This window comes from Acomys minous (genome assembly GCF_964271855.1).
Source record: "Acomys minous genome assembly, chromosome: 5".
In the NCBI taxonomy this organism is placed as follows: Eukaryota; Metazoa; Chordata; class Mammalia; order Rodentia; family Muridae; genus Acomys; species Acomys minous.
The window spans coordinates 16,238,693-16,382,871 of NC_140494.1; the positions used below are offsets into that span (position 1 = coordinate 16,238,693).

Here is a 144,179-nt window from a genome sequence, read left to right on the forward strand (position 1 = left end):
CAGGTGCTCTGCCACTGAGCTACATCCCAGCCTTTCGAGTGGCTGACCTTGAACTCGCTATGTTGCCTACACTGGCCACAGTTTTGCATCCTCCCATCTCATCCTCTGGAGTGCCAGGATTGCAGGCATTCATTACCATGCCCCAACACAGAAAACGATATTTTAAAATAAACAATTTCATTTACCACCAGGGAAAGAAGAACAAATAAGCCCTTGCTTCCAATATTATAAATAAAAAGAATCTGTGTCATTCGAATGTAGGAACTAATAATAGCTCTTGAGAGTACTGCTGTGGAGCTAGAGAGATGGTTCAGAGGTTAAGAGCACTGTCTGTTCTTCCAAAGGTACTGAGTTCAATTCCCAGCAACCACACGGTGGCTCACAACCATCTATAATGTGATCTGGTGACCTCTTCTGGTGTACAGGCACACATGTGGGTGGAATACTATATAATTAACAAACAAATAAATCTTTAAAAAGGAAAGAAGGAAAGAAAGTGGTGCTATGGAAATCTGGCACTAACATGCACTATTTTCATAAATGCGTGCCTTCCACAAGCATTGTTTATATAGTTAGGCTTGCTTTAGGGAAGGTGCCCACTGTGTGTTTAATAATGTTCTCTTACCTTGTGCTGTTCGTGTTGCTTTGTTTGGTAAAGGAAGAATCACTAAAGTAGGAGTTTCTCTTCATGTTTCTCATGAAGCATCTGTTAAAGACTGAAAGGTCTGGGGAGAAAGCCGGGATAGTAAGCTGCTTTCTATGAAAGTATGAAGACCTGAGCTTCCACTAGAAAACCCAATTCTGTGCTAATTATCAGTATTGAAAGGGAATTTAGAGACAGTTTTGCTCACTTGTTTACCACATGTGTGAGAAATAAATGTCCTGGTCCCTGAAGGGATTAAAAAAAGTTTCCAGAGCAAATAAACCTTGGAGCATCTATAAGCCCTCATTTCCCAGGACTTCAAGGGAAAGAAGACCACATGCTCCCATTCTCTGGCGCCTTCTTTATTTCTCTGAAAAAAAAAAAAACTCAGAGAGGAGCATGTCCAGGCTCACTTCAGAGGCACTTCAGGTCCCTAGTCTTAGGGGGGGGAAAACCACAAGAATCTTTATCTCGTGATGAGTTTTTATTGTTTTAATTAGTTACTTCATCTCCATTGTTGTGGATTTCCAATGTGGATTTCTCCTATTTTCTCTGAAAGCAACTAGTTGTAAAAGCAAATTAAAGAAAGAAAAAGTAGAATCTCTCCTCCCTAGGTCTGTACAAGCATCTCCTAGACATCCAGAGTTGGAAAGCAGACCCCCTGGGAGAATGACTTGGAAGGGTTTGGAAGGAAATCTAGCATCTGCACCTTCAACAACCATGTGAGAAAGGAACCACTCATTCAGTCAACTCCTTGGAGGAAATGTACAGAGAGGATAAAATGACCTTGCATATTGTGTTGGGAAAACTGATGTCCAAGACTGGCACTTAAAGCCATGAATAGGATTTTAAATGAAAAAATAAATCAAAGTATTCTTGTTAATGCTTGTAATCCAGGCGCTTATGAGACTGAGGAAGGAATATTGAGGGCTCAGGAACAGCCTAGTCTACATAATGAATTCAACACCACCCTGAATTATAGAACTAGACCCTGTCTCTACAAATAAAGAAATAAACAATTAAAGAAACTGAGGGTTAGAGTAAGAGAGCTGGGGAGAGCAGGGATGAAAGAGCAAGAGAGAAAGTGAGAGGGGGGGAAAGAAAATGGGAAAGGAAAATAAAAGAATTTTGAAAAGGAGGGATTAGAGAGATGGCTCAGTGGCCAAGAGTACTTGCACTTGTCCCGTAGGACCCAAAGGTGGTTCTTAGAGTCTACATGCAGTGACTCATAACCACCAGCTCCAGGGGGCCCCAACCCTTCTGTTCTCCACGGGCACCTACATTTTCATGCATACACCCACACAGAGGCACATATTAATACACATACTTAGCAATGAAATAAAAGTTTTAATAAAAGAGTAAGAAAAATTTACCCTCAAAATAACAAGAAAATGATGTGACCAACAAATGTACAGAGGATAGAAATAGCAAAATATCACAAAATATAAAATATGTGCTTTCAATGGTAAGAAACTCAAGTCTTCTGATGGGAATATTAAAAGAAAATTATTCAGTACCCAAGTACAAACCAATAACTCATAATTGTATTTAAAATACAAAATGTAGATGTCTACAGGACAGTTGTCTTATCAGCTTACTTTGACTTGATTTTGGCTGCCCAACATCTAGACCTTTCCTTGCATTTGGGCAATATTCAGCCATTACAAATTGGTGTGAACCAAAGTCTGCCTCTTACTACCTAAGTTAAAATGCCTTATACTTAACTTTACAGTCTCCCTTGCAGATCTTTCATCTGCCAGTAAATAAAATCTTGACTAGCATTGGAAGGAACAGCAATACCCAGTTCCTAGAAACAATAACAGCCAAGTATAACCACACATATAATAATACAAGAATGATAAATTCATAAGACAAAATTTTTCGTACTTTCAGATGTAGCTGTAACAAATACTACATGAAGCCACAAGCACAGTACATTTAGGAACGTGAGTCAGAATCCAAAGCCAAGCATCAAAAGGGATGCTCACCATTGGTGAGGAGTGTAATTTCTCTATAGAAAAAAAAATGCATTGATTGATACTATCTAAGATGGATCAATGAGTTAATATTTCTCTTTTTATTTATCCATTGCTGCTAAAAATTCTTTCTGTGCTTGGAAGCACTGTGCATTTCCTAGGTTGGCAAGGATGCGCCCCACAGATGTGCACAGCATTAGCCCTTGTCACCTTTTCTTTCACAGACACAGAGCAAGAGAGATGGAAAGGCATTTTCCTGGGACTTGAATGTGTTTGTCTCCGAAACAGATGCTTGGGATTATATCACACTGTGCCAACAGTTAAGTGCCAGATCCCAAATATCAAGCATGCCCCAGTGTGTATGTATGTAGGTCCCTTTTAAAGAGCGGGACCCAGAGACTTCAGCCTAGATGTAAGAGCATCAGGGATAGGAAGACAGCTTGTCTCAGAAGCGTGCATGGCAAGAATGCCTACTCCAAACTGGTCCTGCAGACCTGCTGCTGTGTGGCTGTGTGGTCTTCCTTCTGTTTATCTATCATCTTCTGACTCCTCTTCTCCTGGCTACTCCGACTGGATGTCCATCCATGTTAGTGGATGCTTCGTTGCTTAGATTCATTACAGTTTACACAGACAAGTTCCTTAAGCATCTCTGCACAACACAGGCACTACAGACACTACTGGTCTGCCAAATCATAAGCCTTAATAACCGAATTTCTGAGGTTAAGGCTTAGATTAGGTAGATTTTCTTTCTTTATTTTGTAGGTAGATTTTTTTAAATTCTCATGAAAATTTTCAGTGTTTCTGTAAAAAACCCTTTATCCCATGGCTGTTTCTGTCCCACTTTGCAATATGTCAAAAGCTCATTTCTAGATGACAGAGGATAGCACAGTTAGTTAAAGAGCACCATGTACTTGGTATTCTAGAAGCAAAGGTTTGGAAACATGGCACCTTCTCCTTAAAGGACATTATTCCTCTGGCTAAATCCCCACTAGCAGGTACAAAATTCTTTTGAACAACCCTGGCAATTATTAACAATAAACTTTTGGTTAGGGGAAAAAAACCACTCTTTATTTCAATCCTTGTTAATGAATACCTTTGTGAAAGCCATCAACTTTTGTCTTGGTTTTTGCAGTTTTCATATGAAATGCCTCTTAAAGATTCGTGTGTTTGAATACTTAGTCCCCAGCTGGTGGGATGCTCATGGGTGGTGCTGACTGTGTCTTCACATGGTAGAAGGGGTGGGCTACTGCTCCATGCTTTTCTTTATAGTAGCACTAAATCTCTTAAAAGGCATCTTCATGAACCTTAACATATCTAAACCTTAACACATCTAAAAGTCCCCTCAGTGTATGTACTTGGCCACATTGTGAAGAAGTTTTCAATGCTTAAATTTTTGTGGGACACAAATAGTCATAGCATAAAAATTTCAAATATCTTAGAGTAAGCATATGCGAGATCATGGAGGGGGTGCACGTGCAAATATCATAGAATGAGTCCATGGTTGTGCATAAGAACCTGAGTGTGGGTTTCTCCTCTCTCTCTTTCTCCCTCTCTCTCTCCCTCCCTTCCTCCCTCCCTCCCTTCCTCCCTCCCTCCCTCCCTCCTTCACCCTTCATTCCTTTCTTATTATCAAAATAACGTGCTTTAAAGAACATAAACTTGAAGTGACAGGGATTTTTGTTTGGACTTGAACAAATGTCTCCTAGCACATGGGTGTGGAGGGGCTGGGCAAAGAGTTCTGTAGGGCAAGCAAGCTCAAGAGCAGCATATTCAGTAGGTTACAAGACATCTCACAGTGAGGCTGGTGTGATGGCTCAGCAACTAGGAGCTGGCTGCTCTTCCAGAGGACCTGGTTTAGGATCCTCAATGTGGCTCACAACCATCTGCAACTACAGCTGCAGGGGCCCGAATGCCCGTGTGGTGCAAAGACAAACATCTAGGCGAACCACCCATATACTTAAAGTATATATATATATATATATATATATATATATATATATATATATATATATATATAATTTTAAATAAATCTTACAATGAGGAGAGAGCATATAATAGAGATTCCCAAGAGTGTGCATACAAGTCACCAAAAGACCAAAATGAAGGGGAAAAACATGAAGTGGGGGGCAGTAAGGATGTTTTGTGGGGGGCAGTAAGGGTGTTTTGCGGGGGGCAGTAAGGGTGAGTTTTGTTCATGAAAATCTTTTGCCTGCAAACAACTTAGCAGGAAAAAATTCGCTGTTTATTATTTCAGTGAGACAATAAAGCCCTCACTAATTCGTGGAGAGTTTCATAAAAATGTTTTTATTAAGTCAAATATAAGTGAGCTTAATTTCAAGGAGTAAAGTAGTAGAGACGCTGAAGGACACCGTGAGTGTCTAACACAATACGCCATAACTCTCCAAATGTGGGGTGTGTGTGTGTGTGTGTGTGTGTGTGTGTGTGTTGCATCTACATACATACACAGGTATGCACACCCTTACATACACACATGGAAGCCAGGACAGGATATTCAGTATCTTCCGCTAATGCTCTCCAATTATGACCTTGAGACAGGCTCTCTCGGTTTTCGGAATGCTTGCTATTTCGGCTATGCTGGCCGACCAGCTGCTGTAGCAGGCTGTCTTCACCCCATTCTCATACTGGGGTTACAGGCACACACAGCCAGGCCTGATTTTTAAGTGGCTGCCTCGGGACTCGAACTCGGGTACTCATGTTTGCAGAGCACGCATTCTTTGTGCACTGAGCTGTTTCCCATGCCCCCACTTCAAAAATCTAACTTTCCCAGTCTAGCCGGAAAACAGATTAAATTTTGTGGATTTTTGAAAGCCATTGCTCAGATGCACACAATTTTAAACTCTCTATTTTGAGTTTACTCTTATAATGAGAGCTTGAAGATTTTTCCTTTCAGTAGCATCCCAAATGTAGTTCCCACCGTGGAGTATTGATTTGTTCTGTTAAGTAAAGCTCCAGCCAGGACTGAACGCATATGTACAAATACCACTGTGATTTTAAAATTGAATGTGTTGGTTTTAAGCATTTAGGGGTTCGCTTGATGCTAAGGACACTTCCAGCACCCCGTGTCACTATAATTGGAATGGTGAAGGGTTTGCTTGAGCGGAGTGTACATCTTGTCAGCACTGTAATCCAGCAAAGGCCCCTTATGTGCCTGTATGCCTTTGAGCCACATATCTTTCTGACTGGAGCGGCAATGGGTCTTACTTTAATCAGAATTTTGTTTTATTTTCCTTCTTCCCACCTACAGTCATGTGTTCCATGCTAACACTCACATTCAATGAAAGATTTTTCACGAGAAGTTTCTACTACCTGTCAAAAGGCGCAATCTGTCCCTTAGATGATGCGCTAAAATATTTGTACCTTATCAAGTGTTAATTAACATGACAGCTTGCAACAACTTCTTCTTCTTTTTTTTTTTTTTTTTTTAAAATTTACTGAAGCTACTGGTGTCTGGACTTGGGTTAAAAGCTCGGGCTGACACAGCGTTGTCCTTTTTCACTTACTTCATGTTCTCTGAGTGCTGACAGAAATCTTTTTCATGCTGATAAGTCAGGCTGCCCTGTTAACTGAAAGAGGAGAGAAAGCAAGTAGAAAACTTGGGGAAATGAACATTTCCAGCCGTCTACCCCTGCCAAAAGGAAGCGATAACGTTATTTCTGAGGAGTCTTCGCGAAATCTTACTGTTGTAAAAATATTGACGTTGCCCGGTCTTCGGAATGTAGTTAGCGCCTTTACTACTCTAATTAATGATGTGAGTGGACAAAGCTTGGCGTTCCTAGTAAGCCCTGAGTCGTCTCAGATTTTGTCTTTTCAACCTTTTTTCCCTCGTTGCCTTTCTGTCTATCACCCTGCTGGCGAGGAAGGCATCTTTAGATAAGGCCTTCCGAGGACCCTGAACAGACATGTAAGGTCTTCTTCCTCCAGGCAGGCTCTGAGCAGGAGTCTATGCTTAAGCAAGGCGAAGAAGCGTCTATCCCAGCTGCCGGTCAGGTGGAGGAATGGTGGCAACTGGCTGGTACGTTGGCCACTTCAGTACAAAGCACAGCACGTCCTGTGGAGGCAGACAAAGAGTAGCCATCAGTACCTTCACTCGGAACAGTTCCCAGTGTTCCTACCGGAACTCTGATTCTCCTGTCTCTGTCCCCTACAGTGCTAGGCTTACTGAGCATGTTTGATGGCCACACCTGAGAATTTTAAGTCTAGTCCCTAAGCCGACAACCCAAGTGGTCCTACCCACTGGGTCGTATCCCTAGGCCTCATTAATTGATTTTAAAGAGACATTAAACACGGGCATGATAGTGCTAAAGAGTATACACTTGCTGTCGTGCTTGTTTTTTATGGACAGAACTTGTTTTTTTTACTGACAGAGCTTTTCTCCTCCCTGGAACCCTGTATGCACAAGGTGAGGGAAGTAGAGGTGTCTGAAACAGAGATGTCTCCAAACATTATAAAAAACCATTAGCACAAGTTCAAGAGAGTTATCCCCTCCCATGGCAGGTGGGGTAGAGTGGGCATGAGAGCAGGGTGAAACAGGCCAAGGATAGCAACAGCATTAGTAAAATTGGCAGACACTTCATTTTTCACTTTATTACTGGAGCTCTGTAATACATTTACTAGGTATTTGATATATTCTTCTGTATCATTTCAAAAACAGGATTGTCCAATATTCAGACATGGTTGACTGTCAAGGCATTCACATATGCCTTAAACTAAAAAAAAAAAAATCTAGAACTTTATGAAAATTTCCAAAACCATCCTCACATTAAATTAAATTACTATCTAAATATCACAATAGCAATAAAAACATCTGTTTAAAGGTAGTTTAAAGAACTTTAAGAAAAACAATGTTAAATCTTCCAGTTTTCCTAGCAGTCTGGTTACCACTGACCAGCAAGCTAAGTTTACTCTTGATTACAAAGTGCCTGAGTCACTTTGCTTCTGCAGGTCACAGCCTTTCCCTCACTCCAGGCTCCTTGAGCTAAAAGCCCTGTAGAGTTTGCTCGTTTCTTGGCAGCTTTTTTTTTTTAAATCCCAGAGATGTCCTTTGCCTACTGCCATGAGGAGAGGGCTTGTTTGTTTGTTTCTTTGGTTGGTTGGTTTTGTTGTTGTTGTTGTTGTTTGTTTATTTGTTTGTGGTTTTGGGGGGCGAATTTTTCTTCTGGCTCTAGACGTGACCCATTCTGGGACAATCAAGCAAAGTGTTAGCTGGCCTTTCCAACATCCTTGTTATCGAAGCCTCCTGATTCTTCTCCACACTATTGAAGAGGAAGAAGAGTACTTGAGATTCTACATTGCTTGGCTACTTTACTTCTTCACTGTGAGTCAACCTTGCTTACTCACTGATGTGCCTCACCTATTTCCTAGCCCTTACGTCCCTGTTTGCTCTACATATCTCCCACTCTGTACGCTCTATGTCAGGAGCCTGGTCTCACTGTGTCTCTAGGTTAACTCCTTTCTTGCTCCTGGGCTTCTGCAACCAGATATTCAACCCCTGGTGTAAATAATAACATACTTTTGTTGATCCCTCTGCCTGCATGCTGTACTGAGAACATTCTAGCATTGCTGACTAACTCTGAGGGTTTTATTTGTAGCTTCAGCAAACCCTAGATTTGAACTTCAATTTAATCATAAGATCTTAAGCAAACATTTCTACATCCATGAGAATCTATAAAGATGAGTTTTAATAGTATTTATACCACACCCACAAAGGGTATGGTTTTTAGAATAGGGAGCGGCATAGAGACAGCCAATAAATGATAATTATTTTTGTTATTATTATTGTTATAATACAGATGTCACTGCGTTGAAACCATGTTGGCCAATATTTCTAAATCGTTACACTCTTGGTCTAGAATCTGTAATTTCTCTGTGCCTGGTCTGGGTGTCAGACCCCTTCTCATGACCCTTTGGAGCCTGGCCTTCTGTCTGCTGCTCCTCGCATGGTATTTTCTTGGACGACTGTACTTCAAGTGCTACCTACCTGCTCCTCTCAAACCACATTGCTGAGGCAACTCTGATCTTTCCAACTTCTCTAAATCTAAGCCATAATTACTCTGCCCATTTGCCAAACCTCAGAATGTAGTTCTGAAGAAGATCCCAGACAAGTTGGCTGCACACAATTTGTAATTTAATTCACACACCAATCTCTAAAGTTACAAGGCCTTGTCCATCTTCAACACGTGAAGTTTCTCTATGGCCCCAAGGCAGCTTCCTAGAGTCTCGTCAGCTGCCATGCGCTGGAGCACAGATTAAATTTTCCTTGTTATTTGGCATGGCCAAACCTGTTTGGATTCAGGCCCTGCACACACAAGCCTTGCTTCATTATTAAATAGGAAGATAAAATGTGTTGAATAGTTACTTTAGGGAAGGTTATATAATAGGTAGGAATTTAACAGGAGAATCCCATGCTGAGCGTTTGGGGTCTGGGTCCTTTTATGCACTGGTCTCCGGTGTGTTTCCTAGAAACGATAGGACCAGTTCACCACACTATGATCAAAATTGAAACTCAGAACGTCTCAGGACCCCTGTAAATGCGAAGGTCTAATGAATAGTTAAGCCTGCCAGCAACAACCTTTAAATCACTGCTGTCTTTAGTTGAACTTCCTGTTGTTATCTGTCTCATGCTTTTCTGGATTGCTACAGGTTTTTGTATTCTAGAGTGCTTCTAGAAACTGTTTGTGTGCATAATTAAAATGACTCACCAGGATTGGGAAAAACCTGGTTATTTCTTGCATTTTAACCCAAGCAGCATGGGGCTGTGAAGTTCTGGGTTTGATTTCATCCTCTCTCTGCCAATTTAGCCTGTCTGAGTTCAGGTGTTGCTGAATTTCAAAGACCCTATGAGAGTGGAAAGCAAACACGGTAGAAACGAGAATGTATTTGAACTAAATCTTTAACTGGGTGGTTGATTTAGAAACCCTTAGTTTCTCAATAGTGTGATTTTCATCACAGGCATTATTACCCCAGGATTCAAAAATATTTCCAAGCAAAATTTCCCCTGGGGAAAAAAAATTAAATAGGGAAGTGCCACACAAACTTGATGCTGGGTTGAGTGTCAAACATCACACCGTTTCCATTTCAACCATTCTTGTTTTGTTCTGTACAAAGCTGATAGATCCTGAGGTCAGCAACACGGGGCTTTCTTCTTTAGTTTTACATTTTTAAAAAGGATATAAGGCATCCGCTGTGACATAGCGTCTTCTACCCTCATGAGTTGCACTCATGAAATTTCAACAACATGGCTGCCTAAACAAGACCTGAGAATGACAATACCAAGCGAGACACCAATGTGGACGGTAGAAATCTCACAAGGCCCCACCCATAGAGGAAGAGTTACTGACATTACTGTCTGGTGGGAGCGGAAACAATGGGTCTTTTCCGGGAAGGAGCGCCCCAACAAGTGATGCAACCCAAACGGTCAACCTGAAACACACACACATATGAGTGACACTAAGTGAACTCAGCAAATTGTGCTTATAAACTTGTGTGTGTGTGTGTGTGTGTGTGTGTGTGTGTGACAAAAACAATTAAAGAATCAGAAGTCATGAACCTGGGAAGAAAAGGGGGGGGGGCAATGGGGGAAGTTGTAGGGAGGACAGGGAGGGTTAAATAATGCAAATACAACATTTACATAATAAATAAATGTCTTGCTACTTTTAATTAGTTGCATGTATACGTCTGTGTATGGTCTGTACTTGTGAGTACAAGTGACTGAGAAAGTCAGAGAATGGTGTTAGGTCCTACGGAGCTGGAGTTAAATGGGGTTGTGAGTTGCCCACCATGGCTGCTGGAAAATGAACTGAGGTCCTCTGCAAGAGCAACAGGTGAGCCATCTCTCCAGATCCTAGTCTATTTATTTTTTTTAAGGTCTGATGGTATTTGTTATTTAACTAGAAGTAGCATTCAAATCACTTATAATATCCAGCAAGATAACAACATACACAGCCAGATGCAAGATGCTAAAGGTTCATTGTTGTCCATTGGTCCTCCCTTTGCTGGGGAAATATTTAAATATAAGTAAATATTGCACATATTAATTTGAAATTTCCTTATAGCTGCTTCCCTCAAGGATAGATTAAAGTCTCTGGTCATTTTTCTTTAACACTATCTTTTTAAGCCGTAAAAGCCACAGAATTAAGTAAGAGTCTGCGTGTGGAATCCATCATGAGTACCGCTCAATGGGTCTGATGTGGGCTGTGGAGAATTTAGTAACTTCCATAAAGGAAAACTGAAGTCAGCTTTTAACATGGACCTTGTGCATAATTTCATCTGCGGCATCATGGACTGCTAAAATACATAACATTATAAATAATGGACTCTGGGCCTCTCTTTAACAGCCACTGTCGGGCACACATTTATGTGGCTTCTCGGTTACAGTGCAAGCAATGAAAAGTGGTAGCCAGCACCAAATCACTCCAGAAGCCTCCCTCGATCCATCTATTCATTGTAGGATCTCAGTGTGAGGCCCGCTCGTGCTAGCAATATCCAGCTCTCCCAGTACTCGCAGCCGCAGCCGCAGCCGAGAGCAGCTCCTTACAGGAGGGCGTTCTGCACCTCCTAACTTCTACATTTAGTTTTCGTCTCTCTCGTTTTGAGGCCTTACGTTTATTCTCCTCTGTGCTTCTAGGATTTACCCAGTCACCTTGTTCTCAGTATCTGTCCCTTTCGCAAGGGCTTCTCATACTGGAACACCGCTCAACAAGAAAAGGAAAGGAGAAAGAAGGAAAAGAGAGATTGTATAACCTTTTCTTCTTTCTTGCCTTCTGACTTGAATAATTTCGTTTCATGCCTTCCAATCACGGGGCCCCAAGAAGATATGATACCATAGTTGATAAAAACTAAACTGGATTTTAGTCGTGGCCTTGTACTTGAAGAACATTTTCTAAGTCTGTTTTCTTGGCTGTAACCAGAAGGGGGAAATCATATATAGGTTGTTCAAAAATGAAGTACAAGGGCCTGCAAATGCCTTAGCATACAAAGTGGTTTGCCCGTCCAGTCAGGTTGCCCTGAAGTCTACCCCATGACCCATATAGTGGAAGGAAATGTGATAAAAAACCGTTTTCACACACATAAATAAATAAATTAAATGTAACAATTGTAAACAAATAAAAACCTATTTTTTAAAACTTAAGCACAAAACACTGCTTTTAAAGCATAACACAGCTGCCTTCACCACGCACCAACTGTTAGCACTAAACCTCTGTTTTCCTTAGAAATGACTACTCCAGGTTCTTCCTCTTTTCCTCGGGTTTCAGAGTGAAATGAACAGGTAGTTCAATGCAGAAAGGTATTGCTCTGTATTGCGACAGTGGCTTCTAGGGCCATGTTTTACATATTTATGTACCAAGCATGTTACAGTGACATTAAGTACCAGAGCTGCCTCCAGTGCTCTAGTATAGCACTCTGATTTTATTTTATTTTATTTTTTATTCTCATTTTTGTGTTGATTTTAAATGCAGCCTGCAAAGTCCAGGAAAACAAAAAACAAAGACCAACAACAAATGAAAACCTCAGCAAGGTATACAAAACCCGAGCTCTGTGTGTTAAGCTTGGGGAGCTAAGGCGCAGCGTGACACGGGATTGGCAGTGCTCTGATATGTCTTGGGGGACCCAGAAAAAAATTACTCAAGGAGTCCATCTTTCAGGCTGTTTTACGGAGAATTGAGGCCTGGGGGAAATCTTGCAGCTTCCTTTCCCCTTGGGGATCTCCCATCAGCTGAGCCAAAGAGAAACGGAACAAATAGGGTGTAGAGTGGGTGGGCTGCTAGCCTAGCCTCTGAGAGCTGCTACTCAGCAGCAAGCTTAAGGCAGGCACGCGAAAAGGCCCTCCAGCTGATGAGAGCCCAACCTAGACCTAAAGGTCTGTCCTTCCAGAAGCCTAGTGGGCGTGGTCTCAGGGCTGACATAGATAGCTAGGAGTGGCTTTGGGCTGGGGTGGGCGTGACTTAGGGTTAGTGGGCGGGGAAAAGGCTAGAGAAAAAACACTGCGGGAGGGTTGGAGGTGGGGGAGACAACTGAAAGGGAGGGGAAGAAAACGGACCCAGTTCAAGTTCCTAGGGGAGAAGGCGGCGCAAGACGGGAGAAAGAAATCCCCGGAGCTGGTGAAGGAGCTGTGGGCCCGGTAGGAAAGGTGGGGATCTAGGCCTGTAAATCCGGGCTCCCCCTGCAAGGAGCCACGTGGAGCCCCACCCTGGGCTAGGGAAAGCTGCTGCTTGGTGCCCTCACTACCTTTCTCAGTCCCCCGGGAGATTGCAAAGACTGGGGCCTGGCTTCTGGAGCTTGGGCCTTGTGGAGCTGGCCTGGGCTCTGAGGGCCAAAGTCTGACTTGAAAGCTCACGAGCCTGGGCTTCCTGTCCTGGTGCTTTACTTGCTCTGCTCAGCCTGTCTGCTGGGCTTTGGGGGCCTGTTGGGGCAGCTGTGGCTGGGAAAGACAGGAAATGAAAGGAGGCCTCTGTTCCCTGCTCAGGTTTCTTTAACAAGCATTGACATCAGAACCCTCAGCCTGGAGCCTTTAACCTTCTTGTGGCTCTGTTAAAACACTCCGGTCTCCTTAGATCTCTGAGCAAAGTTTGTACAGCCCTGATACTGAGCGGTGGCTGTAAAGATGCGTAGGATATTGTGATACCGGCCAGCGAGGACATCTTCCAATCTCCGCCGACATGGAGGAGACTCACAGGCATTTAATATTTGTCCTTATGGATACTGCATTGCTACAGAGAAGGATTAAAAAGAGTCCAGGGACTAGACATCCCACTTGCCCCCCCGCCACGTCCCTTTTTCATAGAAGGTATGTTCAGCAGTTATCCTTGAGGCCTTGTGCCGTTCTAGAAATAGTCAACTCCCTTCAAAAAAAGAAAGAAAAAAGGAAGGAAAGAAGAGAGAGAGAGAGAGAGAGAGAGAGAGAGAAGGAAAAACCACAGTGCACACTGAAAAGAAACAGCAGGCTATTTCTGCCTGTCGATGGGTCAGATAACTATTTTCAAAATGATAATTTGAATACCAGATTCACCAAGTGTGTCGTTAAGAAGTTATGTTTTCATTTGTGGAAGTGGATGGTACTTTAGAGTTATAAAAGTTACTAAAACACATTATATGTAGTTTTTGAAATAAAAGAGAAGACAGATTTTATTTCTGTTCCTGGATTCTGAATCCTAGGGCTACCCAAGTACTTTTTTTTTCTCCACCTTTGATGAAAGTTAGCTGCTGCGTGGTACCTGAATTCTATACTCAAATCTATCTCGCACCTTGCCAGGTATTTCCATGATTTGGGTGAGTGACAGAACGTTCAAGCCATACTTCTGGAAGGTGTTAGAGGGCAGAGTGTGCGTGTGTGTGTCTGTTTTTCTGTCTCCAAAGCCTGTGCCATTATCCCTTAGGCTATCTCTACCTCCTGTATTATAGGCCTGTCCCACCTCCAACATGTACATCCTGAGGCAGCATAAAAATCACTCTGGTGGCCTGGCTTGGTGGCATACACCTGGATCAGCTGCTCAAGGAGATTTCAAGTCGCAAGCCAGCTTGGGCTACAGAGTAAGAACCTGTGTCAAAGTAGGAAAATCAAAAGGGGCTGGGGCTGAAGCTCAGAGGCACAGCGTCTGCCTAGCATACCCAAGGCCCTGTGCCCAGCCCCCCAGAATAAAAAATAGAACTTTAACCTATGAGCTTTGTACAGGTTCCTTATCTTTCCTAGGCACATAAAAGCCGTTGAGTTCTGTGTCTTTACTCAACCTAATAATCTATGGGTTTATGAAAATAAAATACTGCTTTTAGCTAATTATATGTTGGTTACATCTGGTGTTGAAATTGCAAGGTGGCCAGGGAGGGTTACTCTATTCAATCAGTAAATATGTACTCTGTGCCTGTGTCTGTACACACACACACACACACACACACACACACACACACACACACACACACGGACTGTAATGAGAGCAGGACAAATACAGACACTAGGTTCTTGAGTTTATATTCTGTTTCGAAGTGAAGAAGCCAACAAACAGATTAATAATATACAGATCCAACCTGTAAGTAGGGGGCTGGGGTGGACAGTGGTGGAGAACATGCACTTTGCGTTTGGTGATGGAGATGTCTCACCAATTTAGGTTCTGATGTGGAAAGATGAGAAGGTCCCTTTCACTGGGACCTACAAGGGCCAGGAAGGCAGGAAGGAATTGGTATTTTCGAGGAACTTCTGGAAGGTTTCACTGTCTGGTTGAAGATTAAGTTGGGGATCTGGGTGGGAGCAGGGTGTGTAGGGATTTGGGCCATCTGGAAAGGTCTGTGGCTTTCAGTGTTCTTCATGTCACAGGGGAGTGACATGAAAGTGGGTGTGATGAAACCCAAATGCAAGCTGAAGATGGGTCTGGTGAAGTCAGTGCCAGCAGCGGAGGCAGGGAAAGCAAAGTTGTCAATGTCACATAATTAGTGCATTTTCCTGATGTTTATTGTCACCCTTCAGTGCCCTCAATTGACTTAGTATTCATTCTTCCTTTCCCTCCGCATTACTAATTCCCATATAGCACACTGGTTTTTTTTTTTAAATTTATTTATAACCTTGTTATTTATTCCCTCTGTTAAGAATGTCTTGTTCTTGAGGACTGAAGTGTTTGTGAGAGACAAGATCTCTCCATGTAGCCCCTGGTGTTTGGTACTCCACCATGTAGCCCCAGCTGGCCTCAATCGTGAGTCTCCTTCCTGTGTTTTTGTGAGGTGAGATTTCAGGTGTGTGTTAGTCACCACAGCTAGCTGAGGGACTGGGGCTTTGGCCAGTTGCCTTTACTGCTGTTTCTTCATGGCTGGTGCTGAGCCGTATGCTAATTAGGCTCTTTAAGTATTTACTGAATGAGCACATCTGTTGAGCACTTTAGATCTTGATTCCATTGAAGTTGCTATTGAGTGTGGTTGTGAAAGATAAGGGGGAAAAAATTAAAGAGGACTCTCAGTTTGCTACCTTGAAGACTGAGTAGATGTCTAGGCTAGTAATGATTTAAAAAAGTGGGATCAATTGGGGAAAAGACAGAAGGGAAGTTCTGCGGTTTATATTAAGCCTGTAATTTGTAGGTTTTATGTTGTTGTTGTTTTGTTTTCCTTTTCTCGTTGATCAAATACCTGGCAAGAAGCAATTTGAAGTCAGAGGCTTATTTTTTTTTTCTTTTTGGCTCACGGTTTGATGGTGCATTCCATCACAACAGAGAAGGCATGACAGCAAGAATATGGTTATACCGTGGCCACGGTCAGGAAGTAGAGAATGCTGGCACTCTGCTAGCTTTCCCCTTTTTCCATTCATCCAGTCTGGGGTCCTAGTCCATGAGATTCTGCCATCTACACTCAAGGGCAGGCTCTCCCACCAGCTGCTTCTCCTGGAGCTAGATGAACTGAAAGAGATGAATTGAGCTCCCTGTTACTGTGAGAATTACTTAATGTTATTGTTGTGGTGAGACAAAGTGCAAAAAGCAACTCAAGGGAAGCTGGGCCTCTTTTGGCTCATGGTTTAGGATACTTTGTATCACGGTGAGAAGCCAATGGAGGCAGGAGCCTGAGGCGGCTGGTCCCATTGCAACTACAATCAGGAAGGAGAACACCATGAATGCCGATGCTCAGGAAGCACCCCAGCCAAGGAAGTGGTCCTCAAAGTAATCCCTTACAAGTATGGCCAACAGCTGATCAGATCAAGGTAATCCCTCGCCAGTGTGTCTGGAGCCCTGTCTTCTAAGGTTGTCACATTGACAACCAACATGAGCCATCACATAGTGTTAGACACTTGAAGTTGCCTAGAAATACATTTTTGTTGTCTTTCGTCTCTAAGACTTGAGAATTTGTTGTTGCGTGTTCGCCTAGATAGTCCTGCCTTGCAGACTCCAGGAGGTCTGAGCCCCATGCATCCAGGAATTTCTGTGTTCATTTCACCAGATACCCAGAGAGCCTCGTGGAAGGTGCTGTGCAAGGCTTTTCTTATGACTAATGTTCATTTCCTCGTTGGGGGGATGACAGGTACACTGGTTCCCACAGTACCCGAGTCAGCTTCATGGTCTTAAACAAAGCTGGAAAAAATAGCACTTAGATGCTTAATTATATCTGCAAGCACAGCCAGGATTGAAGTTAATATACATATGGACTCAATACTCAGAAAGGGTGGAAATCAAGGCTTCCATTTTTATTTGGAAACACATACACACATGTTTGTATATATACATATACATACACATGCATGCATATAAAATGTTTAGCATGCTGCCAAGCTTTCCAATACGGAAGAGTGATCATGGATGAGCTGTGAAGAGACAATTCTTCCCAAATGTGTTTATCACTGGATGCATTTCCAAAACTCATTTGTCACCAAAGGACATTTGAAATGAATCGTGTGTACGTACCATGGACTAATATATTTTTTTCCATGCAGCTTAAAGGGCGCTTACAATATGACTTCCTGACTATCTTACTTAGATATGAGAGCATCAGATCTGGGCTTTGCTCCCTGAATCCTATAGGCATTGTGGTCTCTTTGACTGTGACTTAAACAGAAGTGAAGAAAGAACATTTTGCTTCGGGCAGAGCCTGGCTGCATTCCAAGGGGCGCCAGCTATAAATCCAGCCTCCCTGGAGGTCAAACATCAACGCCCCCCCTTCTTCTACTCCAACGAGTGATATGATGATGATAAATTGCTTGGACGTGACTGCCCCCCCAAGCACTGGTGTGATGAATTATGTTGTTCAGGGCATGACCAAAGACTCTCTATTGTCAATCTGTGGTATTCAGTATTGACAGTATTCATAAATAGCCTTCTGCCAATTTTGATCTCTGCTTTGCATATTAAATTCCCAGCCTACAGGCCATGGCTCCTGGTTCTTGGGCAGCTCTGTTTCCTACAGAGTTCATGTAGATAATCAGCGTTCTGCTTCTTTTTTATTTCTTCTGCTCCCTCCTCATTAAGATGGTGTGAGGTATGCTCAGTTACACGCAGTAAACACTGTCTTACTTCACAGAAACTGTTAAAATAATAATTATTTGTCCTTTTCACTAAATCTGTAGTAATAACAGCTTATCCTACAGTGGCTTAATTGGGTAATTATTTGGTGTTTAGAAAGCATTTTGAACAGAATATTGGTAAATATTATTGTTAATTTGATGTTCTTTTGTGTAATTAAAAGCCCATGCCTCCACAAAATCTCCAGTGTACTGAGAGTCAACTAAGATGTCTATTCTGAAAAAAAAAAAAAAGAAGAAGATGTCTATTCTGATGTCGCTCACTTTTAACCAGACTTTGTGTGCATTGATCTTTAAGGTGTCCTCAGTATTTTTGTGAACTCCCCAACCTGTCTCCTGCTTGCTCCAGCCACACACCTAAATGTCCTCCCTATGACACAGCTCACGTATCTGAAAAGTCAGATGCATCCAGGGTTGTTCTGTAATGGCTAGAGCCCGCACCCCAGTCCAGGGCCAGTTCACAGCGTACCACTGCGACGTTCATTGTGTGATATCTATTTAACTTTTCGATTAGCTTCCTGGCTTATTTGCTCTAAGACCAGGCCTTTAATTGTCACCTGATATCATCAAGATCTGTCACGTTGTGTTATGTGGAGTTCCCAGTGTCTGGCCTGCCTTTCCTACAGATTCATCACTCCGTTTATAGAGTCCTGAACCTCCAGGCGCAGCTAAAGGACATTTCTGTAGCTTAGATTACTGGACTACATTTGTTTGGTCTACCATAACAAAATACCACAAACTGAAGGACTTAAAAAACAGAAACAGATTTTTCTCACAGTCAAGAGATTAGGAGCTCAAGCTCAAAGTGTCATCTGGGTTGTCTTCTCCGGAGACCCCTCTCTTTGGCTGGCCGATGGCCATCTTCTTCCTGTGTCTGTACTTTACCCCTCCCCCTTTGTGTGCCTGGCTTCTAATCTCCTCTTCTTATGAAACCCTCAGTCCTGTTGGGTTAGCAGCGCCCTCTTGGCAACCTCATTTGACAAAGGTGCTCTGTAAGACCCTTTCAACAAGCAGTCTTCTTCTGAGGTGATGCTGGTTGTGAATTCAAAGGCGTGGATTGTGGAGGACAGAATAATTCCAGAATCCTGTGGTAATGGTTTCTTGAAATGGCAACTTTTATAGCAATTTTCTTTATCAAATGTGAGCTGCTAAGTGATGAATGCAAGTCCCTGGAGTCTGCTTTATTCAAGAAGTTCTCTTGGATATTATTTGAAAAGAAACTTTAGGCCTGTGCCTTAATATTGAAATGATTAGATGAAAGTGAAGCAACATAATTTAGTAAATTAGGCAGAATTTACTAGACAGCCAAATATGCATACAGAGCCAGCTCTATACCTTACTGTCTGAACTGCAGCCGTTTCAAATATTTCCTTAGTAATTTGCAAACATTTTTTTTAATCCAAGAATTTTCTGTAAGTCAAAATGCGCTGTTGGCTGTATAGTAAATTCTATGCCAGGTTGAGCTAAAAATAGGTAAGTAAATAAATAGAAAACCAAAAAGAGGTGAGAGGAAACATGATTATATGTGGCCTCCAGTGATACAAGATTTGATGCTTAAACCTGAATGAGATGAGGTTTATTTACATGCATATGTTAGGCAATTCTTATGTAAGAAGAGTGGGTTTAGTTTTATGATTGTCACTTTTCGTTTTCAGCTTGGTTGAATTTGGCATAACCTAGTAGACACACATGTAGGGTTTTTCTTCTCTGAGGGGATTCCTGAAGAGGTTTAAAGGAGGAGGAGTCACCCTGGGTGTGGGCAGCACACCCATGAGATCATGGGCTGGGGTCCTGGACTGACTGAAAACAGGAAAAGTGAATTGAACACCAGCGTTTGTCTTTCTCTGCGTCCCAGCTGTGATGCGTGGCGACCAGGCGCTTCTTGCTTCTACTGACATGCTGTCAGCACTATAATGAACTGTACCCTCAAACCAGGAGGTTCTCCCTCCTTTTTGTGGCTTCTGGTCGGGTCACAACAAGCAAGAGTATAACTAATGCCAACTCCACCCAGAAAGTACTGCTGAAACCCCCATGCAGGAAGGCTGCAAGGATGCCTTTCCTAGCTAAGTGTGTTTATTTCTTAACATATGCTGTGTCTATTACTTCCACAACTCACATTTTTCTTTTTTTAAAAATATTGTTTATTAATTTATTCATATTACATCTCAATTGTTATCCCATAACTCACACTTTTCTACTAGTTCCCTAGAGCCTTGGGATGTAGTTTCTTGAAGTCAGGCCTTCACTTGGGGCCTGCGCGTTCACCACCACACCAACCACTGAGCTTCCTGGCCCACGCTGTGTCTGAAAAACTGCCCTGTGCTGTAGCAAGATCAGTCTTAGGAGCTGACATTAGGCAGGGGTGCTCTTCAGAGGGGTGAGTTTTCCGAAGCCGGGTCCCCGGCATGTCCCATTTCTCGTGCCAGATGTAGGCTTCCATTGCTTTCTGTGCTGCTTTGACCCTGACTATCACTCAGCCAAGCACGTTTTCAAGGGTGGTCTTCTTTCTCCTCTGTAGTAAGAATCTTGTAGCAACTCGGTCCCTCAGGAGGGGCAGCAACTCCTGTTTCAAACACTGACGTCGCGGAGACTTTGCTGAGGCAGAAGGGGAAGTCTCTTCTTACTCTCAGTGTTATAATGTCTGCCTTACTCTTCCTTCATGTCTCCACAGCAGGATCTTTCCACTTTTATTTATAAATGTATAGACAGAGGAAAATACCTCAAAAATAACAGTTCCAGGTGTAAAATGCTCTTCTTGAAGAGTCGATGGCTTTCTGTCAGTCTACTAGATTTCTTTTCAGTGTTACACTTATGCCGTATATAAGAGCATCCTTGATTTTGTTATATTAGGGATTTTCATGAGCCTATGCAACTACTTTTTCTTTCTATAGTATGGCTAAAAACTATATGGAATTTTTCAATGTATCATTGAAAAATATAATGCAATATAATAAATAGCATTGAAAGGCAGGTACTCACGTGTGCGTGTGTGAATGTTTCCATTTTGTTACATTTTTGTTTGTAGCACCTTAGCAAAAAATAAAAGTTTATATTATTTATTTCTTTTAATGCAATAGCTTCACAGCATTTTTTAAAATTTTGTTTGATTTCGTTTTTAGTGCTGGAAATCAAGTCCCGGACTGTGGCTACCAGTGTGCTCTACTCCCACTCTCAGACATTAAGGAGAATTCTTACATGTTGTTACTGTGCCGAGAGTGATGGACAAATCTTTGGAGTTTTAGTCTATAAATATTACAAAGCTTGATAAGTAACTGCACTGTGTCTGACAATAATATCTTAATCCATATTCTTTAAACCATATATTATATTTACATCTTTAAACCAACATCATTTAAAATAATGTCCACAATTATAGGATCAATAAACAGGTCTGAGAGTAGAAATTGGATAATAGCTTTCTCTGCCTCGCTAGAAGTCAAGATTATATTTCTGATGAGTTAGGGGCAGTGTTAGTACTTAGTTCTGTAACGAGCTTGAGAATGAATCTTATAAAATGTTGTAGACATGTTGACAGTCTTTTAATTTTCACAAACAATGTTAAGTTTTACCCATTCCAATGAAACTTGGTTAGTTGTCCAATCATCTGCAAGAGAATTTGTTATTCCTATATGCTGTTTTTCAGCGAACCCACTATTTAACTTCAGCTTTACCCTAACATACATAAAATTGAAACACAATTGTGTTTACTATATGTCATCCTGGAACAGAATAAAATAAATACTTGATTGAAACATTTTTAAATGCCCATGTAACGTCAGTTCATGCCAGCCATAAGAAATATATCAAATATTTAACAATACCCAAGTTAACAATACCCAAGTGGATTACTGTTTTGACTTTTTGAAACTGTACCTCTCTGTCCAATAAATAATAAAACATTTGGTTGTTTGCCAGCAAATCTTCAGACTAGTTTCTGTGTTTCTACTGTAATGCTTAGAAATTGCTGTTAAACTATATTCACATGCCCATACACATGTATGGTCATAACTCATGTATCACTTTCACAGTTACTTGGGAAATAATAGTGTTGAGTTGCTTCACTGGAATGTCTTATTTGAGGGCTAATGATGCTGTCATTATATGTACTATACTTCTCTTTTATGAACAGTATAAGGCATAACAAATACTTAACAGTCTGGGACTTCTGGGCTGTAAAGTCATTTGATTTCATTCATCTGTTAGTAGCAATATGTGGTTTATAGTAACTCGAAAGAAACCACATACTGTAAAAGGAGAATTTTAGGGAAAGGCATCAGTAGGCTTCATAGAAGGTTTACAAATGTCTGTTGCATCTGTATCTATCCCTGCCCCTCCTCACTATGTAGCCCTGGCTGACTGGAACTCTCTATGAAGCAGGCTGACCTCAAATTCAAAGAGGTCTGTGTGCCTCTCTGCCTCCTGGGTGCTGGGATTAAAGGCACAGGCCATCACATCTGGCAGTACTGCATTTGCCATTCTCTTAAAATCCAAATCTTGAACTTGGAGACAAGCTGTGGAACCCACATACGGAAGACACTTTAGGGATCACCTCATTCAACTCTTTTATTTTGTTAGTGAGAAACCTGAGGTTCACAGACTGATTTGCCCAAGGGCACAGAGTAACATCCTTTGTGATATTTATGGTGTTGGTACCATTCTAGCTTTTATTCCTCTTGGGGAAATCATGATGTATTCACAAAGCCATCATTCTTCCAATCTGTGTCCATTTTCTCATATTGATTGGTTGTGCTAGCTAGTTTTATTTCAACTTGACGCCATCTAGAGACACCCGAGAGGTGGGAGCCTCAATCGGGGAAAAAAAAATGTTTTCATAAGAGTAGGCTGTAGGCAAGCAAGCCTGTAGGGCATTTTCTTAATTAGTAATTGATGCCAGAGGGCCCAGCCCATTGTGAGTGGAACCATTCCTGAGCTGATGGTCTTAGGTTCTATAAGAGAGCAGGCTGAGCAAGCCATGAGGAGCAAGCCAGTAAACAGCACTCTTCCATGGCCTCTGCTCCAGAACCTAACTCCAGTTTCTGCCCTCTTTGAGTTTCTGTCCTGACTTCCTTTGATGATGATGTGGAAGTGTAAGACAAATAACTCTTTCTCTCCCAAGTTGCTTTGGTCATGGTGTTTCATTACAGGTATGGAAAACCTAACTAAGTTAGGTTAGTATAACCTATAAGTAAGTTAGTATAACAACTTGAAAGTAGCTTTTGGTAACATCCAAGATATTTTATAACTATCATTGAATAATGTGTTTTATACTATTATTTGCTGAATTGGAAAACTCATTTAATAAATCAGGAATTACTTCCATTGTTTTCAGGATTCTTCAATATTATACATAATAAGTATGATGTCTGCTCTTACATCAAATAGGCAAGGTTTTTTAAGCATCCTACATTCTTGATCCTAAAAGTTATTTGTTATGTGTGTGTATCTGTGGGTGTGAACATCTTGCATGTGGATATCAGAGAACAGCTTTCAACAATCAGTTCCACCTTACCATGTGGATCCTGGGCGTCGAACTCAGGTCCCCAGGCTTGGCAGCAAGCACCTTTACCCACTTATCCATCTCACTAGTCCCCCAAATTACTGATTCTTTTAAACCTGTGATCATATCTAAAAATAGAACAAATGAAGGAAACTGATAACCAAATGTAATAAAAGGCACATTTTTATACTAGCAGCACATCATGGGCAATTCATGAGATGACTTTAGTGGAAAGAATAAGCCAGGAAATGAGATCTAATTTCATAGGACAAGAACCCAAAGCAGGCTAGAGTGGCAAGGGCTATAAAGACTTTACCTACGAAGGTAAAAATAACTTCAAAGGAAGGACAGCTAATTCTGTTTATGTAATCGGTTTATATTGCTCCACAGCTTGTTGGTAAAAGTAGCTTTGAGTACTTAGAGGATATATCTTTATCCGTCCTGTGTTCCAATTAAAAAAGTGTTATTGCTTCTTTTTGGAAACTAGAGCCTTGGAGTAATTCTGAGGTCTTCCTGGTGTTCACAGTCCCTGAAAGAGAAGATTAGCCTCCGCCGTCTGTTGTGGTTAATTTATCAGCATGGCCTAATAATGTTTATTATTAGGCCTATAATTATTATTATTACGGCAGTAGTTTTTTAACCTGGTAGCAATCAATCAAGACATAGACACCTGTTATATTTTAAAATAGCCGTAGTTAACCTGGGGCAGGGCAGATATTAATCCCTTAAACTCCTTTGCATAGTGGGGCAGATATCCCATACCTGCCCCAATCCCATGCCATCTATTTTTAATAATTTCTATCAAGCTAGCTCCCATTCATAATCCCAAATACTTGCTAATTATCATCATCATCTGGGCCAAGTCTCCATCCATCCCAGCCCTGTGCTTCTCTTCCACCTAACCCATGGCACAGCCTTCTTCTTCCTCTTTTCTCTGTCTCTCCTCCCCCCAAGATTCTGTCTCCCAAAGCCCAGGAACCTTAGCCACACCTATCCCATTTGGCCTGCCCAGGTGTGATGGCCTTTTATTGGTCAAACAGGTTAGGCTATTAGGTAAGGTACAGGTGGGGCACAGAGACAGCAATCAGTAATTAGCATCAAAATACACCAGACCAACCTCCAACAGCCATCCCTCAGAATGCTGCAATCACCGTCCCTCAGAGACCTGCATTATTCTCTGACCAAGAAGACAAGCAATACTCTGAGAAGCACTGCCAGTTGGTAACTCTTACTGTTAATGTCACCAGAGCCTACATAGCTCAGGTCTGTTCCCTGCCACTTTCAGATCCACACCAGCTCTGAGAGCTGGACATTCTTTCCAGTCAGGTTAATGTATCCATCCATCCATAAACCTTTATAGAATGCCTGCTTTGGGCCAGGCGTGGTGCTAAGTGCTGCTGTGACGTTGTTCTCACTTCAACATCGAGCGGGGAAGATGCTACATGAGTTATGAGAATCTGTTTGCAATTCTCCTGTGGGATCCCCGGAGAATACTAGGAGATTAGAGGCCCCTCCAATGAACACAATATCCTGCCAGTCCCCGCTATGTGTGCCATTTGTCATTGACACAATGACAGTCATTTTACACTGTGGTTTCAACTATGGAAACCAAGGAGATGAGTGGGGGATGGGCAGCGCTTTTCTCCGTGAGACTTTATTTTTCCTGGTCTGAGGCTACACGAGGGAAGCGCTGTTCTTAATTCCACCTAGGATTCCTGAACAATGCAGCTTCCAGTCTTCGTATGAAAAACACTAAAGGAAGGCAAAGATAAAAATATTTATTAGGTCTGTGGTACTGGTCACTAGAAAGCCCAAACGGCATAGTTACCCAGTCTAGAGAGGGTATCCTGGCTGTGGTGTGTATGTGTGTGTGTGTGTGTGTGTGTGTGTGTGTGTGCACGCGCACGTGTGTTGTAATCTAAAAGTAAAGAATGAAGCCTACTCCATCCATCAATCCATCCATCCGTCTGTCTATTATATGTGTGTGGCCCTAGGTGTTTGAATGTGCACCATGTCTGCACAGAAGCCTTTGTAGGACAGTAGAGGCCATTAGATACTCTTGTAATAGTAGTTACTGTCAGTTGTGAGCTTCTATGTGGGTGCTGGGCACCAAACCTGGGTCCTCTGTAAGAGTAGTAAGTGCTTTTCATCACTTGGCCATCTCTCCATCCCTAGTTCACCTCTTTTAAACCACCTATTCTCTTAGAAACTAACCTACACGTGTGAGATGGGATGCATCCCCTAAGCTAGGCAGCATTAGGTCCCTCACAGGATGGTTCTGTTTCAGCCACGCCCACAAAGTCCCCACTCTTAAAGGTCCCAAGTCCCTTTCCATATTGTTAAACGTTGGGAAGTGGCTCAGCATCAGTCTTCAGCACACAGTACTGATTCTTGCCTGTGCTTTGGTGTGCTAGGGATATGTAGTCCGCTAGAGTTCTTTTCTCTTCCCAGAGTTAGGAATACAAAGAGACCATCTGGATGCTCATAACATGGACTCTGTGCCACATTGGTTAAGTCTTACTACACTCAACTCTTGTCCTAGCTATTAGCTATTTCTTCTCAATGGGGATCTGGCTTAGTGATGGCACAGTTGCCTAGCATGTAGAAGGCCTTGGGCTCCATCCTCAACACTGCAAACAACAGCAATAAATTCTTCAGTACATTTCAGGCCCTAGGTCTGGCCAGTCACATCAGAGCAAACTATTTCTATGAAAGCATTCATTGTGAACCTGATTACTTTGCAAACTCCTCATTGACAGGAACCACGTCTACTTTTACTTTGCCAGAAAGGTACTGACGCTGTTCATCACTGTTGTTTTGAGTCCTCACAAGCAAACCCAAACTTAAACATCTTAGGAAAGCACAAATATCCAGTCAAGGATTGTCTGATGACCTTATTACGGGATGTTCTGCCCTTTGGAGAAGGTGAACTCCACGTTGCTGAACGTCACTCTTTCCTTTTCAGGCTCTTATATCACGACTTGGCACCATCACAATTAATCTTGTGTGACAATGCAGTGACAATGAGATGATTTCTCTAGAGAATCTATGCTAATACTATTAAAATGCTCTTACAATGTCAGAATGATTACAGCGGAGCATGTGGGGACTGTGCTTATGTGATTATGATATTATAGTGATGGGCGATTACCATAGGAAACTACTAATTCAACCCTGCAGGGACTTGCATTATGAAACCATTATAACATGAGATTATAATGACACAATAACTTGGATGCACATTCGTGATGTGAAAACTGAACGCTAATTGGAATGCAAGTACTATTTCCATTAAATTGTAATTAAACACCGAGAGCAATGCTTGTTTAAATTTGAGATGGAGTCATACAATTCAGAAAGGAAAACTATGGACTTTAAAAAAAAAAAAAAGGAATGTTGAGTGTACACTTAAAAAATGGTTAGAAGCCATTTTCAGCTCTGCCTTTTGGTACTAACTGTGTGGGGTGGCTTCTCTCAGAAGGCATCGTCAAGAACTGGGAGCAAGAATCCAGTCCAAAAGAGTGGCCCGGGGTCCCAGAGCATCACTACACCAAGTCACATTCCCAGATCCCCTGTTTGCCTTCTCCTGTGGACATCATACTTTACTTTGCCACGTGGAAGAGACCGAAGCGCATTGCTTTTCATGTAAAATTACGTAAGCGTATTATACATGTGTGTGTGATCTCAAAAGTAATCCACATTTGTTTCTGCTTATTTACTTATTTTGTGGTCCATGCTAGTAGGAGCTCTCTAGCCCCAAAGTAATCTGTGTTTGAAACAGATGAGAACAAAAGAAAAAGATTTTTTTAATTGCTAAAAAAAAAAAAAAAAAAAAAAAACCTAACCCTGGAGTTGACTCTCACCCACCCTGTTGCTGAGATGGGAATTTCGCATGCTAGACATGCGTTTTATCACAGCCCTTCCCTACTCCTGTTTTTCTATGCCTAATATACTCAACCTTTGTTCAAAAATTTGCATTCATAACACTTTTATAAGTGCCGTTTCTTCCCACCTTTTCCTGTTGAGGAGTCTATTTCTAATCCAAGAGAATCCAGTTGATAAGTTTTTGGTTTTTTTTTTTTAAAGGTCAGCTCAAGCTAGACAATTTTGCATGTCACCTGGGAAGCCATATTTTACTATTAGTGAACAATTCTTGGCGACGCTTCTGTCCTGTTAGGAAAAAATGCAAGGTGTATTAGCAACAACTGATACTGCCTCTGGCTTAGGAATCAATGGCAGCTGCAAGGAGACAGGAACTTGTGATTGGGTTTCAACCCATAGTTGTTCATGGCTTAGGTAAACACAAAACCGGATTATGGAAAAGCAGGAAAATGCAGGAGCCCCAGAGGCGCTTAGCAGCCCTATTACCTTGCTCCGTGTTACCAGGACACTGAGACCATCCTTGCTACTCATTCCTAATTATGACTTCAACTGGTTATTGCTTCCTGGTTTAAATATAGTTGAGATGGGTTTTTGTTATTAAGCATTTAGTTTGCATTTAGCTATGCTGTATGCTTTAGGGTTATTTTTATTATTGCTTCTTGCAACAACCAAATTAAATAGGTGAGTCTAAATTACTGAAGTCCTCGTTTTTATAATTAGGAAAAGGCAGTACTGCAGTCCAGTGATCATGGCGCCCCGAGAGCAGCCCAGCTGGGACTAGATTGTTGTAACAGAGGTTCTGCAGCAGTAAATGAGAACTTCTTTGGAGCAGCACTTTCCATATGAAAAAAGACCACGGGAACTCACTATGATGGCCATAGCAAATGTACCTATGACTTAACAAAAAGGTCATAATGCTGAGAGACGCAGTTCTGGCGCAGATTATTGGACCTTTCAAAGAGCAAGGATTCAGTTTTCACATCTGCCAAACAAAATCAAGGAACTGAGTGACCCTCATAGTCCCTTTCAGTTTAAAAACTCTTGGGCACATAACATTTAGCACTGATTGAAATTTAAACATCATCATTATAAGCACAGGTTTTAAAAAATATTTAATAAAATTATCCAATATTTTTGTTACTTTAAAATCATTGATCTAAATTCAAAACCATACTTTGCTTGGATGGCATTTCAGCATCTGACATGTTTTGGCAGTGGATTTGTGATTTGACTTAAAATGACATTTTTTTTATTCAAGAAACAGTAAAATTCTTAAAGTTACAGACATTAATCAAATCCCAAAAAAAGAGATTAAAATTATAGTCCTTGGGTATTTTGGCAATTTTAACAAAGTATATTTTAAGTTATAATTAAAGGAAGTTTCTGTTTAACAATTGTTTAGGAATATAGCTAAAAATTATGTTAGTAATAATAATAAATATATGAGTCTAGAATGTCTTAAGAAGCAGTAATAGAGAAACACAAGATAAAATATTGTACTCAACAAACCTTTCTCTTAAAGATTTGTGTGTGTCTGGTGGCACTCAGAGGAAGGATAACAGGTCACCCAGAAGAGACTCGATACCTTATGAGCATATACAGGGGGAGGAGGCCCCCCTCAGTCACAGACATAGGGGAGGGGAGTAGGGGGAAGTGGGAGGGAGGGAGGAATGGGAGGATACAAGGGATGGGCTAGCAATTGAAACGTAATATGAATAAATTAATAAAAAGAGATGTGTGTGTGTGTGTGTGTGTGTGTGTGTGTGTGTGTGTGTGTGTGTGTGTCGCATTCATCAGTGCCCAGGAGGATCAGGACCAGAAGAGGGTGTTGGATCCTCTGAACTGGACTTACAGGTGGTTGTGAGGCTCAGCTCAGGTGCTGGGATCCCTGGTCTTTTGAGGGTCAGGAAGCATTCTTGGCAGCTGGACCATCACGATCTCTAGAAAAGCCTAAGAGGCACTGTGCCCTTTACATTTATGGGGATCGATATAGGTGGGTTCTCATATTTACACGTAGGGATTGATTTGTTTTTATTTGCTACTAGGAAAATTTTCCAGTGATATTAGGCTTTTTCCGGTAGAGAACTGAAAGTCCCTTTGGAGCAGTTTTTCCAGCCTCAAAGATAGAGGCTTATGTCTTCTCCCTGGCATACCTGGTTACGACAGATCCGCCCTTGGCCCCTCGCAGTAAATCAGCCTTCCTGAGGACAAACAAGCTGCTGCTGCCGTGCCTTATTTTATCTTTTAAAATGGAAACTTTTCATATAATATATTGTGATGTGGTTTCGCCTCCTCCAACTCCTCCCAGATTTTTTTTCATCTCTCCACCCACCCAACTCCATCCCTTTCTTTCTGTCTCTCTCTTGATAAAAGAAACACTTTTTGTACATCAAATCCGTTCCTGTATTGGACACCCCATTCTCTTAGGACTAAGCAGAATCTGTCCCGTGATTTCTTTCCTGAACCCATGAATAACATCCTCCTTCTAATGCAAAGTTGAAATTTGGGGGTTCTACAAATTCCTGACCAGGGTTTCTATTTTGCTTTTTCATTGCTGTGATAATTCAGTACAAACAATCCCTCTCTAGGATCCTGTGTCCATCTGATGTCAAAATGTGGCCATAGAGTTTCATTGCTTGCATCTGTTTATTTTAAAGACCCTGGTAGTGTGTGTGTGTGTGTGTGTGTGTGTGTGTGTTCACTAAATAATAGCATTTATCTTTTCTTTCTGTTTTTCGGTTTGTTTGTTTGTCTTGGTTGACGACTTGACTGGATTAAGGATTGTAGAAGTAATGGGTAGAGCACACTGCTTGCTGGGAGTGTCGTGCAGGCCTTTTGGGAGGTGGTCCATCTTACCGGCTTTGGCATAGCCAGTGGATTCATCCCTTGTTGGATTCATACTGTAAGGGTACTAATGCGTGGTGGTGAAATGTAGGCAGTGAAACATAGTGGGAAGAAGTAACCTGAAGTTACAGTTCGCCCTGCCTCCTCCATGCTCCCACCCCCTTCAATACAATGTGGTGAGGAACACTCTTTGCCATGTGATTCTGCCACCATGATGTTGTACCTAAGCACACAGGACCAAGCAGCCATGGAGGGAGACCTCTGAAATCAGGAGGTGAAATGAAATCTCCGCTCCTGTAATTCTTTCTGACTGGCATTTTGTCATAATGAAAAGGGGATACGTAAGACACTTCCCATAAGCAGTTAGTCAGAGCTATAGGCCACATACCACAGGTTGGGTGTCATGTCCCATGTTTCTTTTCCAAGAGCAAAATGATGTATATTTTCTTGGGCATACATTTTGCGTCTTTATTAATAAGTGTTGGTTGACTCTCAAAAGACAAACCTCACAGGTCATGGTTGTGATACTATTTTTGAAGGTCTCCCAGAGGATCATTCCAGAGCCCGCAGCAGTGTGTTCTGCCTTCAGTGAAAATGGGCTGTAGCTTTTCGTCCCTGTCAGAAGAAGAACTCCATTTCGCCTTTGCTGAAATGGAAGCACTAATGAGTGGCTCTTCTCATCTCAAAGCACATTCTGTGGTCTAGTCTTCCACTGTTGGGCACTTTTCGGTGACTCACCTTCGTCCCTTGCCTTCTTGCCCTGGACATTAGACGACTTAATTAAAGTATGCAGAGTGTCTTAAGCTCTTCAGGGAAACACCTGAAATTATTGTTGGATATAACTCTCTTGGTGCTCAGTCATCTCTTGAAGGCAACAAAACTAGCTATATAGAAAGCTGTGGCTATAATATACAGTTTTACAAAAATACATTCATCCACACAATGCTATAGTAATGGCTGGGTTTTCAGAGTTCAGAGTTTAATTACTGGGAGCCTTCTGGCCATTCTGAGTGGTTTAACTTTTGCCATCACTAAGTACCATGTTTCAGAGATCAGTTAACTATCCACGGAATGCTAGGTTGAGTCAGCGCTTAAGACTTAGCAGTTTGTTCTCATATGATAATCATTTTAACACTTTTCCATATTACAGGAAAAAGAAGAGGGTGCCTGTTCACGCTGGCATGTACCCTTAAATGTTGTCCCTGAGATTGAAGGCAAATGCTTTAGTTTCCATTGTCACTCCTGCCTGCCTCTCTCCAGTATCAGCCCACGCCCTGTACTGCCCATGTGATTCCCGCTCTAATACAGGGCTCATCTTTGGGCCACGGCCACATACTGTTGCTTTTCACCATGAAGCAGTCATGCAGCCCATGCTTGAGCCTTCCCGGCTGCTTGCAAGTCATAATATGCCTTTTCCTGCTCATGCCATGTTCCCTCTCTGACTCCAGGAAGCCTCCTTGCTGCCTCTCATGTTGGTAACTGTTGCCTAAGTATGTCCACCCAACAGGAAATTTGCCTTGCCCTTCCTTAGTGACATCACTATACTGCATCATTTCATGAATGTACTGTTGATATAAACAATCAACTAACACTTCATTGGTGTTCACCATGTGATAGCACTGTGGTCTAGGTTCTGCAGCTTCCTAGTGGCAATACTCATCTTCATTTTCATCTTCATTCTCCTTAATAATTTCACTCGTCACTGGGGAGCCTCAGCACACATCTGTTCCATTGAGTTCAAATGTATTCAGGTAAAAATTGTTAGTGCCTGGAAATCTTGGCTTCCTCATGTTGTCTTACTAGATGCTCTGAACTTAGGTGTCAAGGTATCTGTTATAAATTATAGCAAAGGCTGGTGATAAGTCTACAGAGACTATACAGTATAAAGAAAGCATGTGCCTAAAATGCTTTTTATTGGAATGGAACTTAAGGATGGAAAATACAGGACTAAATATCAGTTCTTTGCTTATTGAGTATCTATTGGTTATCAATCACAGTTATAGCTCAGCACCGGTGTCTGCAGCTCTGAAAGCAGGAATGGACTTCTAGCAGTTATCAAAGTAAGGCTAGTTTCAAGTCTCACTCTCTTCCTTTCATCAAGTTTGCCATGATGTTTGTCACACAGTTGTCCAGTTAGGAAGCAGCCACACTACCAAGTCACGAGGACAAGGGCCAGAAGGAGGCTCGCACACTCTCTAGTATTCTACACTGTGTCTCTTAGACTTTTTAAAATCTATAACTATACTCTTGTTTTCTTTTTATACCAAACAAGCTCAGCCTGACTATCTAAAACCATGTAGCTGGCACTGGTTCCTTATTAAACTCTAAATTAGCTAAACTGAGTAGCAAATCTCAAGCCTTTTAAATCTCATCTTCAAATTAAAGGATGTAGGAAGAGTTGGTAGGGAGTATCTTTTAATGCACAGATGTGCAATTGAATCTGATTCGAAGAAGACTTTCAAAATTAAACTGGCTTAAAAAGATACAAGTGTGGATGGTCTAGGCTCAATACATTAAAAAAAAATGACTCTGGGGACATTTTGGAAATGTATCGGTCAGAAAAGTGCTTGCCATGCAAACACAAGGTCCCAAGTTCAAACCCAAACACCCACATAAAACAGCCAGGCATGGTAGCACAGGTATTCACAGTCCCAGGGTTGTAGAGATAGACAGACCTCCATCCACCCACAGCTTACTGGACAGCCAGTGTGGTTTAACAGTAAACCTCAGCGTCAGGAAGAGACTCTAACTCAAGGGCTAAGGTGGAGGAAGGTCAGCCGCATCAACCTGTGCACATCCCCACCCCCACCCGTATGCACACAGAAAGCATAAGCCCAAAAGTTATGGCCAGGCCCCACCACTGTTGCTTTACTTGGGCTGTCTGCTTTTCTGGCTTACAGTTGGCTCCCACTAACTTGGTTGGGAATCAAGATGAAGTCACTTAGTGTTATTTTTAAGTGTACGAAAGTCATGTATCCCTATATAGTATTGTGTGGGGCTCAGAAGAATGAGCTAGAAAGATGTGTTCACTGCCTTCCAAGAGCCTAGAGTGTGAAGATACAGGCAAATTGAAGAAACAAACATGGTTTTAAAATCTGTCATCCAGAAACTGAACGAAAACATTTTCCATGCTTTTAAATAATTTTTGACATTATGATGTAATTCTCAACCAAAAGAATCTGTTACCTGAGAATTCTTTATTGTCATAATTATATAAAATACTCATTCCAGGAAAAATCATAACCTTTTACTAACCTTTTTTTTTTCCAGAGCTGAGGACCAAAACCAGGGCCTTGTGCTTACTAGGCAAGCGCTCTACCACTGAGCTAAAACCCCAACTCCTACTAACCATTTTTAATGTCCATGGAGTTTTTGCTTAATTGGTGTTTTTGTTTTGTTTTGTCCTGTTTAGTTTTGTGATAGGGTCTCAAGTATAGCTACAGCTCAGGTGGCAAGGCTGGCCTCAAACTGAAGACAATCCTCTTGCCTCACTGTCCCAAGTGTTAGGACTACAAACACAAGCCATCACAATCAACTTAAAATATGCTTTTCTGATCCTAAGTCTATGTCTATTTATAATTTTTCTTATTTTTGCTTTACAAAAATTTCTTTTCTTCGTTATGTTTTCTCTGTGTAAGTCATTTATAGCCCACAGCTTAGTTATAACAAAACTTTATAGATAAAAATTGCTCCTGTGTGCTAGACACTGAAGAGAGCTGGGGATAAATGAGATATAGACTTACCTGCAGGGGTCAGAGTTTAATACAGAAACAAAACAGAAGTACATGGTCAAGGTGCTACCCAAGTACCTAAAATTGGCCTGATGCTCATATTGTTTGATCAATACTAAAAAATATCAAGAGAAGCTTTTGATTAGAAATGATGCCCAACCTCTGTCCCTAAAGGCCAGGCAGGATAGCCAGGAAAGGTTAAGGATATGAGCGGGTTGAGTTTACAAACTGACTCAAAAGAGGAAGACACCCATTCAGTAAAACCTTGACCCTGGTGAGAATTTGTGCAGTGAAGAGAGGAGCAGGCAGTTTAAGGAGATTAGGATTGGTGAGCAGAGCATAGGTGGGGGGATGGGGTGATCTTGGGAAACTGTCAAACTACAGGTTAAGATATATTTGGGATCTGGAGAGATAGATCAGTGGTTAGGAGCACTTCCTGTTCTTGAAGAGAACTAGAGTTCAATTTCCAGCACCCATATTAAGCGTCACAACTGTCTCTAACTCTAAGCTTTCTGGTGTCCTCTTCTAGGCTCTGCAAGAATTGCACTCATACAGCACGTGCACACACACACACACCGAGAGGGAGGGAGGGAGGGGGAGAGAAAGAGAGAGAGAGAGAGAGAGAGAGAGAGAGAGAGAGAGGTGTATGAAGGGGAAGGCAGGGTAGAGGTAAGCCTATTTTAAAAGACATATTTTTAAGGTTAGGAAGACTCAGACAGAGACCAGCTTGCGTCTGCATTCCAGAAAGCTTGGCAAGATGGGTTACAAAGACGGCAAAGCCATTATATGCTCTTACCTTATTGTATGTATGACGTGAGATGACCACTCCCACTGGGATGGTGACAGCAGGATTAGGAGGAAAGCATGAATTGAAGACAGTTACCTATGCATTTGTAGATGCACTATGTAAGAGAATGTACACATGTGAACTGTTTGGAAAGGAAATATCATGTCCCAAGTAAGTGACCAAGTATATGGCTGCTCTTGTGTTCATCATAGGCTAACCTCCACTGATTAACCAGAGCAAACTCTCTGTGAGCTGCTGCTCATAATTAATACTGGCATTCTTCAAAAATATGCCCTGCTTCAGCTTGCCTGCCCTTTAGCAGATTTCTTAAGTCTTTTTGGCTTCAGTTTCCTCATGTCACATCAACCCAGAAGCATTAGAAAAAGTTTAAGACAAGAGAGGTGATGAGTTTGTGGGCACTGGGCATATGGAAGGAACTCCATATGTAAATATGGCATAGAAAATGAATAAGATACTACTGTTGTCTCAGCCTCTGAGGGAGGGTAGGCTTCCCCCTGCATTTTGTCAAATCTTCAACTCTGTATCAAGTATTTCACATAATAGATGCTAGATAAATTTTATGAGATCTGTAGCAAATATATGTGTGTGTGTGTGTGTGTGTGTGTGTGTGTGTGTGTGTGTGTGTGTGTGTGTGTGTGTTGCTTTTCTGTTGACCTACCAGTCACCATCCTTGGGAAAGGCTGCTCTCTGTGGTTCTCATTACATAGTGTGTCTTATTTTGAAATTTCTTTTCCTTGGTTTCTCTTTTTCACTTACACTTGCTCTTTTCTAACAATTTTCTTTAAAACTGTTTCATTGACAGCCCCCATTTCTACTCTTAGCATCACACAGGAGTGGATTCAAGTGGAATCTTGGCTCTTGACTGAACTGATGGTGATATAAGGGGAAAAAAAGAGCTATGGTGATTAAAATATATCTTCAGAAAAATGATGGCGGTCCATGCTTGAGACAGAACTTGATTAAAGTGTGTGTGTAACAAGGTAGAACTAGTCTGTATAACCAACAAATAGATTTGTAAACTTATTTGTCCTAGGAAGAAAGGAAAGAAGAAAGGAAGGAAGAAAGGAAGGAAGGAAGGAAGGAAGGAAAGATAGATTACTCAAGGCATTGAATCTTTTCCAAATTTGTGGTCAGGCTACAGAATTTCCACCCAGAGTCCTATACTTTGATGTCAAGGTGACTCCAAGGCCAGCCTACTGAATATTCAATGAAAACAGAGGATATAATCAGACTGAACCACAGCTACTGGAAAGAGAGGTTTGGTCTGACATATTGCATAAGAGACAAGAGCAATCATCAGGGAAGAACAGCTCTTGAGGTCACTAATCTTTTCTGCCTTTGGTGCTTCCATTGGGACATTCAAACTGCTTGATTTTTACATGTGATTTTAAGTGTTGATCTTTTTTTCAATTTTATTTCCGTTTGCTGATTATAAATATTAAAAAACTAAACACTAAAAAGCTAGGTAAAATATTGTTGTAATGAGAAAAATATGAACTATCTTTGCATATTATACCAGCCTACAATGAATACCATATTTCAATATGTCTAAGTTTAAACTCTCATGCAAATATATATACTTGTCATACTTAGTATAGTTGTTTTGCTTTTTAATATATTGCAATATGAGCATTGTTCTAAGTCGTTGAATAGTCTTTGAAAATGTGAGCTGTGGAGATGGCTCTGTGGTTAGAATGCTGACTGTACACACATGAGGACCAGAGATCACATCTCCAAAACCTGTGTAAATACTGGCTGGGCATTGCAGCCCACCAGTCATCCCAGGCTCTTAATGCAGAAATGGAGGGAGTTCACTAGTGGACTGGCTGTATCGGTGAGCTCTGGGTTTGAATGAGAGGCCTTATCTTAGTAAATAAAGTAGCAAAGTAATGGGGAATGATTCCTGACCCCAGCTTTGAGCCTCCACATGTACTTGCATATTTATCTTGTGCATGTACACTCATACACTTATGCCCACACACACGTGCACACACACATACAGATATGGAAAAATATTCTTCAAATACTTTTCACCAGTTATGCATGGCTCCATAGTATATATTACAACTCTCTTCTAAGTTATGTTTGTTGCTTTAAAAATATGTATTTAATGTGTGTATGTGCCTGTGTATAGTGTTCACTCAGTGACTTGGGAGGCCTGAAGAGAGCTAGAAGTTACAAGCTATTGTGAGTCTCCATATGCTGGTGCTGGGAACTGAACCAGGGTCTCCTACAAGAACCACACATGCTCTAAACTCTTGTCCAGCCCCCAAAACTTGGTGCTGTTCTGGATAATGACATAATGAAATCGAAATGTATATCGATATTTTTCACCTGTGCCTAAAGTTCTCCTTAAAACGGATTCCTAACATCAAAGTAACATGTTTCAGACTGTGGATAATATTCCCAAAGTGTTTTTCTTTAAAGCTGAGGAAGCTTTACTTCTGTAGTATTACTACAAAAAGATGGGCTGTGGCATGCATTTCTACCTTCATTGCAGTGGTGCTTATTTTTATAATGTACTCTGTGAAATGGCAGCTTCGCTCTAACTGGCATCCAAGGGGACTTTTTGGAAGGAACCTTACAATGTCACCACTTCTCCCAACTTTTAAGGACTAAGTTGTCATTGAAATGTAAAGCCTTTCCCTGACTCCTGGAACAAGATTTCTATCCATTAAAAAAAACCCCAATAGTCACTTGGTGCTGCTGCTGCAGGTGTAAGTTAAGGCCTTCAAATGACTGCATATGGTAAGCAGTACATTTTACTGATTTGCAGTATGTACGTACATCAATGCACAGGTGCAGGACAGAGGACAAGCTTTAGAGATCTGCTCTCTATTCTGCCTCCTGGGTCCCAGGGATCAGCTCAGGCCACGTAGCTTGGCAACAAGTGCCTTCTCTTTACTGAGTCATCTCACCTGTTTGTACTTTATTCTTTAGAAATAGTCACAGTGAACTGAGACCACATGACCTTCTCTCCTACAGTGTTTTGGAGTCTTATCTGGTGACACCAAGCCCAAGTCAATGCCCTACTTATCTCTCAATGGGGCACTTGGGCAGCTATTAAGAGAGGGGGTTTGCACTATGCTATACCCCCCCTTCAAAGTTGTTTTTAATATAGCATGTCTTTTAAAAAACTATAACAATACTTTTATATGTCCATACTACCTAAAGCAGTCAGTCCAGTCAGTGTATTCCCTTTCAAAATATCCATAGCTTCCTACATAGAGCTAAAAAAAAAAAAAAAAAAAAAAGTGGCTGGGTGGGGGGAGCAACTCTGAAAAAAAGAACAAAAACGAAAACAACCCTGTGCAAAAAAGACAAAGTAGGAGGCATTACAGGAGGCTGAATACAGTGCAGGACTATAGTGGTTACAGCGGCACATGCTTGTGTAACAGCAGCTGCAGAGATCAGTGTGGTGGGTTAGAGAGGCTGCCTGGCAGTGAACCTGTGCATCTGCAGCCAGCTGATCTTCAACAAGGCTGCTAAGAATGCGCATTGGGGAAGAAAGCCCAGTCTTCAACAAATGGTGGCGTGAAAGTCAGACACTCAAATATAGAGCAATCAGACTAGATCTCTCTCCTCCACCACCCACCATGTCCAAAAAGCAACTCTAAACCTAAGACCTGAAATTTCTGTAAGAAAACACAGAAGAGTCCTGTGTTCAGGACACTGAGACAGGAGAGCATTTGTTTTTTTTAATTACATTCCAAAAGCACAGAGCTAAAGCAGAGTCTCACAAGTGAGATGGCATCCAGCTAAAAAGCTTTTATCATAGCAGAAGAGACCATCAGCATAATGAAAGGAAAACTTTCAAAATAGGAGGAAGGACTTGCAGACTGTGTATCTGATAGGGGTTGGTGCCCAGAATGTATAAAAAACTGAGCATTTAAACATTTTGATTGAAAGGGAGTGATAGATCTCAACACGTGCTTCTCAAAACGTGATGTGCAAATTGCCAACAGATACACAGAAAGCTGTCTTCACGCCAGTAATCACCAGGGAAATGCAAATGAATTATAATAAAATACTACCTCTCTCCAATTAATACCCATTATCAAAATGACAAAACCAGAGCCCACAAGGATGGGAAGGAAAGGGGACTCTTGTTTACTATTGTAGGACATGGAAACGAGTCAGCTGTGATGGAAACCGCACGAATAAACCCACAACTAGAGTTAGCAATCATCTTACTGGTAGGTAAGAATTCCATGGGAGTTGAAATCAAGATGCCAAAGACACGTTGGCTGCCCCATGTTTGTGGCAGCACTGTCTGCAAGAAACACAAAATAGAAACAACCCAAATGATTAATGGGTGTTGAAAAGTCATACATACACGTATGCGTGTGGACATACAGTGAAACTCAGGTACCCAAACCTAAAGGAGCACAACCGAGACACTGAAAGGAGCCAGTTCCTGCCCGTCATGGCAACAGAGGAGGAATCGTTATATTAGGGCCAAGAACAAAGGCGAATACCACAAGATCTTACACTATGGAACATGCAAGATAGTTCATCTCATGGAAGCTGGCATTAGGAGGTGGTCACCAGAGGCTGAGAAGACTGCAGGGGAGGAGAGGGACAAGAAACACAAATCATGGGGTGGGGGTCAGGGGCTAGGCTGCAGTGAGGAGACAGAAGCTGTCCTGCACCATTCGCACAGTAGGGCACTTAAGGCAGCAGTGGTCTGATGTGTATCTCACAAAGCTTGCATGAAAGGGATCTTAATGGTTTCACCATAAAGAAATGATCAAATGTTTAACCTGATTTAAATAGTATACAATAAATACTTGTATCAAAATGTTGTATGGCACTGCATCGATGTGTATATTTTATGCTTTTTTTATTTAAAAATGTTCTATGTGTAAGGGTGTTTTGCCTGCATGAATGTTTATGCATTGCATGTGTGACTGGTGCACAAGGAGGTCAGAAAAGGGCATCAGATCCCCTGGAACTGGAGTTACGATGGGTAGCCATGAACCATCACACCAGTGCTAAGAACTGAACCCAGGTTCTGTGCAAGAATAACAAGTGATTTTAACTGCTGAGATTTCTTTCCACGCCCCCATTTTGCTTTTTACTATGCCCAGTTACAATACTTCAAATTTGACATGACACAAGCAAAACTTTATAAAGTTAACCTTTTTCATGAATCAGATGTGTAAGTTAAGAATTTAGTATGACATACATTTATCAGAAAAACCTTCTTTAACATGCGACACTCAACTAATCTTCATTGTAACTAGGACTAGTTTATAATTATGACTTAATTTGCCTCACAGTTTCAGTCTTCAAATTTAAAACCTTTTTTTCAAGCCCTCTGTTGACTTGTTTTGTTTTCTATGACAAGTTGTCGCTGTGTAGCCCAGGCTGGCCTCAGTCTCCCCAGAACAAGAATTCTGGATATATGGCACCATGCCTAGCTTGCTTAAATTTTTTATTTTAAATGACTTATTTAGCATTGCTGTCCACGTGTGTTCTCTCTTGCAGAATAACATGCTACCTGTCTCCATCCATTTGGTGTACCAGGACAAATTAACACAGGCTTTGTGTCTTACATGATAGACATGGAATCAATCTCACATGATACCTCACAGTTCTAAAGGCCTAACGACTAAGACACAGCCCTTGCAGATTTTTATCTTCTTCATGGACCATAAAAGGCGTCTTGCAATGTCTTTACATGGTATTAGGAACAAGGAAACTCTGAGATCTATAAAGAAACCAGTCTCATCCCAGAGCAGCCTGCTTTCATAACCACATGGCTTCTTCAGAGCTCACCATGTCATAACACTGCCACTAGTGATGAGGACTCCAGTATATCAATTTAGCCAGAGGAAGGCTTCATGGTTCTGCCTACAGCACTGCCTTAGGGCAGAGCCTTCATACAATTGCCATTGTATAACCCCCCACACAACATTCTAAGTTTACCATGCCCTACTGGGTCACCTGGAGCTGGGCTTGCAGCCATCTGGCATCTTTGTGGAACACAAGCATTGAAGTTGGTCATGCAACTGTCTGGTACCTCCGCAGGGCTGAGCTTACAGGGGTGGGATGGCTGGGAGCCTCCTCTCTCCACGTATTCTCAGGACCTCTCCCTCATGTGCAGACATACACGGGCTTCTTACAAGATAATCGGTTTCCCCAAAACACAGAGAAGCGACTGCTTCCCAAGAGTCTGGTCTCAGACTGCCATTCCGTCAGTCCATCACTTCCACCATATTGTTTTGGTTAGAGTGAGTGAATCACAGACCATGCCAAGATGGCTAGGGGGTGCGGTCAGGAGGCATGCTCACTGAAGGCCATCTGTGGAGACTAACAGTAGTATGCACATTCATTTTTTAAAGGCGTTTCTATTTGCCGTTCCCCATAGCTAATGAGGACCTCCTGCGGCTGCAGTCACTTTGGTGGGCATTTCCAAAAACCTAATGAGCTCTGATGTCAATCGCAATCGTCAATCTACTTTTAACAATCCTGGGTCTCAAGTGCAGGAATTCATTTATAAGCAAATTAGAGCCTTGGTTTGATTCATAAACTTCAACCCCCTATTGTTAGTTTTTAAAAAGAACAAGTTCAGGTCCATTTGGCTGTGGATACTAAGGAACTATTTGGGAAATAATTCAAAGTTCGTAATAATCCCAAACACTTAGATGGTGCTTTGTTATTTAAATAGTGCTTTGGGGTGTTCTCCTGCTTGTCCTTTCCTTTTTTATCTTATGTGCGGCTGTTCAGGAGAATGAGTTTTCAAGTGAGGAAACTAACTCATGAAAAGCTTTTAGGTTTTCCTCAAACACACAGGGAAGCAATGTCATAGCCAGGACCCAGGCTCCTGAAGATCTCTTAAATGTTGAAGGGTCCCAAGTGGAAATCCATCTCTCTCTCTCTCTCTCTCTCTCTCTCTCTCTCTCTCTCTCTCTCTCTCTCCCTCCCTTCCCCCCCCCCCCGTGTGTGTGTGTGTGTGTGTGTATGTCTCTGTGTGTGTCTGTGTGTGTGTCTGTGTGTCTGTGTGTGTGTGTATCTGTGTGTGTGTAAATACATATATTTTAACGTCTTCCCCTTAAAGAAGAGAGCCTGAAGCTTGGGCTGTATTGGGAGTTCATCTTTCACAGTTGGGAAACAGATTCAGGGCAGGCATGACACTTGCCCAAAGTGACGCCTTTAGTTAGTGGAACAGCCAAGAACTATAGACTCTGAAACTTGCTGTTCTTCCAGCTTCCTTCGTCTCCTTCAAGAATAGATTTCTAAGAAAAATTGTGTGAAGATGCTGGGGGATGGGTGTGTCCTAGCACTTGGGTTACTGAGACAGGAAGATCTCCATGAGTTCAAGACCAGCCTAGGCGCCATAGCCTGGGCTACTAGGATCCTGTCTTGTAAAACAAAAGAAGAAAGAACAAAAAAGTGAGAAATGCAGATATTTTACACATTTCAGAAACTAATTTGTGGTTTCCCAAGAGTTATATATAACCACTTAAGTTCTTTAGTGACTGAGTACAGTTCAGAACCATCATTAAAATTTACTCAATGGTATTGCGGCTTCTGGAGCTGCGGAAGGCACTTCCTGACAAGCTGACGGCTAAATTCTCAACCGAGATTTTCTTCTTTCTTTTTCCTTTCTTTCTTTCCTTCCTTCCTTCTTGTTTTTTCTTTCATTCGTGTGTGTGTGTGTGTGTGTGTGTGTGTGTGTGTGTGTGTGTGTGTGTGCGCACGAGTGCACGCACGCATGCTAGCTAGGGAATTGTACCAGAGCCTTATGGCTTTCTGCTTGCTAAGAATGCAAACATCGTATTACTGAACTGAAACCCCAGCTCGCAGTATGAAGCATGCACCACAACAAGAATGGCGTTGTAACTGGACTGTCTGGTGCATCTTTTGCAGTCAGGGCTGTTGTTAGTATTGAAACCAAAACATCTTCCCCACATACTCTTCCAGCACCCAGGTTGAAGCCTTTCTCTGAAAGAAAGGACGTTAAGATGAGACTGCCCGGCAGTGCTCTGATAGACTGTTCCACTCCCCAACTGTAGGACATCACTGGCACAAGGCATGTTTCCTTTTGACCTAAGGTCAAATGAAACCATTTTCTTCCCCTCCCTTCTCTCCTTTTCCATTGACTCCCCTGCCACTTCTCTCCTTTCCGTCTTGTTTTCTTCATAACAAGAGTATGGTTTTAACTGTTCCACTAAACAGCAAGCTAACAAAACCAGCAAGGCAGTAACAAAATCAACACGTGCACAGCATGTGATATGAAGAGTTGACCAGGTGGCCCCTGGGGTGGACGTAGAGTCAATTAAGCTCGAAGCCACATCCCCAGCCACTCAAGCTGATATGGTTTCTGGCTTTCATAATATTTCTACATTGTCTGTCAACATGTTTAAGCCTAAAGAAAACAAAAAACGAGCTTGTGAGTAAAACCATTTTCCTCCAGCTATTACATATGAGCTGTTCATTTGTTCTCTAAGCCACTTTTTTTTTTTAATTTATCTCACAGTTTGAAGAATAGACTGGCTTCCGCTTATATACTTGCATGTTTGATAGCATCTCTTTACCTCCCTTCCTCCCTCTCCCACTTCCTGTGGGAGGAAACAATACCCTGGCCTCCTCCTCCGGCAGGTTAAGCAAGTGCTCGACCATTGAGCTAGCGCTCTAGCTCTGTTTGATTGTTCCTTTGAGACAAAGTCACAGTCACTAAGTTGGCCTTGAACTCACACTGCAGCCCAGACAGGCCTTGAACTTAGGATCCTCTTGCCTCAGCCTCTTGTGTAGTTGAGATGGCAACCTTGTGTCACCATGCCCTGCTAGATCTTTCTGTAATTCAGCATAAATACACGGGCTAGAGAGGAGGCGGAAGTTGTGTGCAAGACGGACTCCGGAGGGCATCACTGTCCAGCAGCCTGCTCCATGCTGTTTGAGAGAAGATATGTCACAGATCTGAACCTGTACATGATGGAATTATTCAAACAGGCTTTAAAACATATTATATAGTTGTTAAAATATTTTTATCGCAGATCAGATGTCAGCTTTAAGTGTGGTGTTTATAGAGTACTGCTGTACTGTGTGATGTAACACATAAAAAATAGAAATGTTGATATATTTGGGCCATTTATTTGCAGGGTATTTTTTTAGTACCAGAAAGTCCAGTTTAAAAAAATTCCATCTGCTCTTTTGCTTTTTTGCCATCTCAACTGGTGTGATTTCAGACCAAGCCACCATCTGATTTTTTTTTTCTGCTCTATAGCAATAGCCTACAGGTCTCTGCAGGGACGTGGCCTTGGCTCCATCTCTTCTCCCTCATCAGTAAGGGTTTATTCACAGATAAAAAATGGGTGAAATTCAGCAAAGGGTTTCATAAAAGGCATTAGACCTTTTGCTCTTGTAGGGGAAGTCAGGGTAGGGAATTTTAAATCATTTCAGTAAAAAAGTCAGTTTGCCAATTTGAGCGTTGTATCTGAGCTGACGTGCTAATGGCTTCAGTCAGCCCTAGGGGCTAGCACCCTGGTGTCAGAAACAGGGCAATGCGTGATGCCTTCAGCCAGCAGGGGCTGTGTGTTTAGGAGTTCCCACTTGCAGGTTACAGAACATCCAGACTTAGAGGTCCTCTCTCCTCTGAAATGTGAAGGCAACTGCGTCAGTTACTTTTCTCACTGATGTGGCAAAACATGGCAGAAACCACCAGGAAAGGGAAGCATTTGTTTTGACTCATTGTTTCAGAGGGCTCGATCCATGTAGTCCATGGCACTGTTGATTTGGCTCCAAGGTACTGCTGACCACTGTGGCTGAGGGAGAATGTGCTGGAGAGGGCTGCTATTCTCACTGGGGGCGGGAAGCAGAGAGAAAGCTGTGGGAAGGGGACAGGATAAGCTATGGCCTCTAAGAGCAGGTAGCTGTTTCTTCCATGTTGGCCCCACCCCTACCAACTCCCCCCAAGGAGTTTATGAACCCCTCTGGCCTTTATCTGTCCACTGGGTCAGAGCCGTTGTGATCTAGTTATCACTGAAAACGTTTTCACAGATACACCCAGGTGTGTGATTTACCAATATCCTACGTACATCGCTGTCCAATTAAGTTGATAAATTAGCCATCAGAGTTACTGGAAAGGATCCTCAAGTTCGGTAGACAGAACGCTGTTCTGTCATAATGGCCAGACGAAAATAACTGTCAAAACCCCAGTGAAACTGAATATAAACCAAAGTTATATCCAGACTTCTTCCCCACCAGATCTTCAGTCATCAAGCAATTATTTACATATCTTATAAAAGCTTATGTATGCATATATTCATAAGGAATCAAATCCCACTTGCTGTCTCCAGTTTTCAGCTGTGTCCCACAGCAGTATTGTCCCATTCTCTTGCTCTCTCCTGCTTTTTTTTTTTTTAATTCAATGTTCTCTTTTTATTCTAGGCCCTACCAGACTACAGGGGTTGTCAGACTTAGTAACTCACGCCTGTGTTTCTGGGGCTTGGGAGTCTGAGGTAGGAGGATCACCATGAGTTCAAGCTAGCATAGGCTACAGAGTGAGACCTGGTCTCAGAAAACAAAAACAAAAATTTTTAAAGGGGTTTAGAATGGTTGTGTATTAATTAAACATTTGCCTTGTTGCTCTGGCAAAGAACATGGCAAAAGCAATCTGAAAAAGGAAGGATTTGTTTGGGGTTAGAGTGAAACCGTGCATCAAGGCAGATGCTCCCGGACTGGTCACTGCATCCACAGTGGAGAAGCAGAGAGAGATGGGTGCTGGTTTCTTCTCTGTGGTACCCTGGCCCATGGAATGTTTCTGCCTATGTTTGGGCTTGGTCTCACCTCACTGTACCTAATCTAGGAGATCCTTCAGACACAGGCCTGGAAGCCTGTCCCTTCCATAATTCCAGATCTCCAAGCTGAGGATTAACTACCATAGGCTGTTGGTTCTGGCTGAGCTATTGTAATAATTGCAGACTGTCCTTTCATATGGGGCTCAGATTTCACAATGGACATGGAACAAAGCTTTTGTCAAATGTGTTTATAGTGCCAGATATCCCTTTTTAATGCAGGTTGGGCATAATGCTGAACTTTCTGTGGAGAGCTCTGGAAAATGCTAGAAGCCTCTTTTTGTGCTAGTGGTCATTTCCCCTCTGCACATATGTGCACCGCCACTCTCACCCTTTGCTGGTCACTCCTGGCTCGGCACGTGCTCATCCTTATGAAGGAGGAACATGAGATCCCGTTGCCTGTGTACTGAGAGTGATGTCCAGACAGAACACAGGCAGAAGAGGGCTCACTAGCCACACCGCGAATTCTAGAGCTGTGTCTTGCTCCATTCAAAAATGCATTCTCGCTTAAAGCAGTGCTGCCTGCGTTTTGTTCCTCAATCTTGCCTCGTGTCCTCTGTGTGTGTTACACTGTATGTGATCACAGAAGAACCAGCCAGCTCTGTGAGAGAGCAGTAGGGGAGCTTCCCAGAGGGGATGACATTTCTTAAACAACTTTTTTTTTTTACAAAGACTCACAGCTTGTAAACTTGAAACATACCATGTTGCTCTTTCAAATACACATCAATTAAGCATACAGTTTGGTACCTTTCTAGTAGACGTGGTAGTGTTTTATTAATTTGTTCTAATTTCTGCCCCCCTCCATGACTCTCCAGAATACATCTGTAATGCTGTCAAGGCAGAAGGAAGCAACCCATGTGGGTTAACCCATGTGGAAGGTTGAATGTATTATCAATGGTGCTGTGATCAAATCAGCCAAGGATGTAACTACACACTGTCTATTTTTAGTAACGATGAATAAAGCTTGGACCAGTAAGTTCCGGTCTATAACCATATCCTTCAGTGCGCCTCCTTTCTTCTGAACGGTGAGATCATCAAAGTGCTTCCTGTGCGGGGACTGGCAACTGTATGGCGAGCCTCTGAGCAGAAAGCATTTTGTTCCTTGTGGCCTCCACGTGTACAGCCTAATGTCGGAAGCATGGCTCACACAAGAACACTGTCAAATGCAACTCAACAGCCACATTGGTCACAACCCTGAAGTTGTCTGTGAAAAGTGTAAATCACTCACTTTATGACTGTCAGCAAATTATCCCAAACATCCAAGCTCAACATCATTGAAGTGGCTGCATAAAAATTGACCTATAATTTGTAAACTTTCCCCTGACCTCTGATTCTGTTTTCAACATCTGTACTGTACCTATTACATCTTTTTTTTTTCTGTCCAAAGCAATTCTTTTTCTACAGTTTATTTTTTTTTCTGTTGTTGAAAATGACTTTTTAATACAGTATATTCTGATTATGGTTTGCCCTCCCCAAACTACTCCCAGTTTGACCCCCCTCCCTTATCAAGATCCACAGCTTTTCTTCTGCAAAAATAAGTGCTCCAGTCAAAGAGAAAAATAATTCTACTCTTTGTTGCTTATAGACTGTGTGCCAGTTTTACCAGTATCCTTATGTACAGTATTGAGTCGCATTTGTCTTAATTCCTGCCCAGTTTGGTTCCTATGCAATGTATACTCTCTAATTCACTTATGAGAAGCCAGATGCTCAGATAATCATCGAACAGGGTGAGAAGATGCTTCAGTTGGTAAAGTGCTTCCCTTAAAGGTGTGAGAACCTGAGTTCCATCCCCAGAACACACAGAAAATAGCCAGGTATGTTAGCAGGTACTAGTAATCCCATAGTCAGGACTACGTGCATAGAGCCCTGAAGTTTGCTAGGTCGCCTTCTCTGTAAGCTCCAGGACAGGGAGAGACTCTGTCTCAAACAACAACAAAATAGAACAACAACAAAAAAAACAAACAACAACAACAACAAACATGGTGAGTGGCCTCAGTGGGATGAGACCTGAGGTTGACCTCTGACCTCCACATGCACAGGCTCAAACTTGTGCATTATCCCAACACAGAAGGCTTCCAAAGATACGAGGAAAGATACTTTTAGAATGTGTGTTACAGAAAAACACTTTGAAAGCTTTAAAAGATACTTGATGACTCTCAGTCTGTCTAGTCCCGAGAGCATGTCTGTCTGGTCCTCTGGGTGGAGCCTCACTGCTGGCAATGCTGCAGTGTGTCAGCTACGGGGTATCCCCTCACCCACTTCAGTGTCACCTTCTTCCTCGTTCGGTCCCTTCTGTCAGGGGTGTACACTGGGCACAGAAGTGCTTGAACTGAGTTCTTGCTGTCACTGTGGATAAACTTGGGCAGATACTTATTCTATGTCTGAAAGGAAGCTCTGCCTGGGATAAAAGGGTCTTTGCTCTTTTTAGCGACAGCAGCTGCTTTCGGCTTCCACAGTGTTCTAGGTTCATTCCTGTTGCGGTGATAAAACACCCCGACACCAGGCAACTTATGGAGGAGAAGTTCATTTTAGCTCCAAATCCAGGTGACAGTCCATCTGTTGCAGAGGAGTCACAGAGGCAGGAGCCGAGACAGCAGGTCACATGGCACTCACAGTTAAGAGCAAAGAGAAAGGAACTCATAAGCAGCGATGGCTCATAAACATGGTGCTCAGCTCAGTGTCTCCACTCTGATAAAGTTCAGGATAGCCTGCCCAGGGAATGGCCATTGCCACCCATAATGTTCAGGGTTAATATAATTAATGCAATTAAGATAATTCCCTAGAGACACACCCACAGACTAACCCAGTGTAGATGCGCCCTCACAAGTGATGCTAGGTTGCATCACATTGACATTAGCCATCACAGATAGCATTATACTCACCCTTATTATAAGAAAGAAGTCTTGCTTTTATGTATTGAAGTGTCACTTTCTGTGTACTGTACAATAAACCCTTCAAAGTGAAAGGGCTTCTTTCTTCTCATTTTTGACGTTAATAAACATAGTTACTTATTTCTTCTTCCCCCAGTTATTTTGGGGGCCATCCCCTACGAAGCCATGGAGGCTAGAGATCTTATCTTATGCTTCTGACGCACAGCAAGCCTTCAGCACAAGTTCGTTCATTAGAGTAGCAAGTCTGTAGCCCCATGAGTAGAGGCCTCTGTGTATTTTATTCGGGTGAGAAGTGATGAGATAATATTAATACATGACTGGCTTAAATGGAAGTTGTCAATTATGAAGACGGATTTTTAAATGATTTTTGTTGAAGTATCCTAAAAGCATGGCTCTAACTGAGACGAAAATACAAGTGAAATGTAAACGTGAGCTGAATATAAGGAAATTTTTCCAATAAATAAAGTTGGAATTGATGCATCAGAGGAGCGCGATGGAAGTGACTGGGGACATCTTATCCATGCATCTCGCTTGGGGCAGATGATGAATGAGGCCTTATCTCCAGTTTCATTGATTCTCCAGACGGTCATATTCACAACCCCCACCCTCTACAGACAGAATGTGTGTTTGTGTTAAATTTTCTAATTTCATCTTCCCTTTTCCTCCTTAGAGCAAATCCGTGTGACACTCTCAGGGATGTCTTCTTTAAGTGGAAAAGTCCAAACTGTTTTGGGCCTTGTAGAGCCAAGCAAACTGGGACGCACGCTGACCCACGAGCATTTGACAATGACCTTTGACAGTTTTTACTACCCACCTCCTCCATGCCATGAAGCTACCTCCAAGGGACCTTTTGTGATGAAAAATTTGTTTTGGATTCACCAGAATCCTTATTCTCATCGAGAAAACCTTCAGCTGAATCAGGAGGTGGAAGCCATAAAGGAAGAACTGTTGTATTTCAAGGCTAATGGTGGAGGAGCCGTGGTGGAGAACACCACCACTGGGCTCAGCAGGGATGTGCACACACTGAAGTGGCTGGCAGAGCAGACGGGAGTCCACATCATAGCTGGAGCTGGGTTTTATGTTGACGCAACTCACTCTACAGTGACCAGGACCATGTCAGTGGAGCAGGTAAAAAGCACTGCTTGTGCCATTCTTTGTTGTATACAAATTCAGGACAACTTAAAATGTGGTTGGTTCAGAAGTAGCTGGACACAGGGGCAGGGAAGGGAGAGAGGGAAGGGATGGAGGGAGAGAGGGAGGGAGGGAGGGAGGGACGGAGGGAGGGAGGGAGGGAGGGAGAAAGAAAGCTAGCTCACAAAGACAGCTACCAAATGGGACCCAGATTAGTGAGCTCCCATATCTTTCAAGTGTTGAGGAAGGAGCTCGCAACACACTGGTCATTGACAATTCTCTTGTGTTAACGCTTAGTTTGTGCGAATCCTGTCAGAGCTCAGTGGTTCTGCTTCAGTCCATTTGTAAACATCGTTTTCCCATCATAAGCTGCTTCAGCTTTCCCCTTGGGTTTTATAATAACCAGCAATGAAAATTCACAGTAGGGTGAGACTTGGCAGGCAGAGACTTGGCCAGTTTGCACATACAGCTTCTTCTCTTATTACAAGCCAGGAGGGGGAGGGAGGAAGTCCATAACATTAAGTAAGAATGGGCAGAAGGAAGCAAAGTTTGCAAGGACACTGAGAAAGATGCGGCAGGGCTCTGCTGCATGCGTGCATGTTCCCTTGTTAAACGTGTGTGTCAATTTACACACGTTTACATATGGTATGCATTCCTACATATTTTGCAAATTTTACAGGTACAGAATGTCAGGTAAGCTCTTGGTTAGTATTTAAAATGATTTGTTTTAAATTTTCATATGCTTTTAAATACATATACATTTATATTCATCGAAGGCTGAGCTAATGATAAGGGTTATATGTCAAGCCATGCTGAAATGTTACTGTACATAAGAACCAAGTAATGTTATACTATGTGCATTGTGAATTTATTAGGCTGAATGAATAAAGGAAAAAAATAATTACTTGATACAGTTGACATCCATAGGTGCATCCAGTGGCAGCCGTAGGTGCTGTTCCCGGATTAAAATATAGATCCTTTTTTTCCCAATCCAAATACACTTCCTTCTCTTTGTCCCTACAACATCTTTAAGATATGCGTTTCTCAAATTGTCTCAATAAGATACTTAAAATAACTTGTTGAACTTCCAGTCCAGTCAGAAAAAATGCTCTGTTCATTAGTCAATATTCACGAAGTGAATGTTGAGTTGTGTGTGTGCATGTGTCTGTGCACACGCGCATATGTGGGTATGTGTGTGTGTGTGTGTGTGTGTGTGTGTGTGTGTGTGTGTGTGTGTGGTGTTAATATAAGTGCCTGGCAGGAGACATATGTGGCAGCTGTAGGATATCCTCAGGTGTCACCCTTAGGAAAAGTGTCCATGTCCTTTGAAACAGGCCTCTCATTAGCCTGGAGGTGACTGGTCATATTATGCCAGACCAGCTGGCCAGTGCACCCCTGGGATCCAGCTATCTCAGTCTCCCCAGCGCTAGGTCACAAATACATAGCACCACACCCAACATTCTCCTGTGAGTTCTGGGGATGAAACCCAGGTCTTTATGGTTATGAGGCTCCATTCTCCGTGGCCGGCTCTGAGCATATTTTCAAAGAGTACATTCCTGAATAAACACCTCTGTGTAGTATGAGTTTATTTAGACATATTTTACAATCTATAAAATAGGCTCATTTTCCTTTTTCCTTAGCTTACAGGGGTCCTTATTAGTGAAATTCTCCATGGAGCTGATGGAACCAGTATCAAGTGTGGAGTTATTGGAGAAATCGGCTGCTCCTGGCCTTTGACTGACAGTGAGAGGAAGGTACTTCAGGCTACAGCTCACGCCCAGGCCCAGCTTGGCTGTCCTGTCATCATCCATCCTGGACGGAACCCAGGTGCCCCATTTCAGATCATCCGTATATTGCAAGAAGCAGGCGCAGACATCTCCAAAACAGTCATGTCCCACCTCGACAGGTAAGTGGGTCACCGTACAAACTCCTGTAGAGGACTGTACAGTTGAGGGGTTATCAGATGGGAAAATCACCGTCGATTAGAGCAATGACATAGTAGTCACATAGGGAACTGCAGGGGCCACCTGAAAGATAATCTTTCCCAGAGAACATTGAACATAGGGCCCCACACATACAATTATCACAACTCCTCCACCGAGTTAGACCCAAAGTTCCTGGAAGGCAGTACTTATGAAGTAATGAACATACAACAAAATCAGTGCTGTAGTTTATTCCTTTTGTGCGTCACATTCCACCCGAGACGTTTTATAAAGGTACTTCCTTCATCTTCCTCAGCCCCATTTATTTGTCTTACGATATCATGCCCATGCCAATCTGCTTGTTCAGTATTTCCAACAATTGGGGGCCATAAACGCATCTACAAATATAAGTACAAGAGAAAACAAGTGGTTTCACCTTGAAAGGGAACCAAAAATATGGGTACTTGTGTTCCTGCCACCTGTTTCTGGTTTGCAACACCTGAATTTTGGAAACCGAAACTATTGAAATAATGGTAAATATAGTATTTCCATTACGGCATATTGGTATTTATGATTGCTCTAACAATTACAACACACCCAGCAACTCAAAACAACAGAAATCTATTCTCTAATGGATCTGAAGGTGGAAGTCTGCAAAGTGTTAGCCAGAGTGTGGGACCTCAGAGCTATAGGGAGAATCCTCGCTGGCTCCTTTGTCGGGCAGGTGTTGGTGTTCCTCAGCTGTGGCTGCAGAGCTAGCTTCTGCCTCTGCTTCCCGCAGCCTTGGGTTTATATCTGTCTTCTCTTTCATCTATAGGACATTTGATGTGGAACTTAGGACCCACTCATGTCATAGAATGAGTTTGTGTGACGATCCTTAATTCTATAATTCTTTTCTCTAGTAAGGTCATTTTTAGAGATCCCAAGGGTTAAAATACAGACATGTGTTTTAATTTTTTTATTTTATTTTTTTTGACATATGTTTTTAGAGTGTGCCACTCCCCTCATTACATGTCATATTAGAGACTTGACCATATAAACAGATGCTTGGCTACTGCTAATACACAAGCATGTAACAATGTTACATATTTGTTACATGTCACATGCTTGGCTACTGCTAATACACAAATACATAACAATGTAACATGTAACAGCATTGCCAATTCTAATCATAAGCCTTTAGATGAATTGTCTTAGATAGACAAGATTCATAATATAATTCTTCCTCTTCTTGAATAATAATCACACTTCTTCTTTGAAAATGTTGTACCTATCTGCGACACATCTTGATTATACCCATCTCTGCTTTGGCAAATATCTGTGTTATAATGTTTAGCTTTTATTTGTCTGAAATACCCTTATTCTGTTATTGTGTATGGATAATGTGATAGGCTCCTTACACATTTTCAATAGAGACTAGTTGCAAGTTAACTTCCCAAGCCCTTCAGTGATCTTTCGTTTTCAACAATCATGCACTGTTACTGATAAACCAGCTAAAACCAGCTGTCTTTTCCTTAAAGAACTTTGTATTCTGTTTGTTTGGGAGCTAAACTCTTACAAGGTCATTGTTTAAAGTATTCTGCATTTTTGCCATGAGCTGACTCAATGTCTCTTTATTATTGTGTACTTAAAAATTCTTGAGAGTTCTAGTATGCAGGTGCATCGTCCGTTCCTTCTGAAGGCTTCATCCCCTAATCTCTCCAAATACTGCTTATTGCCCATAGCATTAATTTCAGCCCATGTCTGTAGGACCTTCCTAACTGTCCTTCATATCTCTCTCTCTCTCTCTCTCTCTCTCTCTCTCTCTCTCTCTCTTTCTCTCTCTCTCTCTTTCTCTCTCTCTCTCTCCCTCTCTCTCATTGTTCATCTACTTTTATCTTTGAGCTGTAATTTCTTCAGTTTTAGCTTTTTATTTACTATTATCTTCCAGGCAGAATCATTCTTTCTTTGTGTGTTTTGCCAAAATATTAACATAAACTTTTCTTATCCAGTTCCACTTCATTACTTTTAAAATCTGTGTGATTAAATTAAATAACTTTTATTTCCCTCAACATATTTTAAGGTTTTTTTTCTTGAAAAAAAAAAAAAGAGCATAAGCCAGATATGGTGGTGTGCACCTTGAAGCAGTTGGATTTCAATGTGTTCATGGTCAGCCTGGTCTACATAACAAATTCTAGGCCAGCCAGGGCTACATAGTAATATAGTGTCTCAAAAAAAGAATGGGAGGAAACAGGGGAAGGTCTCCTAACAACCGAGATGTAATATGAATAAATTAATAAAAAAATAAAAAATAATATATATAATATATAAATTGAGACACAATTAATTGTCTTTTAATTGATGTAGTTTGCTATTGAGTCACTCTAGATGAGTCCTTCATAGGAAGTGTTTGCATGTGTTATAGAATAAACTGTTTCACTATGAGCAAGCATATTTCAAAATCTTTGGAAATCATTATGACAGGTGAATTTTTTTCTTCTCCTCTAAGTGTGTACAGTTATTTATTTGCTTGCTTGTTTGTTTTTGAGGTGATCTGACTGTGTAGCTCTCACTAACATAATACTCCAGACCTTCCCACCTCAGCTTCCCAAGCATTAGACTGCAGGTAGCACATCTATTCTTGGATCTCTTTTGGTTTTGCTGGGATTTTTTTTGATGTTGTTATTTATTTGTTTATTTTACTTGTTTCTGGTAGGGAGTTAGGTGGCACTGTCAACTTGATTCTACTTTAAATTAAATTTAAAGACATTAGCTTTTTATTTATTATGACAAAAATATCTATAAAATAATATGTATCATCTTAAATATTTGAAACATCCAGTTCAGGGCACTTTCTTCTTCAGACTTTAGTGGGAACCATTCTACTTTCCCTCTCCATGAATCCAAATGCTAAATACTTCAAGCAAATAGAAAGACATACAGCTTTTTATGATCCTTTACATCTTGAAATGTGCACTATGAATTCTCAGCCTTACACTTGTTAGGTACAACCCTGTGGTTACAGGTTCTCAAGACTTCCTCTCCCATCTTTCCCTGCTTCATCAGTTGAAACAGAGGCAAATATCTACTCTAGAGAAGTCTTCACCTCAGTCTTTCTCCCTGTGCATGGGCACTAATCGATGCTGGTTTTGGTGATGGGGAAGCTTTCCGTGCGTCTTCAGAATGATCTTCCTCCCTGGTCAGTCCCAAGCCCTGTCTCCCTTAGCTCTCGAAGCCCTGCCTGCCACACAGTGCTTTCCTAAACCCCTGTCCTCCCTTGTTGCTGCCCTTGAAAAAGTCTTAACTTTGCCTGCAGCCCCAACCAAACATTTAAAAACATGAGACCTTTTTTTTTTCCTCTTCAGTTTTATTCAGCGTTTTACATGGACTCTATTGGAAAGCTTGTCTGTGAACATTTAGTCTGCCACACTGCTTGAAACTGGATCAAAATGCTCCTGAAAGCAGAATCGTACTACCCCCCCCTTTTTTTCCCAAAGTTAGACATTGTTAGAAAATTATGCTGGGCACAAATAAAAAATAAGTTTTCATTGTAAATTGTGAAACAAACCTGGACTACCACAACAATATTTCCTGGCTTATAAAAAAAATCAAACAATTTAAAAAGTCCTAGTATTTATTTCCTAGTGGTATGCACATGTTTTCACTATATATATATAGTGAAATGTGTGAAATATATATATATATATATATACACATTACATATACACACATATATATGTGTACCCTTTATATTAAATGATAAAGATATATTACCTGATTTCCATTGGCTATAAGTTCAGCCATCCCTCTTGGATGGCTCAAGATGGAATGGAATGTTGCCCTGACACCAGCCAAGCCTGAGCATTCTGGCATATCCTGAGGCAATTGCTAGACACTCACCCACTCTGCCCTTATATGGGTCCTTTGGGATCCCAGTGCATGACAAAAACATACATTGAAATATTTCCATGGGGAAGCAGCCAGGGAAAATGGCTTTTGAAAACAAACCAAATAAGGTAACAGAATAAATAAATAAATAAATAAATAAATAAATAAATAAAGGCAGATGTAGGAAGTGGTAGCTATTTGAAGTGACTGTTCCCAGCAGACCAGTTGCCAGGCCGGAGTCTGACTAGGTCAGCTTTCCACAGGCTGTCTGAGCTCTGCTGGGCAGTGCACACAATCTGGGCTGCACTGAAAGAGCAGGGGTGTCAGCTCTTTGTAATGGGGACAACCCACAAAAGAGCCTGGACACAATGGGGGACACAGAAAAAGAAGAGCCGCCTCTAAAACTCTCCAAATCAAACATAACACCATTTCGTTCCTCTCGCCCTGTTTCCGGGCACAGGACAGAAGGTTCTGCAGCTGCGCTTTATTAGGTTTGGGGTGGCCGCCGAGCCTTTGACTCACTTTATATCACGAGGGCTCTGAGGTGAGCCTTGCCTTGCCTGCCTGTAAACTTACTTTGGTTTTCCATTCAAATGTAGATTTCACCTGGGAGGACACAAAATGTTTTAGTGTGCTCACAATCCCATGGAAGCTGTTAATTATTTCTGAAGGTTTATGAAATCTGCATTACGATTTACCCAGATGGACAGGAAGATAGACAGACAGACAGGCAGGCAAATACACACATACACACGGGGACGGACACACACACACACACACGGACACTCCACACACACTGGAACAAGAAGCTGTTACACAGTCATCCAAAGGGGGCAGCTGGGGTGCTGAAAGGATAGAGTTAGTGGACAACCATCTCCTTGAAGACCTCCAAGCAACACGTTTGTCATGTGGCCACTGGTTACCAGCTTAAGGTCATTAAACAGGCAACAACTTAATGAGATAAATCTGCTATGTTCCAAGCCCTCCCCTAACCATCTGTTTCCTTTAAGGCTCGTGAGTCTGTTAAAGAGCAGGCCGACTGCTGTGAATTTGACCCTTTGGGACACCCAAGGGGGCTGTCTGGACAATGATAGCCACCCAACGTCAACACGTATTAGAAATAACAGCGGCCTCTGTGTTCTTGTTTAGGCTTTTAATGGAAAAGGGTTTGCACCATTGAACGTTTACAATAATTTTACCACCTTTCCAAAACTCTAGCCCCATTTCTAGGTGGTGGCTACCAGCAGCAGCACCTTGGGGAGAGTCTAATATGGGTTATGTGTGCTTTACAGAGTTGTGCCCTCCCCACCACCACAGCTATCTTTTTGTCATTCAGTTTCAAACAGGGCTTACCATCAATGCCATATCAGAATAGTTGTAACCAAGCATATACAACAAAATGATTTCTTTACCAGAGAAAGCTCAGTGGAGAAAAAAATAAAATAAAATAAAAAACATAGTCCAAATAATGAATCTTTAGAAACCATTCACCAATTCAAATTTTTAGCTTCCTGGAGGGCCACGGCAGGTGCAATACCTAAATCTTTTATCTTCTTAGCTATGTATTTAACAAGCCGGGGAGTTCTGATGGACATCTGGAGTCTGATTAGGGGCATGATAATTAAGTAGAGGAAGAGAGCACATCACTCTCTTTGAAAATCACTCCCTGGGGAGGGTAAAGGAATTTGACCCAAGGGTATCTGAACGACCAGAAGGAAAAACTCAGGAATGGGCCAAAAACATTTTGTTCTCTTTGCCTTTGATCACTCATGCCAAATTGGCTGAACTTTTGGAAGGATACAAATTTGACACCTTTCTTCCCCGTGCTGTTAATTAAATGAAAAGAGTGGGATATCACTTCATTCATTCAACAAATATTTGAGTGACTAATTACCATATGTATATATCAAACACTGGGCTGCAATTCTTTCAAAGTGATTCTTTAATTATAATTATGGTGACCTTTAACCTCAAGATTTTTCTTTGAAAAGGCACGAAAAAATTAATTCTGCAAGATCCACGGAGCTGTACACTTTTAATTCCTATAAATTCTAATGAATTGATTTGAAGTCATTCACAAACAGTTCCAAGCAAATGTCTGGCAAATGGAAATTGAACAAAACATCTTTGTATTGCTAAATACTACAGCAGCATTCTTAAAAAGAATAATTGGAGTGCTGTGCACCTACAGTGGTGTGCAGTGCTTAGAATCCTGTAAATACAGCCCATTTCTCAACGGTTTATAAAGTGGAGGATGTATGTACATGCATTGCAGACATGCACAAAATGCATCAAATTGGGTGTGCATTGAATAGCATGTGCAGCATGCGTTTAACATGCAGGAAAACCAATGTCAATCATTTGGCTTGGATCCAACAAGAGCAATAAATTGGTCCAGGCAACAAAGGATGAGCAAGTGAGAACTTTTAATGGTAAATAATTACTAATAACACTTTCTTTCCTACAGTGACTAATGCTTGATAACATGTCTTCTGTTTTCATTGTGTAACGTCACTGTGTGATATATGTGTGTATATTACATACATGACAAACTGGGGACTTTTTAACATGGCATCTTTGCTGCTTTTGTGTACATGTTGATCCCAGCAATGCATTTTACATAAAATATACATTTTCACAGAGTCCTTACTGATACAAACCTTGAATGTATTTTAAGTTAAAATTATGTGATGATATTAACTACAAACTCATTAATTCAACACAGAATGGACCCTGGAAAGAGGACATGAATTTCTGTTGCCTGGTTTCACAGTTTATTTACTTGCTGAGTGACTTTCTATAAGTTATTTAAGCCTCCAAAGCTGTTTGTTCATGTGTCAAAGGGGTTAGGAAAATTTGTCTGTGTATGTGCAGTCGCCTATGTGCTCATGGAAGCCTGAACTCCTTGAGACAGGGTCTCTCACTCAACCTAGCACTAAGATAGTGGCCAGGAAATTTCAGCAACCCTGCAGCTCCCCACCCACCAGGGACAGGGACAGAGGTATGTTGCCAATGCCTGCTTTTTACATGGCTTCTGGGGATTTGAACTCAGGTCTTCTTGCTTGCACAGCAAATGCTCTTTTCCATTGAGCCATCTCCCCAGACAAGAAAAGATATTTTTTTAGCCCTTAAAGTGCCATGCAGATGTCTTTCTATCATTGCTTAGTATGGGTTTCCTTTTAAGGCGGAACCTAATTAAAAGGGGCACGGAGGAAGAAATGGAGAAAGAAACCCAGTCAGGCCTTTCACAAACTGAAAAGCAGTTCAACTTCTGTGTACAAATACAGTGTAGGAAAATACAATTACATTACAATAGTATTTGATATTTTTGAATATTCCAAATTGCTGTTTGTAGATCTGCCAATACCAGGGCAAAAGGCGGCCCTCAGCCTTGAGCTCTGCCAGCCCAGTCTACCCACCCAAATCTTCCACTAGTAATTTTTTTCCCTGAAGCAATTTGTCATGACTCTGACACCATTCACATGAAAGGTGACATTTTAACAAATAGGATCACCGTGTCCATGAGATTTATCTTCCCTGTCCTCAGCACCGTCATTCTCTTACCCATGCCCTGCTCAACGCAAGAACCTCAGCCTCTTTTGTGCTGTGTGGCAGCTGGAAAGGTGATGGTTAAAAGCTCTTCCTGCAGTTTATAAACTGTGGATTGCCCTTTTAAAACAATGCTTTAATTACACTTTGCAGCTTTCTGGTTTTAGTCTAGTTTAAGCAAGGGTCTTTTTTTCCTCATGGCCGTCCGTTCCTTTTATTGAAACCTTGTCATAACATTTAAAGTGTGACATCACATCTTCCTATGACATCATCAAACAGGGACTGAGTCAGTCAGAACTGGAAGTGTGGAAGATGCTTATGAAAATGTAGATAACAGCAGTTGATATTATTTCTCTCTTTGCTTTTATTCCCAGTTCATCACTAATATTGAAAATGCTGGTCCATATTAAGATGCCAAAAAAGAATCTCAGAAAACAGGTACATTGATATTTTAAGTCCCTCCAAAGAAGACCATAAACTAATATATTAATCTAACGTACCATTCTCAATAAGTTTAAATGACACTCATATTCTTAGTAAACATTCAATAGACACAGAAAATTATCTTAAAATCTGTTGGAAATATTTCCCGTTCATATTTTTTGACCTTTACTTTTTTAATGAATTAAAATTCATCAACCAGTGTCTACCATCTTGGTGCTGGCAGAAGTGAGATACAGACCATGTGGGAGGCCCTGGGTTCAATCCTCAGAACTATGCCCCAAATTAAAAATTTTCAAACTTAAAATTTTTCAAAGCAGGGTTTGAAAATTGTTTTAAGTAGAATGTTTTTCATTTTTTGAAACGGGTCTCATGCCGTAACCAACCCAGGCCTGAAATCAACTGTGTAGCCCAGAGTGGCCTTGGAGTCTTGTTTATTCTGCCTCAGTCTTCAGTGTTCTGAAATTATAGAGATGAGCCACCCGGCCTGGTTTCAGTACTAATTTATTAGATTATTATCACTAGGTTACAATAAGTTATATATTTGTTTAAAATATCATCATAGATGTCAAATCTCATGTTAGGTTATTAAATGACTATTTCTAGTTGAGTTTAGTAATTTAAAGTAGCTATTGAAATGTTTTATAGAATAACTAAACATTCTACATACAGTGTCTGTACAAATATTCTTTGGTTTTAAACTGAGGAGTTTCAAGGGGCTGGGGGAATAAAGAAATTACTTTTTTGTAATTAGTTTTTATAGTGGGAATTCATCAAAATTCAGTTTTTAATAAATCAGTGGTATATATGAATGTCTCTCTGTGCATGTGTGTGCCAACTTTTAAATTTTTACTTGCTCAAGGATGTATGTTTTCATGGAAAATGCAGTCCATACTTCCTCATGTGTTGGCTCAGTGAGCAAGACAGAGTTCTCTTCGGAGTTTCTAACCTCTAGGTTCAGGGACCCATCAATCCGAATGCCGGGTGGCCAGGTCACTGCACCACATAATGAGAGGGCACTGGACTAGGTACTGAGAGCCCAGGCTTCGTTGTAATGACATTTTCATGTGGCATAATTATATGTTCGGTGTATTCTGTGCTTCAAAATCCATTCCTCCCGTGTTCTGTGAATCACATAATCTTAACTAATTAGTTGACCGGGTCCATCGCCCCTTCCCCATCCCTGTCACTGCACTGATGGTCCCCGTGAGTCATTCCCGCTGCCATCTTTATTCTCACCAATGGCGATGCTGTTCACTCTGAACGCCAGCGTGAGTGTTTCTCTCTTTGGAGTCCAGGTGTGCTACCACCTACCCACCTCACGAAGCTCCCCAAACACAGCTCTTCTGACTCACTCTTCACTCGCTGACTGAACTTATCAGGCCTTATTTTGTTACCTGAACCACTGTGAGTCTACCAAAAGGATTCAATTCCTTAGCACCCTTCCAGAGTCCGATCTCTACAATCACTAGACACATCTTCCTAAATCCAAATCTGACTATATTCCTGTCCTCTGAATTAAAACTTTTCAATGAGTACCCTCTGCTTAGACACAGAACCCAAATACCTTGGTCCTGTGGTGCCCACCCCATGCTCTACATGACCTTCCATAATTCTCCAGAACTGTTTCAAGTGTCCTGTGCCTCCAGGCTCTCATACAAATGTGGCACTCTACTCTAATATCTTATTCCATTCCTTGTGTCTATTTGGAAGAGTATTCCATTAATGCGCAATTCACCAAAGCTTTTTACTAGCCCCATTCACAGAAGTACTCTTATCCTGACACTTGCTAAATCTTACAAAATTATTATTTGTTTAGGTGTCCCCTTTCCTTCATAGATATTACATTTTCCACAGAACATGGCTGTGTGTTATTTGTTATAAGAGGCCAACAATTTTATACTAATTATAAGTGAATTGCATGATTTAGTGTGTGTATGGATGGATGGATGGATGAATGGATGGATGGAAAGATGGACAGATGGATGCTTTCTCATGTATCCACCTCAGATAAGCTATTGCCTTTCACTCAAAAGCAATAAGCTCCTTTCTTAATTTTCAACAGCTGTTCCTATGGTTTATGCACCTCTTATGCAGCACCTAAACCCTTCCAAACTTTATTTAAATGAGATATTTCAAGACTTAGCTCAAGTGAATCCCTTTCTTCACCGTTCTTTCATAATACTTTGTATTTATTTGCACTATAAAAAACTTTGGAGCATTTAATTGTAATTATCACTTTAAAACATCTGTCTTCTTCCACAGACTTTAAGTTACTTTGGATGACAGACGAAGGTTTTTATTCATATTTGTATTCCCAACGTAAAGAATAACACAAGACAGGTGACAGTAAGTGTTTACTAAGCTAATTCACAAGGTGTACTTGGAGGTATGAAATGGCATCATGTGTTTGGGAGTTGTGTGAACTGGGAACGGGACTGTTGCCATCTTGCTGCGACCCATGAATCACAGCCTTTCTTCTCACCCTTACTTCTTCTACACAAAGTCTCCCAAACCTCGTCCAAATTATTGTTTTACACAGACATTCCGACACCCATTCAGGGTGAATTTGACCTTAAATTAAATCCCTCAGGACATTACAAAAACTAGAATATAAAGAGGACAAAGGAAAGAACAGAATCAGTGTTCACTTGCAATGTTCACTAGAGCCTTGAAACACTAGGTAGTATAAGTATGCTCTGAAAATGAAAACAGATCACTTCAGATGTCACTTCCTAAGAGATGACAATGCATTTTTTATTTAATATAATTTTATTAAGTTTATGTCTGCTCATTCTATATAAATGTTTTATATATATATATATATATATATATAATCAGTTTACTAGCTGAAGAGCAAAAGTTTAAAGTATGCAGCTGATAAAATGATATCGTACGAGTGACAAGAACAAATCCTTGACTGAAAAAGTTCTAATTATCATGCTGCAATTACCAAGAGCTTCATAGATGGCATGGAAGTTGTTTCATTCATCAAAAGGTGAGACTTTCTTCCCTTTTGAATTCAAGATCCCTTTTTTTAAAACAATTTTTATTACATTTATATTAATATTTGTGTGTGTTGGTATGTAGATCTGCATGCCATGGTATGTGTGAGGAGGTCAGAGGTACAACCTGGGTCCCTGGAATTGAACTCAGGTTGTCAGGCTTGGTGACAAGCGTCTTTACCTGTGAAGCCATGTTGGAATCCCATATGTCATAGTCAGGACAGAGATTGTTGGAGTAGACAAGAGTATAGCTACCCATGGATATAAAGTTTAGAACAAGGAGGACTGGCTGAGGTGAGCATCTCCACCTCTAGAAGTTGTCCTCGGCGGCCGCTGATGGCTGCAGGAGTTGAGATCTCACCTGTCGGATGTCAAGCAGAATCTGTTTTTTATGGAACGATATTGAGATTTGGGATTGACCCTTCACCAAGTGGAAGAAAAAACATTTGTGTAAGCAAAAATGCAGTGGCACAGCTTCCATCTTTGGAAGTCATCCAGCTGAGCACCAGTTTCTCAGAGGTAAGAGATGTTCAGGGAGCAGTGGGTTGGCGAGTCTTCTAGATGTCAGTGACAGGGAGCTTGTTGAGACACAGTGAAAGAGTCAATGGCTCTGAGCAGAGCTTCTCTGGTGAGCAGGTGTTCTCCGCATGGCTGAGGCTGGGAGACCATACCTCCTAACACAAAGCAGCCTGCGGTTCTTCACAGCACCACTGAGAGCTGGACCATCTGTTTACATCAAATTATAAAGAATTTGGATCAGCCAGATGTAGTAGCAAACACCTTTAATCCCAACTCTCAGGAGGCAGAGGCAGGAAGATCTCTGTGAGTTCAAGGCCAGCCTGATCTACAAAAATGAGTCCCAGGACAGCGAGAGCTACACAGTGAGACACTGTCTCAAAAAAAGAAAAAAATTTTAAAGAAAAAGAGAGAAAAAAGAGTTTGGATCTTTGTTATGGAGGGAAAGTCCACTGTCAGGAGACTGTATTTCCTTGAAACTCTTCTTCTGTGAATACTGAATGTCACTGGGGGAGAGCACTCAGCAAGGTCTTCAGGTTATAGCCAAGGCGAGAGAGGAAGGAGAAGAGACTGACACCCCAATATACTACTTTTGAGACCATCACCGCAGTGACCAGAAGACACCTAATGACTGCAAGACTTCCCACTATGCTCTCCTTCTGTTAGCTTCTCCCTACTAAGAGTGCACATGCGGGAGGTCCAGCTCTAACACACGAGGCTTTGGGGAACATGCCCTCGAATCAAACCATAGCAGATTAGATAATTAACATTAGCTGTGGTGAAGAAGGTTTGGGGTGCAGCCAGTAGAGATGGTAGGTCCCAAGCAGCCATTTTGTCTGACCCGGTGAGAGGAGCCTATGTGCCTCTTAGAACTTAGAAGGAGCGTGGAGCAACGTGAGACTTGTGCAAAGAATGAAAGCAAGAGTCGTGACTACGGTTGTTCCTTCTGCTCCCTTGAGCATGGCATTCATTTTGACTAAAATAACTGGAAAAGCTGAATATGACCTATCATACTTACCACATTAACAATACTCTTACCCAGGTAAAGCTCTCTACGGGATAATCTTTTCTTGTCTTTCTCAAGTTTTCCCTTTCTTACCTACATGCTCCCCCTTTGGTTCTCATTGTTTTGCACATAGTTTCAGGATAGTGTTGGGGAGGAGTCAGATGCCATGCTGGAAAGTGACATATACTACAAGTGCATTCACTCACTATGAGTATAATTCAGGTTTTTCCATTGAGTGAAAAATAAAATGGCAGTGGGACAAGATGCACAGTGTGGTAGTTAAGAGAATGGCTTAGCACAGCTTTAACTTGAGCTTAGCACATCACCTTGATTTCACCTTTCCAGGTCATCAGTGAAATCAAGAGCTGACAGGGCTGTGGAAGATATTAAATGAGATGAGAAAACAGCACTACTGGGGAGTACATACGTGGGTGTTTATGTACGTGCGTGTTCATGCATACGGTGGCGAGAAGTCAATCTTAGGTGTTGTTCCTCAGGGGCTGTTCTCCTTGCTTTGTGAAACACTGTGACTTGAGGCTCACCAGTTAGATGACGTTGGCTCTATGGCAAGTTCCAGGCATCTGTCTGCATCCACCTCCTCGGCACTGGGATTACCAGCATCTGCCATGGTTCACGGCCCTTGATGTGATACTGGAGATCAGATCCAGTTCCTCGTGCTTGCTCGTCAAACACTTTACCAATGTCAGCTACCTCCAAGGCCCTAGTCTTACTTTCAATTGGAACTGAGACTAAAGATTTTTCCTGTGGCTTTATAACCTATTATATTTTTTATTTTGTATGCCTTAAGACATCAGTTATAATGTAGAAAAGCTTATATCAGGGTGTTGGGCCAAAAGAAAGGAGGTGGTAGTATTAGGAGAAAAAGCAAGAGTTTGATCTGACCTGTGGCTGCCTCTGTCCTCCTCTGGCTCATCCATGCAGTAGCTTGCCCATACTGAGTAATTAACAATTCAAATTTGACTCAAAAGAGAAAATACTAAACTTAATTTATTCTCTGTTGTGTTATTTTAGTTGTGTATATTTTGTTTTTTAAGCATGGTTCTTTGGGAAAAAAAAACAGAATATGGTTACTAAAGAAAAATATGTATTCTTTTAGCTTGGCAATTTTGGAAGCACAAGTTTGTGTCTATGCTAAGAAGGTGGGAAAGGGGTGGTATTAACAGACCTTAAAAGAGTGGTGAGCCACATTTTAAAGTATAAAGGGAAGTCTTCATAGTCTCCCCTCCTAAAACAATACTGTGGGTTCTAAATCGTGGTGAATTAGTGAAAAGGAGAGAAAGGAGCCAGCCTATACACCACCGGTGGTGGTCAGGTCAGCTCCCAGAAGCATCTAAGCAAGCAAGTAACTCTTACACCTGTGGCACATGGGAGCTTACTGGGTCGTCCCATGGTTTGGGAGAACGGCTTAGTAGCTGACTCATAGGAATACAATTATGCGCTAATCCTTGGGTCCTGAAGTTGCCAAAGTGATAAAAACATCAGCTTGCCTTAAGAACCTACAAGGTAATCTAGCATGTTTATTTCTTCCCCAGGCCAATTCTGGGCCCTGAGAAATCACTTCCTTTCTCCAGGCTTTCACTCCACATCTAATGGAGTTTCTCTCCCTGTATTATTTTCCAGACTGTATTCTGGCAGAATGTATTTTTTTCTTTCCTGGTTCTCCACGTGACTAAATGTCTACAAAGTTATTTGGGGGTGATACAGTGCATCCCTTTTTAGATTTTATAACCTAAACTTTTTGAGATATCTTTTACTCTGCCCTCTGATGCTCTGTATTCTGTTTTTATTTTATCCTTTTCCTTCATTTGCATGGTTGTATCCTAAAATAGAAAGACTTTTAATACACCTACTGATTTGTCAAGATATTTACAAATAACAATACATTTTGCTTTAAAAATAATCATAAAAGGAGACACGCACATATGTTTGTATGATACGTGTATGGGTTTATATGAGTGTGAGTGTGTGCACATGTATGTGCAAGTGTGCACAGGTATGGATGCATGCAGGTGGAGGTGTGAATTTGATGTTCACTGTTTTCCTCAATTGCTTTCCATCTTATTCTTTGAGACATGCTTTTTCCCTGGAACTGGATCTCATCAATTCAGGTAGGCAGACTGGCCACTGAGTTCACTGTTGCTCCTTTTTCTCCCTGCCCGCAGTTCTGGGGTTACAGACATGCTACATGTGCACTCAGCCTCGTATTTTACTGGGCATCTCAACTCAAGTCTTCATACTTATTTTTCAAGCATTCCACAAACTGATTCATCTCCCTAGCCCCCTAAACATATTAATGCTTTAAGTATCACCCCTTCGAAAAATGCTGGAATGGTACTCACATAGGCTTTGAAACTAATTTCATAACCATTTCTCAACAAAATCATCCTTCTGCCACCATGCGCCAAGAGCTTCCTGGTTTTGGTCAGATTGGCGTGATTACCCTAACTGGTCTGGTGAGACCTGATACCAAATACCTTGGAAAGCCGCCGTAGCGCACAGCAGTCCTACAGGATGAAAATACAGGCTAGGAAAAATTTTTTAGAGAAATAAAAACATATTCTAAAAACCATTCTGTAGGAAGGTTATAAAATTCTGCTTGGATACTAGTGGAAATATTGGTGTAAGTATGGAGCTCCTAAGGACTTAAGAATGGTAACTTTATTTTGGCTAGGTAGGCATTCACATTTCTGGTAATGAATTGAGCTTAGCTTAACTGAACTTGAACATGATAAGGGTCAATTCACAGGGTCTTTGTGACATTTGTTTATTTGGTTTGTGTATATGTGTGGGCACGCTCATCCCATGGAGTACAAACACAGTGCAGAGGGCACTTTGTGGGCATCAGTTCTTTCCTTAGGGTGGATTGAACTCAGGTCATCAAGCTCGGCAGCAAGTGCTCCTGATACCCACTGAGTCATCCATCTCCCCAGTCCCTAAAGGTTATATATATAAAACTCCACTGCATACATGTAGAGTATATGCTTTTAATAACAGCAATATGTCTGTCTTATTGTCTCTAGGTCTATATTTAATAAGAAGGAGCTGCTGGAGTTTGCTCAACTTGGCTGCTACTTGGAATATGATCTCTTTGGTACGGAGCTCCTTAATTACCAGTTCAGCCCAGATATTGATATGCCCGATGATAACAAAAGAATTAGAAGGTAAATATTCTGAGACTTTCACCACATTCTCTTCTGCCAGCCCTTTTGGCTTGCTGTATCCGGGTGAGTATTAGCAAAGATTTGGAAAATAGTAAGCAGGCTGAAGCAGCCTTGGCAGAGAAAAATATATCTGAGCTGTTCCAGGGAGAAAAATCTCTATATATTATTTCAAGAACAAAATGAGTCACAGTAAGTAGGCTAAAGCCAGCAGAGCCTTAGAAGTTCGGAGCAGATGGACAACTGACAAGAAACAGATAATACCCTACCTTGCCATGACAAGAACAGAATGAAAGCCATTTTCCCCTCTTCCCCTTAGTGAAATCAACTCTCCTTTCCTTCCTCGGGTTGATCACACTAACGAAAGCCAAGGTTTTCTACAACTAGTATTTAAAATGCTTTACTAAAATATATCCATTAAAGTGGTAATTACAACTTAAGTGATAAAATGCCACATGTAAACACCATACATGACAACCTCCCAAAATTGTCTAATGGGGGGATAAAGCAGACCAGGATAGCGTTCATTCATTGATGGGATAGAAGATGGGTACATTGTGTCTTCTTGGTCATGGGGTGGCATGAAGATTGAAGATTAAAAGCAATAAGATAGGAAACCTGAGAGAAGAAATATATCTGAGGTTAGTAAAGAAAACTTTAGGAGCAGCTAAGCACTGTTACCCCTAAAATAATAACTAACATTGGGGGGCGAAGTTCAGAGCAGCGGTCTAGGCTAAGACATAAAAGTAGACATACTCAGTTCATAGGCGGTTGTTCAGATCTTGAGAACAGATGAGGTCACTAAGAGAAGAAAGAGGACAGGGACCTAGGGACACGGATAGTGAATAGATGGAGTCAACCCCAGCATCTTGTGGACAGGTAGAAATGTTTCCAAGTTGATACTATTTTGGGAAATGCAACAGACCTCAGTAAGAAGACAGGCTTGAAGCCAAAGGCCCGAACACCTAGAGTACGCAGTAGATATCAGGGGGAATCAAGGCTGAAGGGAAACCGCGGGATCTCAATTAGGAGACTCTCATGGTCAGCAAGTGTGGTCTCAGTGGGAGGCTCGGGGGGTGACTGAGAGCTGAGGAAAAGGAGGGAAGGAGAATGCGAAGGTTGTTCCTTGCAACACTGCAGCAATAGGGGGAAATGGAGGTGCGGCCCGAGGCTAGAAGACACCAGGTGAACGGGAGAAGCTTTCCCCAACGTTGTATGGCTTATGAAGCTGAAGATCAGAAATTGAGAGGGACAGAAACAGAGGGAATGGGCCTGAGAACGAAAGGTAATTCCAAGAGGTTGATACAGAACTTATATAAAATACAGTAAACAGAGTTTTTATATCAAAGTCTAGTACTGCATATGGAAAGAATAAATTAATGTTCGCTCATAAATACTGGAAAGGTAAGTAATATTGACCCAGACTCCTAAGGAGACAAGTAGGTGGGACCTGGGGGAGTGATTAGAAAGTGAGGTGAAAGTATATCTCCTTTGCATTCTGAACGCTGGGAGCAGACAGTAATGCTGACTCAGATAGACGTCTTAGCAAGGAGACCAGGAACAGAGGCCAAATAGCTTTGTGCTTTCCAGTCTTCCTATGAGGTAGGCATTATTGTTTCCTGAGGGGGGGGGAAGGAATAGACTAAAGGCAGGCTCTTGTTGGGGATGGAGAATAGGAATGGCTGCCGCATTGTACGCACGTGTCAGAGACCCATGTGAGGCTGGAAACCATGGCTGCATGACTGTGGTCAGCACCAGTGCCCAGGGTTGCTGATTGTCTTACCAAGAGATGCTTTTAATATCGGATGACAGTGTCAGTGAAGCAGCGTGAGCAGAGGCACTAAGTGTGAACACCTACGGAAATCTAGGATTAGGATTTTTATTGGAAAGGTGTAGTTGAGAGGCAGAGGAACAGAGGGCTGAGTGAGGTAAGGCATGTGAAGAAATGTGTACGTCTTTAGGTACAGAACAGAACAGAAAAGTTAAGCTAGAGACTATAAGGAAGTGGGTGCATACATATGGAAAAACGGGGTGAGTGGAGACAGAATAAAGGGTGGTAAAACCAGCATGGGAAACTGGAGATTAAGATATCAGGGAGAGAGATCCTGTGATAACAAGGACGAAAGTGTGGGGTCTGAGTAGAGAGCTGCTGGGAAGGGAGTAAGCAAAACCAGACTTGAGAAGGGATGCCCACACTCGGAGACAGGCATCAGTAGTTGAGCATGCACACCATGGGGAGGAGGGGAATATCCCAAGCTCCTGTTTATTTCAAAGCAGCTGACGGTTGCTCCTCAGGAAGGTGACTGTCATATCTCTGTGCTTCCCTAGGCTGGTATATGTTGGCACTGGTCTCTGATGATCCCAGTGACAGTAAAGTGTGCTTGCATTTCCGTGTCATTAGGTGGGGAGGGATAGCTGTGTAAAGAGAAGATTATTCCACATAAACAAACTACTTACTCCAACCTGGCCACCGACGCTGTCTTTTTTTTTTTTTTTTTTTTTTTGGCTTTGATACTTGATCTAGTTCTTTGGCAAGCAAATTCCTTTCCTCTTTTTGTCCTCATAGCATATACCTAGGCCAGATGTTAATGAGGAGTCTCTCCCTCCTAGCTCCCCAACTTATGTACTGAACAGGTCTCTTGCTGATCCCAAAGCTTGCTGATTCAGTTAGCCTAGCTAGCCAGCTTGCAGCAGGGATCCCCGACTCCACCTTCCGAGCTTGGCATCGCAAGTGGGCCACTGTCGCTGTCCACTGTGTCTGTGTGGGTGCTGAAGATCTGAAATGCCGATGATTCTGCTTCTGTGGGGAGTGCTTGCCTGCTGAGCCATCTCCCCAGACTCTACTGTTGCTTATACTGTGTTTTGTTTCATGATCTTAATTTCCATAGTCAGGAACTCAATTAGTAAAGACAAGCAGGGTTCTGTAGGGCCCTACCAACTTGTGCCGACTTAGAGGTGAACCTATCTTGTCTGCAGACTTGGGTTCTAAAATAATAGGCTGTAGTAGTTCATCATCTTCCATCATCTTATAACAAATGAGCAAAACAAAACATGGGGCTAGAGCAACAGCTCAGAAATTAGCAGGGTTTCTGTTATAGAGGGCTGGGCTTTGGTTCCTAGCACCCACGTCAGGGACTCACAACCACCTCTAAGGACAGTTCCAGGGGATCCGATGCCTTCTTTTGCCTCCAAAGACACCAGCATGCATGTGCGTGCCTGATTGTTCCCTCCCTCCCTCCCTCCCTCCCTCTCTCTCTCTCTTTCTCTCTCTCTCTCTTTCACACACACACACACACACACACACACTCACACACACAATTCTTTTCCAAACAGATCTTCAATAAATCTTTCATGATGAATGTCCTCAATATATTTTAAATTCATTTGGAAATGAGAAGTTTCCCCTCTAGATCTGCTTTGTATTGCTAAAGCTCAGTGGGGTGTGGCTTCTGCTCAGTGGGGTGTGGCTTCTGCTCACTGTGGCTTCTGGGAGGCTTCTGGGCCTTCTGGGACAAGAAAGGGGGATTGGTAAAGGGTAATGTGGTAGTAGGAAAATGGCTGATGGCTTCACAATTCATCCTTCTTAACAACTTTGGTGTATGAAATCAAGGACAAAATTGTAATTTTAGTTATCTCTTATTATGCCAAATGTAAGCATTCTTTATGCATTAAATATTGAATAATGTATATGTGTGTAAATATAAAAATATCTGTGTATGCTGTATCTATGTGTACATATTTCTTGCTTGGCTGTCCTTAAACCAGTACCATGCATGTGTTCACTGTACCTAGCCAGTGATAACAACTGAATGCCCTTTGGGGTCGTGTGCATTTCCGGCCCCCACTGTCCCTGTGAGTTAAGCACAGTCTTTCTCAGCTATGCGAATCTGCAGCCGAGCCTCCTGAGTGCAGGAGCACAGATGCACGCTTCTGCCTACCTCTGGCTCTCAGCAGCAGCAATTCTGTGTCTAACACCTGCCTTCACTCTTATGCTCCATTTCTCAAATCTTATTATATCTCTGCCTTTTCACACTTTGTAGTCTCTCTCTAATATTTGTTTGCAAAACATGAACTCATTTGTATTGCTATAATTACTGTGATTTTTTGTCTTCTCGTCTGTAGTGGTTCTTCCCTTCTGGCAGCTTCTTTGTACCTCCTGTTCTTCTGCATGGTGCCATACCATGAGAGATGAACTCTTGGTGTAGGCATGTCCAGGCACATTGCAATCATGGCCAGTATATGATTATGTTTCCCGAACAATAATATTATCCTGCTCATGAGCTAGCACAGCTCCGGATCCCTGCCTGCATTGTGGTTTCTACGAGTTCTTCCCCGCCCCCCTAGGAAATGAATTTATTCATAGTTTAGCCAAAATAGGGAGAGAAGGACTCCAAGTTTCTCTTCTTTTCTAGGGTAGTGTTACAGTTTTGTAGGGTTCTCATTTTTAACTAAAACCATTCTATCCATCATATTCTCTCCAATGGCTTCCCAATGTGAAAACACTGTGTTTCAAGATGAGACAAAGGTATATTATAGGAATTTGTTTGTTGGTATATATGTCATGGTAGTAATGATTCATCAAATGTCCGAGAGAAGCGACCGCTGAGCTACATCCTGAGCTTGAAAAGGAATGCCCCAGCTTTTCTTTTGTTTTGAAAAGAAAAAGTCTGAAGTTGCCCAGGTGGTCCCAGAGTGGCCTGAGGACAAGGGTGAGCCTAAAGCCCTCCTGTGCTCCAGCTCCTCCAACCTCAGCCTCTGGTGTGGATTGCATTACAGACTTGTGTGCCTCCACCACTCCTTCTTAGGCAGGACTGGGGACTGAGGCCAGGGCCTATGGTACCGTAGGCCTGAGCTCCGCCAGCTTAGCTGAGCTACATCTGCAACTCAGTTCTCAGACAAAGATGTAAAACCTTGAGAACCGCTCTGGAAAAAAAAATCAGCCAGGCAGCACGTGCATCCCATAAGCTCCCTTACCGTAACTACTGTAACAGCCCATTCTGATCAGTGTCGTTCTGAGGTCCAGCACTGTGCGTGTATGGTAAATGATTGTACAACTCTCTTATCTAGTCCCCTGAAATGCAGTGTGTTCAAAAGTAACTACAGATCAAGATTTCAGGACCAGCTTTAACAAGCCAAATAAGCTTAGTGGCTTAAATGAGGTTACAGGCACCATGCAGCTGTTAAACAGGCATGGCGTCCTTGTGTGCCTGCTGAATGCTGCTTTCTCTACCACCGAGCACCCGGATTGGCTCTTCTTGGTGGTACTTACATTCCTTTGACCTTCAAGTTGGTCTAGTATTCAACTGTAACTTATCTTAAAGGTTCTCAGAGGGCAGGTTTGTGTGCCTTGGATTTTTTTGTGTGTAGTGTCCCATGAGTGTCACAGTAGTTATTAAATAGGACTCATGCCAGAGAATATCAAGCAATGCTCCTATCTACCTATGAAAACAAAAGAAAACCTTTCAAATAGTCAGTCCCCAGAGGAGGAGCATGATCCATCCACCTACATCCACCTACATCCATTTGGTACCACCTACATCCATTTGGTACCACCTACATCCATTTGGTACTCTTGATACTCACAAGACTGTACAAGCATCCCAAAGACGAGGCATTGTTTGCAAGTTGCATCTCTGACTTCAAAGGCCCACGGTGGTCAGGGACAGGCACTGCCCAGAGTGCAGACACGTACAGATGGTGGCTGTCATGAGGTGACTCATGCTGCAGATTACAGCTCTTAACTAGGCAAAGAGGATTACATTTTTTACAGCCAGGAAGCTGTCTTTTAGTCAACTGACTATGGATTTAAAGGAACAGCTTGCTATTTTAGCAGCCTTGTTAACAAGGAAGACAAACTAAAAACTTTTGGTCATTTTCATCTAATGCTCTGAGACTGCTACCGAGCCAAGATTCCTGTAGACTTCAGAGGGACAGCTGACTGGAATGCAGAGCCCTATGTCAATCCATTTTCATTGACTGCATAACAACACAGCACAGACCCTGCACTTGAAAATCAGCTGATCTCACTCAAAGTGTTTTTGTTCGTATGAAGATTCCTTTTCTTTCTATATTTTACTCACAAACGCCCACTGACTTTAAAGAGAAAAAGATAGAATAGTGTCTCAAAACTTGAGCCTAAGGCAAGCATTTTAAAGAGGAGAGACAAATATAAAATTATTCAGTGAACTGCTGTTGTGGCCATGCGCTCAAACGGCCTAAACTCTGGAAGCTGTCCTTAGCACAGCATTGCCAGACACTGTCAGAAATATCATCACAGGGTTGAAATTCCTGTGTGCACAGAATGAGGATCTCATTCATATTAGGATGAAGTAACACCTGCATTTTCACCACGCAGTGTTCATTTAGAGTCTTCTGGTACAGATGCTACAATGAAATTCAGTCTTTAAAAGCACCATATGTTCAGGAGCGAAAGGCAACACCTAAAATGTGAGACTGCTGGTGTGTAATGAGTTAACATTTCCCCCACACACACAGGGTCCGGTTCCTGGTGGAGGAGGGCTATGAAGATCGGATCCTCGTGGCCCACGACATACACACAAAGCACCGACTGATGAAGTATGGAGGTCACGGCTATTCCCATATACTCACCAATATCGTTCCTAAGATGCTCGGCCGAGGGATAACGAAGACGGTACTTGATAAGATACTCATTGAAAACCCCAAGCAATGGCTGGCTTTCAAATAGGATAGCTGTTCATGAACCCAGACCCAGAGGGTAAATTTTGCAGGGAATCTTTGGCGATTTCAAATCTGCTGGAGACATCAACACAAGCTACACATGACCAATGGCTGACCACTTCCCTCCTGTGAGAAACTGGGTAATTATCACAGGAAAATCTCTGGTGGCGGCTCCTAGGCTCAAATGAATCCTATTGTCTTTCCTTAATAAAATAAATATAGAATAATGTGTTTGCAAACAATAGTTTAAAGCTATATCCCCTAAGAGTCATTTTGGATGTATTCCCTCCACCCCAACCCCCTGACTCTATGATCTCCACTACTTGAGAAAAACTAAAGTGTTTCTTGCTAAGTTGCCCCCTTCTGGTGCAATCTAATGTTTCTCGTAATATTGATGATCCTACTAATTATCCTGCTGTTCTTTAATTAATGTTCAATGAATAATATGGCATTTGAAAATCACTTTTGGAACAAGGGAAGTTAAATTTTGAGACTTTTTTCCCCAAAGGAGACTGCAATAAGATTCCTAGTTCACAACAACACAAATATTTTCGAAGTTTAACTGTCTATCTATGTAAACTTACAATAAATGAGTTTTGCTGACTTTGGCTTTCTGGTCTCCGTTTTTTGCTGTTGTGTTGTGGTTTTGCAAAGTCTGTCTAAGAACATGTAACAATAGTGAGTTATAAAAATGCAATCATGAAAGTAAAAATATATTACATAATATAGTTTAATGATTCATTACAGTTATAATAACAAAGGCCACAATTTAATTAATTCATGTTGTAATGCAAAGAAAAAGCGAAATGGTTGCCTTATATATATATAGTCCCTTTATTTCATTTACCTTTTATTTCTTTTTTCCTCAGGTCTAGACAGAGAAAATAATGCTTATTTGTCTAAAGAAAAGGTCAGGTCTATTGGAAATGACAGTCTGTTTGTAAACACTACTCTTTAGAAGAGATCCAGCCATGACATTCTGTGCTAATAAAGCATTTCCAAAATGTAGTTAAAACGCTTAATTGATGTGCAGTGTTGTTTATGAGTTAATCCTTTGAATCCTCCCTATGTGATTTGGTACCTAAGACAAATCCCTAATCCCTTGCTGCCAATCCATCTTTGATAAATATATGCTGTTAAGCAGAAATTAAAACTGTGGCAATTCATCTGTGAGCTACCTGACATATTAGAAGGGCCAAATTGAAGTAGTCACTGTTCTCCATGCATGATCTAAGTGTTTCTGTCATATAAATCACGACAGTTACTCAGACCAAGGCATTTAGACACAACCAACACCACCCTTTCGATGGGAACACCATGCGTAACTCTTGGAAAGTCAAAGCTTGCTAATCTAAAGCTATTTCAGTTGATCAAAGCTGATCAAGCTCTGTATATTAGAACAAAAAGTACCAAAGTAAAATGAGCCAAAAGAACAACCCAATTCCTTTAGAGAGAAAAAAAATGCAAATGTCCTTCCCCAGTAAAACAAGCAGATTTCTACATCTCTGGTTTTGAAATCCGCTTGTCAAAGAGTGTTCAAAGGCAACTGGAAGGGGAACAGATTTTTCCATTGTAAGAGAAGCTGTGCACTAGTAGGACGTATACCATACCATGCATTTTGATCTTTCCCTTAGATTAAAGAGATGGCTCTTGGCAGTGTGTTTTAACTAGAGAGAATGGGCCTGCACTGTGCTGTCAGCTTCAATCCACCAGAAGGAAAAGAAATAATTGACTACTCGAAGGGGTATGTTTCATAAACATTGTAAGGGAGAGATGCTTGCCTCCTGAAGTCCTGTGCTAATGGCCTGCCAGAGGATGCAGTTAAAGTATGGATTGCATGTGGACTTCAGTAACCATGGGGTCAACTAACTCACACATGTGCGATATGGGGTATTGAATCTACTAAGATTTAATTTTCTGGATAACTCTTAAAGAGAAGTAGCTTTTATTATTGTCCTACTCTATATATTTGTATCATCTAAAATATAGTTCAATCTAAAATAAGTCAAATAATTTGTGCATGGTTCTGTGTGTATACATATATGCTTTTTGAATTAGTTTTTCTTTTAGCTGTACAGCCACTGTGCCTAGTGGACTGAAGCCGTGTATATATAATATTTCATCTAACATGTATGTATATAAATAAGTGTGTGGCAGATATTTATATAAAATATATACACTTTGTTGTCATTATGGGTTCTATTGTTAATTTTGAATTAACCCACAGGCCACAGATTTGTGGTAAGTTTTGAAGGCCTTACTTAGTGTCCCCTAGGTGACGCATGCAGTAGCTCAAATTAAACCTTTGTGCCTTAGGTTATGAACAATCTTTTGTTCCAAAGAAGATAAACCTCCATATGACTTCATACCAAAGAATACATTTCTCTGACTGTTCAAGTGAATCTAAATGAATTCTATTAATGAAATGGACACACGGGGGGGGGGGCGGTTCTAAATACCATACATAATTACACATTTTCACACTTATAGGGCAATCCTATGATACAATTTCAATCTCTACCATTTAAAAGACTATCATCAGAAAAGAGAGAAAAGAAAATTCACATGAAAAGGGGAAAAAAATGTGAAAAGGATCACAGGCTTGGGAATTCCCACAAATCCAGAAAATTCCAGGTTAAGGCTTGAAGTTGAATCATTCCCAGGTCTAGCTATAAGGTTAACAAGAGTACAAGGCAGACAATATCTTTGGGGACAAGCAGCATTACTTCAATCAGACCTTCTCCTGCAGGGTAAAATAACTCCTCCCCACACTACAAATAGACTCCAAGTGTCTTAATAAGCAGATAAACTCACAAGAACCAAAGCTGACACATGGATAAAAGCAGCAAGGTCACAGTACACCAAAGTATCATAGATATCGAAGAAATAATTCGGTGTCTTAGATTTTTCTATAAAAACTTGTGGTCTATATAGGACTTCATTCACATGGACACTAACAATAAGGAGTATTTGCTTTGGCGGTAGTGGATCACACATCTGCTTATCTTACGTTAAATACTTGTTTTTTTTTTTTTTTACATAATGCGTCTGAGTGATACAGATGTGAGTCAGGTAGCATTTGATCTCCCCACATTTACACAACTGAGGTGCCCTACAATGGGCTTCCCCTGGGATCCTTGATTCACTGACGTTAGCCATACGAATCCAGCGTTCAAACTCAGAATAGCAAGCTCAGTTTCTGCATTATCATCAGTCAGCATAAATAATAAATCCGGAGAATGTGCTGTATTTGTTGTTGTTTCCTCCATGGGCTTTCCCACCATCTAACTTGATATAGACTTCATCTCCTGGTTCCAGGTGAAGGACCACACTGTTACTGGCATAGTCGTAATTCTGATCAGCATCTTGGGCAATTGCACTAGCACGCACCTATGTGAAACAGACAAGAATTAGAGTTTGCAAAAGAGAATCCTCAAGTTGCGCCTTTTGCATAATAGCAGACTTGCCGCTGTGAGCACTGAATGTAGCACACTGACGTTGCCTTTGGTCCCATGGCTTTAGAAGGGATTTCTGTAACAACCTCAACTACGTTACTGGAAAAGAGAAAAACAGAAACACGTTGCTTTAATAAGGGACAGTGCAGCAATCTTTCCTATCCTTGTAAATAAAGCATGCCAATCTAATTTCCTCTTCAACTGTCACTTTTTCTGATTCCTTGGATCTCCACATCCAATCACATTTTGGAATGGAAATGGAAGTATTGTTTTGCATTTTAAGCCAAATAATAACATTCCAACTAACTGCGCACTTCAATGGCTCATCATAATTATTAGAAACTGATAGCTCAAGTGGCAAAAGACCCAGGGATATACCATTCTGCATCTATATAGAAGGGGAAATAAAAGAAGAAAGCTTTTGTGTTTAGAGCTTTGGAAATCAGACACAAGCAGAGCCCCTTTTTCTCCAGGCTAGTTCAGAAGCAGCTTAACTCACCTGAACATCTTTGTTTATATCTCCCACGTTTCCAAACTGCCTTTCACTTTTTTTTTGTGCCCTTTTCACATTTAGTTATATGTACCTTTAAATCAACAATTTAATTTCTCCAGATCCAAAAGCTATAGAAGAAATTAAATTTGTGACCTGAGATGGCTCAATTTTCTAGGATTCCTGGTCGGTATTGTTTACGTGACTGTCAGTGTGTCTGGCATGGAGGACAGGAGCAGACTATAATCTGCTTATGTTCTGCCTTCTCATTAGTGAGTTGATCAACATTTGCAAACACTTAAATTGCCTATCATATCGTGTCATATGGACGTTCTGTCACACTCCTTCCTCAAACGAGGCTTCAGTCTCGCTTAGACATATTTTGATTCTGTTGTGGAAAAAAAGATCTTTGAAAAGGCAGGCTTGTGTATGATTGATTTCAGTAGCACGTCTTCTGCTCTGTGGCTTGCTTCAGTTCTACCATAATGATATTTCCCTGAATAACATAGCAAATGATTTAGTGGCTTTTGTAAACCTGCACTATGTAATAATGTATGACTTGGGGTATAATATGCTAGGCTTTATCACTTGGCAAAATGAAAGAAATGAGACATAAGTCAAGAATTTCCCTGCGTGTCTTTCAAAATGTAAATGATGGGTTTTCAAATTAAAATTTCATGGGAAGGATATGTTCTCACATTAATGCTGAAATGCCATAAGAGGAGAAGGCTCTTTGACACTACTGAACTTGGAATGTAATTTGAGTAGTATTTTAACATTTTTTTTTCTTTCTGGGTATCATATAGCAAAAGGAGAGAAAGGCTTAAAGGATTTAGAATTGCTTATCACTGTGCTAACTGGCATTAATATAGTGAAACCAGTATGCTGCATGATCAGACTCAAAAGCTTTGACTCGAATGTGTCCAGCACTAGTGAGGCGATACAGTTTAACCGTTACATAATAATGCACTTGGACTTCATGATATTTCCTAGGAATTAATCTTCAGTTTGGAGACGCTGAAGGCTTTAGTTCATTCATTTCATCTCATTATTAATTCTCAGTGAAGAAAATTTACACAGTGAGGATATCATCATTATGACTTGACTTTCAGAACGTGTGGATCTTTAATGAATGTGAAACATTAAGATACAAACTAGCAATTATCTATATTAGCAGTATGTTGATTAATCATCAAACTAATGCACTTCTCAGCTATTAATAAGGGGGGATACAGTTTATTCAGCACTTGGGGGTATTTATTATATAGTTTACAAATGTCCATTTTCATTGTTTTCTATATGAAACCTTTAGGAGCCAAGACTCACTGAAATCTTGGATTTAGAGACTAATCCTTTGAAAATATACAATGCAGTTTTTGGTCTATAGAATATAACCACAAAACCAAGTAAATGTTACCATTTTTAATTCAGTAAGTAAAACCACAGAACCTGCTAATGCATTAGCATGATTCCACACACTGCAAGGTTATACTTAGCACTTTTTTATTTCCTTTGTTGAATAAAACTGGTGTGGTGGCTTTATGATAAAAAGCAATTTCCTAACATTTTAACCTATGCAGCAGCACAGGACTTTCCCAATTAAATGCTCACCATCTGCCAGTGCCCATGATGTCAGAACGCCTGTCCACCCATCACACTCTAAGGGTATAATGGGGCTTGGAATTTCACGCTCTGATATCTATCCCACTGACTCCAGCAGTTCTTACTTGAAGCCATCAAACTATTGAGGAAGGTAATGTGTTCACCCTGAAGGCTATTTCCAGACTCCTAAATGTGCACTGATTTCGGCATTTTGTCAGGGAGTAATAATGCATCCTTTTCTAGGTCCAATATACCTATTTCTGCCTAAATTCACTTTAATATCTTTTCTTAGGATGTTAACTATCTAGTTTCTGTTTTATCTTTAGTGTGCATTTCTGTGCTTTTAAAGCAAGAACTAATTTGGCATGACACATCATCTCTTTCTGACAAATGAATACAAAAACCACACACTATTTATTCTTTCCCATGTAGTTCATGCCTATTGCTACCACAACTAATAAATGTCTGTAAATGAAAAGCTTATCTCTAGTTATTTTATATAACTAACTTTCTGGCAATCTTGTCTTTATTATGGTGGTGTACTATAATGACATCATAGAAACTATGCCGAGAGACTATTTTTTTTTTCAGGTTTTTAACTACAAGTATAGGAGCATTAGGAATTTTTCCTGTTTCTGTATAGAGCTATTTGACCCTCATTTTTACCTTTAATATACACTGTGATGGGCTTTCAACAGATGATATGATTAAGGGTAGGCTAATGGTTTCGTAGGGATTTTGAGACCAGGAGTCCTTTATAGTGAGTGATATGTTTGTAGGAGTATGACAGGCAGTATATTTTTAGCATTGTCTTGTTATTAAGGGATTATCATTATACAAAATATTTGCAGCAACATTTGCTAATTTAATTAACTGCTGCTGATGTTCTGGCAATTTCATTTTCATTGTACTCCCATGGAACCATAAACAAAAGGTTAAGTGGCACATCAGGTTAATTTACTGGCCTTTGATGTGCCCATCTGTGACCTTACATTCAACACAAAGTATGAATAAGATGGCCCTCATATGGTTGTGGTCCAGAGACACTGCAGCGAAAACCTGCATCCTTCCCTTGTTGTTTAATTTCTGTGCTTCTCAAAATCCACTTAATCCATAGAACATCACTCTGACATGGATCTCTGCGTTTCTGTTTTATAAAAACAAATTAGGTCATCTCAGAGGGAGAATTGTGACTCTAGGAAACAACCATACAGACTATAATTGAAAATCAAGAATAAAATATTTATTTAAAAATTAATAAAAAAGAGATTTTTACAAGATTTCCCACTTGGCACTGGCTGCAGCCAGACTTTACAAAACTGTTTCATTCTAAAGACAAAACTCCTCTGCTGTGACATTGCCATAACTGTTTTCTAAGACAACCCACACTGAACTCGGAAGGATGCTGCTCACTACTCTCCCCACACTTTTCTTCATTAGCTATTACTCACTTTTTGAAGAAGAAGCAGCCAGTCTCGAGCATTGGAGGTGTTTTGCCCACTTGCTTTCCTGATCCCCATAGACTCTGTATTGCTCAAGTGATATAGGAAAAAATTTATGCCCCTAGTGAAATGGCTTAAACAACAAGGCACATGTATGTTTTAATTTTAGAACCTGCATACTAAATGCTTTTCTTCTGCTTGTTTGTATGGGCACGGATTCTACAATCTAACCACCAATATCTGAGCTAACTCCATTGTGCTAGTTCTTAGGGCTTCCTGCATTTGCAATCTTCAGATATTCTTAAAATTATCATTTCTATATTTGTTGACAAAACTAGAATTTTTGTACAATTTAGTGGGTTGCTCTAAAAATATCTCTTTGGTAGAGTAGTGTTTACAGACATAACTTTTGAGTCAGAGACTCAATTTATAAATAAAGAGGTGCCTTGTGGCTGCCTGCTGGGCCGTTCCTAAGTCATGTGGTCAGGCAGACACAATGCCTCTTTTGGTATAGTGAGCCGTGCTCTTTGTAGCTTTGTACCTACAACAATTTTTATTTCACTTAATATCATTTTCATGCATAATAATTGCAATAAACAACCTTTTCAGTGCCTCCTGGTGGCCATGTTTCCTTTTCTTTCTTTCTTTCTTTCTTTTTTTTTTTTTCCTCCTTTTCTTTTTTAATTTCTGATGTCCTGGAGGTTTTGAGGGGATTTGTAGACAAGAAGAAGCAAGGGACCTTTTAAAGTGTAGATTACATTTGGGACATTCATCTTTTACCTTTGAAAGAATTCTGACACTAAATCAGGTCTTGAGGAAAAGAAAGGAGGAAAGAAAGAAAGAAAGAAAGGAAAGAAGGAAGAAAGAAAGAAAGAAAGAAAGAAAGAAAGAAAGAAAGAAAAAGTTCCTAAAAAGTAAGTCCCTAAAAGTGCTCTGTAGAAAATCGGAGTTTAGCTAATATCTGAATTTCCAGAGTACCAAAGACCTGGAGCACACCAGCTTTTGCTAAGTCAAGATTACTGCAGGAAATAAAGTATCTTGGAGGCCATCCAGGAGGGTCGCAGGGTCTCTCTTCCTGTCAGCCAGTAAGCAAAGTTTAGGGCACAGCAGGTTACAAGCACAAAGGTCTCTCTTTACCCAGGTGCCTGGGACTTGCAGAGTGCAGAAGGTCCTATTACACTTTTTGGTAGTTAGAAATGTATTTTTCCCCTGTGACTAAAAGATCAAAGAAGCTTCGGGTTTGCACTGACTTGACTCTAACAATGGCAAAGTAGCCCTGGCCAACACAGGAGACCAGTGGCCCCTGTGGCACCACCTACCAGCCCTGAAGAGCAGATCCTGGTTGGGGCTCATTGGAGGCTATTTTGCTGCCAAAGCAAGGCGAGGCAGGTGTGATTAGAAAGAGCCTTTACCACCGTGGCCCGGAGGTGGTGAAAGGGCTGAGCTCTGATAGGCCACCTTCCCCACCACCTCCTTGTGCATTTTTCTTTTCCAACCCACCATAGAGAGGGGGCTTCCGTGTTTGGGGGCGAGCTGCTGTACTTTTACAGCGCTGTAAATCTAACTTTTTCTTTTCCCAGCACTTCTTCTTTTGGAAAGTAACTGGAGTGTAAAGTGGCTCTGAATTTCACCGACCTCTCAAGGGTCATAGCATTACCATTACCCCGCGCGGCAAAGTGCTGTCTGAGACTCACTCTTGGGGGCCCCTTTCTTTCTCCCTGGAGTCCTAGTCTATCTCCACTGAGTCTAGAACCCTGACAAGCCCATTTCGGGCTCCTGCAGCCATCTACGTCCTCCGGAAAGGCTGCTGAGAATGCCACCTGCCAGGGATCCTGCCCTGCTCTAGGACTCTCCTAGTCCACGTTGTCCCCGGGGCCAAGCTCCAAGTTTCTCGCCCCTCTAGGGTCACGCTCATAACTGCGCGCGCGGATCATGGTCTGATACCCTAGAACTACCTTCTCCGGACAGCAAGGCACCCTCCTCCACCTAGGACCCCCATCTCTCCAGCATGTCACAGCGTCCCTCTAGCACTTGCTCCCGGGAGCCAGGTTGCCGCGCCCTTCCTTCGCGGGCTCCCACCCCCATTTCCGGGGTCTCCTCCCTCTTGCCAGCACCTTCCCGCACTCGCTCTCCGCCCTCCCCACTGCCTGCCGGTACTCACCTGGTTGTTTTTGCAGAGATCAGCCCACATGCTGGTGCCGTCCCCTCCGCGCATCAGGACGTGGTAGGTGAAGAAGTAGATCCCCGGGATGGAGCAGGTGAACTTGCCCGTGGTGGGATCGTAGTGGTTTCCGAGGTTGGTTACCACGTCGTCGAACTTGAGCACCTCGTAGCCTTCGTGCTGCCGTTTGAGGCCAGCGTAGAAGGCGATCTTGGGCACCGTGCTGTAGGTGGCCGCGCTGATAGCCCCGGCCGCATTCAGGCCAGGCGCCCCAGGCGGGCCCGGCAGGCCTTGCCGGCCGGGTTCGCCCTTCTCACCCGGGGGCCCCACGGGGCCCGGTGGTCCAGGCTCTCCGGGGGGCCCACGCGGACCTGCTTTCCCTGGCCTGCCGGCCTCGCCTTTGGGACCCTGGATGAAGGTGGGCAGGGACTGCATGAGGCCACGGTCCGGAGTGGCAGCGGTGCTGGGAGCCTTGGTGCCCCCGTAGGGGTCGCAGACCATGCGGCAGGTGCCCAGCATCTCGTAGTGCGCCGACGTGCCGGCCGAGCTCACCAGCACCGGGATGAGGATGACCAGCAGAAGCACCATCACCACCCCCAGCGCCCCGGCAGCGATCAGGCGCCTCCTGCTGCCCACGAGCCGGCTCAGCGCGGGCCGATCCTCTTGTCTGCTTTTGGACAAAATTTTGAAGGTTGGGCGGGGACCTCCTCAGAGCCGAAAACAATCCCCCTTCGAACCCCAACTCCCCTGGGCGGGCGGGCGCCGGCCTCTCTTTACCGGCTCCTACTCCCCCCGCTGAGGTTGCGGCTAGGGAGGGAGCTGGGGCGCCTAGTGACTTGTGAAGTCCCGAGCGGGGGGTGAGGGCTGGGGGAGGGGTGCTCAGGGCGCCCTCTCGCCTCCTGCCAACCCCTTAGCACCTGTAGCTGCGGCGGGTGCCGGCGCGGCCACCCGGAGGGCAGAGCCAGCCGCTGCCTCCTGCGCTCTCCCCGGGCGGCTCACACTTTTATGCCGCTGCTGCCCGCGATCGACTTTTCCTTTTTTGCAGACTGCGCCAGTTCACACCAACTTTCCGTCTGAAGTTGCTTTTTTCTCCCTGCTTCTTGCTTCTTTTCTTTGCTGGCTGGGTTCGTCTGTCCCTTGTCTTTTTTCTTTCTTTCCTTTTCTTCCTCTTTTGAAGCCACAACAACTCTAATAGAAGCTCACCCCCAAAGCCCCTAGTGAGCTGAGGGAGCTCGGGTCAGGCGCCCCCCCAAGATGCCCTGAGCGGCGGAGGTTCGCAGGATCAGCGGCTCAGAGAGGTTCAGAGACGGAGATAGGAGCTAGCCAGCAGCAGCGAAAGCCTCGCCGCCGAGAGCCGAACGAGAGAGGCTGAACGCAGAATTCTGCCTGGGTACCACCTGCCAGGAGAAGAGGAGGCTGACAAACGCGCGCCGGAGCAATTTATAGGAACCCAAGGCACAGAGGAAGGGGAGCCGCTTTGGCATCTCTCTGCAGCATCTGCTCTGCTCATCCCACTCACACAGAGTTTGGCATTACTCTGACAATGTGGGATTTTTTTTTTTTCGGCCTCTCTTTTTTTCCCTCTCTGCAAGGGATGAACAGTGAAATCCTGAATACTTCCTTGTCTAACCCAGACGATGGCAGCGCCCTAGCTGGACATACTAGGGGGAGGGAGGCAGCTGTGCGACAGCTCTCAGGACTCAAGGGTCACACCTAAGTCTATTTCCCCAGTGCCAACAGCTCTTGTTGGAGGTGGAAGTGAAGGTTGAAAGGAGGGAGGTTTGGTGACAACATTTCTCTCCTGGCTCATCCACAATCAGCGCTTCAGGTGTTTTTCAAAATGCCACTTTTAACATAAGGAGGGCCCTCTCCAGTTCTCCAGACAGTAGATGTGCGGGCTTTTTTTTTTTTTTTAACCTTAGCATTTGCTTCTACAGCCTCCTAAATGAAATAAGATGTTACCCTGAGAACAGTGAAGTGTATTTAAAAAGGAAAAGGACATTTCTTGACTTAAATGAACGTGTCCACCGCCCAAAAGGAGGAGGGTTGGCTCTCCTTACAAGGGCTACACAATGGGGAGCGCACACATGAGCCTTTGACTTACAGGGCTTCCAATTGCAGCAGCCCTTCAGGAGATACCAGTCACTGGACTTGAAGTTGCGTTTGCTTAAAGGTGCAACATACAGGAGAAATCATCACTTGTCAGAGTGCCTTTCGTGGTCTTACAATAGAGAAAGCGTGTTTGCAAAGGTGCTGGGTTTCATAAGACACACAGATAGTTCTTAGGGGCCATAGCAGCTCTCCCAGATGTGCACTGGGCGGGAGGGAGGGAGAACAGGGAAATTATGACAAAGAAAAGCCACCACCCCTAACCGTGGGAGAGCTAGAAGAATAAGCCAGGTGAATTTAGTAAAAGGCTACCAGAGTGAGTGTTAGGAGAGTTATCCCACCAGCAGCTACGTTTGACACATGAGAGTGGTTTTAAATGCCGAAGCAGAATCGATTTTTTAATTCATACTTCTGCATTCTGGTGCAATAGATGTCAATCAAACGTGGATGACATTTACTTGTCAATACAGAATGATGGCCGGGAAGACAGTTACTTATTACAACAGGGTGAGAGTCTGAACCAGGAAGGAGGAACAAATAATGAAGTAACAAGCAAGTAATATATCCTAAGTGACCATAGTCGGCCAACGGAGGTCCGACCTGTGGGCTTCACAGCACAGCACAGCATCTCCATCAAAATCCTGCAGCCCCTCCTCACTGTCCCCCACCGTAACAGTTAAGTCCCCTTTTTTCAGACTCAAATCAAAGTAAGGTCAAGCAGACTTAGAAGCAGATTCATTGCTGCTCCTGAGGTCTTCCTGAGAGAGTCACCACTACAGGAATATGGCTTACTCTGCCATGGTACAGCAGCCAATGCTCTCCCACCACCAGCCTGGCTGCTGACAAGGCTCCAGCTACTGGTAATGAGGGCCGGCCCTTCTATCTTTCCAAACCTTAGCTTTCATTTTAAGACAAAGATTTTTTTTTATAAAATGTGCATCATCAGTACCTTTGGCATATATGTTCTTATAATTTTTTGTTCATGGAGGCTACCTGATTTCTGTGTTTTTTAAAAATAGAAAACACAGAGAAAAAAATCTCTCCAGACCATAATACCAACACCTACCCTTCATAACACACTTTCTAGATTGTTCCTCAAAGATCATTCTCTGGAGTGAGCAGTGATGACCACAAAGGGAGGAAATGTGCCAATGAAACAAACTCTTCCCTCATGTTCCAAGACACCTCAATTCATAAAGCCTTCTCAGTACTAAGGGGAGTTTAATGGAAGGACATGAAAAGGAGTTTTTTTTTAAATAGCAATAAATAAATGTTCATCAAAAGTCCAGGACACAAAGAGCTTTTCCATTAAAGATACTCATCTTATGAGAGAATCCACCAATGAGAATGTGAAAGTTAGATCAACATCAACCTTGAGAACTTAGTTTTCACTTTGCTTATGTGAATAGGAAGCCCGAGAGCTGTGTGGAGAATCAAGGCTATTGGGTGAGCTTGCTGGGATAAACTCTACAAAACGATGCATCAAGCCAGCCTGAGAAGGGCGGCAACATGAGGGCTTTCCTTCGCCACCTTCTTCTTATGACAGTGCAAGGTTCGATATCTCAGGCCAGTGTCCTGACATCCTAGAAGGCGGCTGAGGTGTCAGATGTCTGGCGATGCTTGTTCTGCATGATGGCCAGATCCCCAAGGCTGACCCCAAGTCTCTCTAGCAAAGGCCCATATCTGAGTGCACACATGAGTATTTGGTCCCCCCCCCCCTCTCTCTCTCTCTCTCTGTGTGTGTGTGTGTGTGTGTGTGTGTGTGTGTGTGTGTGTGTGAAGTAAACTGGATTTATTTTCCTCTTTCCTCTCTTCAAGAAATCCCCCACCACGCATGTTGGGGGAAAATGGCTTTGTTTCCTCAAGATTTTTAAGGATGATGACTCCCTAGTAAACGAACGTATGGCTGTGCACTGTCTTTTCTACTGCTCCAGTTGACAGAAGCTTCTCTGGAGAGTTACTCATGCTTCATCTCTTGTTCTGACAGTTTGAATAAACCATCTGATGTGGCCTATTACTCATCCTCTTTATATGTATATAATAATAGAAAATGTGTCAATTAAAAAATATTTAGTTTTCTTTAGTGCTCATCAGAGAAGCAAGTTTTGTCTTATATTTGATATTAGTCTTGGAAACGGCTGTGGAGTCTCGTTTTCACAGCATCCCTCAAGATGTTTCTGAAGAGGAGAAAAATTGCATGGCATTCCCAACTACTGCATCTGAGGCTTTGGGGTGCTTTGGCTGACATAGCCTGATCCAGAAACCCCTGATCATGGTGGGGTGGTGATCTGTGATTTTCAACTTCCTGCTTCATTTGTGCTGCTTTTGAAGAGCTAGGCAGACCCTAAGTGCAAGGCGCCCACACAGACATCCACGGCCATCCATTAATCTTTATTGAGCACCCACTGGCAGGAAAGCCCTACCCTGGGCTCTTACAGGCAAACAAACATTTAGTCATGAAAATGACTTACAAATCTAGAAACACTTATCCAGAAATAGCATTTCTTATAATAAAGAAAATAACAAATAAATAGGTCCAAGCTAGAAAAGCAGGCATAAAAAATAGTTTTGTTTTGCTTTTTTTAATTGGGACTAGATCAGCTGTTTACCTTGAATGTTTGAGTCTCTGAATTGTGTTTCACGACATATGTTCTTTTTGACCAAAAAATAATATGTTTCTAGCTTTAAAGGGTCTGTTTGAAAATATGTGAGGAAATGGTATATCCTAAATGGGTGTTAATTTGGACCCTAGACATCTTCATTATGTGACTCTGAAGTTTGCTTAAAGTGGCTCCGAGCTTCAACTCATGTTTTTTTCCATAAAACATGAATAACACTAATATCTAAATCACAGAGTTGTAGATATTCAGGAAGGAATCCAGGTAATCATAGTGGTACCTGACTTGTGAGAGCTCATCAACTATCAATTTGCATACTTCTGTATTGTAGGGATGCTGAGAGGCACATGCATCTGTAAAGTGGATGGTGGACCACATAGTGTAGGGTGGAATTTTAGTGCAACTTGAGAGAGATGGCATACAATGGACAATTGGTGTTACAGACTTAGATCAAACCAGAAAAGTTTCTCCACTTGAATTGTCCTGAGCCATCTTCTCTCACCTAAGACAAGGCAAGACAAAACTCAAGATGAGGATGGCTTCTCCAAGGTAAGCAAAAGAAAGTTTCCTGTCAAGGTTATTTAAACTCATCACAGACTGCAGGCAGAGGATGGAGAAGGATGCACTTTTATCCCACACAAAGGCCCTCCCTGAAGCTGACAAGTCATGATCCTATGTTAAAATGACTGAGGTACTTATTTGGGAACTACTCCTGTTTATGACCTTCCTCAAGTAAGGAAACATGTCAGCTGCAGCTGCTTGTACATCAGCCACAAGATCAATCACTTTGAAGGACTTCTAAGCCAGCACCGTATCATAGGTTGAGAACTTTTAATACACAGGAAAATAAGTTGGGGAAGTAGTTCGACAGATAAGTTGTGACCAAATTAGTGAACGGGTGGCAGGAAGGTGGCCACCAGCTCATTGCAGAAGGCTTGTCTACAACACACGTATTCAAACTGGTCTCAGATCCAAAGTGAATCACTCTTTTGTTTAGTTAATTAATGTATTTATTCACTTTACATCACAATCATAGCCCCCTTCCTCCTCCGCTCCCAGCCCCTCCCTCCTTTCTTCTTCTCTGTATACCCCGACCCTATCCCTCAGAAAAGGGGAGCAGCCCCCCATCCCAGCACATCAAGTCTTATCAGAACTGAGAACACGCTCTACCCTAGTTGCCTGGCAATGAAGCCCCCGCCAGGGGGACGTAACTGAAAAGCAGGCAACAGAGTCCTTGTTAGAGACAGCCCCCACTCCCCTTACTAGGGGACCCACTTGAAGACCAAGCCCCCTGGGCCCACGTTAGTTGGCTCTGTTGGTTTTCTTGTGGAGTTCCTGTTCCCTCCCGGTCGGTCCTTCCATCCTTCCTCCCACTCTTCCACAAGGCTCTCTGAGCACCACCCAATATTTGGCTGTGAGTCTCAGCACCTGTTTTGATCTGTTGCTGGGTGGGGCCTTTCACAGAACAGCTATGCTAGACTCCCGTTTGCAAGCTCAGCAAAGTGTCATTAATAGTGTCACGGGTTGGCTCTCTTGCACGGCGTGGCCAGGCATTAGTTGGTCATTTCCGCAATCTCTGCTCCTTCTTTATCCCTGCACATCTCGTAGGTAGGGTAAACTTGGATTGAAGTTTTTGTGGGTGGGTTGGTGTCCCTCTCCCTCTACTAGGAGTCCTGTCCAGTTAGAGGGTGGCCTCTTCAGTCTCCATGTCCACTGCTAGTAGGGGGGGTCTCAGCTAGAGTCACCCCCAGATCCTCCCGGTAGCTTACCCTGTGGTAGGTCTTTAGCCTGTTTCAAAGATGCCCCAGACCATGGTTTCTCTTCTCTCTGCAAGTCCTCTGTCCTCCTGCCCCTTCCCCACTTAGGTTATTCTCAGGTATTTTGATTTCAACAGTTAAAAAGCAACTAATACATCCTCTTAAGCCATTGTCACATGAACACAGCCATCCAAAGCCAAAGTAAAATTAGCTGACTATCAAGCAGAAAATATTCCACAGGGACAAATTTGCACAACCACAGACTGGTCTGGTGAGAAGGTATTGATGAAGACTGTAGAGGTCATATGTTTTGTTTAATAATCCAGAGATATCATACATTTTGAAAGAAGAGGTGATAGAAGGCTTTCCACAGAGCTACATCATGACAAGAGCAGCTCAGATTCTAGAATCTGGTCCTAAGAGTGCTCAGCCTAGAGAAGATGTAAATGCCAATGGTGAATGTCCTCGGTTCCACACCTAAGTGAGTTTACTCTCAGAACAATGAATGACCCTATGTAAGCAACACAACCTGTAAACAAATAACGTGCTTTGCAGTACCCATGCACCAAATAGACATAATAGTTTTCCCTAATGCAATGAGAGTTCTCAGCTGTATACAAGTGGTCGTCTGGCCTACTTTTAACCTTTAATCCTAAAACATAAATTGTCAAGGTATTTCAGATTTATATGCAGACTGAAGTGGAGACAAAAGTGAACCATGGAAAGTAGCTCTGCTTTCAAAATAAATTGTTACAACTTTTCTGTGATGTTTGCCATTGGAAGTAGGTGTGCAGTTTATTACTTAATTAATAAATAACTCTATTCTAAACTCTGGATTACTTGAGAAGTCTGTAAGAGCCTTACTCAAATCACAACTTTGCTTTCTTTTGATTTGTTTTTGTTTGTTATTTTTAGCTTGAATCAAATGGAAATCCTCCCATTTGTCCATATCTGCAGAAGAGACTGGTTCTCACCTGGACCCTTCTAACAATATGTCTGCAGCTTGGATTTCCAGAATGAGCCTTGTGATATGAAAATGGTCCCAGGTATTTCAGCCAGTTTTGCATATGTACCTCTGTGTAGTGTGTGTGCATCCTTGTATACATTTTTGCATGTACATGGGCACAGGCATGTAGAGGTGTACATGTCTGCGCATGTGTATGGATGCCAGATGTAGACATGTTTATCTTTCTAGCTCTCCACCTCGTATATTGCGTAGGAGTTTCTGACTGAACTCAGAGCTGGCTGTTTTGTCTAATCTAGCTAGTCAGCTTGTTGAGGGAATTCCTTGCCTCTGTTTCCTTTGTGCTGGGATTACAGGTGGCCACCATCCCAGTTCATCATTTTGTGTGGGGTTGGGGGCTCTGAACTAAGGTTCCTAATAATTGCATAATAAGCACTAAGCCTAATTAGCTATCTCCTAAGCCCTATTTTTCCTTTTTCCAGCTTGCTATTGCTGTGCTTGGACCATTTCTGTGAAACAGCAACTTCCCAAGGGAAGAGGCATAAGTTTGTATTATCAATAGATACTTTATGAAAAACTATTAAGATCATCTATTAAACTAAGGATTGCCCAAACATATCTATTATACAGTAGCTTCCATTATGTATGTATTTATGTGACTCCCATTATATATTATCTAATCATGCAAATCACTATGTAAATACTAATATTTGTATATATATTGTCCTTTAATATATATAAAGGACATATAAATAAGTCTTAATTATTTGTTTTAAAAAATGGATAGAAGGTCCAAATTGTCTCGTAAAGAAAGCCAGATACTGAATATCTATGTGGTGTCTTCTGGTTGATATCCCATAATTTTCTCATGTCAAATGAGCATGTGTGTTGATGTGACATATAGATCACTGACTAGCCCTTCTTGTCCACTGTCCTAGGGCAAAGAGTGGTGTCCACATACCTCTTGGTTTAAAGACCTAGAATAGAACAAATGGGAGCAGGGAAGAACTAATTAAAAGAGATTTTACAAAACACTTATTTCTCAGGAAAAAATTACATTGAGTCTGGACTACATCTCTACTTTTCCTTCTGAAATTACAACTCAGAGGCCATAATCTCATGTTTTATCCAGTGTTTGACTGCACTGGTGAGAATGAGTTCTCTGGGTAAATCAGTTCTATTATCTTCTCATTAATGCATTCCATTCCATTCAATTCAATTTGGTATAAAACATGTGAGCAGGGAACTAACACGGTCTGTGTCACCACCCTCTGCCCATCTTTTTCATCATCTTTAGCAATTGTTCAATACCTATGACCACTGCTCAGAAATAAGGATGTGCTCATTGTCCTTGAGGTCAGAGACTCTAATTCCCTAAGCTCCAACAATTGGTGCAAAGCGTCCTTAAATTCCTAGACTTGATTTGCATAACTGGCCCTGTCTTGTACATCATTGGCCAATTATCAGTTAATCATTCCTGAAATAGCCTTGCAACTTTCAGGCTTTCTTGACTAGCCTCTCAACGCCTTCCTCTCCTTGCTCCTCTTCCTCACACCCATTAAATCTCTGCTTGCCTTGAGCTCCTTCTCTCACTGGACCCACTTCCTCTGGACTTCCCAAGCACACAGCTGCTCCTCTTATACCACCCACCTCACTGTGCTTTGTTCTAAGCCTTATTGGTGGTGGGGGCTGCCATGTTGTCCTCCACTTTGTGTGGGTATAAAATAATGCTACTTGGTAGGTAATACATGGAGAAAAGGAGCTTATTTTATCACAGTTCTGAAGACTGTGATAAACCCAAAGCGTAATGCTGCCATAGGCTTTAGCGTTTAGTGAGGGTCTTCCTGCTATCCCATTGTAGAAGACAGAAGAGCAGAGGGAAGAAAGCCAAGTGTAGACTTTTAGGTTTGGGGAGAAGAGGGAGTGAAGGAAGGAGGGAGAGAGAAACAAAGTTAGTCAAAGCACTGGCAGATTTATTCCCACCTCATGCCTATTATATCTGAACCTGTAAATTGCTGCAGACATGGATGTATACTATTTGAGTTTTGTTAAAAAAAAATATTTGAGCAGAAAACTTTACCAGTCATGCCCAAATATCTAAATTTTTAAATAGAAAGCAAGGACTGGTAAGTTGGCTCAGTGGGTAAGTGATTGCTATGCAAGCATGGGAACCTGACTTTGGATCCAAGCACCAAGGTCGGCCTGGTCCTGTGGTAACCTCAACACCAGAGGAGGACAATAGAGACAGTCAGATCCCTGGAGCCCTTCGCTGGTCAGCTTAGCCAGTTGGAGAGTTTCAGGTCCCATGAGATGCCTTGTTTCAAAAACATTGAGGCAGCATAGTTGTGAGTTTCTTTTTTAAGAGAATATTTTATTATTTCATGTGTGCAAGTGTTTTGCGTACATGTATGCCTGTGAGCTACATAGGCGCCTGGTGCCCAAAAAAGAACAGAACATGGCCATCATATCCCCAAAAGTGGTGTTACCATGACTGTGAGCAACCTTATGTGGGTGCTGGACCTAGAACCCAGGTCCTCTGGAAGAGCAGAAAAGGCCTCTAACTACTGAGCCATCTCTCCAACCCCCACAATGGTTAGTTTTAATAGTCAACTTGGTACAACCTGGAGTTGCCTAGGAAGGCAGTCTCAGTGAGGAACTGTCTGGATTGTGTTGGCCTATGAGAGATTTTCTTAACTGGGTTAATTAAAGTGAGAAAACTCACCCTGAATATGAGTGACACCGTTTCAAAGGTTGGGCCACAGACTGACTGAATAGAGGGGAGCCTGCAGGGCACAGGTGTGTGTGTGTGTGTGTGTGTGTGTGTGTGTGTGTGTGTGTGTCCGTTTGTTCTCTCTCCAATCCTGACTGCAGATGTGACCAGCTGCTTCAGGTTCCTGCCCCTTTGACTTTCCTCTTAAGATGGACTGCAACTTGGAAGAACCCCCTAAAATAAATTAAAGAAAATAAAGAAAATAAATCTCTTCTCTTGTATGTTGCTTTCACTGGGGTATGTTATCATCGCAGCAGGAATGGAAACTAATGCAGATGGAGAACAAGAAAGGACTTTGGACATCAACCTCAGGCTCCATCAGCATGCACACACACCATCAAGAACAAGGACATACCTTTCTCCCTCCCTCTCCCTCCCCCTCTCCCTCCCCCTCTCCCTCTCCCTTCTCCTCTCCCTTCTCCTCTCCCTTCTCTTCTCCCTCCTCCTCTCCCTCTCTCTCCCCCTCCCCCCTCCTTCTCCCTCCCCCCTCCTTCTCCCTCTCTCTCTTCCTCCCTCTCCATCTCTCTCCCTCTCCTTTCCTTTCCTCACTCCCTCCCACACACAAATTGTTTCCTTCATTATTTGGCACCAATACTTCTAAACACATAAGTATTTGATTACCAAAAGCCCAAACAACTGTAGGCAGATCTGTGCTTATGGCTGCACAGATCTGCCTACCACACATATGAATGTCACACTTCCCCCTTCACGTTTTAATTTGTTATTTGTAATTAGAGCATTTATTTCAACCTCAGTAAATTCTTCCATTAGTCTGTAGTACACTGTCACATAACTACTCGCCAGCTCCTCCGGAAACATAGACAATGCATTCAAGGTAAGACGCCACAGCACACTTGAGACAGTCAACGAATTTCCTCAAGTTTTAAGCAGGGAGTATAGCTTGCATTTTAATGAGTTTCAGCTCTTCTTGGAGCCATACAAATATAGAAATACATATTGTACAATGCAAATGAACTTGAAGTGGCTTCAGTGGATGATAATGCCATCCCTGTGATGGCTACATTAATACCCATAACCAGGAACCACTCAAAAGGTACCACTTTCCCGCCCATGAAAGATAACAGGCAAGCTGCTCTTTCTAAGCAATAAAGCGGACATAATTCAGCAGCAGAAATAAATACTCTTACACACCACAAAAGAGAACGGAACAGGGGAGATAAAAATGCAAGAATAAATACAGGTGGTTTAAACCAGTGAAAGGGGAGTCTGAATGTGAGAGAGAAAAAAAATGATTTGCCTATTTCCTTTCTTTGAGAGCTTCACACACCAGCTTTCTCGGAATAATCCAAGTTTTAAATATGGCGGTGCATTTAAGTTCGGCCTCAAATAGTCTTATCACCAGGGAATGATTCTGAAGCACTGTAGGAATAGCTAAAGACCTGGATTCTCTTTGAAGCAACAATTACTTCTTTGTCAATGCAATTAGAAATGACCGGTGGCCACTGGGGAGAGGGGTGTTGAGGATCTGCCATGGTGTGGCTATTGTTTCCTTCCGCTTGGTGAAAATGTGCTGTAAGCCTCACTCGGTGCTGCCATGCTAAACCCGCCTCTCATCTTCATCAAAAACTTGATGGATGCATGTTCTCTCCCACAGACCTGCGTGTGACACAATTCCAAATTAAAACCTGCGCTCCTTTGTTGTCCAGGAGATTCATTTGGGGGCTGTCATCCACTCCATATATCCCCGCCCTTTGTTTCCTGACTATCAATTCTGGAATTATTGGCAACTTAATTTTTTAACCACTAATGTGATCATTTTAATCATTCGTTCTGTGAGACTTTTTTAAAATTTAGCATAGAAGCGGCTTTAATTGAAACTAACTGAGTTCCCTGAAATGAAGTGGCCTCTTTGTGGGATGTGGCGTATTTTAAAGTGATTCCATGTCTTTGTGTGGCATTTACCTGCAATCACAGAGCTCGGGGTTAGGGGATGATTGAGGTGTATATACACTGACTCAAATAGAATGTGCAAGATTGAAATTGAAAAACTCTTTTTAGATGAACTGCTCGTGAAAGTGGAAAATTACAGGATTTGTCTCAGTAGCATAACAGTTGGGGCTATGAGAAGACACTTTCATATTTTATCTTGGCAGTAAGAGCTTGTTACAGAAAATAAGATGGCTGGCTGGAAGAGAGGGTCTCAAATTTGAAGGCCATTTGTTTTATTTTGTTTTCCTTAATGCTAAAGTAGGAATATTATCTTTGAAAATTATTCAAGAGGCTAAAGTAAGGATCAAGAAACTAGGGAGCCCACCCCCCTTTTCAGCTCTCAGACTGCTCTTTTGGATGGGATAAATTTGTTTAAGGGGTTAGGGTACCCTGAACAAGGCAGATCTTACTCTTTTACGTCTCCCATTGTCTCTAATACCAGCATCCGTGCACCTGACAAATCCCTAAGAAATACTTTTTAGGAGTAAAGAAAAAGGTATTTGCTGCTTGTGCCGCACTAAAAGCAAAGGTCAAAGCATACTCAATAGTTACTGTTCAATGGATCATTCTGGATCAACCACTAAGGCACCTTTAGCTGCAACAGAGGAACCTATAAAGGCAGCCCCCTCACCAGGACTCTTTTTTGGGAATCCTCTGGGATGGGAAACCTGTAGCCCTTTGTCCCTGAGACTCTGCCTGCCACCTTTTCTTCAGTCCCATCTGGCCTGGCCGGGTAGATCCTTATTTCCACATGGGCCAGTCACGCTGGGTTCTCTTTCTTGATTTTCAAATTTGTAATATGAAAGTCATGGGCTAGCCATTGGCCCTAACATTTGAGAGACAGAGGCAGGAGAATATCTGTGAGTTTAAGACTAGCCTCCTTTCTGCATTGCAAGTGCCAGGCCAGTCAGAGAGTTACATAGGGGCCCCCTGTTTCTAAAAAAAAAAAAAAAAAAAAAAAAAAAAAAAAAAAAAGAAAGGAAAGAAAAACAAGTTAAGAAAGAAAGGTAAACATCATTGGCAGGTCCAAAGAGAAATGACTACAGAGGCCTTCTATTGAAGCTCTGAAAGTTCTCACCTGACCGTCAACCCCCTTGGGAATGGCAGTGGGGCTCATCAGCACTTCTTTATCCCACCTCCTTTCTTATTAAGCTACCTTAAATGCTGTTGTTGCTTACAGATGTAGACTCTAACAATACCGCAGCCATAATGGGAGCCTTCAGTGCTTTAAAGGGCTTTTTATGCTTTCTTCTATACCCATGCTGTCTACTAGAACCTTCTAGTAGGAATGATGGTAATGTTCTGCACTCACTGTGACCATTCAGGTAGCCTCTAGTTACAAGAGACTGTTGAATGCTTCAAATATAACTAGTGCAAACAGGAAAATGAGTCTATCGTTTTATTTCATTTAATAATGTCAAATGTAAATAGGTGACTAGTAGCTTTCTGTTCAGTGGAGATGGTAAGGTTTCCTTTTCTCAGAGAAGGACAGAATAAGAAAGAAATGCACATAAACTGAACCAGTGAGTCAATAGGTGGCTGTGAGCAAAATCTCATGAACCGAGGATCCAATAGGCCTCCTGGAAGCACCACATGCTCAGAAAGCGACCACTAGTGGAGTGATGCAATGTTTAGCTGAGCCTTTTATAACAAAGTGTACCTTAATAGAATTTGTTTTTCTCATAGTAATAGAAACTACAAGTCTGACAACCAGATAACAGCAGATTGATTTGAGTCTAAGGTCTTTCTCTTTAGCTTGTAAGTGGTTGTTGTGATGGTTTAAATCCAGAATGTCCCCCCAAAGGCCCATGTGCTAAAGACTTAGTTCTCAGATTGTTACCACTGAGAAGCAATGAAAACTTTTATGACATGGGTAGTGACAGGAGATTTTCCATCTTGGGAGCATGCCAAAAGAGGAGGTTGTAGGACTCTGGTCTCTTTTTTCTTTTCCTCTTTCTTGGTCTTGGCCATGAGGTAAATAACTTTTCGCTTCATTATGGCAGATGTAGAAGTTTGGATAAGTTGAGATATTCCCCATAATCTCTGATGTTGGAACATTTGGTCCCCAATTGATGATACTGTTTAAGTGGGTTAGGGAGTGTGGCCTTACTGGAAGAAGCACATCACTGAAGGTAGGCTTTGAGAGTGAAAAGAATGGCATTGCTTTCCAGCATGCTCTCTCTGATTGGCACTTGTGGTTCAAGATGTGAGTCTTCAGACTCTTTTCTGTCTTCTGTGCTGCTGCTCACTGACACAGTTTCTCACCACGATGGACTTTTACTCTTCTGGAATAAGATGCCAAATAAACCCTATCTTCTATAAGTTGCATTTGTCATAGTGTATTGTCACCGCAACAGAAAAGTCATGAATACAGTAGTAATATTCCTTCTTTCATGAGATGCTTCCTCATATATTCCCAAAGCAATAGGGCCAATCAATTCTGACTGGAACTTACAAAACACTGAGCCAAAATAAGACTTGTCATTTTAAACATCTACCCTCTTAGTTATTTTGCCACAGTAAAGGAAAGCTATCACATCTTTTTTTTTTCCTTGGGTCTTTCCATAATTTCCCTCCAAGTCAAGTAGCCTACTAAATTCTTACAGAGTACCAGACCTGTCAGACTAGAGTCCACCCATGTGGGATCATTGTAACTTAGCTACTTCAAGGACAGTCATATTTAAAGAGTTAGGACTAGAGTTCCAATGTAACAGATTTGTGGGGACAGGATACAACTAAGCCAAAAGAGACAGTGGCTGAGACATGGCTATGCCTGAGAGATAAAGACAGAGAAGAACGTTCTAGTTGCTAGCACAACGAGAAACATGCCATCCACCAAGACCAGAGCATTCAATCAGCATTTCCAATGCAAGGTTGGCCTCGGCTCATGCATTTTAATTGCAGCATCCCACGAGATGTTGCTGTGGCATAGCTCTCCTCCAGGTTACCACGGCCAAGGAGTTTAATGAGTGTGACTTATTTCTGGTAACTAAGAGATTTCAATGGTGACTTTGACTCTTTCAGAGTCTTCTTTTGAAATTATGTCTACATTGTCTTTTTCTCCTTCAAAATGCTTTCTAGAGCATGCCTTTATGAGTACATGACGGGGCACTCACAATAGCGTCCAGCTTTCACGGCTCCCAGTTTGTTCTGCTGGCCTCCAGCTTTCCCGGTTCTTATCTTGCATACCAAGTTGAGCTTCCTCACCCCAAGAGATGTGGTCTCTGTTCTTCCCACTTTCTAGAGATTTTTTTAAAGGCCTCATTTTGTCTCAAAGCATCAAAGTAAGTCTCTAATTCATAACGTCACACTAATTATATTTTATGCCTACTCAAGACTTGGACTCCTATTAGCAGCAGTCATGACTAGGTCCAATTTCTCTTCCTTCCCATCCCCATTCTCTTCTTTCCACTTCGTACCCCTGTGTCCTTGTCACGAATTCTCCCTTCTTTACTTAAATTGGTTTGGTTGTTTTTTTAAAATTTTCTAAAAAACTAAACAAAATTGGCATTAAAAAAAAAAAAAGCTAAAGACGAAGCCATAACTGTTCTCATTTATTTGATTTTCTTGTTGTTGCTGTTCAGTTGGTTGGTTGCTTGGTTTGGTTTGGTCTGGTGTTTTTTTGCTTTGCTTTGCTTTGATTTCCTTAGAAATTATGGTGATTTCCTTCTAGAAAAAAGAAGCACCATAGCCTTACCCCACATCTCCCCTCTCAGATCACCAATTAAAACCTGTTTACTCTGAGATGATTGAGAAGCCATCCCCTGAATTAGATAATCTACAGCTTTGGACAGCATTTCTTTGCAATTCTTTCCAAATGGAAGGTTCTACACCTGTGCTCCAAATTCTACCAGGAGCACTCAGAGCTTTCAGACCTCTCTCCTAAATTCTCGCTGTTTTCAGCATCACTTTTCTCAACACTCCCAGCTGAGATGAACTCAGGTGGTTACCCTACCAGTTCCAGGATGCTAAATCAGAAATAGATGTCTTTATGGGAAGAGGGCATTCATATTTTTCCTGTGTTTAAAGCAATATTGCTCAGGAATAGTATACCCATGCTGTGTGAAGTTTAATTGTATCTATTTGGTACCATTTGATGACTTCATCCATCATAGCTACCTCTGTCTGTATATCAACATGGGATCAAATGACATTGGTGCCAGGGTCTCCGTGGAGGTGGTAAGAGGTAGTCAGTGTGGAGTCGGTGAGAGCAAGAATTGGGGGTTCACATAAGGAAGAGACTGATAATGGAAATAGAAACTCCACATACCAACAAGAAACTGAGTAAGGAGCCTAAAAGCAGCGGTCAATATATCCACAGTTTTTCTGTGGATGAATTATGAAAACTGAAAACTTGGAAAAATAAAGGATAGAAAGAAGATTCTAGGCTGAGGGAGCAACTCACACAAGACTCCCCACGGTGGAAGAGATGGGATGGCCCCAGAGTCAAAAGGAAGAAGGTAGGAGTCTCGGGCACAGAGCAGGGCCAGGGGGCTGAAGAACTCTCAGAGGCAGCCAGACTGGTGAGTCCTCTAGGCCCAGACTATGTCCTAAATAGCAATGGTCTTTTATCTTGTTCATGTATGATTTGACTTTCTAAAAGATAAAAATAAAAACTTGAATGGGCTGTTTCAAGGATGGCTCAGTGGGTAAAGTGTGTGCGTCTCAAGCATAAGGGCATAAGTTCAATAACTACAACAAAGTAAAACCAAACAAAACAAATAAACAGGCCATGTATGGTGGCCTGTCCTTGTAATCCTAGGCAGGGGAAGTAAAGACAGTTAGGTCTCTGACACTCCATGGCCAGTTATCAGAATCATATTGTCACGTTCTGGGCCAGTGAGAGCACCTGACCCCTCCTCCTCCTCCCCCTAAAAGATGAATGACACCTGAGAAATGACACTAAGGTTGTCTTTTTCCCATGTGTGATTATGTGTATGTGCACTTACATATGCATCCACACATATATAAACACACATTTATGTACATACACACATGCACATGCACACAAAAGACCAGCTTTAGAAGCCATTTATACAACAAAATAGAAAACATAGACTTCCAATATACTCTTGTTCCTCAAGCAATTTCACTGTTACTAACGTGTGTGTGTGTGTGTGTGTGTGTGTGTGTGTGTGTGTGTGTGTGTGAACAAAAAGAGTTACAGAAGAGAACATGCATTTGGGAGGAGGATGTGATGGAAGAGACATAGGAGGAGTTGGGGATGAGAGGCTGGAAATCATGTAAATACAGTGTTCTCACTACAAAACTCTAAAAAACAGTTCATGAATAAAAAAGAAAATAAAAACATGAGGTCATGCTGGAGGAAGGAGGGATCCTGATTGAATAGTGCCCTTACAAAAAGAGGAAATTTGAACAGAGAGAATGAAGAAAGCCTGAAGGTCACCTCAAGCCAATGACAGAGCATAAAACAGAGCTGGCACTTAGAACTTCAGTAGCAACCGACTCAATTGACCTTGTACTTCCAGCCTTAAAACTGGAGACAAGCATGTTTCGGGCAGTCCGTGTGGTGCTCTGCAACAGCAGCCCTAGAAAACTGCTAAACATGTGGCACGAAATAGTTTCATTCAACCGAACAGTTTTCAAAAACTAAAATCTGAAGGGCCCCTACCCGTTAACTCTGGACTCCCTATAGAATCATAGGCTACTACTGCCTAGACATTCTCAGCCCAACTGCAAACTCCAAGAAGGAAGGAGGACCGAAGAAAGCAATGTGGGCTCATTATTTAAAATAGTGACAGCATGTAGTATTTGTCAAATAAATAAACTAAGCATGTGACTGTGTGCTGGTCTCTCTATGAGTGTTTTGCCCATGCTCCAGGTTAGGGTCTCATCAGAAAGCTTGGGATTGTCTTTTCTTAAGTTAAAAGTGGGAATTGATTCCCAACACCACCCCCCTTTTCTCTCCCTCCCTCGCTCCTTTCTTTCTTTCTTCCTTCCTTGCTTTGCTTATCATTGTTCTTTTTTTTTTCTGTTTATTTTTATTTTGGATGGTGTGTTAAAACGTGTTTGCTTGTTTCCTTTCTTGTGCAGCCACGTGACCTGGGACTCACTGAAGTAGCCCAGCTGGACCTGGACTCCAGTTCCTACTGTTTGTTCTCCTGAGTACTACAATTATACAAGTGGGCCATCAAGCTTCTTAATTTTTCTGTTAAAAAAAAAACAAAAATAAATAAAAATTAAAAACCATTTAAATAAAACATGATGAGTGATGGTATAAACCTATAATTACTGCCCTTGGGAGGGTGAGGCAGGGCATTTGTGAACTCAAAGCCAGCCTGTGCTGTGTAGCAGAACTGTGTCTCAAGACAAGCCAAAGAGTAAAAGTGCCAGTGGATGCTGGGTTCAGTATAGTCTAAAATGAATCCTATGTGGATGCTCAAATCTCTGATAGGTCTAAAGATGCCAGGTGTGCTTTGGTGTGTCTTTGCCTTTAATTTTGTCAAATTATGCGTTTTCCAAAGTTGTAAGGAAGAACAAAACAAGAAACTCCATTGTATGCAAACACACCTCAGCTTCCTTTACCCCACTGTTACCTCTAAAGAAATCCCCAGATGGGGGCTGGAGAGATGGCTTAGCGGTTAAGAGCACTGACTGCTCTTCCAGAGGTCCTGAGTTCAATTCTCAGCAACCACATGGTGGCTCACAACCTTCTATAATGTGATCTGATGCTCTCCTCTGGCCTGAAGATGTACCTGCAAGCAGAGCACTGTATATGTAATAAATAAATACAACAACAACAACAACAACAACAAAAGAAATCCCCAGATGCTCTCGGAGGGTGTGTGCCAGCTGATGTATTCCCTAGATATCTGTTTACTCGTCTGTGGCATATACTCATTGGCAGGCAGACTCTGATCCTAGAGGTCAAGCCTGCAGAGTATTAAAGGACAGTGAAGAATGGTCATTTTTATTCTGCATGATTTAAAAGCATATTCATGAGATATTTAAGGACCAACAGTGTGTGTGTGTGTGTGTGTGTGTGTGTGTGTGTGTGTGTGTGTGTGTGTGTGTCTGAGAAAAACCCTGAGACTTGTATTGCCAAGCAAGTACTCTACCTGTGAGCTACAACTACAGGTCTATTCTTGGCCTTAAATTAAGCTATATTATTCCCCCTTTCTGGTCCTAGAGTTATTCAGAAACTGTCTCCCAGGCACTGTAAGTAAAGGGTGTGTGTATCTTAAACATCTACAAGGCTGTAGAGAAACCTTCAGAAAATCAGGTGCCACCAGAGACTTGCTGATTCTATTGGGGAGTCTACATATTCATTCTCTCCTTTTTTTTAATCTTTCAAGACAGGATCTTACTATGTAGGTCTGGCTATCCTGGAACTCATCATGTAGACCAGGCTGGACTGGCACTAAAGGAGTATATCACCCTACCTGCTAAATTTTCATTCTAAAGTGCAGTTGAACCCATTTTTGTTTTGTTATCTGAATTTTCAGTTACCACAATAAACTGTACACTAAAAAAAAAAAATCAAATAGAAAATTCTAAGAGTTAAAAACATCACAAACGTTAAATAACTTCTTATAGTACAGTGCTAAACTGCTCTATTTATTGTTAGTTATTATTAATCTAAAAGCATATCTAACTTATAATCTAAACTTTGTAGCAGATATGCATATATAGGGGAAAAATCTATCGATTTCTCTATCATTTACTACTCTATAGTTTCAGGCATCAGATGGGAGCTGGGGAAGTAGCTCCAGGCCTCAGAAGGGATTGGTTCTTCTCTTGTTTATTCTAGAAATCTCTGCAGATGCAGGCTCCTGTCTCCTCTGAGTGCTGAGCGGCCATGCCTTTACATCTGCTCAGGTTCTAAGGGGAATACATCTTCCTTGGTTAGTAAAGTACAGTAGTGACTTGGTGGGGAGGGAGGCCAGTAGACAGACTTGGGGCCAGGCTACCTGGGACTTTTCTTGAAGATCCCTGGTTGTGTTCAGAGCTCTGAGGGTACCTGTTAGGTGGTGGTCACTTTGCAGGTGTTCTTGACTGCGGTTGTCACAGGCAGGGTGTCTGATCTTTACAGCCCACCAACTTGACTCTCAGTGACCACAGGACACTGACTTTCAATCCCATCAGTGAGTTAACGTGATAGAGGAATGGGCACAAAGTTTAAAAAAAAACACAGTGGTCTCTTCATTAGTTCTTTTAAAGCCTGCTCCTTTTATTTAGTTGACTTTGAAGATTATCTTTCATTTGCATGCAATATGTGATACACAAAATGAAATTTTGGGGTTTTTGTTTTGGTTTGGTTTTTGAGACAGGGTTTCTCTGTGTAGCTTTGGCTGTCCTGGACTCACTTTGTAGACCAGGCTGGCCTCGAGCTTACAAAGATCCACCTGCCTCTGCCTCCTGAGAACTGGGATTAAAGGCGTGTGCCACCAATGCCCGGCCATGAAATAAAATTTTATATCAAACTTCAAATTTGATAACTAGAAGTATTTAAATAACTCAAATGCATTGTCCCAGATGTGATTTTTAAATGTAGATATCATGTAAATAAAATTCTGATAGTTATTATAAGATGGAACAGAGAACACATGCCTAAAGCATTGTAAGGAAATCGTCTTCTAAGTATTAGAATGAAAACTAGCATCCCTACCTGCTTTGCCCCTGCCATGAGAGCCCTGTGGTGGCTCACAGGACTGGAAGAAAATAGAAAGCTCCCAGGACAATAAGCGTGACTCTCTGGCCCTCTCCTGTCCTTTCTGCTGCAGAAGGACATACTTTCACTGTCATTGCCTCAGACAAATGTCCTCATCCCAGTCCCTTGGCCTCATCTGAAGGCAGCCAGGGAGGAAGAAGCCTGTCTCCTGATAAACAAAGGCAGAGAGTTTCCAAAGATATCTCAAGGCAATGCATCTACTTCCCCATAGCCTTCCTTAAACCCAAGGGCTGCGCGAGGCACAGTAACAAAGATGTACAAAGTGCAGGGAATTTTTTTTTTAAATGCAAACTATCTCATATTTGAAAAACACTGATGCTGACAGTATTCTACAGATGCACACATGCCTTCCACATGACATCATCTTGGTTATTGGAAAGGAAAAGGGTGGCAAAGTTGGGAAATGGCAGCTTCCACCGAATGTGTGAATAAGAGAAAAGCTGGTTTCATCTCCCTCCTCTCGGAATCCTGTTCCTACCGGGAAAAGGCTGTCCTGTTTCTCTTTTCACTGAACACTTAGCAGTTCCTGCAGCCAGATTTCTTGCAGAGGAATGAGGGAGAAGGGTGAGAGGCAAATTGTGGGATTTCCAGTCATGTGGTTGGCACTGTGCTTGTTAAAATGGATGGTTATGTTACTCCTTATTTCCCTACCCACCTGCACTGTCTACTTAAAAAGAATGAAAGAAAGATAAGACAGCAACCAAACATTTGTTTGGATCTCCAAAGACTAAGTCAATATGTCACAGAGGGGCTAGTTTATCACAGCAGGTTTCACAGTGGCCACACCATGGAATCAGCCCAGGTATGCCTCAACAGATGAATGGGTGAAGAGCATGTGGGGTTTTTTTTTTCAGACATAATGAATAAATGAGCCAGACATAGTGGTATCCATCTGTACTTCCAATACCTGGAAGGTGGAGACAAATGGATCAGGAGTTCAAGGTCATTCTCAGCTACACACCAAATTCAAGACCACCTATCCAGGCTGTCATATGACATTGCAAACAATGGACAGAACAGCGAAAAGTGGGATTTGTGTCATTTACTAGAAAACAGAAGAAGCTGGAAATCATACTCAGCAAAACAAGCCAAATTCGGAAAGACAAACATGTTCTCTCATATGTAGACCCTAGATTGTATATAGTTTAGAGACATACACTTTACCCTGCCCCCAGCATGAAAGTAGAAGGCCAGCACAAGATAAAGGGACTGTGGGAAGGGAGGTGTGAATATAGGTTTTTATAAAACTCAGCATTGTATGCAGTGAGTACAAATAAAAATAAGGAAATAAATGACCCAAAGAGGCAAAAGACTTCATTACTAAGCCTAGCAACCTGAGTTCCATCCCTAGAGACCAAGTAAAAATCCAATTCTAGCTGATGGTGGTGCACTCCTTTAGTCTTAGCACTTAGGAGGCAGAGGTAGGTGGATCTCTGAGTTCTAGGCTAGCCTGGTCTGCGGAGTGAGTTCCGGGACAGCAAGTGCTACACAGAGGAAACCCTGTCTCAACCAAAAAGAAAAAGAAAAAAGGAAAAATATTCTATGAAGTTGTCCTTTTACCTTCATACACACACACACACACACACACACACACACACACACACACCATGTCATATGTATATATATACACATCCTACAAAAAAAGAGCAGATAGGAGGAAGGGGGAGGGAGGGAGGGAGAGAAGGAGGGAGGGAGTGTGTTGGGGAGAGTAAGGGAGAACAAGGCCAAAAGAGAGAGGAAGGGCAGCACAGGGCACTGCAACACAAAGGAAGGCTCACACATATAATAACCAATGAAAACCATCCCTTCAAACAAATAGAACAATTCTGAGTTGATTTAAAAAAAAAAAGACCAACAATGAGAAGTAGTTGCCTTATGTTTTTGAGTCTTTGACTGTGATCTTATACATCTTTTACTGCATCCAGGAACACTGGATCGTGTACATTACTAGGGTAGTTTTGGTTTTGTTTGTTTCAATTTTACAAGCAAGCTGCATCTTCCATTCCTGATAGGCAGACACAGAGCTTCATTATGTAGCTATGGCAACTCCTCAAACTCACTACCCTCTTGCCTCTACCTCTGCCTCACAAGTGCTAGAATTGCAGGCATATGTCAGGATTATTTTTGTTTTTGTTTTGTTTTGTTTTTCAAGTCAGGGTCTCTCTGTGTAGCCCTGGCTCTCCTAGACTCACTTTGTAGACCAGGCTGGCCTTGAACTCACAGCAATCTGCTGCTTCTGCCTGGGATTAAAGGCATGGGCCACCAGGATTATTTTATAGTCGCTCTCCATGTGGTAGTATTGAGGATCAAAGCCATGACCATCACCAAAGCCCAGCAACTCAGCTACAATACCTGGCCAGAGCCCCATGCTTTTTTTTCATGTTAAAAACATAAAATAAAAACCACCCAGTATAGATGAGCAGGCCTGGTTTTGTCCCATCTCTTTCCTATCCAGCCTGAGTCCCTCTGACAAGCACTTGCCTATTTCCCTTAGCTCCTGTAACAACATATGCGAGCTATGGTGTTCCCAGCGTATCTCCCGGTTGTCAGAGCAATGTCGGTAGACAGTATCTTCAAGCAATAACATAGCGTTAAGAAAGAGGGTTGTTGATGGCAAAAGGACACTCCCTCTGCCGGGAGTGGGCTCCTTCTTCAGGAAGGAAATACTAAATTTCCACTCAGTGGCTGGGTACTTTTCTTACTGACTAGATCCAGCAGTCTTTGTCACAGTGGACAAGAAGCTGGCCCAGGGAAGACATCCTACAGCCCGGCCCTCTGCGGATGCTCTCTGAAGTTGACTATACAAAGCACAGGGCTCAGGACAGAGTCAAATTACAGTGCTCATCACTCTGAAAGGGACAGATGGCAGAGCTACCCTGAAATAGCTTTTCTGGAAGGCTAACACATGGTAAATTGCATTAATTGTAATAATTGCTTTTTTATGCCTTGATAAAAAACTGGCAAAGACCTTCAAAGATCTTCTAATCATGGCAAATTAGCAGAGCACCCTCAGCAGTGACAGGGCTCTGGGGCTGTGTTGTGACTTCTGTTCAGAGACTTAAAAAGAGCAAGGGAACCATTTTCTTGAAAAGGAGGTGGGCAGCCAAGGCCCCAGACATAGCACCCACTAGACAAGTGCCTGGGTGATTTTGCAGTCAAGTAGTGGGTATTTCTTTCGGCACTAATTCAAGTAATTCAGTAATAAAATACTTGAAGATTTAGGTATTTCTCCCATTAATACATACTGTTAAAAAGAAGAAGAAGAAGATTATGTTGTCCTGACTTTCTACTAGATTTTTATAATTTTCCTCTGACCAAAAAAAAAAAATCTGTTCTAGAGTTTGGTTGCTGATTTCCTTCTAAAGATCTATGTTGTGGGCTACATATCCAGGTGGAGTATCTAAGGGGCAGGGACATAGTGGAAGGGGAGAAAGCCTGTAGCTGGCCTTTGCTACTTTGTGTGCTCTTCTTTTTCCCACCATTTATCCCCACCCTTGACCCCAGTTCACTCCCTAACACTAGACAGGAGAGAAACAAGGAGAGAGGGGAGAGAGGAAATAAGAAAATCCTTGACTCTAATTTTTCCCTTTATTTCTTCTTCAACAACAGCTACTAGCCGACCTCAACCAACCCCCTTAAACAACCAATAACCACAAACCCCACCTGTCATAGCTCTAGCATTTATATAGACTCTGAAAAGTTCCCGTAATTCCAAATGGCACAAAATCATAGACATTCCCTGCAGTTGGCAAAACCACGCCTCTGCCAGAGCATGAGACAAATCATAGTCAGCAGCTGCAGAAGGTCCGAAGGGGTCCCATCCTCCAACACCTGGGATTAAAACGAAATTTTAGAATTCTCATTACAGAAGCCGGGTTACTAGGGAATATTTCCTGGAAAGGTCTATGAATCCTGGCCTCCTCCTTTTTCTTTTGCTTCTCTGCTACACTGAGCTGGAGAGCCCTTTGTCTGCCATAGGGTCCCACTGGGATGATGCTCTGCACTGCTTAGGCCATAGCCAGTGGGGCCAAGGGAGCTGGGATGAAATCTCGGAAACTCCAACCAAACCATCCTATCCTCTTCTATTTTAGTTGAGCATCTCAGGTATTTTGCTACAGTAAGGGAAAGATGACTAACACTGAGACCATGGACTACAAGGAGGATTTACATTACCTTAAAAAAGCTCTCTAGTCTTTTCTTCTCCCACTTTCCTATGAAGATGTTTATGTTTTGCTTTGTTGTACCTCCTGTGAGTATGTTGAGCCAAACTTTTGCTTTATGCATGGGATCAGTCTACAACTTTGGATACGTGCCATTCTTTTAATCTTCCAGGAATATGCATTTTTTTCTTTCCACTTCAGCTATTCTGCCAACAAATGCAAGAAACCTTTATGGAAAATGCATGGATTCCAGGTACTGTGATAGTATGGAACAGTTTAGTGGCACATGGGATGGAAAAAATTACTAGTAGCTAACGTTATGTGATCCCAACGCAACTGCAGGATCTTTTATAATAACTCGTTTAACCCATAGTACCTTAGAATTGATTATTATCCCAATTATACAAATGAGGTCCAGACATAAATTATTTTCTTAAGATCACACAATATATCATCTTGAAACTGAACCTTGTAGTCTGCCACCAAAGGCCTTGTTCCTTGGAGTCTATATCATGAAGAACTAGGACTATGGTTATGTGGGTGCTTTAATTAGAATTTAGATCGCTATGATTAAAGCACCATAGCCAAAAACAACTTAAGGAATGAAGGATTTGTTTTAGCTTATAGCTCTCGGGTCATACTCTATCACTGAGGGAAGTCAGGGCAGGAACTCAAGGCAGGAATCTGGAGGCAGGAACTGAAGCAGAGGCTGAGAGGCTGTGGAAGAATGCTGCTTACTAGCTTGCTCCCCATGGCTTGCTCAGCGTGCCCTAGGGTGCCACCACCCACACTGAGCTGCACTCTCCAAACCATTCATCAATCAAGAAAATGCCCCACAGGCTTACTCCTAGCCAATCTAGTGGAGGCATTTTCTCAACTGAGGTTTCCTCTTCTTTAAAAAGTTGACAATAAACTAACCAGGCCAGTGAGTGAGTCACTAAGCATAATCTCAATCCAACTCTCAGGTTCCATTAGACAGGAGCTTGTGCTTTAGCCAGTGGGTTTTGTGTCACACAATAAATATGTAGGATCAAAGCGTCTGTGTAGCAACTACTCTATATATTACCAAGAAAGCTCACACAGAGGACATCCCATTGGGACTTTAGGTGAGAGAAGCATGGGAGAATGGAGAAATAGAAGCATCCAGAGGGTCCTAGAAACCTACGAGAAGAACATTATGACAGGCAGATCTGGGCCCAGGGATCCTGCTCAAACTATGGCACCAGCCAAGGACAATACATGCAGTAAACTTTGAACCCCTACCCAGATCTAGCCAATGGACAGGACATTCTCCACAGTTGAGGGGAGAGTGGGGACTGACTTTCACATGTACTCTGGTGCTCCATATTTGACCACGTCCTCTGCATGGGGAGGCCTGGTGGCACTCAGAGGAAGGATAGCAGGCTACCAAGAAGAGACTTGATACCATATGAGCACATACAGGGGGAGGAGGTCCCCCTCAGTCACAGTCATAGGGGAGGTGAGTAGGAAAGTGGGAGGGAGAGAGGAATGGGAGGACACAAGGGATGGGATAACAATTTAAATGTAACATGAATAAATTAATAAATTATTTTTAAAATAATAAATAAATAAAAGAAAGCCCACATGAACAATGTGTCAATCAGTGACAAGGTTGTGTTCCAATAAAATTTTATCAATAAGAGTAGATGTTCTTTGTTTTCTGACAACTTGGTTTATTTCAAGAGACTGTGGTTTGAGGTCAACCATTAAAAGTAACCTAATATTAATCCTAAATAAAGATATGAGGTGAACATTTAAACTAAAATTTCAATAGCAGGCAACAAGGAAGGAAGGCAATATACAAAGAAGATAAGTGTTTAGGAATCATGGAAATCTATAGAAAATGGATAGTTGGGAAAGATGCAAAAGTGGTGAGTAATACCTATGACTTTGGCCGACTGTGGCCATAGAGAAGAGGATTTGTGCCTAGTTAAAAACTAGTGCCTTGCAAAAGAACTGCTTTGTAAGCTACTCATTTACAAGCTTTTAACTTTTTTTCTGTGAGCAACTAGTTTCTATTCCTGACATAACTTTGATATCGTCCTCTTAAAGCATGGAAAATATTTGCCCACAAACCAGGCATAGTGGCATAAGCCTGTACTCCCAGGAGTCCTACAGATTAAGCTCAGGTCCTCCTGTTTGCAAGGTCAGCTCCTTACAATTAAGCATCTCCCCAGCCGAAGGTGGAAGATTGCAAAAAGAGAAAGACAAAGCACTATATGATTCTTTTCTTTCTTTCTTTTTTGTTTTGTTTTCTAATGTGTTTTGTTTGTTTGTTTGTTTGTTTGTTTTTTCAAGACAGGGTTTCTCTGTGCAGCCTTAGCTGTCCTGGCCTCCTTTTGTAGACCAGGCTGGCATCAGCTCACAGAGATCCACCTCCTCACGTGCTGGGATTACAGGCATGTGTGCCACCATGCCAGGCTACTGTATGATTCTTAAGCCACTTACTCCTCTGGGGAATAAATGCCCATGCTAGCAGGATTCCTGGAATTCTACTTGACCCTATCCACCCAAGGAGGCAGGGTGAGGAGGCTTCCTCTTATCCTTCAAGCCTGTTGGGCCTTCCCTGAACTCCAGCCAGATGTCATGATGAGACTCTGCAAACTGGAATCTGTCTTTTAAGGGTGGAAAGAGACTGGCCGGCTAAAGAGAGACTCCCAAGCAAGGGACCACCCTATTGCTTTTATTAAATATTTATTTATTTATTTATTTTATGTGTATGAGTGCCCTATCTGCATGTGGGAAGAGGGTATCAGATCCCAATATATATATAATTGTGTGCCACCATATGTTTGCTGAGAATTGGACTCAAGACCTCTAGAAGAGCAGCCAGCACTCTTAACTGCTGAGCCTTGACTCCAGCCCCTCCTCCTCTTCCTCCTCCTCCTCCTCTTCCTCCTCCTCTTCTTCTTATGCTTCTTATTCTTATTCTTATTGGTTTTTTTAGAGCAATAGATGTTCAAGACTCTCTTGTAGGCTGGAAATGGGTCACGTGGGAGGGTGCTGGTAGGTACTGAGAGCTCCATGATGAAATCAAGGTGCCAGGCAAGACTGTGACCTCAAATAAGGTTTCGGCCATTTCCCACTGATATTCATATTACTAACAGGGTTGGTGTCCATTCTAAGACAGCCATATAGAAATGGAAGGGACTTCCATGGAAAGAGGCCAGAGTTCCAGACCCACAACCAAGCCAAGTGAGCCAGGCAGGGAAAGAGAATCATTCTTTCTCTGTAAGGGGAGATTCCCAGCCCTGAATATGATGTTGGTTACACACACACACACATACACACACACACACACACACACACACACACACACATGCATGCAAGCACGCACACACTCACAAATACACGAATACATATTTTCCATATTTCCTCTTCTGAAACAAAGAAGAGAAAAGAATGACCTTCCCTTTGGAGAACTTTTTTTATTAAGATTCTTTAGTTTAAACAATTTCTTCCTACTTTCCCCCCCTGATTTGTGACTGCTATCTAGTGACCCCCACAAGAGCTTTGGACCTTTCTGCAGTTTGCTCTTCTCTGGCCAGGAACAAGGACAGCTGAAGGACCGAGAGTCCAAATTATGGTCCTGCTACCAAGTCGGCACGTCCGTCTGCACCGGCTGCAATGGCGGGACTTGGCATCATCTCTGAACTTGCCTTTATCCTTCTTCTGTTGGAATCAGTGAGTGTCTGTCTAACCCCTTCCTGTCTTCCAGCCGGTGCTAAGCACACATTGTCTCCTGTTAGCCTTCTCTCCTGCTGCAAGGATCGAGCATGACCGTGAACATTAACATTTGAGAAGGTGAGGAAGCAAAACATTCTACCAATGCACAGCAGGTTCAAGGGTAACCTGGGCTACACAGTTACATTTTTTTTCTCAGTAAAGTAAGGGCTGATGCAGAGTTTGGAAGCAGAGGGCTTTTGTTTGATGCCCAGTACTATAAGAAACAAGGCATTTTCCTAAATGTTACATTGCAGGTAAAACATTTCCAGCCACCTAAATTCCTAGCAGTATCGCTAATCCCTAGCGGTATTCACTCACTTTCCACCAGGCCACAGCCTGACAAGTGGTGCTTTAAAAGTTGGTCGTCTCAGGACTTGAAGATTATGTTAACCAGCGTTCACTTTTGCATGGAAATTACAAAATTACTGTAATTAGTAAATTACCTGTGTACTTTTTTGTTTAGACCATAATTCTTACCTCTTTATCATTAAATTATCTACATATGACATATTTTCTATGCTTATGAAAATTTATCTTTTTCAAAAACACCAACATATAAGCACTTTAATGTAAACATACACAAATACTGAGGTAAATAAAACTTCATGACTTTTTTAAAGCACCCCATACTTATTTCCCCGTCTGTCTCCATTAACGTATATGTTTCCTGGGGCTTTTTATTTCTTCTGATGTTTTTCGTATTTACTGCTAGAACTTCAACTTCTTAGCAGGTGCTTATTATAGAAATAATCAAACATACTGAACAACTGTCTGAGCCGTGAGTGTGCTAGGAGCTACCGGAGACTAGACAGGCAGGACACTAACCTTGAAGAGAAAGCGCATCTGCAAAGATGATTTTAAAAAAACTGCAGAAATAATTATCAAATGATAGTAACTACACAACTGTGTGCCATTTCAATGAAAAGTGAGGACTGAGTAATCTAGTCTGAAAGCCCCCAAAGGACTAACTTTCAAAATACCACGTTATCTGCCTGAGATTTGATGGCAGGTGGGTGCACAGAACTAAGCATGGTGAGCCAGGCTAGTGGCACACTTGCGGAATTCTAGCTAGTCAAGATTACACAGAAGGACCAGGGTCCTCGGTTCAGGGCTACAGAGAGTTCATGCATGGCTGAGCAACTTGGCAAGAGCCAGTCTCCAAAGAATACAACCTGGAGAGATGGCTCAGCGGTTAAGAGCACTGGCTGCTCTTCCAGAGGTCCTGAGTTCAATTCCCAGCAACCACATGGTGGCTCACAGCCATCTATAATGAGATCAGATGCCCTCTCCTGGTGTGCATGAAGACAGTATACTCATATACATAAAATAAATAAATAAATAAATAAATCTTTCTTAAAAAAACAAAAGAATACAAGCGACAAGAACAGGAGGTGGCTGGGGAACTGCTCAGCTCAGAAGTGGAGTGCTTGTCTGGTATGTGCGAGGCTCATGATTCAGAATCCAGTACCGTACACGCAAGAGAACAATGGTGTGATTAGGCAGGGAAAAAAAAAATCAGAGAACCTAGTATTGCAAGCCTTTCTCAAACAAAGTAGTTTGCTGCAAAGAATCTGGCAGTTGACAAATAAGTAAAACTTTAAGATGTAAAATAGAAATTGTATGGAGGTGGCACACGCCTTTAATCCCAGCACTCGGGAGGCAGAGGTGGGCGGATCGCTGTGAGTTCGAGGCCAGCCTGGTCTACAAAGTGAGTCCAGGACAGCCAAGGCTAACACAGAGAGACCCTGTCTCGAAAAACCAAAAAAAAAAAAAAAAAAAAAAAAAAAATAGCCGTGAGCGGTATTTAGAGAAAGGAGATATGTGTGTGTGTGTGTGTGTGTGTGTGTGTGTGTGTGTGTGTGTGTTTATAGGACATATAAAATGCTAAAAACTGTAGCAGCTCAAAAACAGTAACATAATCACACACAAAAAAGAGGAAACAGGAAGCATTGGAGGGTGCCTAAATGCTAATTCCATCATCTCCAGCAAGGAGTTAACAGGCCCTGTTGAAAACAAAATGTGTAGTTCAAAAGTCATGATGGCCATTTTCTAATTGAATTTTGGGAACATTCAACCTTATATATTTTTCTTGATAGAGTCTTTTTTTTTTTTTTTTAATAATCAGATGTCTGCTTTGTATATATCTTTCCAGGTCTGTTCTTAAAACAACTCCGACAACCATCTGCAGGCATGACAAAAAGATTGTGGCGCATAGATGCAATGGAATAATGTGAGAAAAGAAAAAGTAGTAATGGGACCCTCTCAATAGCACAGGAATGTCAACATAACCGTGCTAATTGAAGTTGGGCCAGAAAAGCAAAGAGGGATTGCAAAGGTACCAGAGGGGACCATAGGGAAAGCAGGGGAAGTTGAAGTTCTTGAGCGTGGCCACAGTTTCATAGCTGTTGGAAATGCAAAGTGCCAAGCTGATGTGTCCGCACTTGGAGTATGTGCAGATCAGTGTAGGGCTATCGCAGCACCTGCAGCACAATAAAGCTGCTGCACTTGTCTGTGTGCATGGGGACAAAAGCTCATAAGTGGTTGCTGGGGATCAGGCTGGTTTAGCGATTTAGTGGTTGTAGATTCTCCTCCAATAGCCAGGACTTCACTATCGCTGAGTATTTAGCTGTGTTTCTAGCACCAGATGTGGTCTACCTCTTGTTGAGCACATGGCTCTTAAGTCCAATTAGAGAGCTGTTGGCTTCCAGTAAGATGTGTGTGGCACTTGTGTACTTTTGGGTTATTGTGCCATGTTATTTACACAGGCCTTTAAAATAAATGTAAACCATTTAAACATCATATGATATAATCCCATGTGAAGGCAATTTTTCAAATGGGTCCATGTCCTTTGTGTAAAAATATATGTAGAAAAAAACATTCACAAATACCTTTTGCTTTCTTTTTGAGACAGAGCCTTGTTCAATACCTAACACTAATGCTAGTCTGAAGCTCACTGTGTAACCCATGCTGGCCTCATAAGTATCAATCCCCTGCCTCAGCTTCTGTAGTACTTGAATTACATGTGTGAGTACCATACCTGGCTATGCATACTTTTATACAGGCATATGTATTAAGTGTAATATATACCATAGATATACAAACATATATAGTATATATACATATATGTATGTAAATTAATTTGGTAGCTACATAAAATATGGATGTCTTTTATGATATGTAACAATGTAATGCATATGGATATAAATGTTTATGTTTATTAAACAAAGTTTGAAATAATATTAAATGTGAGGGATAGTATTTCTTAATTTTAGATTAGTTGCTTTTAAAATATGTTTTAAACTGTATATATATTTGAATTCATTCAAGCCTATGCTCACCTTATTTTTGCTAAATAAACATGGTTATTATTATAATCAAAATAGGGGAAGATGACTTGGGAGTCAAGTGAAGAACAGGGGGGCAGGGTATTTCCAGTAATGGAGCAGCCTGAAGGGGCTTGGTGGGAAAACAGACAAAACCCAACAGTTAGAAAAGGAAGCCAATGTAGGGCTTGTGAGCAGAGAGGCCCTGAGTATATACGTTCTTTCAGGTGCTCTCAGGATCTGGCACTTTATCCGCATTAGAAACAGGATCTGTATGGTTTGTTTTTTTTTTTAATGTGATTTGTATGAGTTAGCACTTCAGATTGATTAAGGCAGCTGCTGTACTGTCAAGATTTTAGTTGTAGTAAAATGATCATTTCTAATAAAATAAATACAATAGAAAAATATTTAGAGCATATAACTGCATGTCCATGAAATGAGCAGGATGTTGTCGGTCGTGGATGGACCCAGCTTTACAGTCTGGCCTGCCACCAGGACCCACCAGCAGCACTGAAGTGGACGCTGGCCTTTGCTTTTGGCTCTGCCGCAACCGAGAGAGTGCACAGACTTCAGCAAATGTAGCTAACCTGCACAACATGGGAATCAACTTCAGTTTTAGTAACAAAAGACAGAGAGAGGGAGGGGAGGAAGAAACAGGGGGAAGAAGAGAAGAAAGGAGAAGGAGGAGAGGAGAGAGAGACAGAAGTGCAAAACAAACACACCTGAATGAAGACACACACACACACACACACACACACACACACACACACACACACATACAAACACACACACACAAAGACAAAGAAGTTGCTAAGGCAGGGCAGAATTCAAAGGAAGCAAAGTGAAGCGAAGAGAATCAATAGCAGCAGCGGGGCTGGGTTCATTCCTTCAGGCTCCAGCCTTCCTATAATTATTTAGCTCAGTGGGCTTGAGCACTAGGCTTGGACCCCAAAGGGCTTGGATTAGACCGATCACTGTGACCAATTAGACTCACTGTGCTTCCTTCTCCGCCCTGGCCATTTGCATTACCTCAGGCCACCGTCTTCAGGTTTTGACCCCTCAGATTATTTGCCTATAAAATGGGAACAGCATCTTTTTCTAATAGGTTTTCTACCCCATGGTCTGCTTTTAAACATTTGCATAATTTACTTGAAGAGATAAGAATGTCAATATTTAGAAGAGTTCTAAGGTCAGAGCTAATGTGTCCCCTCCCCACTTCTTAATTTGTCAATAAAATGAAGACTCACTATGGCATTGACTTTTGGGCTCAAAAAGCTGTGTTCAAAGTTTGAAGCTGTGGGAGAGACAAAGAAAAAGGCATTTAAAAAAAACTTTCCCTCAAAATGCACAAACATTGGCCTTTAAATGACAATGTTTAAAAAAATGAAAAGGCAAGATTTAGCATGAAGAAAGATTGTAATACAGTTAAGATATTTGGCTGTATCTATTCTTAAAAAATGGGCTGAAGATAGGAACACTTAGAAGAAGGTGTATGCATAAGTAAACACATGAAAAGATGTTCAAAGTCATTCATTGTCACCCATGATCAGGTGCCACTACATTGTCCTGAGAATGACCAAAAACATTGCAGCATCAAATGCAGGCAAATATATATGAAATAACTTAGATTCTATCCACTGCTGGTGAAAATATGAAATTGTTCAACTTCCTTTTTAAGATAATTTGAAAATTCCTTATGAAACTAAAATCCATGGGCATGTTGTACCTCACTGTGCTCATTGCTTTAGTGCCTCTGTGACCAAATTACTTGACAGAGGCAACACAAGGATGGAAAGCTTATTTGAACTCATTGTTTCAAAGATAGAGTAAAAATTCTTCATGGCGAGGATGGCACGGTGGAGGAAGGTGCTCTGATGTGACCTGATGGCAAAGGGCGAGTGTGCTCCTGTGGCCTAGACTGAAAGTAGAGAAAAATGCAAGCTGGAACCATTCAGAGTCTGGCTTAAGTGACCTGTTTCATCAGCCAGAACACTCCTCCAAGGACTCCTCAGCTTCTTAAAGAAACCGTCAGAGGAACAAGTGTTCAAAACATGAGCTCATAGATGCCATTTCAGCTTCGAAGCATAAATCCACTGCATGTTTCTATGCACGTGCCCCGGAGAAGGACAAACATGTGACCGTGCAAAAACTCCCTCAAGGTGGGTCTGATAAAGCACACCTATAATCCCAGCACTTGTGAGGCTGGATGTGAGAAGATCGCAAGTTCAAGGTCAGCCTGGGCACCTTTAGTGAGATTCTTTCTCAAACGAACAAAAAGTTGTGGTCAGGAAAGACTTACTGATCAATATACAAAGCAGTTTCATTTATAACAACCTCCATTTGTAAACAAGCCAGGCATATTGACTATTGAAAAGGTACACACAGTATATCTCTAATATAGACTAAGACCTTTCCCCATAGAACCCCACTGGTACATGAGTCTTAAGAGGATTTCGTTGAGTAAGATAAGCCAGACATCTTTATATAAAACTTCAGGGGAAAAAAAAACAATTCATGGTGACGAAGATAGTTTAGTACTTGGTCTGCTATAGGGAGAGTGGGAGTTGGGACTAAAGAGAAGTTTTGTGGTAATGAAATGTTTTATACTTTGTGATGGTGGTTACATGGTTATATAAATTTATCTAAAGTTATTGAGATGTATATTTAAAGTGGTCACATTTTATTGTACATGCAGGATACTTCAATAAAACTGATTTAACTCTTTCTTTTTTAAAAGAATGCTTACATCAAGGGGGTTAGCAAGCCTCAGAAGCATTGTATCCTTAGGGCATTTTATTCCAAATTATAGCAGTCTGAGGAGGGGGTAAGGAATCTTAAGGCCTGTTCTAATATTAACATACTTTCTATATTAATGTTGTCATCAATCAAATATCAATCTATAAAGTGACAAGGATGCTAAGTAAATCAAGCCGCACGCCAAGTCCCTTTCCTGACATCCTGACTATACTTTATAATGTCATCTGCCTTCAGACAAATCAGATTCTCCCCTAAGAGGTATCCACTCATCATGTTTGTGCCATCAGCTTTACATTTACTGTGTGGACCGACTGACGGCAGGGCTTTTTAAGCTTAAGAGGTTTAAGTGACATTTGAAAAATATCTGAGATGAAAAATATAGTAGATGAATAATTTTCTTAATCAGTGTAATCACTGAGAAATTGATGATCTCAGTCTATAACTGGCTCATGGGAATATTTCTAAAGTCCTGGACGACTGTCAAAATATACCTATGTTACAAGTGAGCATTTTCATTATGAAAAGAAGAAAATTAATAATGAAAATAATTTTTATACACTTTCTACTCAAGTTACTTCCAATTGTGGTTACTCTTTCTACTGCAGAATGCCTAGCCATTTATTTCATTTTTGACCCACAATGCTCAGGGGTACCCAAAGGTGAAGGAATTATATTGCTGCAAAGAGTTCTGGGTATAGTCAATCACTGTAATCTTCATGTACCCAAGAACGACAACACATTTCATGCCTTAAGTCTCCTTAGCTGGTTTATCCTAAATGTGCATTGGAACAATGCAAATCACCACTTGGTTGAAAGGTTTCCTTCTGTCTCCTTATATACCTGGTTGCAATATGGGGGAATTCAGCATTACCGTTTCTGCTTGTTCTTATATGCAGCTATTAGGGAAATTTTGTAGTTACTATTCTATTGCTGTGAAAAGACACCATGACCAAGGCAACTCTTATAAAAAAAAAAAAAAAAAAGAAAGAAACATTTAACTGGGAGCTTGCTTACAGCTTCAGAGGTTTGGTACATTATCATCATGGTAGGAAGCATGACATGAGAGCAGCAGCTGAGAGCTAGGGTCTGATTCAGGCTTGGCACGGGCTTTTGAAATCTCAAAACCCACTCTGTTGGGCCCTATTCTGGTGCTGTGCATTTAATTGTTAATTACTGACATCCCCCCCAAGATCTGACTACATTCCAGACAAGTGCATTTTCACATACACCAAGTGATGCTGTGCAACTTTGCCTCCCAAATTAATCCTGATTGGCTACATAAAGTTGTCTGCAGCCTGGACTGTGCAGAAGAGAGGTAGGCAGAGCCAAGGTTCTTGGGCTTGGGGGTGGCTCACAGAAGGACCACAAAGAAGAGAGAGGAGAAGAGAGCAGCAGGTTGCCATGGGTTAGCGTGAACTAGAAGCACGTGGCCAAGAGCAGTTTATTCTGAGGACTGGGCTGATGGGCAGAAGCAGCCCAACTGCAACATATGCAAGTATGTATGGGGGTTTGGGCTGGGGAACAGACAAGATAGCTTAAGGGGTTAATGTCTGCCCATTCTTAGTGTTTTAAGGCTTATAATAAATCTAATAGGTCTCTGTATCTTTTATTTATGTAATAGTAGGTTAAGGAATAACTGCTGCTGAATTAAGTCAGCTTTAGTTAATATTAATAGAATACCTAATTACATTTCTGTATGTATTAATAATCATATAGATCAATATTAATTATTAATAATCTTTCTATATCACCCCAGTGACATTCTTCCTTCAGCAAGGCCACATCTCTCCGTCCTTCTAATCCTTTCAAATAGCACCACTCCCTGGTGACTAAGCATTCAAACATATAAGTGTATCAAACTATTTTTATTCAAACCACAACTAAAATCAAATAGTAAGAATGAAATGAAAGTCTTCTGTAGTTAACCAAACTCAAGGTTTGGTGGAGGTCAGAGACTGTCTTTCAGGAGTTAGTTCTCTCCTTCCCCCATGCAGGTTATAGGGAACTAATTCAGGACATAAGACTTGGTGGCAGGCATCTCTACCCAATGGTGGAGTTAAAAAAAAATTACTGCATTCCCCCCCCCAATGGCATTATAATACTAAGTTTTTTTTTAAAGAAGAGAGATTTATAGGACATGGGAAATAATCTACAATTATGTCATGTAAGAACATATGATACATATCCATGTGTAACTACTTTATAAAATGCATATATGTTTATGCATATATAGTGATTACATGAATAGAAAATGCATGCTAATTGTTATCTGTAAAAATATGAAGGAAAAAAGTATGTGGAGGGAAAGTAATATTTTCTTTGTTATTATTTTATGTTTTCTTAGATGTTCTAACAATTGGTGTACATTAAATAAAAGTATTTAAACTTAGAGTGTTCTTCACCTTATGTAGCATTGAATTATTTTATAACACTTAGATATGTATGCTTACTTAAAAATGGAATAAATCAAAATGGGAACAGTATTTAACTCTGGGAGTAGGGCTAAAATTTGGTTTTTATTTTGTGCTGAATATGGTTTTACGTTTTCCTTAATGGGCATATGCTGGTTTTATAACACATCACAAATATACTTTATGAAATAATATACTTCTAAAATATTATAATTTTACATTATCAGATCACCATGAGATTATGCTCATGAGAACATCCTTTGTTCTAGGATTGTGTGGCTTCATCAGCTATCCTGGATGTATTAGGCTGAAACAGAAAATATTTCTCTACTATGTTAGGCAAGACAACACACTCATAACCTAAAATTTGTCCTAATCAAAAGGCCTTTGATTTTCTGAATATGTATATTATATCTTACATATACATTGTTTCTTATGTGTTAAATAGCATGGGGATATTTGTTCTGAGACACAATCAACGGACTGTCAGGAAAGGTCCTTAGGTACCTGTAGGCCAGTCGTTGCAGGAGTTATCAACATGGGTTACGATACTCACTTTCAAGGGAAAGTCAGGATTTAACCAAACCAAGAGGTGCCCTCCTGAGGATCATCACTGAGAATACAGACATACGACGGGAAGGGTCAAAGTGTGTACTGCAGACAAACAAGCTCTACAGAATGGAGAGAAAGCATCAGAAGTAAGGATAAGGAGAGAGGAGAAAGAAATCAGAGCGATAAGGAATGAAGGCGTTCATGGCGCCATGGCCTCCTTATGCTACCTAACACAGGAGTTCAGTAATCAGAGACTTTGCCCTACGGGGTTCACCTTATTCATGCTTCTCTTCTATTGCTTTCTTTTTTTTTTTTTCTTTTTCTCCTTTTCTCTCCCCACGCCTTTTTTTCTCTTGGTATTTTCTGATAGGGTCTCTTGTAGTCCAGACTAAAACCTAAGTTCCTTATGTCACTGAAGATGGCCTTGAACACCTGATACTCTGGCCTCTACTTCCCAAATGCTGGCCTTTGCCTCATGCTTCTTCTGCTTATTTAATAGGCTAGTGTTTCCTAATCATGGTATCATTAGCATTTTTGGCTAGATAATTTTTTTTCTGCTCAACGCTACCTCATAGTTCAAGTAATACATAGTCAAAACCCTGGCCTCAAACCCTAGAAGCCAGTGTCATTCTTTTCCCTATGTGCCCTGCCAAGCTGTAGTAGGGAAATATTATAGCCAAGCGTTTCCTGGGAGACAACATCACCTCCAGGGGCACTACAGTGACAGTGTGCAAAGTCACTACTTCTATATCAGAAGACCAAGAGGACACTTGGGGTCATTAATCCGGGGCCTTAAACATGGTAAAACAAGCTACTTATTTTGGGGAGATGACCAGGAAATCTGCCAATCTGAGGGAAATACTTCATAATGAAAACTAGAAAGGAGATTTACGTAGACAAATTAGGATAAGCCTGAAAATGTGATAAACTTAGACACAAAAGGAATTGGGGGGGGGTTGCATTCCAAAGGGGACTATTTGGGAGATGATTAGATCATGAAGGCAGGAGAGTACTGAAATCCCATGAATATTGCTCATAAAAGTAGTATCGGGAGCATCCATTACCCCTTCCAACATGTGAAATTACAGGATGAGGCACTGGCTACAGACCAGGATGTAACCTGGCATATGGCGGCATCGTTATCAAACATTGTGCGTCTCAGCTTCCACAATGGGAGAACAAGCGGTTGTTGTTTCTACCCTACTCAGTCCATAGTATTTTGTTTGAGCAGTGAGAATGCCTTACCCATAAAGCAAGGGTAGACTTCACCAGACACAGACTGAGCTCAGAGAAGTAAGGTGGAAGGCAGCAGTGATAGCCACAGAAAAGAGGGTGGACGGACTGCATGCATTTCATAGGGAACAGGGAAGGAGTGAGCTTGGTAAGAAAAGCAAAGAAAGAGAACGAGTTAAAGGTCAGTTAAAGGTTTTCAGGTGACCACACAAAGGCAAATAAAGGTGATGGTGACCTGAAAGTTCAGGAAAGGAGCCCAGTGTTACGTGCATTTGATCACAAATGTCCTCATGAACATATTGAATTAATGGTCCCAATGAGGCATTCCCCAAATGATGGTGCTTTGCAATTGGAGATGTGTGTGTGTGTGTGTTTTTTACACAGGCATACGTGTGTGTGTGTGTGTGTGTGTGTGTGTGTGTGTGTGTGTGTGTGTGTTGTGTGCGCGCGCATAGATATTTAGTTTTTCTTAGTGAATATTCACTGTATGAAATAGTGGGTTTCATACTGACATTTTCATTCATACATTTTATCCATATTCATTCCCCACACTTTTCTGTCCTTCTTCCTCCTGCCAGATCTCCTTCCAGGTAGGCCTCTTACTCTTGCCACACACATATATGTGAATATATAACATATTTATGTATTAATACATGAAAATATAAAATTCAAATTCTACATATAAAAGAAAACTTCTTTCTGAGCTTGGCTTAGAATAATGGTCCCCCAGTTGCACTCACTTTCCTACAAATACCATACATTTGTTCCCTTTGTGCATCTGTACCCTGTCTTCTTGCCCACCTATGCGCTGTATCTATTGTTGGTTGTAAATTGTGCTTATGGTGGGAAGTCATATCATATTAGGCCAGAGTTTTAAAGTAAGCATCTATCTTGACTTGTCCCAGATGTGTGCATATGACCTTGAAATGGTGGTCCTAAACTTTTGGTTGTGAGCCTAGCCTTTAATGGCTGAGCTGTCTCTCCAGTATGGTGGTCCCAAACTTTATGTATCTATGATTTCTATCTTTACAACTACAGCATCTAGGAATTGAACCTAGGAATTAAATTCACAGATGTAAAGGGATGGGGCAAAGGCTGGTGAGATGGCTTAGTGGTTAAGAGTGCAGACTGCTCCTACAAAGGAACTAAGTATTGATCCCAGCATTTACATTGGATGACTCACAATCACTATAACCCAGGCATCCAATGCCTGCTTTTGGCCTCCTAGGGTACATGCATTCATGTACACATAGCCTTCCATTACACAGACACACACAGAGACACAGACACACACAGAGAGACACACACACAGAGACACTCCTCTCTCTCTCTCTCTCTCTCTCTCTCTCTCTCTCTCTCTCTCTCTCTCTCTCTCAATGTAACATTTTGAAAAGGGAGGACGTTCTATGTGTTTCAGACTCCCTGTTTGAAATATGTCAAATTCCCTTAACTTCTCTTTCAGAAAAAGATGTCAGCTATGGGTTGGGAAGAGAAGCTTACTTCTTAGTGGAACTGGCATATGTTTGCAGACATCACTGTTAAGCAGAGGAGTTTTCTTATTACCAAATGCACCCGAACTATATCAGGCATTACATCAAGATATCAGCTCAGAGTGGGTCCCTGCTTCTGGAATATTCCTTACACACATAGGTCAAGTATTTATAGACAAAATGAAAACTCTGAAGGATACGTAAATAGTGAGCGTGTGCATCAGAAACAGGTTGACAATGAGGAGTGAACTTCATCATTACATCAAGTGGTGCAGAAGGCAGTGTGGTGTGGAACTGTGGCCAGGGGCTGCATCACACCACTGATTCACTGCGTGATCTTCAGCAAACCACTCCAACTCATAGAGTTTTCATCTCTCCATCTGTTAAATGTCACTTGTATCTGTTTGAGAGAGATCCACCTATTTGCTTATCCAACAAACACTGGTTGAAGTTTTACCTCCATATGTTAGTCCCTGTGGCTAGATCTACAAACGTAAAAATGAAAGCTACACAACTTTCACTTTCTGGGGAAGCTCACTGGAAACAACAACAGATATTAATAGGAGGGGAATGTGTCCATTAGCATGGGAATGGATGCAAGTCACCAAACTTCTAATAAAATATGGCTCAAGGAGCGTCTCATGAGAGAGGTTCCTAGGGTCAGTTGACTCAGTGGTCATTATCCTGATGTTGGTCAAAACCTTTTCCTTCAACTCTGACTTACTTAGTATGTTGGTTTTAGACTCAGGCTTGTCCCCATTCACGGATAAAGATGGTAACTATAGCTCCAGCTATCATGTCTTGATACGACCAAGGATAGGGATGATGTATGGCAGGAGACATAGCTCATGTGTTAAAGTGTTTGGCTCCACCAGTTCAGTTCCCTGGGCACGGCGACATGTACTTGCAATCCCAGCGTTGGGAAGGCAGCCAAGCCTACGTGGAGAGTTCCAGAAGCAAGAGGTGCTGTCTTGAAAGAAAGGTGTAGAAGGTTGACCTGTGCCCTCCTTTTGGATGCTCACTTAAGCACACACATGTACCCACTCCTGCTCACATGATAGGAGCTGTGGGGATTAGGGGAAGTAAGGCGGCACGGACTCTGCTAGACTTTAGCTTTAATTAGTTTTTAAATATTATGCAATGCTAACTTGTTTCAAACATGCTGCCTGTGTTCATTTCTTCATCTTCACATGATGAGGAATTAAAACAACAGATTTATTGTTTCACAACTCTGGAGGCTACAAGTCTGAAATCAAGGTGATAAGGAACAGGGCTGGTTTCTTCTGTGGGCTGTGAAGACTTTCTCACGGTAGAATCTTTGAGCATCTCCATCCTGTGTCTCTTCACTGTGTCTTCTCTCTTACACACACACACACACACACACACACACACACACACACACACACCTTCACTAGTATTTGATTCATAACAATGACAGGAATGTTGGACTGTGACCCGATCCTGCATGACCTCATGATCAGGTGACAACTACATTCACTTGATTTCCAAATATGGTCATGTTAAGGGTTTCATGGTTAAGATGTCAACTTATGAATTCGAGAGGTGGTTAGAAATTTCACACACACAAAAAAAATTTATCCAAGGCACTGCCCATCACCGATCACATCTTCAATGATAAATCTTTCCAGAGTGTAAAAGTAAGTAAGGAAATGAAACTCTTGTCCTGTGTGCTCAGTGCACTGGCTTTTAGGTGTCCTCTGCAGGTCGTAAATTCCTTTCTCTCACAATCTATGGGGAGATTTATGAGCTACATGGAGGTGAAAGCTATAGTTAAAACTTCACATAGACTGAATTCTTTCTGTCCAGAACGAAGTCTGCTCCTGGTTTTGCTTTTGTTGCTCCTCCCTCATCATGTATTGCTTTGTTCCTTTTAGCAAGAAGGAAAACCATCCTGTTGCATTTACTTGCATTTTGTCCCACCATGGGAAAAACAGTCTGGGAACTTGTTTTTGTCTTGTCACTAGCCTTTAGACCAGTGGTTCCCAACCTGTGGGCTGTGACCCCTATGGAGGCTGAACAACCCTTTCACAGAGGTTGCCTCATAGCATTGGAAAACACAGGCATGTACATTATGGTTCATGGCACTGTGAACAACTACAGTTATGAAGAAGCAACAAAAATAATTTTATGGTCGAGGGTCACCACAATGTGAGGGACTATCTCAAGGGGTCACAGAATTAGGAGGGTTGAGAATCACTGTTCTAGTTGTTGGGCATTGGCTGTATTTTCTACAGCAAAACAAAGCGTGGTGCCTTTCACCAACTCACAGTTGCTCCTCAATGCGGAAGGGCTTCCTAAGCTGTTCAAAGTCAAGTGTTTCCAGCTTCCTGAAGAAGCATCAAGACCATCTTGGCGATGCCCTTTCACCTACAGCCACAGTCACTCTGTCCTTAGCTCAGAGGGAAGCTGGATGGAGAAAAAGGCAACCCTGAATGTCATCTTGAAAAGAGACGGAAGCTGAGATGGGACAAAATAGGAACTCTCCTGCACCAGTGCTAATTGGCAGGCTTGCTGGCTCCCTTCCTTATGCCAAGCTGAGTTTTCTGTTCTCAGCTCCTCTTTACCTCTGTCTGTTTCTCTCTTTTCCCCTGTCTTTCCCACCCATCAGACACCAGACCTCCTTCTGTTTGAGAGCCACAGCTTTTTAATTTTGTCAGTCTGAGCCATCCCACCCGAAACCCATGGCACTCGTGCAGGGTGGCGCCTTCTTTGCACCCACTCTGTGGGATGAAGAACTTGGCATGTAGCCTGTTGTTGTGCCAGTCACTGTGGCTCTGTCCGTGCCCTCAGTCACAGGTACAGGTGCAACAGCTCATTTCTAAGCATGCTTCCTGGTAGCCAAATGAGAGGCATCTCCTCTCTTTTTAATGCTTACCATTAATATTTTTTAAAGAAGAAAATGGGGGAATTTTTCAGCATCTCCACAGTGTGTTCCATGGGTTTCCTGGTGGGAGGTGATGGAGGCATTTTTTTAACTGACTAAAAATGGTTAGCCACAACACCATGAAAATATCCCAGAATGTTTTTAAATGAAGGGGAAAAAATCCTCTGACATGGAAATAGCAATTGAGAAGGGGGCCCAGGGGCTGCTGGCAGCTTTGAATGGCTGGTCTTATTCTTCTCTTGAACTCTCTAGTGATTCCCACACCAATTTCCACCTATTTAAAAAAAAATCAAGCTCCCCACCCTACAAGTTCGGGGCGAGGGTAAAAGTATAGGCCATTTGTTATTTTGGACACAGATGATTCCAGCCGAGGGAGAACATTAAAATGTTTCAAGAAACACGGCCTTTGAACTATCCCTATCGTCCTCATCTGTCACCGGCTCTTCCCAAATATGAACTCTGTCCATCTGGAGCAGAGCCCTTTCGTGGCTCTGTATGCCTCAGAGCGCCCCCCTGGGTACCTCTTGAAGTCATGGGATCTAGCCAGGCCTTGCACTGATGCTTAACAACTGCTTGTACCACATGCAGATCTACGCTTCAGATTACCGCAGACAGCATCATTCTAAAACCTTCCACCGTTTTCAGCTTTTCTGCCTCAAAGAGTGTAGACGTCCCCTGATTTGCTCTGTATTCCTGGCCAGAGTGGTTGAGGTGTGTGTGTGGGGGGGGAGGGAGGGAGTCAATACTATATTTGTTCCCACATTTTGTGTCCCTCAAGAGGGCGACTTTGGATGATATGTCTGGAGGCCAAAATTACACTGAGGTAATCTGCATACCCAAAATGGAAGTGTGATTTCAGCATTATTGATTATTCCTTCCGATAGCACTGGGTGCACACGGGAACCGCGTTGTTCCAGTTAATGGCTTGAGCTACGCACTGATTTGTATCTCTGTCGTGAGAGTTTCTGTGATTCTGTCCTTCCTCCTAGTCATTCTACACTCAGATGCCCCCAAAGGGGCCTATTTCAGAGCTTCCCTTCTAATTCCTCCACACACTCTTAGGCTGGCCACTCTACTGTTTTCGCTTATTCGTTATCCCTCCTACTTAGGGAGAGGTTCTTGAAGGAGCCTGTCACACTGACTAGGGAACTGGGAGGGTCAGGAACTAAGATAGTAGGGGAGGGAACGTGAGGGTCAGCCCGAACTAGGAGAATGGAAAAGTGGAGCATTATGATGGAATGGCACATGAGAGCAAGCACATATGCAAGGCCAGTCCACAGCACACTCCCTCTCCTTGGTCTTCCTCCTCATTGTTAGCTTGTCAGGGAGATCTTGTGCCAAACACACACGGCCTTGATTTAGGGAGAACCACTGATCGTGTATTTGTGTTACGTTGGTTGAGACAGATGTTTAAAACTCAAATATAGATCTCTGCTGTCTCTGAAACGCTGATAAAACCAACCAGTTCCAATTCACTAGACCTTAGTTTTATCTGATCTTTTCCAAATGGTTTGAGAACAGAAATACGCTCCTGTTTGGTTGGGCTTTTTACTGTAGTTTGTTGAAGTAGCTAAGGAAAGGCTACAAGTTTTGCTGTGGGGTGTTATGTCCCTTTCCCCTCTGGTTACCCCCTGTGATTACCCAGATCAGCCTCTTCTGTAGCATTCCAGCCATCAGGGATGCTGCTTTTGTGAGCCAGTATGAAGTGATGCTGACCATCTGTTCCCTCCATCTAATGGTGAGGCTAATCGCTTTACACTATGGCTAAGAGGCCATTATGCTACGTTCTCCGGCTGTGAACTTCTCTTTGATGACACTATCACTCCTCAAATATCATATTTACTAAATCGCCTGATTCCTCATCAAAGGGAGGAGAGAAGCAGATATTATCTCCTCTCCATTTGGATAAGAAGCCAAGTAAACACGTGAGTATGATGATTTGTGAGGTTTGGAGAACGGACCACGTCTGCACAGATTGCGTGCGTTGGTTTGCCTCATCTTCTCCTCAAGGATTTTGTTTAACTGATCGTTGAATCATGCCTGGGTACCTAGATGCTAGTCCCGATCCTGTCACTCATTTGTGGCATGACTTTTGAATGTGAAGGAATCCCTCTATCTCTTGGACCTTCTGTTTTCTTATCCACTGAGTGAGTGGGTTGGTCAAGATATGCCAGAGCAATTTCTCAAGAGCCTCCAGCATCTGGAGTTCATGATGGCCTTTGCTGAAGAGAATCGGGGACAAAGATGGATGGTGACACTCTTTTACGTCCCAGGGTTTTTGACTAAAGTGGATTGGCCGAAGAGGTCACTTGTATTCACAGAACTATCTACCGCTGTGGCTTGATAGGTTGATCTCTACTTTCATTTTAGCCTTATTGGACAGCCCAGATATAAAGTAAAATGTGTCTGTCTGTGTGTAAATGTTGTGTGTGGGTAGCCACGGAGACACAAAAGGATGCTGGAGCCTCCAGAGCTGGAGTTATAGGTAGTTGTGCTCTGCCCAGCGTGGGTGTTTGGAAACACACCCGTTACTCCTGGAGGAGCAGCGGGAGCACTTCCGTGCTGAGCCAGCTCTCTAGCTGCAACGGCTCTGATCTTGCAACAATTTCCTAATGTTGGCACAATGGCGAAATTAATCTGTGCCAAGTACTCTTCGTGGAGAAATGCAGTTTATTACTTTATAAAAATTAGTGGCCAAGGACCTGGAGAAACAGTTCAGTGATGAAGAGGACTGTTGTTCTTCCAGAGGAACTAGGCTCCCAGCAACCACATGATAACCCACAACCTTTTACAACTTCAGTTCTATGCGGTCCAGTGTATTCTCCTGTCTTCTGTGGGCACAAGACACACATATGAGATGCATATGCATACATGTGGGCAAAATACCCATGCACATAAAAATAAAAACATATAAGTCTTTTTTTTTTAAGTTAGTGGTTAAAAAAAGACCCCCTTGCAAAAATTCAAATTAAATACTTCCTTCAAGCTTCTTCAGTATGAATACATCATTGCTGTGGGATACAATGGGTTGCCACTTTGCTATCAGAGGCAAACACTGGGACCGCTTACTGAGGTAGCCACATAGCACAGTGGCTTGTGGATGCCAAGGCCACCAGAGCCTTCTCTGTCCCACCTCTCTCAAGTGGCCTTTTAAGTATCTTTATGAGGTCTTAAGACTCTCCATCTTTAGTGCTTCAAAGGATTCTTTTTGGTTTTGTGATAAGTTCCAAGCCCTATAAGTTTGTTGAGGAAACCCTGCGCTCATTCACCACTGTGCTCTACACCTGAGAAGAGTACCAGGTGTGCAGCAGCGGACACGATGGGCTTTATGGTCCCCCTTCCTCTCTGGCTAGTCTCTTTTTCTTTCCAGCCTCCCTTCTTTCTGCTTTGGTGTCATATACATATTGGGAGTGGGGGAGAGGGATAGGGTGCTAAACATTCACATATCTACTGAAAAATCTAGGATTCACAAATAAAAGCAATCCTGCCGGGTTTGTCTCTCTGAGTCTGGCTTATTTTGCTTAATAGGATGATCTCAAGTTACACGGTATTCTAATCGTATTTAGTCCTTCTTATTATTGCTCGCTACACCACCAAATTTTTCCCTTTTGGAGGAGTTTAGAATTTGTAACTCCATAATTACTTGTGTGATTATTAGTTTCTGGGTGGCTTCCTGCACTGGACTAAATTTTATCTTACAAAAGGGCAAGGCTGCTCCTGCTTCATTTAAATGGTCCTCTCCATGGTCAGGATACTGTCTGTATACAAGTGCTCAGGAAGAAGTCATTAACAAAACTATTTTATAGAATTCACTGATAATTACAGTTCAACGAGCAAGTTTCTGACAGTTGACTAAGCTGAGAGAGCAGGCACTGTTTTCTAAGTACCTATGCTTTCCCCCACAAGCAAAACTGAAGTCTGTCCTTATAGTCTATGACATTGCATTGTGATAATAGTATCTCCTACACATTAAGAAACTTGACCTTTTGCTGGACCACATAGCCAGTGGTCAATAATAATACACCTCGAGTTTACTTAAGACTTAAGATGCTATCCTACTGTGTGCTCAAGCCCTTTTGTTTAACCTGCCTTTAAGAGAGCAATGTATCACAGCCAACCTCACTTGCCTTGGACTTCCCATGTAATCAATTCTTACAACTTAAGCTCATGTGCAGCTCTAATCAGAAGCACTGTACTCTTCTATGCCCTTAAAGTGTGTGCTAAGATAATCATTTTCTGGAAACAGAAAATAGACTAAAAATAGCCTCATAAATGAGTATCCACCATAAATGCTGAAATGCATGTGGATATTGCTTAATAAACAATGATGTTTGTAATATCTCTGGTTATTGGGCCAGTTGGTGTCAGTGACTTTAAACACTTGGAAAACTGCTAAGGATTTCTGTAAAGTGTTCCTCATTCCTCCCTATGTGACACTTCTTGTGTTACTCCTCATAAGAGAGAGCAACACAACAGGCACAACAGACACACAAAGACAGGGACAGAAACAGGGCCAGGGGCAGAGGCACAAGACAGCCGTTAGGCAGGCACAGCTTCAGACTCACACACAGACACTCAGAAGGATGGTAGGCATAGGGAGAGTGGAGCATAGCTTTCAAATCCCAGTTTACTCTTCATTAATAACACCAAGGGGGAAGTGTTTTGATTTCTTTTCTTAATATGGCACCCACACATGGCTGGTGACCCTGAGTTTATTATTAGTGCATTCCAACTGAAAGCAAAAATGAACAGTGGTGAATATGGACACTCATGGCTGCCCAAGATGCAGAAAATAAGCAACAGATGTGAGCCCATCCTTAGTCAAGCCATTTGTACCACTCTCTCTAAGGCTCGGGGAATCAGGGATGGGAGGGATGCGAGATTCTGAAGACAGGGTGAAGGGCTATAAGCACTATTATACCATTAAGTATTAAAAAGAAAATTGAGGTTTTATGTTTGCTTATTCTAAATACTTTATGTTCATTTTTAAACAAGGGTATAACATTATGTATTTTCTTATTCTAAACATTATGTATTTACTTATTCTAAATGCCCCATTCATGTCAATTTTTAAAAAGGGTATAAAACTGAAAAGCAAGCCCCCAGCCTCTATTCTCAGGGGCGACCTCTGCTGCACTGTTCACATACAGATTCTTGATGGAATAATCTGAGAAGATATAAACACATTTAACATATATTCAATAAATATTCTTCTGGCAAACATGATAGCGGAGTGTATCTATTATTTTAAACCTGTAGTAGAAACTTGAGGGGCAGCAAGATAGAAGCTTTTCACTCTGTTCATAAAAACTGTATAAATTAAGCCTTTCCCAGCTGACACAAAAATAATTTAGGCAGCTTAGGGAAAAAAAAGGGACCCTTCATATTGATTCTTTTTGTCTTTGTTTATAGCTCTGGATCAGAAAATTAATATGAATACAGACTGTCACCCAATACCTGTAAAGAAATGAAAGATCTTTAATGAGGTAACAGAAAAGTTATTATTTTCTTGAAAGATGTAATTTCATTCTTAAGACTTTGTGGTAGCAATGGAAGCTACCCAGTAAAACAGGAATTGCTCAGGTTCTTAAGTGAGGAGAAAAGTCTAAGCTGAAGCTGGGGGAGGCATTTCCTCAGGATGCACCTGACAAGCACTACCCACACAGGTAGGCTAGCTCATGGATGCTGGCCACACGCAACAATAGGATGAAGAATGCAGGCAGGTTTGGGCCGTTTGTTTCTCTACCCTGAGCACAGGGTCAACTGGGGTTACACGTTTCTTGGCCTGTTTGTGCTGAGTGTAGCTGCTGGTATTGGCTTCATAGGGGCACTAAGTACCACTGACATGGACATTTGAAAGGGCAGACACTTATTCTCTCGGTTTCGGAGATAATCTTAGGGTTTGCCTCTGAAGCATCCTCCTAAAAGGCCCGCTTTGGAAATTTGGTCCCCGCTGATGTATCCAATCACTGATTGGTTGACAATACCACGAGGGATGGATTCATAATTGAATGGTGTTATTGGAAGGTACAACACACACACACACACACACACACACACACACACACACACACACACACACACGTGCTTGCTTCATTGTCATGTGACCCTCTTTCCTGTATCTCAGTCATCACAGATTTCTTGTGAAGATACCAGTCACTGCTATGGCTCATTCTGATCCAACAGGAACTCATTTTCACTTACCTGATTAGGTATGCAAAGGCTATTTCCAAATAAAGTCCCATTCTCAAGAGCTAGGTGTGGGGATGGAGAGATGGCTCAGCAGCTCAGAGCACTGACTGCTCGTCCAGAGGATCCAGGTTTAATTGCCAGCACCCACATGGCAGCTCACAACTGTCTTTAACTCTAAGATCTGACACCCACAGACATGCATGCAGGCAAAACACCAACGGACATAAAATAAAAATAAATTATTAAAAAAAAAAGAGTTAGGTGAACTTGAGTCTTGTGGGGGTAGAGGTTAAGACTCAATCCAGAAGAGTGCCAAAGTCCGGTGAAATGCAACCAAGAAAAGCCAAAGCCTGCACCCACCTAAACATCTCCAGCCTTGTTGATGTTGATGCCTTCTGAAGCCTCTTCCGGATAGAAGCAGACCCAGTGTCTTCATCTCTGGGCTTTCTCACACCTGCAATGGGAACCCCACCCTTTCAGACTACGAGGCCCACGAAATCTACTCAGAGATGCTCCTGAGCCCACACCACCATCAAAGCTGGAGCAGCAGAATGGTGAGACAACGTGGAACCAAAGGCCAGGTCTTCAGGCAGAGCCTCCCTGAGTCCCAGCCTTGGTCTCGCTGCTGCATTGTGTGTGGTGATTAAAGTGGCTCTTTGTTAAAATTCAAATGCAACAAGCAGCCCACACAAGCAACAGGACTGTGGCTGAGTGTCTCCGGCAGGCATATTTTGGGTGGTACTCTGGAGGAGTTATGAATGGATTGTGCTCCCCAGCTGTTGTTAGTCACGGTAACACTTTCTTCCTGGGCTGAAACAAGTTGGCTTTGCTGACAACATCTGTGTACAGAATGTGCCAGTTTCAGAGTATGTGGAATAGTAGTGTCAAGATAGGGCCTCCAGAATGGTTAAATTGGCCTGTGAGTCTGAAAATTAGAGTGATTTGAAGAATACTTGTGTGTGTGTGTGTGTGTGTGTGTGTGTGTGTGTGTGTGTGTGTGTGTGTCAGAGTGTACTTCTCACCCTCCAGGGACAGAGTACTATCAGATATTTAACTTGCAGCTTGCTCCATTGTTACTGGGGGAACTGATACACTGCCTAGGTGGTTGGTGACAAGCCACTCTCCTTCAAGGCGTTTTCTAATAACACTCCATTTGGGCCTGACCTTGACTCCTTAATTCACTTTCAGTTTCTTTTTAGACATGTCAGAGTCTTCAGAAGAAAAAAAAATCCCATAATAAGAGACATGGCCACAACATTGGTAACACTTGTATAAATGCTTAGAGAAAATAGGACCTTAGAAATAGCCAGTGGAAACAGCTTTTACTCATTTATTCAAGCATTGATACTTGAGGCCTAGTATGATTAAGGGACTACCATCTGTATGAGGATGCTATAATGGATATTGTAGGTTTTCTTCTTCATCTCTTCCAAGAACAGCTTTCCAAGTATTCTGACCATTTAAAGGTAGGAAATGATCCCTTAAACATGCCACTTTCCATGTTTTAGGAGCTTCAGAGGGTCATTTGAAGAAATTCCAAGTGGCATATTTTGCTTCTTTAATGGGTGTCATTGGGAATAGTGCATTTCTGGATGGTGGGAGAGGTTCTCTGGAGTGAGGTTTTTCTGTTCCCGTTACCACACCACGTAGTCAATAGTGACATGCTGCTATCTAACCAACATGAGGAAAAGACGCTGATAGATGAGGTAATGAATCCACAACGTGGTGTTAACATGCACTGGTTTAGATGAGCTAATAGACATTTTAGGATATCAAAAGCAGATACTCCAACTGGTAGGGTGCACAGCCTATGGGAGCCCCAAGGAGTTTGATTGGCATTGGAGGGGCAATACGGGCCTGGAAAGGACATGTACTTGTGAGCCAAAGACCCTTTCATTACATCACTCCTTTGCCATTTGTTAGCTGTGTACCTTGTGGGAAGCGCCGTAATTTCTCTGAGGTCACATTTTCTACCACAGACCATGACTATACAGTGAGAATGAGAGAACACATGTCAGTAAAAATGCCTGCTATATGAACGGTGCTCAACAAATAAGTGACATTATTCCTAACAGAAAAGAAAGTACAGCATGAACGACAGTAAATTCCAATGTTTATTTCATATGAGATAAACACGAATAAAAGTCAGTGTCACAGTATATTTGTGTGCAGTCTTGTTAGAAATATGATTTCCTAAAGAGCCAAGAAGCCTTATGAAATGTTATTGATGGGGAATGAATATAAAGATATACACATATATCCCATATATGATATATAACGTACTCTGTATACAGCGTGGATAACATATATACATTATTAAATGTATATGCTTAAATTTATATAAATTCAAATATTAAATTATGTATACAAATTATTAAAACCGAATTATGGAAACCTAAATTTAGGTCATAAGATGAAATGCTTGCCAGTAAAAGTACCTTAAATGACTAAAAGGCACGGCTATTTGGCACAGTTGATTTCAGAGTTTATTTATATTTGTTCAAAGGCTTTCTTTCACACCACAGTTTTCTTATTGTTAGTCTAGATAACAAGTAGACATAAAGAACAGATGATATCAGGGCTGGAGAGATAGCTAACTAGTTAAGGATGGTTGCTCCTCTTCCAGAGGATGAGATTTCAGTGCCCAGCACCCACCATGGGAGACTCACAACCATCTGTGATTCCAGCCCCCAGGAGATCTGAGTCTGGAGTCTGTGGGCACCTGTGGATATATGCACCTGCACATATACACATACATAAATAATAAAATAAATCTTGTAAAGGAAGATATGGAAGTCCATTTTAGTAACAAAAAATGCTAACATGACATTTTATATTATGCTTTGAATTTAAATGCATGATCTTATTTTCTGGACTATATTATATGTTATAATATACCAATTATATTATATGTAATAATATACCAATTTCATTCTGGAAAAAAAAAACCCCACATTTACTGTTTTTTGATTACAAGTTACATGGCCATTATAAAAATTTAAAAGCGTAGAGTCAGGCTAAAAAAATGAGAAAAAAAATCTTAGTCCCCACTGCAGGGATGGTTCATTGGCCTCTTTCATGTAGTTTTTGCATGCATGTACTATAAACACAACTTAAAAAAATAACATTAGGATCATCTTTTCCTAGTTTAGACGTCTTTTGCTGCCTAACCAGCTGATATACTTAGATATCCCCCACTGTCCTTAGACGTTGTCCATCGACTGCTAGTGTCTTCATGGCAGCCTCCTGTGTGGATACTCTGCTATATTTTTTTCTGGACCATTTGGCTTACCCCGCATTTAACCATGGATCCCACGGTGCAAAAGCAATCCAAAGACAGAATACTTTGTCTGTATGTCTGGCAGTGCTCTCAGGATAAACCCTTAGAAGTAAAAGTTCTTGTTTGGAAGTACATGATTGTTAGGGCTCTCCTATATGTGTCATTAAAGAGCTACAACCACCCATGATGGAGATTTATATTCCCCGTGGCAGTCTGTAAGAATGCTTATCTCACATTACTCTTCTAACATTTAAAGGCCACCTCAGAAATATTTGCTCATTTCTGGTTGTTAGACATCACTTAGTTTTGATTTGTATTTATTTGATCACCAGTGAGCTTTTCCCTTTTTATACCTTTATGTTTCTTGGGGATCTTGCCTTCTGACAAATTTAAATGTTTTGGCCCTATCCATATCTAAGGAGCTCTCCTTCTGAAGGAGAAATGTCTTATAAATGTTCATATTACTGTTTATAATAATACTTTGCTACTAATTTGTCAGTGACATCTTTCAACCAATAGTGGTGACACTGTTCTTCCTTCTACAATTTCTTTTTTCCCCCTCTTTTTAAACATTTATTCACTTTACATCCTGATTGTAGTTCCTTCCTCATCTCCTCCAGGTCCCACACTTCCTCCCTCATTCCCCCTCCCCCCTCCCCTAGTCCTCAGAAAGGGGGATCCCTCCTCTCCTGCCATCTGACCCCAGCCTATCAAATCTCATGAGGACTGCCTGCATTCTCTTCCTCTAAGGTCAGGCAAGGCTGCCCCACCATTGAAGTGATCAATGAGCAAGCAACAGAGTCTATGGTAGGAACAAGCCCTGCTCCCCATATTATATTAGGGGCCCACATGAGGACTGAGCTGCCTATTGACTACATCTGAGTAGAGGACCTAGGTCCTCTCCATGCATGGTCCTACAATTTCACAAGCTTTAAAATAATGTTAAAAATCCATGCTATAGTCAGATGCAGTGGCACACACAGGTAATCCCAGCACTTGGGGAAGCAGAGGCAGGCAGAGTTTTGTGAGTTCGAGGCCAGCCTGGTTTACAAAGCGAGTCCAGAACAGCCAAGGCTACCCAGAGAAACCTTGTCTTGAAATAACACCACACACACACACACACACACAAAAATCAACAAAAAAGTTCTTAGTGTAACCAACTTAGTTCCTGTAAACCTGCTGTCGCCTGGAGCAGGTGATGGTAGCTGGGGAATATAGAAGAGTTTGAAACGCAGTGTCCACTGAGATAAGAAATGCATGACCATGCTGAAGTGATGGCTCAGCAGTAAGAGGCTGCTCTCACAGGGTTCAGTTCCCAGCACCCACAGGCTGCCTCAGAACCATCAGTAATTCTAGTATGAGTAGATTTGATGCCCTTTTCTGGTCTCCTAAGGTACCTGGCTCACATGTGGTGCGTAGACATACACAGGCAAGGTATTAGACCTCATTAGATAAATTTTTTAAAAAAATAAAGAAATCGATGACCAAATGAATTTAAGGCCTTTTTTTTTCCTGGCACTGGCTCGCTTGGAGTATAGCTTAGGTAGAGCTGAGAAATGCACTACAGAGAGTATTGCAAAGGATAGAGGTAGGTCTGCCTCCTAAGGCCACTGAGAGTGTTTAATCATTTTTTTTTCTTTTCATGAAATATATTCATGTTACATTCATAGTGTTTTGGCTGTTCATATTTGGCAACTTTGAAGAAAACATTTTCCTATCTCAGTGAGTCTAAAATTCTGAATGGAACTCAATATCTGTCATATCTCTTCTCTATCAACTGAAAACATCTATCTAGACCTAAAAACATCTTAACCCCTAAACAACTAAGCTTAATTGTGAAACTAAACTATTTGGTCTTCAACCCCATCAGAGACTTGAGAAGGGATAAAATTAATTACCTGAGTAAACAGAAAGTGCAGGTTAGCAGCTTCTAAAATGAAAAAAAAAAAAAAATGACAGAGACAGTTTGCTGCCTCAACAGTCACCCAAAACTTTCTATAACATTGGAGCATCATCTTCAGCCTTCTGATTGAGTATATCTGACAGACATATTTGTGAGGCAGGAACTATTGAGGACTTGCTTTCCCTGTTTTGGCAGAGTTTGGCAGTCGACTCTGCCTGCGTCTAAGCTTGCCAAGTTTTAGGCAGAATTCTGTCAGTGGTCGAGACCAGGACATTTTGCCCAGTGGTTTGCTCTATTTGAAGCCCTCTCCATAAGGAGGTTCATTGATGATGCTCATCATCATCTTACCTGACTTTCGTTGTCTCCAGGCACGCCCACAAAACTTGTGTTTTGGTTTATTTTCATCTCCACACACACACACACACCACTGCTCATGACAAGGACAGCTGCCTGAAGCAGATGTGTAACCACTGGTACTTTAACGACTCTGCCAAGGCAGTCTCCGTATCAGGTGTTGCACAGACTGTGCACCTTTGCACAACTTCTCTGCTCTTAGTCTTCACTGTGATGTGAACAGATTCTCTCTTGTGACATAGCACACACTTGAGTTTTTCTTTCTCTTGTTTCACAGCCCTTGACTAGCAGCCACTGGCAAAAACCACCGTTTTGTTTGGGGAAGGAGTGCTGCTTTCCAAAAGCCTCTGGCAGAGTCTCCTAGAGATTTGTTTTTCTCTTCCTTTCTCATTTAGAAACAGTCTTCAAAGGAGAAGAAAAAAAGCTGACAAATTGATGTGAGAGGAAACTAACTGACTTAATTTTGTATCTCTTTCATGGTAGGGTCCATAGATTGTAATTTACAATTAATAAAATTAGGTGACATAAACCTTTTTTTTTTTGGTGGTGGGGGAGGAATAATAAAAATTGTACACCCCAAGGACATTTTTTTTTTAGTCAAGAAGAAACGTGTGATATAAATTCAAGATTTTATTAAAATCGTTTAGAAGTTAAGTGAATATAATAGTTTGGCGGTGAAGGAAGATTTTTAATAAGGCACAATGAGTTACATGAATACACAGAAAGAATGAAAAGTGTTAACTGTGACATTTAAGTGGTTACATGATTTTAATTATTCTTTTGATAATAAGCAGCCTTGTGACGTTTATTCAAGGAACTGAAGCCTGTGCCTACCATGGAATTTGCAGGAGAATGAGAGCTTTGTTTCCTGCCTTTGGCAATTTTAAGGAAACAAATGGGAATGAATATAAGACTTTATAAAAAATGTACCACCTGCCACAAGAATTTCAAAGGTGCAAAGGTGAGGGTGAACTTAAGCACTGGGAGGAGGAATAGGGTTTTCTTAAAAAAAAAAAGAAAGAAAGAAAGAAAGAAAGAAAGAAAGAAAGAAAGAAAAAGAAGAAGAAGTAGGCACAAGCACACGGTATTTGTTTGTGGGACAGAGCGAGGAAGCCAGAGAGTTGAGGGAGGAGGCCCAGGCCCATCGTGGGTGTCGGCTCCTCACTTGTTCTTGGCTGCAAGGGGTTTCCGGCTGATCTTTTTTGATTTATCATTATTCTTCTTTGGAGGTTCCGGGTTTGCCTGCATGTGTCTTCCGTAGAGGCTAAAAAGAGAGAGCAAGAGAGGGTAAAGTCATGAGCTTTGTTTACTAGTCTAAGTTTCCTTCGGAAGAACTTTAAATAGTCAATCACCAGAAATGTTCCACAAGCTCAAAAGTGTTCTGTTTACCTTGCCTCACCCACTCTAGGAATTTACAATTTTACCCATGCGTGCGCAGACATGCCTGTATGTGTATGCAGCCTGTACACAGTGTTCTATTGTAGTAGACAAGGCGAGGTTCTTGGTATTTCAGTTTCTGGGCAGGGCTGTGAGAACAGGTCATGGTCACAAAGCCCTTCCAGGGAGGCATCCCAACGATTGTGAGTGTCTACTTCTACAAGGACAAAAGACCCACTGAACTGGAGAGACAGTATCCATTTCCTGAGAAGCGAGCACCAATGCCTGCTCAGTCTGAAAGCCCAGGGGCTAGTTAATGTGACAAAGAGCAATGGTGTTGGAGATCTTGTTGGCTGCTCATGCGTGATTGATAGTGTAGGGATGGCTACCACACATCAATGCCACATTAATAAGTACTGCTGATTAAATGTTGACAAAGTGCCCCACAATTACAGTGGATGGCATCCATTGCCGACAGGATTTAACTGAGCGGCGGATAGTAATTAATCCATAATTTATGAGTAATTCTGATTAAACGAAATGAAAGCCACCCTAACACAAATAGAGCTCAGCCTTAAGCCCCCTTATTGATGTGACTGTGTTTTCCAGAGAGTCCTATGCACATCTCAGCTCTCGGTGCCCCTGGGGGAAGGGGCTGCAGGCACTCGTGTAGTTGCCACTGTCTTTTACTAATGGGATGAGAAGTCAGCCAAGAGACTCACCTCTGTGTAAGAAGCCACTGGCTCTAATTTCTACTCAAGGAGTCTCATCCATTCCCTAACAGGTTGTCTCTGTGTGTGTTTACTTACTGATTTATCTCCTGCACCCTGGGGAGGATAGAGTCCAGGATCCCAGGCATGCTAGGGCAAGCTTTACCACTGAGCTACACACCTAACCTCTTCTCCTGTTTTTGATGCTGACACTGCATGGCTGCACGCAGGGTAGAGCACAAGGATGCTCTTGTCCGGCATCAACACTGCAGCAACAAGCTGAGGGGAGGACCAGGCAAACTGACTTGTCCCCTTGGTAGATGGCAAGCCAGGTACTAGCGTTTCAGTAGGTGACATTGTATTCTCTCACTAGTCAGGTTAGAAGCTGGTTGTTCCAACAGTGGTGACCAAGAAGTTGTGCCCTTACAGAGCCCAGAGTTCAGAGTTTACAGCTCACAGGAGACAGGGATGGGCTTCAGAGCCAGGCACTGGGACTGCTCCTCAGGTAAAAGGGACAGCTATTCTCTTGTGTCAAAGAGGTGACATATATCTGTAGAGGTTACAAGGGAGCCGGCAGAAAGGATTCAGCTCTGTAGCAATTAGAAGCTTAGAGAGCTTGGTGCTAACATAATGGTCAGAGTGGCCTGGACACCTGGGGTCCTATAACCCAGAAAGAACTAATGGTTTTCATGGAGCACAAAACACATCCACCCAATTCCAGTGGCCGTTTTACCCAAGGCCACTGATTTCATGCTCAGGGGCTCAGGCCCCCCTAGAAGTCGCTTATCTCTGAGGTGCTCTCACCTGGCTCAGAGCCAACATCCGTCTTTTTTTCTGTTTGTTCACAAGGACACCCCTGACCTCCGTATCGGCTGTGACATAGCTTTCTTATATCTTTCCTCTGTTTTACAACCTCTTATCTTCCCCGCAGAGGAAAAGGAAATACACATGCTCAAACTCAAAAGACGACACCAGACTGGATGGATTACAAAAACCAAGAGAAGCAAGACAGTTCACCTTCATATGTGTTCTGGTTTGAATACTAAATGTCCTCCAAGGCTGTGGTGGAACACTTGATCCTTAGACCATGGCGCTGGGGTGGGGTGTCTACAGAACCATTGAGACACGGGGCCTAGCTGGAAGATGGAAGTCTTTGGGAAGAGGTCTTTAGAATTATGACCTGGGTTAGCTTCGGGCCCCACTCTGCTGCCTTATCATGAAATGTCACCAAGCCATGGCACAAGCTTCCAGCGCTATGCCTTTCACATCATGATACATTGGTATCTCCTGAAATCACGAGACAAAATGAATCCTTCCTTTTAAACATCGTGCCTGTCAGGTAGTCTGTCATAGCAACGAGAAAGGCTGAAGAACTACGTCAGCACTAGAACAGGCACAGCAGCAACAGGAGGTGACAGAGGGTTCAAGAGATCTCGGGTCTAACATGGACTTGGCTGGTATGGCCTGAATGAGGTGTGCCGCATGGGCAAGTAAGATGTTCCCTAGAGGGGTGGGGACCCCAAAAAGTCAGTTCTGAAAGAGATGCAAAAGCCACGTGGCACTCGGCGAGGCTTTCCTCCTTCTAGTGTTTTGTTTGCTGCCTTCCGTACTCAGTTAGCACCGAGTGTGCCTGGACTTCCTGGGGGTCTTCATAGCAACTTATTACAAAGGGGTAAGCAGCCACTGCAGATGGTTCGATCTGAGTTTTAACCTTTACTCAGGGTTGACTCTGAGCAAATGGTCAGCAGCTTCCACATCCACCCACCCTTTGCCGTGCCTCAGTTTCTTCACCAGTAAGTATGTGAATTCTTCCTTAAAGGGTAGCTGTAGTCTGGGCATCAAGGCAAGTTTATTGGAAGTAGGTAGAAAACACTCTTGAAAACTAGGGCTTACGATATGGAGGTCTAACTCAGAGTGATTAAATAAAGATAAGGACATGATTACCTATTTCATTAGGGTTTTTTTTTTTTCCTGAAAAATAACATGCTATTTTCTACCAGTGACAATGTTCTAACACTCTAGAAGAAAGGCTCTAATTCTCTTTGAAGAAAGCAAGCATGGCTGAGCTAACTGCACTGGCCCACTTCCTCAGTGAGTCACTGAAGGGCTGGATGACGCCGCCGCTGTCCCCTGGGTGGTCCTTTAGTTTCTCCAGCTTTGTAGGCAGATGAGAGACAGCCTCATCCCGAGCAGGCTCTTCCCACTGAGAGATGAGCCTGTGGCAGGGCAGTAATGACATGTATTACAGGCTCCAAATCCCTGGGTACCAGTCCTAGCTCTACCGCTTATTATCCAGGGGGGCCTTCTATTTGCTAAGTGTGACAGATAGTTCACTGGTCTGCAGAGGTGACACATCCTGGTCCTTCCTTTGGGCTTTGGAGAATCCGGCCTCACCTCCTGCTCTGGTCCTTTCTACCTCGGCACCTGAGCAGACCCTAGCCATCCATGGTCCCTGGACACTCTTTGTCACTTCCAGGATAGCACATCCCTTCTGTGCAGCACCCCACAGTGCGCCCAGGACCGTGGGCTCTTGGCGAAGAATGCCAGCTGTGTACTTATCTCTTTATTCTGTACCCCATCCAGTTTCGAACGCTACATGGCCTTGAGAATGTCACTAAGTCACCACAGTCTGATGCTCTCATCTACAAGATGAAAATGAAATTTCTCTGCAACCTTGGAGGGCTCCAGGAAAGATGGAGATAGACATAGAAATGATCCTGTCCATGCTGGCATATGATAGATGCTCTAATGGCTGTTGTCACCTTCAATATCTCACAAAACTCCTGCTTCAGGCTACCCAGCCAACCCCCTTTCTTGCTCTTTCCATGTTGTTCTCTGTCTCTCTCCTTTTCTGCCTTGGTGTCTGTCTTTTCTCTCTGTCTCTGTCTGTCTCTGTCTCTTTTACACACATACACACATACACACTGCTGCTGTTGCTGCTGCTACACCAGAAATGTGACCTGGAATCTATGTTGTGACCATGTACCCTTGGGTCCTTATTCTTTTTGTTTGTTTCAAGACAGGACTTCTCTGTGTAGCCCTAGCAGTCTTGAACTGGCTTTGTAGACCAGGCTGGCCTGGAACTCACAGTGATCTACCTGCCTCTGCTTCCCGAGTGCTGGGATTAAAGGAGTGCACCACCACGTCCAGCTCAACATTTTTATTAAGCGTTGTGAGATGTGCGATATTCCCTTATTGATGTACAAGTTCTACCTGCTTCAGGTAAACCATTAGCCTTCCGTGATCATCTCATTCTTTGAGTGCTGCCTCATGAAGACCACTATGGACCACGCCACGCCTGTGAGCAAGTTCTCTCTCTTGGCTTAGAAGCATTGTCCTGAACCCTGGTAATGCCTCTCTGTGGGCCTCACTATCCCATGCTTCTGCTTTTATTTCTTTGTCTCTCCCTCTAAACAAACACCATCTAATTTTATAGCTCCAAGGACTGTATCAAAGCTTCCCAAGTCACTGGCCTCTTTCACGCCATCTGGAGAATCAGCTACACAAGGTAACAAAGCAGAGGGCCTCTTCCAAGGATTTGAAACAACACACTGGAAACTGTGTATCTAAAGGCAGTCAAGATCCACACGATCTCATTAAGGTACTTGGGACAAATCTGGGGCGGGGGAGTGGCTCTGTGGTTAAAAAGTGCTTTCTGGATAAAAGGTGAGTACAGCAGTTCAGATCTCCAGAACCCATGAAAAGATGGCCTAACTGATCCCAACGGATCCCCAGAGCAAGTTGGCTAACTAGACTAGTTGAAAAGCAGAGGTCTGGGTTCAATTGAGAGACCTGTGTCAGTAGATAAGGAAGGTGACAGGAAAACACTCAATGTCAACCTTGTATCTCCATGGACATACACACATATATGTACCCGTACACATGGACACCCACATAAAGAGAATAAAATTACTAAGGCAGTCTGATGCCTGATTTTAGTGTTTTAACAGCTGCCATTCAGTTAGGCCTCTGTGCTTTCTTGCTTGGGATGCTTTGTGTTGCAAGTGTCCAGAACGCTGGCCTGGGTCCTTCCTACAAGTCACTTCTCAATCTTATTTTGGGGCTTCCGCTGTTCGTCACCCTTACTCTGCCTTAGGGAGCACTGCGGGATTTACTAGGCTCTCACCATTACGTCCTGGCTGACACGGTGACTCCTGCCCTTGGCTCATTATTTCAAGGCATCAGCAGATTGCCTTGATGACACCACACTCATTGCACTGTGGCTTCCATGCACTCATTACTCACTGTCACAGCTACCCGGGGAAGCAGGTCCCACTGCTATCCTTCTTACCCAAACGAGAAAACTGACACTTTCCAACTTCAGCCTTGGGTCAACCCACACAATTACTCCAACGCTCAAACCTCACTAAGTTATCTTGTCTTAT

General features: G+C 42.1%; 3 protein-coding genes and 1 long non-coding RNA gene across 6 annotated transcripts in view; 2 read left to right on the plus strand and 2 right to left on the minus strand.

Moving 5' to 3' along the window:
- The first annotated feature begins 12,631 nt into the window (after window positions 1-12,631).
- Window positions 12,632-73,993, plus strand: PTER (phosphotriesterase related). 3 transcript variants are annotated; one of them, XM_084782998.1, is made up of 5 exons: window positions 12,632-12,766; window positions 48,746-49,203; window positions 50,847-51,112; window positions 66,554-66,694; window positions 73,187-73,993. In XM_084782998.1, the coding sequence occupies exons 2-5, from the start codon at window positions 48,772-48,774 to the stop codon at window positions 73,395-73,397; spliced, it is 1,050 nt and encodes a 349-aa protein (XP_084639124.1). In that variant the 5' UTR covers window positions 12,632-12,766; window positions 48,746-48,771; the 3' UTR covers window positions 73,398-73,993. The 3 variants fall into 3 exon arrangements, with proteins under 3 accessions (XP_084639124.1, XP_084639123.1, XP_084639125.1); XM_084782997.1 differs by having other exon boundaries at window positions 12,632-12,757; XM_084782999.1 differs by lacking the exon at window positions 12,632-12,766 and adding an exon at window positions 46,877-46,998.
- Window positions 73,994-76,409: 2,416 nt separating this feature from the next.
- On the minus strand, window positions 76,410-84,418 carry C1QL3 (complement C1q like 3). The gene is made up of 2 exons (XM_084783000.1): window positions 82,541-84,418; window positions 76,410-76,780 (listed from the first exon to the last, which is right to left on the minus strand). The coding sequence occupies exons 1-2, from the start codon at window positions 83,126-83,128 to the stop codon at window positions 76,601-76,603; spliced, it is 768 nt and encodes a 255-aa protein (XP_084639126.1). The 5' UTR covers window positions 83,129-84,418; the 3' UTR covers window positions 76,410-76,600.
- Window positions 84,419-87,482: 3,064 nt separating this feature from the next.
- Window positions 87,483-90,861, plus strand: LOC311598685. The gene is made up of 3 exons (XR_014779625.1): window positions 87,483-87,816; window positions 89,940-90,070; window positions 90,471-90,861. It is a non-coding gene; the product is annotated as an uncharacterized lncRNA (long non-coding RNA).
- A 47,461-nt stretch (window positions 90,862-138,322) lies between these two features.
- Window positions 138,323-144,179, minus strand: part of RSU1 (Ras suppressor protein 1) — a 181,935-nt gene continuing 176,078 nt past the window's right edge. The window contains exon 9 of the mRNA XM_084781251.1: window positions 138,323-138,971. Within this exon, the coding sequence (XP_084637377.1) occupies window positions 138,869-138,971 (103 nt within the window). The 3' untranslated portion in view covers window positions 138,323-138,868. The remainder of the gene's footprint in view (window positions 138,972-144,179) is intronic.

Excerpts from the sequence above, each read along its gene's own strand:
- PTER (XM_084782998.1), top strand. The coding sequence starts at position 48,772 with ATGTCTTCTTTAAGTGGAAAAGTCCAAACTGTTTTGGGCCTTGTAGAG. Across the intron at positions 49,204-50,846 it reads GGACCATGTCAGTGGAGCAG|CTTACAGGGGTCCTTATTAG; the intron begins GTAAAAAGCACT and ends CTTTTTCCTTAG. Across the intron at positions 66,695-73,186 it reads GATAACAAAAGAATTAGAAG|GGTCCGGTTCCTGGTGGAGG; the intron begins GTAAATATTCTG and ends CCACACACACAG.
- C1QL3 (XM_084783000.1), bottom strand. The coding sequence starts at position 83,128 with ATGGTGCTTCTGCTGGTCATCCTCATCCCGGTGCTGGTGAGCTCGGCC. Across the intron at positions 76,781-82,540 it reads ATCTCTGCAAAAACAACCAG|GTGCGTGCTAGTGCAATTGC; the intron begins GTGAGTACCGGC and ends TGTTTCACATAG.